The 144,179-nt window shown below is 43.0% G+C and overlaps 1 protein-coding gene and 1 non-coding gene across 2 annotated transcripts; both read right to left on the bottom strand.

Moving 5' to 3' along the window:
- Nucleotides 1-20,378: 20,378 nt before the first annotated feature.
- On the bottom strand, nucleotides 20,379-20,453 carry Trnat-ugu. Its single transcript has one exon. It is a non-coding gene; the product is annotated as a tRNA-Thr (tRNA).
- Nucleotides 20,454-56,189: 35,736 nt separating this feature from the next.
- LOC124594284 (mite allergen Der p 3-like) lies at nucleotides 56,190-136,449 on the bottom strand. Its single transcript, XM_047132650.1, has 7 exons — nucleotides 136,264-136,449; nucleotides 109,889-110,056; nucleotides 98,807-98,895; nucleotides 87,110-87,251; nucleotides 77,696-77,812; nucleotides 69,940-70,104; nucleotides 56,190-56,333 (listed from the first exon to the last, which is right to left on the bottom strand). The coding sequence occupies exons 1-7, from the start codon at nucleotides 136,447-136,449 to the stop codon at nucleotides 56,190-56,192; spliced, it is 1,011 nt and encodes a 336-aa protein (XP_046988606.1).
- Between the last annotated feature and the right edge of the window lie 7,730 nt (nucleotides 136,450-144,179).

The following is a 144,179-nucleotide window of genomic DNA, read 5'->3' as shown; positions in this document are numbered from 1 at the left end:
ATTTACAGGTAATCACGCTGTAACAGCGTGCGTTCTCGGAAATGATAAGTTCGCAAAGGTACATGTATCACAATGGAACAATCGAAATAAAATGTTCAAACATACTTACGTTCTATATTTTAATTTGAAAAACCTACCTGTTACCAACTGTTCGTCTAAAATTGTGAGCCATATGTTTGTGACTATTACAGCGCCATCTATCACAAAGCAAAAAAAGTGGTCCCACAAAAACATTCATATTTCTTTACGTGCTACACGAATATGTAATAAAAAATGGGGGTTCCTATTTTAAAAAACGCAGTTGATATCCATTTGAACTATGGCGGCGCCATCTGGCGGTTTAGCGCCATTTGGTTTCCCCCTTCAAGTTAGCCAAGTTTCGTTCTTGGCAGTTTTTTCGTTTGACGCTTATTTCGTGAGACATTTGGCCCGGTCACAATCAATGGACCTCCCTGAATAGGTCGGTGTCCGCAGCTCGTGGTCGTGCGGTAGCGTTCTCGCCTCCCACGCCCGAGTTCTCGGGTTCGATTCCCGGCGGGGTCAGGGATTTTCTCTGCCTCGTGATGACTGGGTGTTGTGTGATGTCCTTAGGTTAGTTAGGTTTAAGTAGTTCTAAGTTCTAGAGGACTGATGCCCATAGATGTTAAGTCCCATAGTGCTCAGAGCCACTGGGACCAATAGGTCGGTCATGTACGTCACTTTAAAGCCCATGCATTTCATCATTTAACCCTTTCGTGAGCCGTGGGAAACATGCTTCCCACTACAATGAACTCCCTCCTAGTCCCATGGGATTCACAGTTCCCACCTCTGTACGGTGCTAGTACCTAGTGAACAGTAAAGGGTACTACTTCCAATCGGAAGTTCCCGCCGTTTTTGCTGTACCTTCGCGCAGAGGCATTGTATAGCTGAGTGTTGCTCTGTAGAGGAGCCTTTCAGTTGTGTTTGCGTGACATTTTGTGCTTTTTCCTCAAAGCTATAGTATAAGGTAAATACCTTTCATTTACCTAAATTTATTAAGGAAAACGTAAAATTGGAACGAGAAGAATTCCAGTTTGAAACAAAAGGAGCCATTTCTGCAGTAAAATGGATGGATAACCTTCCAGTCACTTTCCTGTCCTCAATTCATGACCTGTGAGAAACAGCCACAGTGAAAAGGAAAAACAAGGATGGTTCTGGCTGGTTCAAATGGCTCTGAGCACTACGGGACTTAACATCTGTGGTCATCAGTCCCCTAGAACTTAGAACTACTTAAACCTAACTAACCTAAGGACATCACACACATCCATGCCCGAGGCAGGATTCGAACCTGCGACCGTAGCAGTCGCGCGGTTCCGGACTGAGCGCCTAGAACCGCTAGACCACCGCGGCCGGCGATGGTACTAGTACAGAGATTTCTTGTCCTGAAGTTGTTGCAGAGTACAACAAAATAATAGGTGGTGTGGATAAGTTTGATCAATTACGAGAAAGGTATGCTATTGGCACACGTTCTGTAAAATGTTGGCACAGAATATTTTATTTCCTGGTGGACGTTGCCGCAGTGAACAGTTTTATCCTGTGCAAAATAAGTAAAAGAGAAAGTGGACAGCATGATCAACTCACATACAGGATCCATCTAGCCATACAATTGATCGATGGCTTCTCATCCCAAAAAAGGAGTGGACAAAAACCTGTCTTTCTGGCAAAAAGGGGTAAAGTCCCTGAAGATTTTCGTCATGTGGCTGTAGGGGAGCATCAACCCATTTTAGGAGAAACCCACTGGACGTGCCGTCATTGTAGTACCAAATCTGCGGAAAAGAGCACTAGCTGTGTTTGTACCTATTGTCAAATACCACTTTGCATAAACCCGTGTTTCAGAAAATTTCATGGAAAGTAATTGTGAACAATCATTGTAACAAGAGAAGTAAATTTATTAAATAAATAAGACATTTAACTCCAAGGAAGGGCAGTGGGAAGAATACTTCCCACCTTGTTGCGTGACCTCACTTCCAAAGTTGGGGCAAATTTGATATTCTGTATATACCTGTATATACCTATATACCTATCTGTTAAATACTATCTGCTCTCCATTCATTTAAAAAAAACTGCACAATAATTTTGCCCACGAAAGGGTTAATATTGAATTAATCTTCAAACCATTTGTTGTAGTAAGTTAGTGAATATACGGTACATGTGTATTGTATGTATGGGTGTGTGTGTGTGTGTGTGTGTGTGTGTGTGTGTGTGTGTGTGTGTGTGTGTGTGTGGCGTTACTGATATAGGTACAGATATTGTGATCGTCGGCATCTTAATAATGAACTGTCTGCAGTGTGACACCCGTTTCTTCTTTGTGTCTAAAAGTCTTCCTGCAAACATATATCATAATTTACTACATAATGTTTTCTACACGGTCGGAACTGCACCACTAAGTGGACTACACCTGTGAATATAGATTATCCGATCTGCGTCCGTGCGTCCACACTTCAGTACCTGAGCTGCTCAGGCAAAGATAAACATTATGGCTCTCTTGTGCCACCGTACTTAGAGCTACTAATCAATCTAAAAATATACTACTTTTAACAGCTACAAATGTTAGTCTCGAAACGAAGTAAATACTGATGCAATGTTGTTCAATACACTTCTTCCAGTCATTAATAGAAATATCTGAACTCGGTGCAAGTGATAAGTGCTGATATACAGGGTGTTACAAAAAGGTACGGACAAACTTTCAGGGAACATTCCTCACACACAAAGAAAGAAAAGATGTTATGTGGACATGTGTCCGGAAACGCTTAATTTCCATGTTAGAGCTCATTTTAGTTTCTTCCACCTACGCTCAATGGAGCATGTCATCATGATTTCATACGGGATATTCTACCTGTGCTGCTAGAACATGTGCCTTTACAAGTACGACACAACATGTGGTTCATGCACGATGGAGCTCCTGCACATTTCAGTCGAAGTGTTCGTACGTTTCTCAACAACAGATTCGGTGACCGATGGATTGGTAGAGGCGGACCAATTCCATGGCCTCCACGCTCTCCTGACCTCAACCCTCTTGACTTTCATTTATGGGGGCATTTGAAAGTTCTTGTCTACGCAACCCCGGTACCAAATGTAGAGACTCTTCGTGCTCGTATTGTGGACGGCTGTGATACAATACGCCATTCTCCAGGGCTGTATCAGCGCATCAGGGATTCCATGAGACGGAGGGTGGATGCATGTATCCTCGCTAACGGAGGACATTTTGAACATTACCTTTAACAAAGTGTTTGAAGTCACGCTGGTACGTTCTGCTGCTGTGTGTTTCCATTCCATAATTAATATGATTTGAAGAGAAGTAATAAAATGAGCTCTAACATGGAAAGTAAGCGTTTCCGGACACATGTCCACATAACATATTTTCTTTCTTTGTGTGTGAGGAACGTTTCCTGAAAGTTTGGCCGTACCTTTTTGTAACACCCTGTATAAGCTTAATTCTGTACAGGGTGAAAAGTATTTAAACCGACAAACTCTGGGAGGTTGTAGGGGACATCAAAACAAATATTTTTCCCTAATGCCATTTTTTCCTATGAGGATTATTTAAACCGGTGGAGGCCGTATTACGCTCTTCATTTGTTAGAGGCCGTATTACGATCTTCAGTTGTTAGAGGGCGTATTACGCTCTTCAATTGAAAGCAATTGCTATCCACCAGTGTGGTAGTGCATTGTCTCTATTTACTAATTTAGCGATACACCTGGAGTGAGTACACTGATATGGTTGGTGCGTACTACGTAGCGCACCACAACGGACGAGCTGCACAGCGGTTTTATCAACAACAATATCCTAAACGCTGCATCACGCATCATATGACCTTAGCTGCTGTGTACCAACGTCTGCATGAGACCGAGTCATTTAGCACATTGCTTGGACAGGGACGCCGTCGCACGGTAAGAACGCTGCAATTTGAGGAAGCTGTCTTGCAGCATGTGGTGCGGGACCCTTCAATCAGCACTCGTACAATTGCTCGTAAAATGGGGACGAATCAGACGAATGTAAGAACGTCCATTTCACTTACAGCGTGTCCACAACCTGGAACCAGTTGACTATCCACCCAGAGCACAGTTTTCGCAGTGGTACCTGGAACAGTGTGAAATGCATCCTACATTTCCATCCTCTGTGTTGTTTACCGATGAAGCAACGTTCGGACGTGGTGGAGCCTTCAACATGCACAATTCGCATGTTTGGAGTGAGGATAACCCACATGCCCCAGTTACTAGCGCTCATTAAGTGCGGTTCTTCGTTAATGTGTGGGTCGGTGTTGTTGGGAACTATTTAATTGGGCTGTATCTACTACCTAGGCCATTAAATGGCAGGCACTATTACAATTTTCTCTCCAGACCTTTGACAGAATTGCTGGAAGGCGTCCCGCTCCCTACAAGACAACGAATGTGGTTCCAACATGACGGGGCGCCGGCACATCTCAGTCGTCGTGTGCGTCGATTCCTGGACCGACGGTTCCCAGAAACGTGGATTGACAGAGGTGATCCTGTATCATGGCCTGCTCGATCCCCAGATATGTCCCCTCTGGACTTTTTTGTGTGGTGAGAGATGTAGTAGTAGTAGTAGAGGGGTTTTTGGGCGCACGACAGCAAGGTCTTCAGCGCCCGTTCAGTAACATAGGGAGACGGGTGTCAAGAAAAATCCCAGAACAGGAATATAAAACGGAACATAAAACACGGGTAACAATCGTTGAAAAATATGTGCTCATCCACACCGAAGCATGGGATGAAGCAGGGTGTCAACAGTAAAACATGGACAACACAGGAAGAAAATGATAGAGGGAGCTAAAACAATGTAGCAGATGGAAGTGGCTGGCTGACCACAAAGAAAAAAGGGGAGGAGCAGCCACTCTGCAATACACTAAAACCTCCAGCCTAAAAGTTGAGGCCAGAGTCCAGACACGTCACAAAACTTAAAAACCCTAGACGGGCAACCTTGCTTACGCAACCCCTGTTGCATCAGAAGAGGATCTGGTTGCCCGGATAGTAGCAGCAGCAGGAACAATTCAGGATACTCCCGGGGTTTTTGCCCGTGTCAGACAGTACATGATCCGACTGTGTAACCTTTGTTTGCGTTTCAATGGAGGCATTTTTGAAAATCTACTGTAATTGAAATTGGGCTGTGTTAATGTCTCTTGGTCATAAAAAAATGGAAAAGTGGTTGTTGGTTTAATTAATTTGCAGCCAGAGATATCTTCCTCTACCGGTTTAAAAACTCCTCATAGGGAAAAATAACATTAGGGGAAAATATTTGTTTTGATGTCCCCTACAACCTCCCAGAGTTTGTCGGTTTAAATACTTTTCACCCTGTATTAAATGTACGGGCTTCGAAGCAACGGCCCATGACCGACCCATGACTGACTCATCGGATAAGAACGAGTCAAGTCAACAAATAAGGTCGTGCATTGTGTACACTGACAGGGTCCACAAAGTCACCGGTTTGCTCGTAACCCGACATCTCATACGACAGGCCCAGTAATTCACTCCAATTCACGGGGACAGAAAAACCTCCCAGCCTTGACATAAGCTACAGATACAGGTAAAGCTCGGCGTCAGTCATCACTGTGAGCAGTACGACTCAGGATCCTATCGTAGTTACCAGAGAAGATGTAGATAAAATTCGACGTTTGCATCTGATGCCAAGTCGATGTGTGAAATCCCCGTATGAGAAGCAACTGAACCACATTTCAGTGCTGGGCTGAATTGCATGAAGATAGTAGCTAATCACCCAACCTAGAACGTCATGCATAAGAGAACCGGTTTTACCCCGCACGAAAACGAATAATTAAAAACATTCAAATAACTTCCGGGAATTCAGCCAGGTAACACTTTCAGCGACCGCCGATATTTCGGCGGGAGAACACCCCGCCATTTTCAAGGCAAACTGCAACGGACAGGCGACGTACATGCAAATTTAATACCTCGGTTCTCGGACCCAAGCAGGAAAGATAACACACACACACTGAACACTAGTGCCACCAAAGATGGCCAAAGTCAGAGCTATCGATAGTGAGACTATGAATTCGCAGGTGAGGTAGCATTGAGTCTGTCCCTCTGTTTCTTGACAAGGGAGAGAGCCGGATTCCAAACAGAGTTTAAACAGAAACCTCCATCCCTGTTAACAAGGTTGCTCGCTAATTTAATCTCAACTGCCTCCCGAATCACACTGTCCCAATAGCTGGACGTGCATGCCAATATCTCAGTGTTATTATATAACATGGAGTGACCAGTATCCAAGCAATGTTCGGCAATAGCAGATCTATTTGGCTGCTGTAATCGTGTGTGCCGTTTATGCTCAGTACATCTGTCCTCCACGGTCCTGATAGTTTGACCAATATATGCCATGCCGCAGCTACAAGGGACACGATATACACCCGCCTTACGCAGTCCAAGATCATCCTTAACGGAACTCAAAAGTGCTCTAATTTTAGATGGAGGTCGGAAAACACATTTCACATCGTATTTCCGTAAAATACGACCGATCTTATTGGACGTGTTTCCTACGTAAGGCAAGAAGGCAGTAGACTTAGGTGTTGACTCAGAATTATCATCAATCACCTGATGTACAGTTGGTCGATAGCGCAACGCACGTTCAATCTGTCTATCACTGTAACCATTTTGACGAAATGTAACTTCAAGATGGGACAGCTCAGCTGGCAAAGTCTCAGCGTCAGAAACGATATGTGCCCTGTGTACCAAGGTACGAAGTACCCCTTCACGCTGATCCGAATGGTGACAACTATTAGCTTGTAAGTACAAGTCGGTGTGAGTACGTTTCCTGTAGACTGCATGTCCCAATGATCCATCATCCTTCCTCCTAACCAACACGTCGAGAAAGGGAAGGCAACCATCCTTTTCCACCTCCATCGTAAAACGAATGTTCGGGTGGATCGAGTTCAGATGTTCTAGAAAGACATTCAAATTCTCCCTACCGTGAGGCCAAACAACGAAGGTATCGTCAACGTATCTATAGAAACAGGCGGGTTTTAAAGGCGCCGACTCCAATGCACGTTCCTCGAAGTCTTCCATAAACAAATTTGCGATCACAGGAGACAACGGACTACCCATCGCAACTCCATCTGTCTGCTCGTAATACTGGTCATTAAATTAAAAACAGTATGAAAAAGTTTCTCGAAGACAGATAACGGAAGCTATACAGTGCGACTGCCGCTTAATATCCGTTAAACGATTTGCAAGTAATTCCAGCGTTGGTGGGCAGGCTGAAATAGCGACAGTGTCCGTGAGCTCGGTCGTATTCAAAGCACAGCGGCGGACGCCTGTCTACATTCTCGCTGAGTAAGACCCGTTGACCCGTACGTACGACGCACCGAGCAGCGCTATAATTGCTTACGCTGCGGACGCGCCATTGGACAGTGACACAGCCACACACGTCGCCCATATCGCATAGGGCAACGTGTCATCAACTGGTGCGGGAAACGAACTATTCCACTGTGCACGCTTTCTAAAAGAACACAAAATGCTTGAAAAAAGCTTTTCACCGCCCTCATGAGAAACGCAGTGTACTTTTTTTATTTTAATCTGAAGTCTCTTTCCCAATTTTCAGGTACAGAAAATCGTTACATAGAAGAGGCTGTGTAACGAAGACAAAACTAAAGCTTCGTTCTCCGTGGAGTTCAGTTGTACGTTTACATTCGTCAGCGTGACACTGTTCGGTCAGTCAACAAGCTTCGAAATGTCGTTTCAAGCTCAGACCGAGAGCGCATTATCACTTTAGTGCAAGAGGTGTTGTCAGTACCACAGTGACCATTCGACCGCTATCGGTAGACATAAAACAGCGAAGTGACTGCGCCGCTGCCTAGAAATTATAGCCGATGGGTGCCTCTAGCAGAATTTAACTTTTTCATCGCTGAGTGCTGTCGCAACAGCGCGCACTTCCGTGTGCGGTCGGGACGCCGTGCTGGCCAGAGAATGGCGCCTGCTGCGCTGTTTCGTCAACTTCACAGGCCCATCCGTATTTATTCTCACCAATAAGTTCTTAAAATAAATTGTAATTGGAGTATTACACTTAAGCGCCAAAGAAACTGGTACAGTCGTGTGTATTCAAATACAAAGATATGTAAACAGGCAGAATACGACGCTGCCGTCGGCAGCGCCTCTATAAGACAAGTGTCTGGAGCAGTTGTTAGATTGGTTACTGCTGGTACAATGGCGGGTTATCAAGATTTAAGTGCATTTGAACGTGGTGTTACAGTCGGCGCACGAGCGATGGGGTACAGCATTTCCGCGGTAGCGATAAAGTGGGGATTTTCCCATACGACCATTTGACGAGTGTACAGTGAACATCAAGAATCCTCCAAAACATCAAATCTTCGACGCCGCTGCGGTCGCAAAAAGATCCAGTAAGAACGGGATCAACGACGACTGAAGAGAATCGTTCAACCCTTCCGCGAACTGCTGCAGATTTCAATGCTGGGCCATCACCAAGTGTCAGCTTTCGAGCCATTCAACAAAACATCATCGATATGGACTTGCGGAGCCGAAGGCAAACTGGTGTGCCCTTGATGACTGTACGACACAAAGCTTTACGCTTCGCCTGGGCCCGTCAACACCGGTATTGGGCTGTTGATGGATGGAAACATGTTGCCTGGTCGGACGAGTCTCGTTTCAAACTGTATCGAGCGGATGGACTGTACGGGTATGGAAACAACCTCATGAATTCATGGACCCTGCATGTGAGCAGGGATCTGTTCAAGCTGATAGAGGCTCTGTAAAGTGGGGCGAGCGTATTTGGAGTGTATGGGACACCTGATACGTCTAGTTACGACTCTGACATGTGTCACGTACGTAAGCATCCTGTCTGGTCACCTGCATCCATTCATGTCCATTGTGCATTGTGCATTCCGAGGGACTTGGGCAATTCCAGTAGGACAATTCGATACCCCACACGTCCAGAATTGCTACAGAGTGGCACCAGGAACACTCTTATGAGTTTAAACACTTCCGCTGGCCACCAAGCTCCCCACACATGAACATTATTGAGCATATCTGGATGGGATGCCTTGCAACGTGCTGTTCAGAAAAGATCTGCACCCCCCTCGTGCTCTTACGGATTTATGGACAGCCCTGCAGGATTCGTGGTGTCAGTTCCCTCCAGAACTACTTCAGACATTAGTCGTGTCCATGCCACGTAGTGCTGTGGCACTTCTGCGTGCTCTCTGGGGCCGTACACAATATTATGCAGGTGCACCATTTTTTTTTGTTGCCTCTTCAGTGTATTTACCTTTGAAATTACTAAAACTAGATAACCTTACAAAGAAGCACCTTCCAAAAAGTTTTCGTTTGAACTGTTAAATTCCGCGTTTAACACTCGAACGCTAAATGGAGAAAAGGTTACACTGCTGGTAAGCCATCGTAAATTGTACTGCTCCAAATTTATTCAAAGGGAGTCATAATTTATAAGTTATGCATTAGCTAACCAGAATTATTAGCTCTACAGTGGTATATTACATACCAAATTAAGTAGGCCTACAAAATATCCCATTTTATACCCTACTGCAATCGTAAACTTTACGTGGGTTTAGAAATCTAGGGTTAAGAAATCATTCACGCAGACCTACCGTCGTTTGACCCTAGCACAGACTCCCGTATGCCAGACACGGTGGTAGGTACCCATGCGGTACAGAGGCAGCTGAAAGAGTTGAAAACAAATAATCGTCAGGTCTGGATGGAAATACAATTCGGTTTTCGGTTTCGTAGAGAGTACGTTGCGGCATTGGCCTCTTACTTAGCTTGGGTTTATCTCGAATCTCTCATCCAATGCAAAGTCCCAAGATACTTTGAAAAAAACTTAGGTGAATCCTGCATATAAGAAGGTTAAGAGAACAGACATGCAAAACTGCAGATCAATATTATTAACTTAGGTTTGCTACAGAGTTCTTGAACGTATTTTGAGTTCGAATACAATGCACCAGTAAAACCATGCTCATATAGGAGCACAAAAAAGGTGAATATGCTCCTGTTTTAAAGACTCTGACTGAACAGTTAGAGATCAGTGCTTCATTCTACCTTCCTCGGGATCTTTAAAAATTTTCCCAAAAATTTTGATTTGCGAATCCATTCGCGCTCTTTTTAACATGTCATCCATCTCTCGTTCCAACAAGCTCCCCTAACTATAATTCGTCCACACCCACTAGTCCATTGCTGTAAGTCGCTTACAGCCATCCAAGCCCAATTTCCATTCTCAGTCACTCATTCAACGCGGCTCACTTGTAATTATCTCTTTGTGTCTCTCAATCTATTACCATGTCCTTTCTCACAACCACAGTCGCCTTCGTTATGTCCTTCTGCTACTACTGTTTCTCTGTCACTGTCTCCCTCTTGCTCCCTCTTGCTGCTACTGTCTCATTCATTCCTTCCCATCGCTGTTGTCTCTGCTCACTATCTTTCTCTTCCACGTTGTCATTATGACAGACTCTTTCTCTCATTATCACTGGCTCTCACCCACTTCCACATTCTCTGGCTCTTATTTCTCTCCCACTGGCATTATTCCGTCACTCTTTTGCTAGCAGTGTTCTGCCACTGTAAACTGTGTTCCACTGCCACTGTGTCCCACCCTTTCTCTCATACTGCCATTGTCTTCTTCGGTCTTTCTATAACATAAGCACTCTCTACAATCTCCAAGTATTTATTACTTTTCCGTCTCTTTCCCACTGTCCCTGTCTCCGTTTCTCTCAGCATAACAAAGCGCGGATATATTGGCATGCCAAAGTTTTGAGGAACATTTCTAAAGGTGCTGAAGAAGGTAGAATGAGGCATCTGGTACCCCACCTTTCAGTCAGAATCTTTTAAACAGGTGTGTATTCGACTTCTTTTGGTCTTCGATAGGAGCATTTTTCCACTAATCCCTTCTTTTCCCTGCTACAGCACGGCATGTCACTCATATGAAAAGAAATGAAATAACGCAAAACTATTTTTACATCTCAGATGGGATTGAACGAGCATAAAACTTTTAGAAGTCTTCCACTACTACAATGTGGGGTTCCCAGAACCCTTCGGATGATAACGGAGACACTTTACATCATATTTCTCCGTATTACGTCACTTTGTAAACTACATTTTCGCTTCACACACGATTATACGAAAGTATTTTTCCTGTGCAAGTAGGTTGACTTCGAGCCTCTGTATCTTGGAAACAGGTAAAGATATCAAGGAAGTTTTCAAGGTTGTTCGAGTTCGGGATCTTAGGAACATAGCGCAAAAATTATAGCCATTTGCTGTGCGTAGCCGTCTCGGTATCTACGGTTCAGTTTTGGTACACATAAACAAGTTCTTGAGATATTTCTCGAATTCCTAGAGAATATGCTGTTAAAATTTGAGCTGTGTACTGCGGTTTGTTATGGTAATGTACGCTCCTGGCGGTGAAAAAACTGTGAAAAACGCTTTTTCGGGTTTTCTCAGGAACGGCCGATGAACTAAATGGTGCCTCGGGATAAGTCCCTTAACTAGCACCTTAGACGACATTTAATGCGAAAAAACAAGCGATTTGTTCCGTTTGCCTAAGCTGGGGAAAGTGTGTAATATTAAAATTTGGATAGTTACAGTAAAACGATATAAGTGGTGCATTGCCGGAACGCTATCCAAAACACATGATCCTACCATTCTATTGCCAAAAAGAACCCGAGGCATGAGCCACGGAAATATCCCTTTTTTATGCGCGGCATTTTGGAACATATTGCTAGAGACAGAAAAGCCTCTATCCACAAATTAGCACGGATTTAGAAAGTATCATTCATGCGAAACTCAGCTTGCCCTTTTCTCACACAATATTCTGTGAGTCATGAATGAACGGCTGCAGGCAAATAACATATTCCTAGATTTCCTAAAAGCGTATGACATGGTTCCCCAGGGCAGACTTTTAACGAAAGTACGATCATACGGAATAAATTCCCAGATATGTGAGTGGCTGGAAGACTTATTATGAAACAGAACGATGTCTTAGAAGGCGAATGCTCATCAGAGACAAGTGTGCCCCAGTGATGTATGATAGTCTCACTCTTATTCTCTGTAGACGTAAGTGAATTTACGGACAGGGCGAGCAGCGGTCTGCAGCTGTTTCCTGATGATCCTGTAGTGTAGGGGAAGGTATCCTTGAATGACTACAGGAGGATTGAGGATGACTTGGACAAAATTTATAGTTGACGTGATGAAGGCAAATTGATCTAAATGTATAAAAAGACCAAGTTAATACAGATGACTAGAAAAAGCAACCCTTTAACGTCCGAACACAGGATTAGTAGTGAGCTGTTGGAAGCAGTCACTTCATTTAAATATCTAGGCGTAATGATGTAAAGCGATATGAAATGGAACGGTAACAGGTAGGTGAATGGTGGACTTCGGTTTATTGGGAAAATTTTAAGGGGATGTGGTTCATCTGTGAAGAAGTTCGCCTGTAGATCACTAGCGACACATTCTTGAGTACTGTTCGAGTATCTGTGATCCCCACTAGATCGGATTAAAGGAAGACATCGAAGCAATACAGAGACAGACGGCTAGGTTTGTTATCGGCAGGTTCGAACAACACGCGAGTGTTGAGGAGATCTTTCATGAACTCAAGTGGAAATCCCTGGAGGGAAGACGACGTTATATTCGCTAAACTCTGTTGAAAAAATTTAGAGAAGCGATGTTTGAAGTTGACTGCAGTACGATTCTGCTGCCTCCAATGCGCCAGTGAACGAGACAGGGTTTAATAGCAACGTCACGATCACCATGTGCACAACGTCCCAAGGTGGAGGCTGTATTGAAAGTTATCTAGCAGTAGATTTACATTTCATAGACACGCTCGTTTGAACAGGCTGCATTTATTTTGTTTACCATTCACAGGAAAGTTAAGGATTTATTTGATTACCGTTAGCTCTTTCAGTCCCTGCTCCCTCGAATGTCAGTCCACAGAGATTCGCATATGTGCAAATGATGGATAATTTGTTCAAGCTGTTAATACTAAACTACAGATACTGTCAGCAGGATGTCCAGCAACTACTTAGAAGTGTTTGATGACTTGACCTTGAAAGAAGAGGAAAAGACGATGCCTGACAAACCCAACATAAAACTAGCTTCTGCGGCCATTTGCGTTCATTCACCAAAAGAGCCCAGGCGTTCGTCGACCGAATTCAGTCAGCACTGGGTATCACCCATATAGTCCTGACATTAAACGGATTCCAGTGTTACACCGTTCACCATTCACCGATAGAAAGACAAGCTGCATCAATGGTGTATGCAAAGACGAAACAACGGAAAAACGCATTCTAACACAAGAAAACGCCTCATTAAGACAGAAGGGGCAATGCACAGGACATCCATCAATCAAGCTCAAACTATACTGGAAAACGTTTACAAAAACAACACCCATAAGTGAGAACCTTCACGTACCAACAGCGCACAGTTATGGTGTACCAATGGTTTGGGACCCTCTCTTATAGTAGTATTCTTCCACATATATGAATTACATACTGGTGAAAATCAGTGAAGTCCTCTGGACACATCATTTGAGCATATGGGGCTGGTGGCATCTCTGAACACACACTTCTGACCTCACGTGGAACATACGCCACCCACTCATCCGTTTGTTGTATCAGTGTTTGAAAGATGATGATGAGGTCCCATACTCCGAGGAGCGTAGGAAACGATGCGGGAGACCCGCACCGCCACTAGACAAGGTCGTAGCGGAAGTAGTTTGCCATTGCCTTGGGATGAAGGATGATGATGAAGACATCACAACACCCAGTCATCTCGAGGCAGGAAAATCCCTGACCCCGCCAGGAACCGAACCCGGGACCCCGAGCGCGGGAAGCGAGAAAGCTACCCCAAGACCAGGAGCTGCGGTCGTCTGGAAAAAAAAAGTTCGAGATCCGACGTAAAAAAAAAGAAGAAGTAATTCGAGATCCAACGTAAACTTAGGTCTTGCGAAGTCAACTGGTTAGCGTGATGTCAGTTTCGCGCATTTTTCGTTCGTCGTAAATTACCACTATCTTCGAATTCGTAACGGGAATCTGTTAATGAAGATAACCTGCAGAGGTTCAAATCACAAAAGTAAGCTTCACGAAATCATTGTATTGTGCAGTTAGTGCGCACACGAATTATTGGAGCGATCCTGTTCCACTAACCTAGTTTCTCTTAGGTATGAGAACAATATGCTGCAATCGTTTTTCGGTGTACTAATAACTAACGCCATTGTATCTATGACGTGTTTTCGATTATAGGAATCCAATTTTATCTTGTTTCAGTCTGGAACCATTATCAGTTGGGATAAACGACACAAATAGGGAGGATTTGAAGAAGACAAGCGCTGTTTGCCTCAAGTTCTTATAGTCACAGTGAATGTACTCGTATCATTGAAATTCCCAACAAATTTCAGGGAGAGAAGCTACAAGAAAGGTGTCGTAATTGACCAGATAGCCGCGCGCTGTGAAGCTCTCGGTTTCGTGACACAGAGAAGTGAGGTGTGCCGGCCCCGATTTGAACACACTTAGGAGCTAAACGACGAGAGCGGGTGTGCTGGCCAGCCTGGAAGTGGTTTTGGGAGGTTTCTCACACACTCCTAGGTGAATATCAGGCTGATATCCACGTCCCGCCTCAGATACAGCACTTCGAAAACATCTGGGAAAAGTTCTCACACTTGCGCATGAGACTAGGCACAGATGTAGGGGGCCCACAACTCCCGTTCCCGTGGAAAGGGTTGGCGTCAGGAACGGCATCAGATCACCCATCACCACTAACATTAACAAATCTGAGCCTGTCGAGACAGACGATAAAGCCAGGAAGACGAAGAAGGCTACAAGAAAGGCTTTGTACACAACGGAGTGCCTAGCTTAAGAGCTCTCGCTTTCTAACATAAGTTAGGAAACGTATTACTTCTCGCATTAGTGTAGAGAGTGTTTCGGGGAGTCTGCAGATGAAATAAATACTGATTTAATGTTGTTCAGTACATTGTTTCAAAAGCATCTGCATCCTGCATCCACAACGTCTTCAAATACCAAGCGCAAATTTTCATGTTCTCTCATCCGCTAGGCACAAACTATCAGTCCTACGAAAAAAAAAATGAACAGGACTCTTTGCAGGGAATTTAATGTTGTTAAATCTTATTCTGGAATATGTTTTCGCTAGAGGCCATAGTTTTCAAATTATTCAAGAAAAATGTAGAAAAGTGACCTTCAAACTCGTTTTTTCTTTTTTTCTCTTTTTGTTAAGAACTCTACAACCGTGGCCTCCATCAAAAACGTATCTCAGTACAAAATTTAACTGTATTAAATTTCAAACATAAATCTCCTGTTCATTTTTTCTGTACAACGATAGTTTGTATGACAGAATATGAAAATCTTGCACGTGGTATTCGAAAGGAAGGCGTCGTGGGTTGCGTAAAACCCATAGGTAGGGCCAGATGAATCACGCTATGCTGAAAAGCAATGCCTCACAAATTTTTATTCTTTTCTCATTGTCGGTTGATGAACATTATATGTCATGCATATTACTCAATAGACTTTACTGCTTTGCTGACGCAAGTTGGAACTCCCGCCACTAGAGGTCTCCGACGTGTAGCGTGTAACATGTTGGTTTGTAACGTAACCATGTCGGTGCGTGAGGAACAGCGTGCTGTAATCGGGCTTCTAACCGAAGACTTCGTCCACACATGGAGCATCTTCTCCTTCAGCATGACAGTGTAAGACCACACACGAGCGCAGCAACATCTGCAGCGATTCGACGCCTCGGGTTCACAGTCATCGATCATCCTCCATATCGTCCCAACGTGGCCCTATCCGATTTTCATCTGCTTCCGAAACTTAAAGAACATTTTCGAGCACCTCGTCAGGACAAATGTGTTCGTCACTAGGGCGACTATGTACAGAAATAAATATTTAAACTTAAAGAATTAAGATGTAGAATGGTAATAAGTGTGTTTCATTTTAAAAGCTTTATCAATTTTTGTACAAAAAATTCGGAGGGATTACTTTTCAGCACTCCGTTGTATACTTTGAGTAATAACTACGACGGAAGGAAAGAAATTTGAGCATGTATGCTGAGGTGCCAGGGTGCTGAGGGTCTTTCTTCCCATGTAGACCGCGGGACTGCTACGGTCGCAGGTTCGAATCCTGCCTCGGGCATGGATATGTGTGATGTCTTTAGGTTAGTTAGGTTTAAGTAGTTCTAAGTTCTAGGGGACTGATGTCCACAGATGTTAAGTCCCATAGTGCTCAGAGCCATTTGAACCATTTTTCCCATGTAGCATCTGCTAACAGGAAAGGAACAGGGGTCTTGGGGTTGAAGTGATTCTGTTAGACAATGCTTCCTCCATCAGACACTGCACGATAGCTCCCGGAGAGCAGAAGTAGATCTAGACTTTTCGCAATGTCCAGACACAGCCAAAGGACGCATTTTCCGAACGTAAATAGGAAGATCCAACTTCACGCAAAGATCGGGCCTTTGACTTTCAAAGTGACTGAAGCCTGTTTTGGATGTGGTCAGAGTACAACTTACAGAAATGTTTGCCATGATCAACAGTAATGATGACTGGTATATGGAGGCTGAACTTTAATCTTTCATTTCTGCATTAGCGGAGCGTTTCTAAGCGCTTCAGCCTGGAACCGCGCGACCGCTACGGTCGCAGGTTCGAATCCTGCCTCGGGCATGGATGTGTGAGATGTCCTTAGGTTAGTTAGGTTTAAGTAGTTCTAAGTTCTAGGGGACTGATGACCTCAGATGTTAAGTCCCATAGTGCTCAGAGCCATTTTCTCTACTTTTCCCGCGAAAAGCATCACCACGAACCGCTTACGATACTCAAAGCCACCAGCTGATGCTACAGAGACGTCCATAACGATTGTATTAGACGGGTGTAATACTGTTTTGTCCTGGTTTATACGCCAACAGTGCGGTTGGTTCAAGTGCCCTATAACCTCACTCATATTCAGCAATGGAATTGTTGTTGCAGCTTTTCTAGAGGATTGTACTATGCTAAAGGCTGACGAGTGGTTGCTGAAGAAAATTTCCTATTTTGCGTAAGGTTTACAATATTTGCCGATTTCTGCGGAATGAGGATTGGAGCGAGAAGTTACAGTGGAGGAACCAAGCAAAAAGAATGGGGGGATATGGAATTCATTTACTAGTCCCAATACTTTTACTTCTACGAACTTTTGGTTGCTTCGATCTGCTGAGCAAATAAAAAGAACTGAAGGATAATGCTTCGGAGGATGGTTAGTATATCATGAGAGTTGTTATTCCTTATGCCTGTATACAGCTATGTCTGTTCTTCTAAGTTAATACCACATGTAAACAAATGTATGACTTCCTATTAGTCATCGGCTGCGTTACTCAAGTATCTGCTATCGTAAGACTGCTGAAACTAGTTTCAGCAAAATGTGATAAAAAATTTACTTTACGTCCTGTATGGGTGGAACCAGACTGTCAAAGCTAACAGTCTTGTCGATGGAAAGCGAAAAAGCTGCTAAACTAGACTTCAATGACAGTCAACATGGTTGCTTCCCCCAAAGCAAGGCTCCAAGAAATAAAATTAAAAACAGAATTCCTGGAAAGGGATATCCTCCCAATCGTAATTATATCTCTGTTTTATTTATTTATAATTAATAATTTATGTACTATTAATATTTCACGGGAAGCAAACATAATCTTTTATTATACATCGCACTACGTCTATGGCTCAACATAGAGATAACGCTGTGTCTCATCACAGATCTAAGTGATCCGGGTGTCATCGTAATTAATTACGTTAAGCTCCCAACAACAAGGACTTTTAAATAACTAGACGCAAAAATTGCCGCCGAGGGAAGTCTCAGGGCAAAAATTTATAATCAGCCGCGCAGCATGTGGCTCAAATGGCGTTCTGTGGGTGGTGCACTCTGTGGCCGGAAGATTCCAAACATGCTCAAGTCGAACGTATACTGATCTGTAATCCATTTAGTTTCACTGTATGGTGCTGAATCCTGGCCTACAGCAAACTAAGTGGAATAACGATTTGCTGTCATGGAAACAAAGATGCTGAGGCGGACATTTGTATTAACACTCCACTATCGTGTCACGAATGACGTAGCTCCTGAGTCATATAGAGCAGCACCAGTAGCAGACAAGATGAGAGAGGGTCGTCTGTGCTGGTGTGGGCATGTCCTTAGAGCAGCCGCAACAACAGTGTCAAAGACTGGTTTTGGTTTGAGAGTAAATCACTTACGATTGACGGAGGGTATCGAAAATTTTCAAAAAGGGTAGCTCGTTTTGTACTATGGCAAAATATACTATCGCAAAATAGAGGAGAGAGTCTCATGAATATAATACGCGACTGTGGTGGCTGTCACTAAAGCTAGGCGCTTTACGTTACGGTAGGCTCTCCTCATGAAACTTCCATCAGCAACTTTCTTCTCCAAGTGTGAAAATATTATGTTGGTGCCCATCCATACAGGGAGAAATGATCGTTATTATAAAATAGGACTAATCAAAGCTCGAACCGAAAGATTTAGGTGCTCATTTTTTGCGCCCGGTGTTCGAAATGGAAACGGTGGACAAATAGCATGTAAGTGGTTCGGTGAACGATCTACCAGGAACTTAATCGTGAACTGAAGAGCAATCGTGTAGGTGTGGATGTAGATGTAGATGCACATGTACGTGGTAAAAGGCCAGTAGAATGACTTAGACAGCGATAGTTTCACACCATACAGGAAGATATCAAACACACATGGCTGCGCCCTTGTCAGGCACAAGTTAGGATAAAATGGCAACAGGAGACCAAAACATAGTGTCCTGCCTGCAGGCCGGACAAATGCTAAGAAAGAAGAAGAAGATTATATATCAACTAAAACCAATGAACAGTAGCTGCAATAAACAACTATTTGTAGAAAGTTTATACAGTTTCTAATTTATTTACTGGAATGATACATTTATTTTTTGTGAGCTATGTATTTTGTCGTTGTAATCCGTTTAAGGAACGTTTTCAGCAATGCTTCATTTGCCGGCCGAAGTGGCCGTGCGGTTAAAGGCGCTGCAGTCTGGAACCGTAAGACCGCTACGGTCGCAGGTTCGAATCCTGCCTCGGGCATGGATGTTTGTGATATCCTTAGGTTAGTTAGGTTTAATTAGTTCTAAGTTCTAGGGGACTAATGACCTCAGCAGTTGAGTCCCATAGTGCTCAGAGCCATTTGAACCAATGCTTCATTTTTATTAAACCAACTGATGAACTTACGAAAAATGCTAAATCGTCTTGGAAAAATATGGGGTGAGGTAGTTTTACAAGGGTGGGAGGGGGTCATGTAGCTTTGGCAGTTCTGCCAGGGACGCAGTGGCACCTCGGCTTGGCTCTGAGAAAAGAAGTAGTGGCTGCTACACGTTCGGCAGTCTTGCAAGTTTTCGCCACACAGGGCCGAGTGCACCACCACGATAATGGTGGCACCTTTCTGTTCGTTCGTTTTGCGACGTTCCGGTCACAAGTACGAAACCTTCGTTTTCCGAACAACAGGAGACTGCTTTAGCACTAAGGCCCGTGCATGAAAAGCGCTAGGGAATCTAAGAGAACTACTTAAGACAAAACACGATCAAGAAATTGCAGTTTTGTATGCTTCTGGAACACGGGCTGTCAAGATCCCTGTATGCTGCTGCATACGACATTATAGTAACAGGTGGCGGGCGCTGGCCGCTGGCCGGCGGTTGTGCAGCGTGTTCGGCAGCGGGTGCAGCCTTCTGACGCGCCGCCACCACTTTGTCCCGCGCCTGTCATTCCGCGGTCCCGCTGCATTTTTGGGCTTTAACAGACTCGAAATACCGGTTCGGCGGCTCGTTCTGCACTCGCCGCCGCGGACTCGAAGGGGCGTCGCTGCGCGCTGTCACCGCGGAGCGCCTTCTGTAAACGCGGAGACTGCAAACCACAACTTTCCCCAGTATGTAAGTCATAGCTGCACGTCTCTCGAACACGTGTTGCCTAGCTTCTCTTGCTATGGTCGAGGAATGCAGGCATAATTCCATTGGCGGATTTTGTGCGAGATCACGTATGATAGCGAACTTACTGCATGGAGACAATTTAAGCCAACATTCTCTGACTGACAATGAAAGAGAGGCACAGAAGGAAGGGAGGAAACGAGTTAGAACTTCAGTGGTTGAGAGGGTACGCCATGTTATTCCTGTGATTACAAATTCTAGCAAATATAGGAAAACCATGGAAGTATGAGCCCACTTATCAGTGTGACGTTGCACCCCATCTGACCTAGATGCACGATGAAGACAGTAACAGTTCCGAAAGAACAGATACCAATGATGACCATGCAGCTTCTCTAGAAAGAAATGATAATTAATCGATACCCTCAACTGCCAACAGGTGTTGTTGATATACCTCAATGGGGACAGCTGAATATGTGTGCCCTGACCGGGACTCGAACCCGGGATCTCCTGCTTACATGGCAGAAGCTCTATCCATCTGAGCCACCGAGGGCACAGAGGATAGCGTGACTGCAGGGACTTATCCCCTGCACGCTTCCCGTGAGACCTACGTTCCCGACTGTCCACAACCTACATTCGTAATGTTCCTAAAGGATATGTCCATTCACTCATTACTCGCGCTACCTAAGGTGAATATTCCCGTAAGAGTTCGGGCAAAGTTTTCGCATTCGCACAGAAGATGGTCAATGGCCCGGTAGCCTTTAACTATATCAAGATAGTAACTGCTCCGGAAGAACAGATGCCAATTAGGATACCAGTTTAGGAACATTACGAATGTAGGGTGTGGACAGTTGGGAATGTGGGTCTCACGGGAAGCGTGCAAGGGATAAGTCCCTGCAGTCGCGCTATCGTCTGTGTCCTCGGTGGCTCAGATAGATAGAGCGTCTGCCATGTAAGCAGGAGATCCCGGGTTCGAGTCCCGGTCAGGGCACACATTTCCAGCTGTCCCCCTTGAGGTTTATCAACAACACCTGTTGGCAGCTGGGGGTTTCGATTAATTATCATTTCTTTCTAGGTGCATGAGTTAATTCGGTTGGGATGGGTGTCATAAAGCCGCTGCTTTCTCTCCTGAGGCAAGCTGGATCACAGCTGTTGCATCTGTCCTGGATACTGGCACGGGGACAGAGTTGACGTTCAACCTGGTTCTACAACTATTCCATAAGGGACAGATCTGGGGATCGTGCTGGCCACGGACAGTACCTTAGCATCACGAAAACAGTTTATACGGACACGTGTTATGTGTGAACGAGTATTCTCCTGTTGAAAAATGGCATTACAGTACCGTCGCTTGAGAGGTAACACATGAGAACGCAGGATGTTCATGACATGCCGGTGTGCCGTCAGCATTCCCTCAGTCACTACCAGCACTGACCTGAATTCGTATACGATGGCTCCCCACACAATGACACCAGGCGTAATATTGCAGTGCTTCTCCACATCACAAAAGAAAAGGACTTCTCCGTCGCCGACGATGTGCACCCGAGGTAGTGCAGAACAAAAACTCATAGCCATTGATCAACTGTTCACTCTTCCCAGTCATAGTAGCACTCGAAACGCAACAATTTTTATCGTGGTCTTAACCGTTATCTACGGATCGGACGGTAATTCCCTAGTCCGACTGCTCCTAGTCTCCTACAAACGGTGCGGGATGACACAGAATATTTTAAGGTGTCCACTACTTGCTCTCAGATGGCAGGAGCAGATGTGAAGGGCTTACGAAGTGCCTCGTCCTCAATACGACGACCGTTCCTGACGGTAGTCAGACGTTATCGACCAGAAGCTTGACGACGATTATGCCTGCCCTCACATTACAATGCAGTCCAACTCCGTTTCTCTGTCACGTCCCAATGCCCCGAAAATCTGGATACTGCACAATTCGACCAGTCGGCCGAATGGAGACCCACAATGAGGCCTCTTTCAATCTTTGTCACGAGCTGATAACTCTGTCTCAAACGAGTACACCATCTCTCTGTGTCATTCACATTGATCATTCAACATCTGACGCTGTTCATCCTCTTTACATGCATTATCAGGTCTAGCAGCAACACTAAACACGAATTTCACTAATGCACTCTGATGGCCGTTGTTCCTGCCACAGCAAATTGCAATGCTATTACTCATTTACGTGCCCCCGCATGGTATGGATGTGTGTGGAGTTATATTGATGTACGATTGTGTCTTATGAATGCAGCACGGTGGTGGACATTTCATTTTAATTATAGTCACTTACCATCTTCTTCTGTTCGTGTGTGTAGCGCAAGGAAAACGATTGTCTGAATGTCTCTAGCCACGACTGAATTTCTACTATCTTATACTCGTGATTCATACGCGAAACAGATGGTGGAAGCAGCTTAATGGTTGCACAGTCTATATGCAGTATTAGCTCTCAAACTTGTATCACTTATAGACACCATGGGAAAGCTTTGTTATAATTACCAGTTTCTACTATCGCAAATTGCTATCAGGGACAGGCATTCTACACAATGCCAAAATACAATATGAAAATCACAATCAAATGTGTAAAATATAAACAATGTTCAGAAGATCCGGCGACATCAAAAATAAAACGGATGTACTTCTTACCTAAACACTCAATTGTTAATAAGAATCATGGGCTAATTTCGATGTTTCCTATAGCTTTACAAGTATGCAGAAGTCGGGCACGTTATATTTGTTTTATTGCTGACGATATTACATATGCAGAACAATTTTTATATTTTAAGTATCTGGTTGCGATGTTCAGCCGGCCAGTGTGGCCGAGCGGTTCTAGGCGCTTCAGTCTGGATCCGCGCGACCACTACGGTCGCAGGATCGAATCCTGCCTCGGGCATGGGTGTGTGTGATGTTCTTAGATTAGTTATGTTTAAGTAGTTCTAGGGGACTGATGACCTCAGATGTTGAGTGCCATAGTGCTCAGAGCCATTTGAACCATTTTGCGATGTTCAGTTTCTGCTTTCCACGTTAGGTAGAGGGGCTGAACATCATACATCTGGCTACACACAACGTCTGCGACAGTTCCCGTGCCTCATGATGATCCTCGATACTCGAAACAGAAAGCAATAACAAAGATTTATCATAGTGGCTGTTGGTGTTTTTTCTTATGATTCCTGATAAACATCTAAAGGCTGTGTGGTACCTCCTACTGAAAACATTTCAAACCTTACCTTCGTTCCGAAGAGTTCATAATAATTTTCACGGCAATCTCTGTTGCAGCACTACCACATGGATCACACCGGTCCATTGGCGATTTAGCAGCGCGTCTCTGAATTGCGTCGACGTCTTTGGTCACATGTTTCTTTTTTTTTAAGTGGTTGTATGACTACAATATCAGTGAGGCACAGCTGGACTCGATCGGCTCCCACAATACATGGGTGTAACAGTCTGTAGGGATTGAAATCGAACGACCAGATAGATCACACTTCGGCGCAAACACCGTTTCCACGTATGCGTACACCATAATTACTCTACCATGCAACCATTTAGGGTTACACTCGTCTGGTATGAGACGTTCTCGGAGGGGTCCACTCGGGGCCAAACCACACAATAACCCTGGGTGCGATGAGGGGCGACGGTGGGGTGGGTGGACTGCTGTAGCCTGTTGTGGTGTTGTGAACCACTGAGGGCTAAGGCGGGACGAAGTCTCTCTGTCGTTTCTAGGTACCCGGTTTAATACATACATACATAGACCATAGATTTTATTTTTGTAAAGTAAACAATTTTAAATTTTTGAACATTTAAGGTGAGTTGCTAGTCTTTGTACCACTTTGAAATTTTATCAAAATCCGTCTGAATACGTAAGAGAGGGCCACAGATATGATATGAGAATTGGGGTGGCAATCATTAAAACAAAAACTTTTTCCGTTGCGACAGGAAATTTCAGTCACCAACTTTCTTCTCAGAGTGTGAAAATGTGTTGTTGGCGCCCACTTACATATGGAAGAATGATCATTATAATAAAATAAGTGAAATCAGAGTTCGCACGGAAATATTGAAGTGTAAGATTCTCCTTGGCGCTGTTCAAGAGAGGAACAGTAGAGAAATAGCTTGAAGGTGGTTCGATGAACCCTTTTCCAGGTACCTAATTTTGAATTGCAGAGTAATCATGCAGACGTAGATGTAGAAAACTTGTGTAGCTTTTTTGTGTCAATACTGAATTGTAGATAACTGCATCATCCTTGTAATGTCTGAGATAACCATTAACATTTTCTGCGTGGTCATTAACATACAACATGAAATGATGTGAACGGAATGAAAGATACTAAAACGCGCGAAATATTGTCGCCAGAACTGAAACTGCAGATCTCATTATGTTTCTCGGTAAGTGGGGATTCATATTTTTCTATGCAGTGTATGTTATCTGTTCCACAGCTAGATGTTTTACTTGCTTGTATTCTTCGTAATTAATATGTGAACTTGTTTCTAATTTATTGATGTTTGCTCTCAGGCTCAGATATCGTCAAACCAACCATGTTCAGGTCACCTAGGATTGTCTCAAGTACAGAAATAGGTCGCTGCTTGTTTTTGTTGTCAGCCTTATTGACAGCCCCCAAAACGCATAGTATACAAACCGAAACTGTTTAGTTTCACCAGTGATTTGAGATAATGCATGTCGTGCATGCCCAGTAGGCGATTGCGCAGTTTCTGAAACTGGTGTTACAACCTAGCCTTAAATTACGACGTTTTGTATTCAAAATATTCGTTAATCATATTAGAAATTGGATTGATCGTTTCGTCGTTATCTGTCGACAATGAGATACTGTGTCGAACCTCTTTAGGAAATCTTGGAACACAGAATCTACGTGCTCGACTACGTATACAACTTCCAATATATTAATTGTTGTTTCTTGATCCTGTGCTATCTCTTCCCGAGCAGCTTCTTTCGAACCACTGATCTTATAATGTTTTAGCTTAGAATATAATGCGGAATCCAGCAATAGAAGGGTCGATGAACAATGGCTCTGTATTTCTGTGGATCTGTTCATTAACCCTTTTAATAAACAAGAGTAGCTTACGTAAATAAATCTGCTATGAACCACTAACAAAGCAGGTTTTGTAGAAAAGTCACTAATTAGAACGCAGCTCGAATGGGCAACGTCAGCAGAAGAGTATGATCGTGAACATTTAGCACCTCATGTAATTTTCCACTGTTAGACAACAACGTGTGAACTAAATATTTATTTCTGTAAATTTCAGAAACCCAAGTATAAATTTACTCATCACTCAGGAGGCAAGAAAGGACTTGACCCTTCCTAGATACAGTGCACCCATAACGAACATATGTTGAAAATTGTCTGTATTGTCGGATGAATAAAAATCTTGGAATCAAAGATTGCAGCGAAGAGAGATTCTCAGGTCTAGATACAGAAGAGGGAAAAAGGACGAGATAAATTACTAGGCACTACAAATGCCAGTAGATATAGGATTTTGCGAAAACTGTCAGGAGTGTTCATAATATGCTGTCGGGTATCAAAGAACAAAATAAATAAAGCACAGAAGAAATAAGAATCCTAACTGGATCTGAAACTGATCTCAAGAGTCTGTAAAGCTCTACGAGGAGAAGGAGAAAAATTGTCATACTAACAAAGAAAGATAGTCTTTTTTCCTTTATTGTTAAAATGCAGATTTTTGGAAACTAATTCCTTTAGAGGTAAGAAGAAGTACATAAGATCCAACGAAGAGCGGCACGTTTCGTCACGGGATCATTTAATCCACGCGAGAGTATTACGGCGATGCTCAACAAACTCCAATGGCAGACGCTACAAGAGAGGCGTTGTGCATCACTGAGAGGCTTACTATTGAATTTTCCAAGGAGTACTTTCCGGGAAGAATCTGGCAACACGTGACATTCGCGATTGGAGCAGGGAAGGCGGAATAGATAGTGATAGCAAAAGTACTCTCTGCCACACACCGTAAGATGGCTAATGGAATATTGATGTAATTGCAGATACAGGTGTCAGAGGGTTCCAAACTTTTATAAGGTATATTCTGCTAAACAGTGCTGAACAATTACAATGTATTTAAAGAATGGTGTCACGGCATTATCAAAGCCTGCTGTTATATATACAGTTATTAACAAGTTATTCACAGACAAATAATTTCGGTCATGGGAGTGTCTTCAGGTCATAGATTGGCATTACATCATTTTAAATGATGGTTTCTTAGCGTTAAAAATTAATTGCTTTCACCTGTGTGTATATGTGACATACGCTGTAATTGAACACATTTGTATATTTGACGCACAGCAACCTTCATTCAACCTCATGTAAGGCTTATCTCCAACTTTAATTTATCGCATGACCGAAACTAGTGCTTCTCTGAAAATAAATACAGCGTGTAAAAGGTATGGCCGAACTTTCAGGAAAATTCATTATAGAGGAATAATATGTGTTATATTAACACGTGTCTGGAAACGCATTATCTCCATGTTATAGCTCATTTTCTACTTCTCTTCATAACCACATTAATTGTGGGGAAACACACAGATACAGAAAGTATCGGCATTACGTACGTATTTTTCTTACATCTTACGGTCTTAGGGAGCATGTACTTTTCTAATCCCTCCATTTGCGACTGGGGGGACGTCCAGAAGGACGAGGACATATCAAATGGAGGAGGAATGTTTTCGTGCAGTTGACGACATCCCAAGTGTCAATGTAAGGCTAGTAGCTACAGCAAATAAGGTTGACCACTTGACTCTGGAGAGCTCTACATGAGAACCAGCTCTGTCCACATCAAGTACAGGGTGTGGAGGCAGTATCAGCAGCTGATTTTCCTGCACGGGTACACCTCGACGAATGGTTCATTTAGCAGAGTGTCAACTGCAGGTGTACTGTTCACATGAGGCTTCGTTTCAGCGTGATCGGATTGTAAATTTTCACGATCAGCACGTGTGTGCTGTCGAGAACAGTCACGAAATTGTGGAATCACGTCACCAACAAAGATTTTCTGAAATGTTTTGGCGGGCATTGTTTGCGGCTGTTGGTTAGAGCCCCAGTTCTTCAAGCCAGGCTCAACGGCGAAACTTATACTGTTTTATTAGAGAATAAGTTTGCCAGTTCTGATGGAGCTTAAGCGTTTACGAGAGTGACAAATCACGTATTTCACGCCTGGTGGAGCTCGTCCTGATTTTAGTGTTAATGTTCACAGGCCTCCAAACAACAGAGTTCGTGACAGATAGACAGATGGAGGTGGACGAATTCCTTAGACTTCACGCTCACTGGAACGTAAACCACTCAGCGCATCAGGAATTCAAAGTGACGGTGAGTTGATGCATGTACTAACCGAGTGCGTTTTGAACATTTCGTGTAGAAAAGTGTTTCGTACTGTGCGGGGAACTTTCTTTTCCAGTCTGTTTCCCGTGATTAATGTGTTAAATAGTTGTAGAAACTGAGTTCTAATATGGAAATAAAGCGTTTCCGAACCCATGTCCATGCAACAGATGTTAGTCCTCTACGTGTGAAGCATGTTTGCTAGAAGTTTGGCCATATCTTTCTGTTGCACACGGTATTATATTACAGCAGCTTTTGGTTACTTCACGACGACATTATTTAAACGTGTGAAGAAGGACGGATGTTACAATAACTTGTAATTGAAATAGCTCAGTTGTCCCATTGACAAAGTACCTGTGTGGAATATGATTAAAGAAATGGGAGTATTGTAAGCCTTACTGTATCTCGAGATGTGGTACACACACAGCTACTGCACACAAGAGAACGACATGATTTTCCCAAAATATGAGAAGTCATCCTTTTTACGAGTATGTTGTAGCCCCTCACCTTTCCCTCCTTTTATATTATCCACATGAATATAAGTCTTTGAAAGAAGTAGCTTTTTAGAAACAGTAAGAGTCAGAAGGAATGGAACAGAATCTTCAGGACATGAGACATTTCTAGATAAAGGCGCGTTTGCATGAAAAATATTATCACTGTCAGATACAATAGATTACTCTCTAAGGCTCAGATTGCAGTGTAGTAGAGACATAACATGTACACCTGAACGAAGAACAATGCCAAGCTAAAATCACATGAATATGTTATTTATGTTGTAACACAGGTATTATGTTCTGATGGAAAAAGATTTATTTATTTTGTTATTTCTCACGTATTTCTCTACCCTTTTCGGCCTCAAAACTTGCACAGTTTTTGCCAGTTATTATTTTGCCGGCTTCAAGGCAATCGACAAAGAGATCCCAATTAAAGCTTTCCACTATCATGTCGAGAGATGAAATCGTTTTTGCCTTTTTTGGCAGGATAACCGATTTTCGCTTCCCACTTTGATTGGTGCTTCGTATCCACAATAACATGTAGACGTACAGAATCATTGATGAGATATTCGTTTCTGCCTTTTCTTTTCGTCAGAATTCACGACATGCAACACTCATGTTGATCAGTTCTTTCTCATAATTAATTTTTCATGGAGAACACTTTTTTTCAATAGGCCAGTGGTGTCAGCTGTTTAATACGCAAATAGAAGCAGATCGCCCCATATGGTTCACTTTCTTGAAGTTTTAAACTGCGGTATACTTTAACTGCGTTATTAAGGAATCACACCTGGCAATATGTCATACAAATATTCGGTGATGCGTGAGGGTCACATAACTCACCTGTATGCAAACAAATAGCAAGCTTAAATTTATTGGCAGGCTTCTGAGAAGCCTCGGTTTGTTAACGAATTAGATGGCTTATGAAGTAATTGTGCGGCAGCAAATATGTAGGACTAACAGCGTCCAAAAAAAGGGCGACACAAACGCTCAATGGCTTGTTGGCCAGTGTCACCATAACGGATGCCTAACAGCTTCATCGTGAACTTTTTAGAAAATTACATTAATATTCTTGATCCTCCTACGTGTTACTTCCACTGAACGTGTGAAGATAAACAGACGTATAATAATTTATTATTCGTACTCTCCAGCGTGATTGGAATGGAAAATACCTTGCGTATGTTACATAAGTACCCTCTGCTAAGCAATTTGTAGTGAAATGCAAAGTAAAGAAGTAGCTGTAAACAGATGTAAATGTCGTGACACTGCACGGTGCGTCGTTCAGTCTTCTTAGATGTTAAAGAGACGTCGTCTCATCTTTTTATAGTTCTGGACCGAAATGTTTGAGATGGATAATCTTCTGCTTTCAGCTGTAAGCTCATAATTGTTATTTGTGCTTTGAAGGGTGCCAAACACGAGTAAAAGTTGAGTTTTTTGTTATTTCATTCAAGGATGTACAAGCAGTAAGAGTAAACAAGTCACGTGCATCTACTTGAGCTTAGTTGTCAGTCAAGAAGTTCCGTCAGAATGTATGTCAGAGGTAATAAGGGTGTGAGTGACCACACCATACAGTACTTCTATCTACTGACTGAGTCGGTAAAGAAGTGATAATTCTCATCTTTCTTGAAATATCACTACAAGTCGAGCGTTGAGAAACATGATGACGTGACAACGCTAACCGCTTTTCGTGTAATTTGAAGCTCTGTCACATAATTTCATTTACTTATATACCTTATTTCTACTACGGAATGCTGTGAAATGTTTACTTCTAACACGATACTTCTAGCACCGTTGCTTCACCTTTTACTGGAGCACGAGCAGATGCAAGACCTAAGTTATGAAATATATAACAATCTGGGTGTTTCAGTCAAACTAGGCGAAAATTACGTGGGAAAGAACAGTAGAGTGAAAGACGGTAGTTAAGATAGACGTCATAAGGAAGATTTAATTGCTTCAGTCGGATTCAAAAATTTCTTTACTTGAACTTGAGCTATAATTAAGTACACAACACGGCTCTGCGAAGGGTTTGAGTATCTTTTAATATGAAAATAGTTGTTCCCTTTTTTAAAAAAGAAGCAAGAATAAGAAGTAATTCTTGATAAATCTTATATTCTTTATGAAACTGAATATCATCTTTTTCTGTAAATATTGAATAAAACGACACACATATTTTGAATATTTCAAATTATTAAGCATTTAGTAACAAATTTCTTTTAGGTTTGTCACTTCCACTTGCAAAACTGTAGGTAGTAATTCTTCCTTTTTAAGGGCACGATATATAAAACAGTGACATGTACTTATTACCCCTTTAACGCTGAATGTTGCGAATCCGCATCATACCATTGCTGTGCTAATAATTGGAAGTTCAGCTGTTTTTGAGCACCAGTGCCGGTAGGTGCTAATTCTGCGTGAAGCTACCAACGCTTCTGACAAGTGCTGCATTCTTCTGTGTGTTTCGGGCACCTCTAAAGATTTCTTATTTTTATCTTGCATCTAGAAATTTATTCAGGTGTTAAGGGATTACCATCGTTGGACGGTCGTCTACCAGTACCTTACAGTCATCAGCATTACTACCATTGTCGTTAGCACCATCGTTGACACGCTGGTTGTTTCAGGCATAATAGAAAAAACTGAGGAACGACAAGCCATGCACAGAGAATAATTTATCGTCAAGTAACATATTCTTTTCAGATAGTCTTTTATGAGGCATACGTACATTACGTCAGTCACTTTCTAAGAATGAATAAGGACAATTCGACACAGATTAAAATTTTGAATAATTTAGAACACATGTTCAAGAAGTCTACCAAGAATCTCATTACATGTTTCATTGTTTCGCAGCAATGATCGCCCAGTTCAGTAAAGTATGAATAAATTTCGTGAGCACATCGTAAGTAGGCTGTTCAGGTTTTTATGTTGGTAACGTCACGTAGCGCTCTGTATGAAAACCACTGACTGTGCTATGTGCAGTCTGTGGCTGGTTGGCATTGTTGGAATATTCACTTGTGTAGTGTTGGGCAGTTGGATGTGAACAGCGCGTAGCGTTGGGCAGTTGGAGATGAGCCGTCAGCAGTGGTGGATGTGGAGAGAAAGATGCCAGAGTTTTGAAAGGTTACTATAAGCGCACGATCTGGACGTGTGTCCGCCAGAAAAAGGAAACTTGTGAAGATGGAGGTCACGATTTGATAGATATATGATAAGTTTTGAATATTATTAAGGAAAATACACTGTTTGTTCTCTATCAAAATCTTTCATTTGCTAACTATGACTATCAGTAGTTAGTGCCTTGAGTAGTTAGAATCTTTTATTTAGCTGGCAGTATTGAGGCTCGCTGTATTGCAGTAGTTCGAATAATAAAGATCTTTGTGAGGTAAGTGATTCATGAAAGTTATAGGTTATTGTTAGTCAGGGCCATTCTTTTGTAGGGATTATTGAAAGTCAGATTGCGTTGCGCTAAAAATATTGTGTGTCAGTTCAGTGATTATCAGAATAACTAAAGAGAGAAATGTCTGAGTACGTTCAGTTTTTCTCAGCTGTTTTAAAATAAAATAAGGTAAGAAGATTACCAGCACAGTCATTCATAATTTTTTCCAAGGGGACGTTTCAACATCATTGATTCGTACAGTCGCTAAACTCTTGCGATGCAGTGGAGGAAAAACAGTCAAGGGACTTTGAATAAGGTAAACACTTTGGACACGTGGCCGGTCCTTTCTTGACTAATCCAGTGTTCCCAGAGGTATATATTTCTGGATCTCCATCATGCTGGTAGCAGAGATTGATGAAGGCTCTGTAACACAACAACTAGCCACGCTAGATACGAGCCGCTCACATATGGGCATAACTAATGAACAACGGGTTCAGAAGGATGTGCTCCTTAAAAAAATTATTCCCCCTGTAGTTATCACTAGTTTCGCATTATTTCATTGATTTTAGTCCCAGTTTAAAAGATTAAGAAACTAAATATGTTAGTATACAGAGGTTTATTATCAGAATAACGCACCAAAACGTTATCCAATCGATACGTTACAGTATCACCAAATATTCAGTGAGCTCTGTTTTTGAAAATTCAAAAAGGATCATTACCTAAATACGAGCAACGGAGTAAACGTCACTGAAAATGCAGAGCAACTGATTCTGTGAGAGAGGAGTAGAAGTTGCAGATAATCTGAAAGGTGCTGCGGATTACAGACATCCAAGTGAGCTCTGAGCTCTGTGAGGCACGCCGTATCTGCTAGTGCTTAGAGTGCTCAGACGAAGACGGCGAGCCTTACGGTATGAGTAAACTTCCACAGGTTGTCTATGTGAAATTATACGATTTTTCTGCGACTGTGAGCTTTTATCTTTCCCGATGAACTGCATATTACTCACAAACCGTACAGTGACTGTTACGCTGTACGCAACAAAGTATCTATAAATCTGTCGAAGTAAGAAATGAAAAAGGCAAATCAAGAAATATGATGCGACAAAGTAAACTTTAAGTACTCGAAGTTAAATCGAACTGGACGAGATCCACGACTGTCTCACGAATATTATTCACTGCTTCAATCACGTTTTAGTAACAGTGTTTAGTTTGGCACGACGCGTTTCAGCAGCTTTCTTCTGTCATCAAGTGGCCATCAACTGATTATCCATTATTTTGTATGAGTACATTTGCCATAAGTGTGACGTTTTTGTTGTTGTTGTGTGTAACAGAGACGTTATGTAGCGAAATCTTTTGACTGTGGCAAAAAAATTTCTGTGATTTATTCAACTTTCTCAATTGTATATCTGGCAGATTTGTCTGCGACTGAGGTTTTATGTCCCCTTTTCAAGTACACATTATTCACAAACCGTATGATAACCCAAGAGCTGAGGGGTCTGTGAAAGGGAGACGTTATTTTTTAACACGAGAGAAAGTAATCCGGCAAATTCCAACAAACCCATGAGGAAAAATTTTTAACCGACAGGTCTAAGTGGTGGCATACACAAATAACGTAGCGTTAACCATAAGGAATATCAGGGCTTTAAAGGATAATTATGCTGCATTGGAAGGAGCAGCGCGGGAATTAGGACTGGAAGTTGATAAAGGTAAAACAAAGTACATGTTTATGGGTGATCCTGGTGGGGATAGAGGAGAGACTTCAATAAAAATAAATCGGAAAGGGTACCAAAGAGTGGAAAAGTTTAAATACCTTGACTCGATAATAACAGAAGACAACAGGAGAACAGCAGAAATTCAAGATAGGTTAACAAGTAAAAACAGGTGTTATTATTCCTTGCATGATGTATTCAAGTCCAGAAACGATAATAGGAATAAAAAATATATTTGACTGCATTAAGATCTATAGTAATGTATCGATCGGAAGGATGGGTGGTGACCACAGAGAGGAAGACTGGTTGTTAACATGAGAAAGGAAAATTTTGAGAAAGATATTTGGGCCGATGAGAGAGGAAGGAAGTTGGAGAATGAGAACACATTCAAAACTAGAGACGTTTTTTGGACAGATGAATATTGAACTGAAACATCAAGCAAGGAAAAATAATATCGGCTTGACATGTATAGAAAATATCAGAAACTCAAAGTGTTAAGAACGTGTCGATAAGAAAGCCCGAAGAGAGAAGACCCAGGTAAAGATACGGAGGAGGATCTCAAAGAAATGGGAATCAGAAAGTGGAGGAGGACAGTGATTGACAGAAAAGAACGGAGACAGGTGTCAGAGGAGGCTGAGGTTCTACAAGGACTGTAGCGCCGACCAGTAAGTAGGAAGTACGTGGTGTCACATGAGATAAATATGTCAAACAAAATACTGCATTGTTGTTAAAATGTGACTGTAGCAGAAAAGAGACTTGTGTATGAAAAATTAAAGTATGCCTACGAGACATAATGAAAGTAAAAGCTCCCAAACTAGGTGCAATAAAGTAATAAATTTTTAACATTTTACAGGACAGGCCTGTTTCGGTTTATTGCCTTTATCAAGTGACCCGCGAAAATAAGACTGGTAAGATTATATACACGTAAATCGTGGCTGTTTTATGTTTGATTTAAATTAGTACTTAAGTGTAGTTCAATGTGATGAGCATATTGCATCTATAATAATATTTTTCCGTCTTGTGTTGGTAAGTGTAATACTTCTTATAGTTACGAATGTAAAAATACGCGTTTTTTTCACATATTTTGAAAGTTCAATTCTGACAGTTCTTTACTACGATGCTATATCTTTACAAAATATACACAACTAAACAGAAATGATATTACATTACGTTGTTTTTACTTTCTTTCAAATTTGAACTATGGCATGTGTAAGTTTTTTTAATCATGTGACTATTTCTTTTCATATTCTATACTGTGCACAAAGTTATAGAGATAGTATTTACGTTTAAAAAAAATGGTTCAAATGGCTCTGAGCACTATGGGACTTAACTTCTGACATCATCACCCCCTAGAACTTAGAACTACTTAAACCTAAGGACATCACACACATCCATGCCCGAGGCAGGATTCGAACCTGCGACCGTAGCGGTCGCGCGGTGCCGGACTGTAGTGCCTAGAACCGCTTGGCCACCCCTGCAGGCATTTACTATATATACAATACGCTCATCATCTCCAACTAGACGTAAGTACCAATGCAAATGCAATCATAAAGTAGCTACGATTTACGTATGGATAATCTTACCAATCATGTTTTCGCAGGTCACTTGATAATGGAAATAAGCCGAAACAGGCCTGTCGTGTGCAATATTAAAAATATAACTTTACTGCAGCTTATTTTGGAACGTTAATTTTCATTATGCCTTATACTGAAGTATACTATGCTGAGGACCCAATGGAACGTTAAGAAACTATCGGTGTTGCTGGGCTTTACAGAATTACGACGATTCTGTCAGAAGTGTTGTGCGGTGGGCGTCATCAGAACACGCCAGTTGCGATGGTCGCGCTGTTCCAAGTGGTTCATTACATCTGTAGTTAGATAACGTTGTACAGCTGTAAAGGGAAGCTTAGGAAATCCGCTGCGCGGCAAGCGTGACTTTAGCGGGGTACTCACGGCGGAGCGATTGCCGTGGTGCGTGCAGAGCAGCGCGCACTGCGCCTCGCGCACGTCGTCGGCGGCGGCCGCGGCGACGGCGACGGCGGCGGCGACGCAGGCGGCGAGCGCCAGCAGCGGCAGCGGCACCGGCAGAGGCGCCGGGCCCGGCTGCAGCCGCGCGCGCGCCCGCCCCATGACTGACGCGCCGGCCGCGAGGACCGCACCAGCAGGCCTCCGCCAGCCCGCGGCGCGGCGGGGGGCAGCGGGGCGCGGCCGCTCGCCGCTCCCGCCAACGCCACACGTGCGCGGCGGGACTGCAGCGTCACAGGCGCAGGCGAAGCACGGCCTACTGCACACAATACGACAGTGCAGCGCTTGTAAGAATTACGAGGCCGTTACACACTTACGGAAAAAAACCGCAGCACGTAAACGAAAGTTGCTTTGCTTGTTTCTACATGAGAAGGATAATGTTGTTGTTGTTGTTGTGGTCTTCAGTCCTAACAAGGGAACCTCCCCATCGCACCCCCCTCAGATTTAGTTATAAGTTGGCACAGTGGATAGGCCTTGATAAACTGAACACAGATCAATTCTGAAAACAGGAAGAAGTTGTGTGGAACTGTGAAAAAATAAGCAAAATATACAAACTGAGTAGTCCATGGGCCACATAAGCAACATCATGGACAACGTGTGTTTAGAAGCGCCGTGGTCCCGTGGTAGCGTGAGCAGCTGCTGAACGAAAGATCCTTGGTTCAAGTCTTCCCTCGACTGTAAATTTTACTTTCTTTATTTTTGCATAGTTATTATTTGTCCGTTCGTTCATTGACATCTCTGTTCACTGTAATAAGTTTAGTGTCTGTGTTTTGCGACCGCACTGCAAAACCGTGCGATTAGTAGACGAAAGGACGTGCCTCTCCAATGGGAACAGAAAACATTTGATCGTAAGGTCATAGGTCAACCGATTCCTCCACAGGAAAACACATCTGATATATTCTATACGACACTGGTGACGGCATGTGCGTCACATGACAGGAATATGTTGTCGACCCACCTAACTTGTACACTTGGCGAATGGGTAAAAAGATTCTTCTACCTTGCCCGATTTAGGTTTTCTTGTGGATGTGATAATCACTCCCAAAAAAGTGATGAAAACATAAGAGATAGTCACATAAACTGAAAATAAAAAATTAAAACTTTCACTTGATGGAAGATTTGAACCCAGGACCTTCCGTTCCGCAGCTGCTCACGTAACCATTTTTTTTTTTTTTTTATAAAACCTTTATTAAAAAAAACAATGTTACACATTGCAAATACATTCTAAGTTAAACATACATGTAGTTATTTAAACAAAGCGGTTTGATCATTTCAATTGCGCTGACATTAAGGAAAGACAACAGAAGATTGTGTTACTGACTAATTCACCAGAAGAATTAAATTAAACATAAATGCTTGAGAATGGCGGAAAGGAGATATATAATAAAGTTGACTAGCCTTCCAACTACACTTTCTGGACATTAAGTGAATCTAAGTATTTGAAGTGATCAGATCTATATAATCAGTCTTTTCACTGCAAAAATGAACAGCGCAATGTGCCAGCCATTGAATATGGTTTTAACCAATCAATAAGGAGATTTCTATAAAAACTGTCTATTTCCAAATTTCTAGTATAAGCCAGTAATGCACCTTTCATGTTTTGTGTTTGGCACTATTAGACACACAATCTCAATGCCACATAAGTTCTGTACATTAGCTTATAAATTTCAAAAAACTACTCTCTGAAATAGAGAAAGCACACATCATAAATATACTGTAAAATCTTAAAAATAGTATCCTTAAGGTAACTACAATACATCACTGTCAACACAGTCTTCTTTTTTATATTAACCAATGCCCATTCTTTCAAATACAATTTTTAGCATATTACCGAACTTTTTCTTGTGATTCGAATAGCTTCTAATTTTGTGGAACTCACACAGCATGTGTACCTTGAACTCTATGATGCTATCGGATCCTAATTTGTTAAGGACGTAGTTAACAAAATTTCCCAGCAACCAGTACACAGCGTTATTTTTTGCTTCTGGGAAATAGCGTGCTTCAGGCCTGTGTATCAATGACAGCGATATATACTCAGGGGATGTTCTTGTAATCAGAGCTATTTGCTCCCGGATCCACTTCCAACTATTCATGTGACCACTGCAAGTATATCTATGAATTACTGTGTCAACTAGATGGCATTGTTGACATAAATTTGTTTCACAGAGTCCGATTGCGTGCAGTCTTTCATTGGTGCTAACTATGTTGTTAACTGTCTTGTACCATGACGTTTTTATATTAGACGTGAGCACATTAGAACTAATGTTTTTCCAAATCTCAGTCCACTCAATGTTTGGAAACTGTCGTTCTATTTTGTTTCTTCCTTCGCTTTTCTTTCGTTCCCGCATTATGGCTCTCGATGTTAAGTGTCGGGACTGCCTGAGTTCGACACTGACATAACTAAACTCAACATAGAAAATCCTCACGTGCTGTAAGCGACTGTTGATATTCTGCACGTCAATCGGGGGAAGCAGGCTTGGAGGTTTAATGATCTCGAAAAGTTGGCTGGTTATGCTTTCTCGCGAGTCTCTTATTAAATTAACTTGCCTTTTGATAAAAAGAGCAGAGGCTTTATCCGTTATATCAGTTAATCCTAGTCCACCATTTTTAGGATCTAAAGTGGCTACTTTAGCAGGTACTCTGAACACTTCACCTCTCCACAAAAATTTTGTGATTTTGGACATTATTCTCCTCGCTATCATTCTCGGTATTGGAAACAGCTGGGCAGTATAATAAGCCTTAGCAAGGATGAATGAGTTGATATACTGTGTTCTTTGAACTTGGTTCATATATCGAGTTAAATTCTCTACAATGGCTCCTTGCACTTTATCTGCTGCTACTTTCCAATTTAAAGCAGTCATTTTCATAGGGCATGCTGTCAGGGTGATCCCAAGTGTTTTATGTTGTCGGACTAATTTTGCCCACTCGACGTTGATATTATCAAAACCTCTGAGATTTAACATCTTACTTTTTTTCCGTTTGCATTGGCTCCAGATGCTCTACAGTACGAATCAATCACTGTTGCTAGCGTGGTTACCTCGTCATTATTCCTTATAATGACCCCTATATCGTCAGCATAGGCTCTTATAACTGTTTTGTTTCCTGATAATGTTAAGCCTTTTAATGTAACATGGACATGTCGAAGGAAAGGTTCCAGCGAAATTGCGAAAAGCGACATGGACAGAGGACTTCCTTGAGGAACACCTCGTTGTATTTGCATCGGCCTGGATTGTTGACAATTCACCGCTATTTTAGCATTTATTCCAGTTGCTATGTTCTTAATCAACTGTATAACACTATCGTTGAAACCTATTTTCTTCAATGTGTGTAGAAGATATTCATGGTTTACTACATCGAACGCCTTATAAAAATCTAAAAACAATAAAGCACACTTTATGTTTGTTACAGAAGTTATTGCAATGATATCCCTGAATTCCGCTAGATTTTGAAAAATGGTTCTGCCTTGCGCACAATTCTGATGTTGACTAATAATTTTATCTGTAAGGCATGAAATTCTCTTGTTTATTTTTCTAGCTATTAATTTATAATCAGAATTCAGCAGTGAAATTGGACGAAAATTATTTAAGTCTTTGTTTCCATTATTTTTTGGCACCAGAACAATTTTACTCTCCTTAAACTCAGCCGGAATCATTTTACCCTGAATAACCTCATTTACAATGTCCGTGATTTTCGCACCTACTATTGGCCAGTAACGGATGTAAAACTCTGCTGGCAGACCATCCGGTCCTGGGGATTTTTTTGGTGGCGAGGCGCACAGAGTCTCATACACGTCTTCTTCACTGGCAACCTCGAGAAAATTTTCGTTGTCATCTTCTGTCAGCTGTGGGGCTAGGATGTCAAGGAATTCTTCCAAGGAAGCATCACTACTTTGATGTACAGAATATAGCTCGCAATAATAGCGATAAATCTCGTCCATGATATCCTGCTGGGTTCTGAGAATCGTGCCGTTTTTTGTTCGAATTTCTTCAATAAAAGTTCTTCTCCCGTTTTTCGTATGCTTCACTAAATGATATAGGGAAGCAGTTTCATCTGCTGACACCGAATTTGCCTTCGATTTTATTTTCAACCCTTCCATTTGACTTCTCTTGATATTAAGTAACTTGACTTTGACTTTTTTTATGTCTGCTATCCGAAGTGAGGAACCTGCTGAGACTTGATCATATAGATCTCTCAAAACGGAATAGTAATACTCTATAGTGCATTTCATTTCCCTTGCGCTCTGGGCACTGTATTGAATAAGAACTTTCCTCAACTTTGGCTTTGCCATTTTAACCCACCAGTCAATAGCAGTGGCATATCTACTACGGGCTCGCAGGCATATTGCCCATGTTTCTTTAATCAGATCTTCTAAATCATGATGAACTAACAAGGAAGTGTTCAAATACCACTGATTCTTGAATCGGCGAACCGGCTGTCTTGTTAGATTTATGCAAGCTAAGACACTTGAATGGTCTGAAAAGTACGTAGGAATGGTTTCTACTTTTGTCACGGAAGTTACAAGATTTTTAGAAATATATAGTCTATCAATCCTGCTACGTGATGTTGCCGTGACATAAGTGAACTCAACAGTGGAGGGGTATTTGATTTCCCATATATCCTTTAACTCTAAACCAGTAACTAGTTGTTTTAGTTCAACTGAGAAATTAAAATTAGGTAACTGATCTTTTCGATTTAAAACACAATTAAAATCACCTCCAAGTAATAACTGTCTTGGAGATTTCCTTAACAAGTATATCAAGTCATCTTTGAAGAAACGTGCCCTGTCAGCTCGATGAGAACTTCCTGAAGGGGCGTACAAGTTGATGATAGTCACATCATAGATATTCCCCTTCCGGATTCCAGTCGTTCCACCTCGCTTACTGTAATCCCTTCCCTTACCAAAATAGCTGTTCCAACACTTGTTTCGGGAGACACATTTATGGAACTGACAAAACCGGGAATTACCAAATCCGAAATTAGAACTTCTTGTAACAGGGCAATATCAGTCGCAGATTCGTACAAAAATTCCTTAAGGGCCGATAATTTCAAACCAGTCGTGATTTTATTTATGTTTATAGTGGTGACAGAATAAGATTGCGTCATTGTGCTGTCACTATGTAGTTGTTTTGTTGAACTAATTTAGTTTACTGTGGTTCAGGGTTCAGTTAAGCTGTAACAGTTTTCTCGGAAGGCTGAACATAGAATAACACTTCAATCAGTTTATTAGTTACTGTCCCGTTTTTTTCTACTTCTGATGTTTTCTCTTGTACCGCAAGTAGACTGATTTCCTGGTAAACTTTCTGATTTTTCCTCCAGTGATTCGTGTACGACCGTTTCGGACTGAACATTCTTTGGGCTTGGGTCGCCCCTACTGGATTTTCCCTTCCCTTGGTTACGAGCTACATTCTCATTTGGTTGCGTCGGTATTTTACTTCGCGGCTTATCTGGAGCAGCAGCAGACGCTTTAGCAATTTCGGTTGCCGGCGCCTGCCCTGAGGTGTTGACCGTGATTTCAGTTTGGCCACCACTTCCTCGTTCTTTATTAATTTCACTCACTTTCTGATCTAGGGAAACAAATGGAGACTGCAGTTTTGCATCCTCTCCCTGAATTTGTTTATTAACAGATAGATTCTGATCTTTGCAATCGGCTACTGCACCTGTTGTTTCTTGCAAATTAATGCTGCTTACACCCCTTCCATTTTCTGGTACCGTATGTGTATTATCTATCTGTTCATTAGTTTCCATTCGCATTTTGCCTTCAGGTTCCTCAGCCTTCTCATCGCACTGTTTTTGCTTGCGAAGTGAGGGAGTGGGACAAGACAGCTCGTCCTCTGAACAACTATCAGTTATCTCCAGAGGTCGTTTTTTCGGTTGCATTTCAGTTTCACGAGTAGTGGCAACGGGGTTTCCTTTTGTTGTTAACGGGGGAAATTGACTGTTATCGTGAAGGGAGACATCAGCTTGTCCCGCTGCGTTAACATCCTCAACCAGTTGTTCCGGGCTATTCTTTGGTAACAGATCATTTAAGGTAAGCTTCTGACGCTGTATCAAATTACTTTTAAGCACAACAGTTCGCCGCGGACATTCCTGTCTGAAGTGGCCGGTTTCGTTACATATATGACATGTAGCTTCCTGACCTGTATAAACAATTTGTGCCTTATACCCACAAACAGTTATGTGAGACGGAATATTCGTCTTAACGTCCATCTCTACACAGCGGACCCCGTTAAAACACTGCAGTTTAAAGCGAGGCGACCATCTTTCATTTGCAATTGATTTAACGTCTCCATAGTTTAAAAGAGCTTCCTTAATCTTATCATTTTCAATTTCAATGGGGAGATTCAAGACACGAACGGTTTTGTAATGAATGTCCGCTCTATAGATGGAAACCTTACTTTTATAACCATTCCTATGCACAAAATCTACTTCATAGCCCCACTTTCGTAACACTTTATCAACAGTCGAAGCACTGATTAACTTGACAAAAACACAGTATTTTTCCTGATCCAGTTGCCAGGTATGAACGGTTTCAGAATTTAGACCAATTACCTGTGTAATCCAGTCATCTATTTCCAGGGATGTCGGCTGAACAGGACGGGATTCTTTGTCAAAAGCAAATACCAGAGTATTCTTCCTGAGGTTTGTAGCCATGGTTAATCCGGCGAAGCAATTTCGGTTAAACAACCGAAATTCCAAGTAGCAGCAGCAAGACCAGAAAGAGCGATCAGATCACAAGGAACAGGAACGAACACGGAGATTAACGGACGGACGGCACTCGGCGAAGCACACGTACAGCGATGTAAACACTGAAGTGCAGCGCAACAGTTAACAGCGGCCACTCGCGAGCGCGGCTGAAACGGGACTGCTGAACCTAACCTAACCTAACCATGAGACCACGGCGCTCCTGCGTTTCTGTCGTCCTTATTGTTGCTTATCTCCCTTGAACTACTCAGTTTGTATATTTTGCTTATTTTTTCACAGTTCTACACAACTTCTTCCTGTTTTCTCAATTGATCTGTGTTCAGTTTTTCAAGGCCTATCCACTGTGCCAACTTATAACTAAATCTGAGAGGGGTGCGATGGGGAGGTTCCCTTGTAAGACTGGTTTGATGCAGCTCTCCATGCTACCCTATCCTGTGCAAGCTTCTTCATCTCTCAGTACCTACTGCAACCAACATCCTTCTGAATCTACTTAGTGCATTCATCTCTTGGTCTCCCTCTACGATTTTTGCCCTCCACGCTGCCCTCCAATGCTAAACTGGTGATCCCTTGATGCCTCAGAACATGTCCTACTAACAGGTCCCTTCTTTTTGTCAAGTTGTGCCACAAACTCCTCTTCCCCCAAATTCTGTCCAATACCTCCTCATTAGTTATGTGATCTACCCATCTTATCTTCAGCATTCTTCTGTAGCACCACATTTCGAAAGCTTCTATTCTTTTCTTGCCCAAACTATTTATCGTCAGTGTTTCACTTCCATAAATGGCTACACTCCATACAAATACTTTCAGAAACGACTTCCTGACACTTAAATCTATACTCGATGTTAACAAATTTCTCTTCTTCAGAAATGCTTTTCTTGCCATTGCCAGTCTACATTTAACATCCTCTCTACTTCGACCATCATCAGTTAATTTGCTCCCCAAATAGCAAAACTCCTTTACTACTTTAAGTGTCTCATTTTCTAATCTAATTCCCTCAGCATCATCCGGCTTAATTCGACTACATTCCAGTATCCTCGTTTTACTTTTGTTGATGTTCATCTTATATCCTCCTTTCAAGACACTGTACGTTCCGTTCAACTGCTCTTCCAAATCCTTTACTGTCTCTGACAGGATTACAATCTCATCGGCGAACTTCAAAGTTTTTATTTCTTCTCCATGGATTTCAATACCTACTCGGAATTTTTCTTTTGTTTCCTTTACTGCTTGCTCAATATACAGATTGAATAACATCGCGGAGACGCTACAACCGTGTCTCACTCCCTTCCCAACCACTGCTTCTCTTTCATGTCCCTCGACTGTTATAACTGCCATCTGGTTTCTGTACAAATTGTAAATAGCCTTTCGCTCTCTGTATTTTACCCCCACCACCCTTAGAATTTGAAAGAGAGTATTCCAGTCAACATTGTCAAAAGCTTTCTCTAAGTCTACAAATGCTAGGAACGTAGGTTTGCCTTTCCTTAATCTTTCCTCTAAGATAAGTTGTAAGGTCAGTATTGCCTCACGTGTTCCAATATTTCTACGGAATCTTCCCCGAGATCGGCTTCTACCAGTTTTTCCATTCGTCTGTAGACAATTTGTGGTAGTATTTTGCAGCTGTGACTTATTAAACTGATAGTTCGGCAATTTTCACATCTGTCAACACTTGCTTTCTTTGGGATTGGAATTATTATATTATTCTTCAAGTCTGAGGGTATTTCGCCTGTCTCATAGATCTTGCTCACCAGATGGTAGAGGTTTGTCAGGACTAGCTCTCCCAAGGCCGTCAGTAGTTCTAATGGAATGTTGTCTACTCCTGGGGCCTTGTTTCGACTCAGGTCTTTCAGTGCTCTGTCACACTCTTCACGCAGTATCGTATCTCCCATTCCATCTTCATCTACATCCTCTTCCATTTCCATAATATTTCCCTCAAGTACATCGTCCTTGTATAGACCCTCTATATACTCCTTCCACCTTTCTGCTTTCCCTTCCTTGCTTAGAACCGGGTTTCCATCTCAGATCTTGATGTTCATGCAAGTCGTTCTCTTTTCTCCAAAGGTCTCTTTAATTTTCCTGTAGGCAGTATCTATCCTACCCCTAGTGAGATAAGCCTCTACATTCTTACATTTGTCCTCTAGCCATCCCTGCTTAGCCATTTTGCACTTCCTGTCGATATCATTTTTGAGACGTTTGTATTCCTTTTTGCCTGCTCCATTTACTGCAATTTTATATTTTCTCCTTTCATCAATTAAATTCAATATTTCTTCTGTTACCCAAGGATTTCTACTTGCCCTCGTCTTTTTACCTACTTGATCCTGTGGTGCCTTCACTACTTCATCCCTCAGAGCTACCCATTCTTCTTCTACTATACTTCTTTCCCCCATTCCCTTATGCTCTCCCTGAAACTTTGTACAACCTCTGGTTTAGTCAGTTTATCCAGGTCCCATCTCCTTAAATTCCCACCTTTTTGCAATTTCTTCAGTTTTAATCTACAGTTCATAACCAATAGATTGTGGTCAGAGTCCACATCTGCCACTGGAAATGCAATACAGTTTAAAACCTGGTTCCTAAATCTCTGTCTTACCATTATATAATGTATCTGATACCTTCTAGTATCTCCAGGATTGTTCCATGTATACAACCTTCTTTCATGATTCTTGAACCAAGGTGAAAGATAATGTTAAGTCAAATTTCGCAGAAGTCGCTATGAAGCACCACTATGAGGATGCTAATCAGGTTTGTTTTAAACACCCGCTGTAATGTTCGTAGCCGTTGCTCACCTCTGAGATTGGACGTGGTGAGTTGATGCTAGTCAAAAATGCCTTTAATGTGACAAAGGCTCCATTATCAACACTTCACTGCGTTTGAACGATGTCGTGTAATATGGCTACGAGAAACTGGATGTGGCTTTTGCAATTTTGCAGATAGGTTGGCATGGCATTAGCCACTGCAGAAGTTTACTGACAGGAGGTGTCACGAGAATTTACGGTCGCAAGAAGGCCGGGCTCTGCACGGCCGTGTGGCACTACCGAACCTCTTCGGCGTTTGGCTCTGGCGCATCGTACTGCATCTGGAGCAGTAATTTAGACAACAGTTGGCATCACAGTGGCACAACGAACTGTTACAAATCAGTTGCTTCAAGACAGCTCCGACCCAAACGTTCCACCTACCCGAAACTACCACTATTTATTACTGCAGTAATGTCGAGCGAGAGCTCCTTTGAGGGCACGATGGACGTATTTTGTGCTTTCTGATGAAAGCTGTTTCTGCCTCTGTGCCAGTGATGGCCCATGGTTATCCCAAGCACCCCGACTGCAAATTGGTACGTCAGTCTAGTGTTTCGACCTGTTGTTCTGCCATTCACGAACAGCATACCAGGGGGTGTTTTCCAACAGGATAGCGTTCCTCCACGTACAGTTGTCGTAACCCAACATGTTCTTCAGAGCCGACATCTTGCTTTGGCCTGCTCGATCACCAGATCTGTCTCCAATCGAGCACATATCGATGGTAGGCAATGGAAATTTCGTAACTCCATATGTCAGTGAAACTCGTAATTCCAGTAGCAGTATCTTCATCAAAGTGAGATTTGAAAGTCCATGGATTCCTTTAATCTGTGAATAGTTAGACTTCTAGAACACGGCTACACATACAGTAACTTAGGAAAACATTTTTACTTCACCTTCAAAATTTAAATAAATGGATTTACGAGATTTTCACCGCCTTCATTTTACATTTGAAACAGCTTCTTTCATGCTTACATTAACCTTGATGTTGCATTGTTAATCACTTCAATATGTTACCTAGACAGATATATTCCCGAACTTTCATTACTCAACATTATTTTTTGGTGTTGCGATTTTTTCCTGTCAATGTAATTAAAGTGCAGTTATTCACAGACATCCAGTGTGGGCTGTAATTATCGTATGGCAGCGATTCTTGGGAGATATGCTAATGCGTTAATGCGGAATCGAATTCTTTTCCACTATAAATCGGTTCCGCATTAACGCATTAGAATATCTTCCAACTTCCACTGCCATACGATAATTAAGGCCCATACTTCTTACAAAGACAGTCACTGTAGTATCCACCGGTGCCAAGCTAGCAGCTTTCGATAAAATGGCTCCCCTGCACAAGAATCACAATAATTGTACGAGTGCAGCTGAATGACACATGGGCGACGACATACAAGAGTTTAGGTCTGGCTGTGAAGCTTGAGTGGATAGCCGAAAAAGTTAAGGCTACCGCTCCCGACAGACGGGAAATCATGGAACAAATTTTCAACGTCGCCGTTCCATTGTACAGAAGAAGTCTGCGTGTATTCACAGCTGCAAATCCATTTCCTGTATTTCAGAGTAGTGTCTCACCTATATCTACATACTATGTAGTCATTGTACAACGCATGCCAGGAGAAACTCCCAAACTAACAAGGGAACAACACCTACTCTTTACCGTCGATTTCGTCCAAACTTATGGCAAGTGTATGGCTTGGCCAGGAATGAAAGGGACAAAAGTGGGAGCGCCAGATGGCCATTTGTTTAGAAAAAATAGCATTTTTGGCGCCGGTCGGCTCACGGACCTTATCCCACGCACTGAAATCGCGTGAGTCGGAGACAGACACCCACATGCGCATACTGGGAAGAAGGTTCCCCAGAAGACACGTCTTCTTCTGTGGGAAATATGCGTACAATAGACAGACACTACATTTAAACTAAATAATAACATTGTATGCATGAAACAGAATGCGTACCACATATGTTCTAAAACTCGGTGCATAAAACTGGAATTTTCCTGAGCTCAGGCCTCGGGTTCTGACCGCCATAAAGAAGTATGATCAAATGTTTTGAATAGAATTTGGACTAGGTACCATTTGTACACCAAACAGAAGGATCATCTTACTGTCACTATCCTACTGTACAGGGTCAAACTATGAGTATTACACACTTCTTCCTGCTTAGACAAATGGAGAAAATCGGTTGGTTCTTTTTGTATCTGCTTTAGTCTACGGTAGGCTTCATGAGACTTATGGAGGCACCATTACTTCATGGGCAGTTCCTCGGGAAACCCCGGAAAAGGTTTTTTTTTACCGTACTTTCACCGTCACCAGCGGACCAAAACCCAGCTCAGGGTTCCAATACGGCTCCACACAGCAAATGGCATAAATTTTTACGATATGTTCCCAAGTACCCGATCTCAATCAACGTTCAAAATTTATTGGTATCTTTATCTGTTTTCAGAATACATACGTTCAAAGTTACCCTAATTCTACATGTAAAATCCGGCACGAGGCGCAATGCACGTAGTAAATAACCGCAGTAAATTGCTCAAATTTTAACGGAATATTCTCTAGGCATCTATCGAAAGGAGCCGTCTCCCAGTTTTCAAAAATCATTATCCGTTATCGAGAAACATGTTTTTTGGGTACCAAAACTCAGCCACAGATTCCAAAGGGGTTATACATTCCAAATGGCTGTAATTTTTACAATGTATTTATACAATCCCTATCTCGAATAGCCTTGAAAATTTCCTTCGCAATTTCATCCGTTTCCGAGACACAAACCTTCAAAGTTACCCTACATGTACACGTAAAATACTCTCGTAAGTACCGGTGCGAGGCGAAAACGTAGTTTATAAAGTGACGTAGCGTGGAGAAATATGCTGTAAATTGTCTCTGTTATCAGCTGGGAACTTCATGTTGTAGGACTGAAGCACATGCAAAATTTTCTGCACTTGCAATCCGGTATGAGGTGTAAAATCAGTTTCGCGTCCCTTCAATTTCACGTACGCAAACTATTAAAATTTTATTGACCAATACATTTCATTTCATACGAGTTCAATGCCCTGCTGCAGCAGTGAATCAGAGGAAAAATGCAGCTACTGGACCACAAAAAATGCGAATATGTTCGTGTTTCTTTAAATGATTATGACTGAAGAGTGAGATACCAGTCACCTCATTCTGCCTTCCTAAGCACCTTTCAAAGATTTCCCAAAAACTGTGGCATGCCATCATTTTCGCGGTTTTTTATGCTCAGGGAGGAGAAGACAGTGGTAGTTGCAAAGAGATGGAAAAGTAACAAACACAGGGAGAAAATGGACAGTAGTTGTGTTATAGAAAGAGCGAAGGAGTCAATGGCAGTGTGTGTGTGTGTGTGTGTGTGTGTGTGTGTTTGTGTGTGTGTGTGTCAGAGAGAGAGAGAGAGAGAGAGAGAGAGAGAGAGAGAGAGAGAGAGAGAGAGGAACAGTGGCAGTGGAACATAACTGACTGTGAGAGAACAGTGCTAGGAAAAGATTGTAGGAGATAGTACAAGGGGGCCGGTGGAGAGGAATAAAGAGACAGAGAAAGTGGAAGGGGATTAAGGCCAGTGATAATGAGAGACTGAGTACATGTCAATGACACGAGGAAGAGACAGGTAGTGCTAGTGAGAATAGACAGTATGAGTAGGAAGGAAGGAATGAAGGAATAGAGAGCAAGAGGCAGATAGTGACAGTGAGGACAGTGAGAGAAGACTGTAGTAGTAGTGCAGAATGAAGGGATATGTGGGTCTGGCGGTGACAGTTGGACACAAAGAGATAATGTCAATGAGATGGGCTGAATGAGTGACTGAGAATGGGCTAGTGGGAGTGGATGGGCATGAGCGACTTATAGCGATGAACTAGTGAGTGTGACTGAGTTATAGTTAGAGGAGATTATGGAAGTTTGAGATGAGCTGCATGTTGCAAAGAGCTCTAACATGGTCCCATGCCAAAATTTTTGGGAAAATTTTTAAAGGTGCTAAGGAAAGTAGAATGAGGCAATTGGCACCTCACTTTTCAGAGACTTTTAAATAAACAGGAACGTACTCGAATGTTTTTGCTCCGATAGAGTCATTCCTCTTCTGGTACATGTATACACAACAATAAGAGGCCGAGAACTATGGGCACAGTTAAATGCGTTAACAGACAGTATTTCATAAACAACATATGAAGACCGGAATGAGATTTTCACTCTGCAGCGGAGTGTGCGCTGATATGAAACTTCCTGGCAGATTAAAACTGTGTGCCCGACTGAGACTCGAACTCAGGACCTTTGCCTTTCGCGGGCAAGTGCTCTACCATGCGAGCTACCGAAGCACGACTCACGCCCGGTACTCACAGCCTTACTTCTGCCAGTATCTCGTCTCCTACCTTCCAAACTTTACAGAAGCTCTCCTGCGAACCTTGCAGAAGTAGCACTCCTGAAAGAAACGATATAGCGGAGACATGGCTTAGCCACAGCCTGGGGGAAACATCCCCCAGGCTGTGGCTAAGCCATGTCTCCGCTATATCGTTTCTTTCAGGAGTGCTAGTTCTGCAAGGTTCGCAGGAGAGCTTCTGTAAAGTTTGGAAGGTAGGAGACGAGATACTGGCAGAAGTAAGGCTGTGAGTACCGGGCGTGAGTCGTGCTTCGGTAGCTCAGATGGTAGAGCACTTGCCCGCGAAAGGCAAAGGTCCCGAGTTCGAGTCTCGGTCGGGCACACAGTTTTAATCTGCCAGGAAGTTTCAACATATGAAGAGTTCCCGCGGACACGACATAACAGACATGCCAATAGGCAGCTAACAACAATCTCCTTAGCGACAGTGACTACAGTGACAGTGAACAGAAAGAGGAGGAATATGACATGTAACAGTAAATAAGACACATATAATTATGAATCTGACGTAACATGCCAAAATGCGCTGACAAATTGTACATATCAGTCAAGTAATAGTCAAAGACAGTGAATACTAGCGTAAATGTAATATAAAGTGCTTCAAGTGTAGCCAAGGAAGCATCCAGTGTTGTACATGGACGAATACCTAATGTTAATGCACAGCATTAGCAATAACATTACTATACTATTTCGTTGTGACTGGTGGCCAACAGCTCGAAGAAACCACTCCCAGGTATTCACCGCGACTCATAATCCGTCATGGCACTAATAGATATTATCTCTATCATATCATTTTTTTGCATTCTTCTTAAATGAACCAAATTTTATTTATAGTTCAACCTCAAATTACCCGTTAATTTAAAAAAGTATGTATTCCATGTGAAATGTCACAGGTAAGAACAATAAGAAAAAAAAACAAAAAACGATGAGAAACGAAAACTGTAATATATACGATCTTTAAAAACTATCAGGTAATAGATCTTTAAATCTGCATTAAATAAAATAAATGAGCCATTTAGGCTAAAGTGCTATCGGGGTAACGGATGCCGCAGCGGAAAGAGTGCAGGCGGGCAGTCCGACGGTCGTGGAATGGCGTCCCTACACAAAACCACATTCTATTTTCAAGCCTATCTCTCCCAAGGCTCCGTAACACCCATTCCTACAAGGGAAACATGGCCAGTCGTGTTCGTAAATTCCGTACTATGATCGATGCGCTGAAATATGTAGATAACCTAATTTCATCGGTATAGGACGCTGTCTGGTATACTTTGGTATATATGATCGAACGGATGTACTGCACAGTCATCTGGCTGCATTCGCAGTCTAGTATATGGTAGCTGAAAAGTAGTGGAGGGATGACTTAGTGATGATACAGAAATTGGGAAGCATTCTAGTGTGTCATCAGTTGCTGTTGAAATTAAGGAAGAACTGGTAAACTTTGATGTATATGACTGAACGGATGTACTCCACAGTCATCTATCTGCATTTGAAATATAATATATGGTACTTGCGAAGTACTACAGGGATGATTTAGCGATGATGCAGAAATTGGGCAGCATTCCGCTGCGTCATTGGCTGGCATTTAAATTATGGAACAACTGGTAAAATTGCTAAAATTGATCGCACTATCAACTGCAATGTGTACTACCGTTCATCACCCCGTATTAACAGTGTCTTTCTCGTCCCATCTGTCCACTGATATGATGTTGATTGCCACATAATGATTGACTGACACATGAAGCGCGCCTTGTCAGTGAGAAACATCGCCTCATTGTTTTATTTCTACCAACCTGTATGTTGTGGGAGCTACATAGTTTACACCATAAGATGTTCCGCTTTCTGTGAGAGGCAAAGAACGAAAACATGTTAATATCGGTTTAGCGGCTAACACACCCTCGAACTCATGGCAGAACAACAAAGTGTATGGTGATGTACATAACTCCAATCATACACTAATTGAACGTGTTACAGCCGAAAAAACAATGTATTAAACTGTTTATCAGGGAGCAATAAAGGAACACTCTCTTGTGATTGATAGTCTACTGGATATAGCCTTCTTCCAGTATAGTTGACAAAACTTTATGCAGATCTGTACAAGCTTTTGAGCATTGAACCTATGCTCCAATGGAGTGACACATGTATATATAATATGCATGCAGATAGTATTTGTCTTTTTAATATATCAGAAGAGAGACGTGTGGTAAAATCTTATAGGAGGTTCTATTACAAGGAGTGTTATAACTGGTTAAAGTTTGGATACAGATACTTTTGCATCGGCGGTGACACTGTAGAGTCTTGTACCAGGGGAAGCAAGGGAGAGGGTGTTGTTTCGTGGCTGGTATACTCTTTCTACAACACAACTGCACACATTTTTAACACGGTTCTTTATTAACAAGAACAAGGAGCTTCCATGTGTTGTGGTACAAACTGTTCCATAGCAGTTCACGTTAGCCTCACTGCTGGTGATGTACAAGTCCCACCATAAACGCTACCCTCTCAAAACCTGTGATGTGGACTGACAGACGCCAACTAGAATAGTGACTGATACTGCGTCTGATCGACTGCGACTGACTTTGATTGCGACTGAGTCTGACTCTCTGACTGGGATCTCCAGTCTGCGGCGAGTTTTAAATACTTGCGGTCGCGAGGGCGTTGGTGGACGTTGCTTGCTAGTCTGTCGTTGGCCTCTCTCCTGACAGGCGCACTTGCTTCAGTGTCTAGTACCAATATTCTAGCAACCTCTTTGCTGACATGTGCGCTGCCGGCAGCTTACGCCAGCACAGATATTTCTCTCAAAACTACGCCGATTTTGCTCACAACACCGATAGAAATCAGCTTTATCTACTTTCGTGAAAACATGATTCTCTCTACTATTATTGTTACGATTACGTGTTTAAAAAACAGGTGTTAGAACAAGTCCTGTGTTCTTTCTTACTTCATAATCTCTAATTATAAAGTAGACACAACTTGAATTATATTCCGTCGTGGAACCTAGAAATGATAGTGCTTTATTTCCCAACATGTGAGTGGATTGCGTGAAACAGGCTGTGATGATCAAATTGCTTTCCAAATTAGAATACAAGACTCTGCTATATGATTAGCAACTTTACAGACATGTCGGTAGAGAAGAGTTATGGAACAAAACTGTCAAATGCAAGCATGCAGACGGAAACTGCTTTCGATATAACAGAAGACAGAGAGAGATTCAGTAAAATCTTATAGGAGGTTCTATTGTAAGACAGGCTCTCACGATTTCTTTCGTAAACAGAGGTGTGATCAGATTCGCATTGATAAAAGATGGACTCGCCATAGTGTTCAAAACAACAATGTCCTCTTCAGTTACAGCATGTTGTTGTCGAACGTAAAATGATTCTGTTTTTTTTCCGACATGTGAGCCAATGGCATGAAAGATTCTATTCTCTAATATTATTTCACGTGTCTGAATTGTTTCTAATATACATATGCCTGACACTTTATTTACTGATTTGAATGCAACAGATGCTCTCAGGTTGTGTAATTTGTCTATCAAGCTGAATGAAATTACCTAATACACATGTTTTTTTTTCTTTGGTGTTTAAATTCTCGCTTTTTCTTTACTCTGATGATGAAAGCTTAAAAATAACGCTGACATCCTGCAGTGATAGACAGTTTTCTCAGCAAAGTTGTGGACATGTATAAGGGGTATATAGCCTAATCATTTGTAATTGGAGGTGGTGCACTTTGATGGATATCGCAAAATAATAATCGGCGGATTGTCTTATACAGTCGAACATAAAAATTATACCGATTTTTCTCATAAACTAAAGGAAAATGGACTGCCCCTAGCCGGACGCGGTGGTCTGGCGGTTCTAGGCGCTCAGTCCGGAGCCGCGCGACTGCTACGGTCGCAGGTTCGAATCCTGCCTCGGGCATGGGTGTGTGTGATGTCCTTAGGTTAGTTAGGTTTAAGTAGTTCTAAGTTCTAGGGGACTGATGACCACAGATGTTAAGTCCCATAGTGCTCAGAGCCATTTGAACCATTTGACTGCCCCTGCATTTACTATCATCGCGATTGTTTTTTTCTTTCTAAAAGGTGCTTGATTATGAGAGATGCGTTGATGTTATGAACAATTCTTCTCCATCGCAAAAGTGCGATCGCTTACGGTGGGGCGGTGTGGAGGATGGTCCTGTGTGAGTGAGATCGCCGACGCAGCTGTGTTTTACCATGGTGGCGGTGGATAGGGGCGGAGCTGTGTTGCTAAATTTGAGATGAACAAATTGTACTTTGGGGGGGGGGGGGGGGGGCGCTTCCATTTATGTGCTACTGCTTAGTTGACTATACATGCTTTTTGTGTTGGCGAAGGACCGTCACCTCAAGGTGGTCAGCGACTACGGCGAGCTCATGCCACACCTTGCAAGCTGTTCTGGCCGCAGCCGAGAAGTACTGTGCTCCCAGATGCACTATGTGATCAAAAGTATGCGGACACCTCAAAAAACATACGTTTTTATATTAGGTGTACTGTGCTGCCACCTACTGCCAGGTACTACGTATTAGCGACATCAGTAGTAATCAGCTATCGTGAGAGGAACATGAGGGCAGGCGTAATTGTCCTCAAAGTTCTGGATGACCACGTCTGGGCAGTACAAGGGAGGATCGCATCAATCACACAGTAACTCCTTCACAGCTAAGCTTGCCATCCTCGAATCCATCTGTGGCCAGTCAGCGGAGCATGTAACCTTGCAAATAAAGCACTCAACAAAAAGAGCAACGCATCAAGATGGGGAGGAGGAAAGGAAACGTCAGGGGTTGACAGGGTATGTGATCTTGTTTCAGTACAGTCAAATACACTGAAGCGCCAAGGGAACTAGATTAGGGATGCGTATTCAAATACAGAGATATGTAAACAGATAGTATTCGGCGTTGCTGTCGACAATGCCTATATAAGACATAAAGTGTCTGGCGCAGTTGTTAGATCGGTTAGTGTTGCTACAATGGCAGATTATCAAGATTTAAGTGAGTTTGAACGTGGTGATATAGTCGGAGCACAAGCGATGGGACATAGCATCTCTGAAGTAGCGATGAAGTGGGGCTCTTCCTGTATGATCATTTCACGAGTGTACCGTGAATATAAGGAAGCGGTAAAACATCAGATCTCCAACATGCTGTGGTCGGAAAAAGATCCTGCAAGAATGCGACCAACGACAACTGAAGAGAATCGTTCAACGTGATAGAAGTGCATCCCTTCCGCAAATTGCTGCAGATTTCAATGTTGGGTCATCAACGAGTGTCAGCGTGCGAACTGTTCAACGAAACATCATCGATACAGGCCTTCGGAGCCCACGGACCATTCGTGTACCCTTAATGACTGCATGATGCAAATCTTTAACCCTCGCCTGGGCCCGTCAACACCGACATTGGACTGTTGATGATTGTAAACATGCTGCCTGGTCGGACGAGTCTCGTTTCAAATTGTATCGAGTGGACGGACGTGTACGTGTATGGAGACAACCTTACTAACCCATGGATCCTGCATGTCAGCAGGGGACTAATACCTCTAGATATGACTCTTGACAGGTTGCATCTATGTAGGCATCCTGTCTGATCACCTGCATACATTCATCTCCATTGTGGATTTCGAGGGACTTGGGCAATTTCACCAGGACAATACGACACTCAACACGTCTAGGACTGCTTCAGAGTGGCTCCAGGAACACTTTTCCGAGTTAAAAGACTTCCACTGGCCACCAAGCTCCCCAGACATAAACATTATTGAGAATATGTGCAAGGGATGCTTTGCAACATGCTGTTCAGAAGAGATCTCCTCATACTCTTACGGATTTATGATCAGCAAGATTCATGATGTCCGTTCCATCCAGCACTAATTCAGACATTATTTGAGTCCATGCCACGTCATTGTTGCGACACTTCCGCGTGCTCACGGCGATATTGTGTGCACCAGATCCTTTGGCTCTTTAGTGTACATAAAGAACTCTCTACAACGTTCTGTGTCGTCCCATACCACTGATTGGATGCTAGCAGCAGCCAGGCTATGGAATTACCGTTCCATACGTGTGCTGCCGTTAATATCACAACAGCCGCGCGGGATTAGCCGAGCAGTCAAGGGCGCTGCAGTCATGGACTGTGCGGCTGGTCCCGGCGGAAGGTCGAGTTCAAATGGTTCAAATGGCTCTGAGCACTATGGGACTCAACATCTGAGGTCGTAAGTCCCCTAGAACTTAGAACTACTTAAACCTAACTAACCTAAGGACATCACACACACCCATGCCCGAGGCAGGATTCGAACCTGCGACCGTAGCAGTCCCGCGGTTCCGGACTGCAGCGCCAGAACCGCTAGACCACCGCGGCCGGCGGAAGGTCGAGTCCTCCCTCGGCCATGGGTGTGTGTGTTTGTCATTAGGATAATTTAGGTTAAGTAGTGTGTAAGCTTAGGGACTAATGACCGTAGCAGTTAAGTCCCATAAGATTTCACACACATTTGAACATTTTTAACATCACAACACAAATGGCTGTGTTTGGAGTGGTAATGCGACTGAGAAGCAAAGTACGCTGACGAATGTCGTTGCGTTATGTTCAGCAATGTATCACGGTTTGTAGTACTGCGGATAACCATCATGGAGTGTGGGGCGACCCGTAGAGAGATCACTTTCTTACAACGTTTGGGAGAGGCGCACAGCAGCGTTACTCAGGGCGGCACGACGTGGAGAGCCATCACTTGTGATCAGGAGAACTTGGTCGGCACAGCGGTATACGCCACTGACATCCTGTGTTCTCATTTGCTGCATCTCATGTGATCTCTCTCTCTCATGAAGTTTCATTTCGTTCCCGTCATCTCTTCCGGGTGCTGCCCGTTACCTATCACACACGCACACACGCAGGTATATATGTAAATGGATGTGTGTGTGTGTGTTGCGAAAAAGAGTGAAGTTCATGTATCTGGCCTTAACACCACACCAGCGCTTCGATTAGGGAAGTGAATGTGTTTGTAAGTTTGTGCGTTTGATTGTGTAAATTTGGAGTCTATCTTTACTGTGTTATTGGTCATTTGCTTTTTTGAAATTTTCGCTTTAGACAGGATCAAGATGGTTAAGTGGAATCAAACCGAAAAGTTAGTTACTATACAAATATCTTTTTTAGTTGACTGTTATGTCGCTTAGTTGGTCACGTCAATATCTTAAGCATGCCCTGCTCTCAAGATGGCCACGGAAAAACCTTGGGAGTTCTTCTTCTCTCATTATGGTTGTTAGGTTTATCTTCCTTACGTTGTCTGAAGGATAAGAGATGCAGGCAGGTCTCTAAAACATTTGAACCACAACAGATGTTTTGTCTAAAATAAGAAGAAGAAAACGATTTCTAATGTTTTATTAATTTACTGAGTTATTTGCTGCTGATCATAAAACATGAAAACACGCAAAACATGATTGTATATTCAAGAAGAAAGACGACTTTTTTCCTATGCGTTGTTATTTTGCAGTGGGACACAGACGGCAGCCACATCCACTTGGGCGGCGTGCCTAGTTGACATTGCCGGAGATCCAGTCTATGTAGGAGGAGACCCTGGTGTAGATGGTGGGGTAGCCTCGACGGGCACAGCCGTATGCGTACGACACGAGGCCCACCACCTCTCCATCCACGAACAGCGGGCCGCCAGAGTCGCCCTGCAACACCAACATACACACATACTCCGCAGTTGCCAAATATATCTGGGAATTGGATACACATCCTGATCTCCATCTCCCCTCTTTCTCTCTGCACATTTTCTTCTTCCCCCTCTGTAAGTTCATATCCTCCTCCTCTCTCTGTCCAACTCCTTGTATGTTGACATTGCAAGCGAAACCTTGCCTGGGAACTGAAGTCGCTTAAAACTATTAGTTAAATCGGTTGAGGTCACTAGTATAGGCCGGGCGCGGTGGTCTAGCGGTTCTAGGCGCTCAGTCCGGAACCGCGCGACTGCTACGGTCGCAGGTTCGAATCCTGCCTCAGGCATGGATGTGTGTGATGTCCTTAGGTTAGTTAGGTTTAAGTAGTTCTAAGTTCTAGGGGACTGATGACCACAGATGTTAAGTCCCATAGTGCTCAGAGTCATCACTAGTTTATTGGGTGTGATGGAGACCTCCCCAGCTGCTTGGTCTGGGAGGATTGTAACTTCAATGACATTATTTAATATAGTTTTAATCTGTTAACAGGTAGGATTACAATGTTGACAATGAATACAATTTTCCCGTTTTCTGTCACAACCAACTGCGAGGAAAAAAATAAAATAGTACATTGTTGTACATACAACTGTTGTGTAAATTTATGTACGAGGAGAAAGAGTATATATGGGAAAGCAATTTGTCCAATGTTTTAACTGCCCTGCTATGTAGTTGAAACCGTCTACGAGGAAAAAAACGAAATCACACATTTCCAAAGCAGAGCATAGTATTTTCTCCCTCGTAGTGGTTTTCAACAAAAAAGCCTGTAAATTTCTGTTTCAATGGAAATCAGTCAATGTTGGTCTGAATGTTCATTGAGATACCATGTAAAATTTTAAAGTAAATTGGTCGTATGTGTATAATGAAGCCTAGGTATCATGTAAAATTTTAAAATAAATTGGTATGTGTATAATGAAGCCTATGTTCATCCGAATGTTTGATAAATGTGCAAGAATCTGAAGCAAATAGGTCAAGAACTTTTCGAGATTTTTGGTAACAACGTTAAACAATTACTTTTCTTTATATAGCAGTGTAGATTATATACAGGGTGACAATCATTCAACTATGCGAAAAGAAAACATAAATTAATTACAAACTATGCCGTGCACATACTTTATTAAACATCTAAACGACACTAGAGATATTCGGATTTAAGTTATGACACATTCGATATGCCTGTCATCATTGGCGATGATGTTCCGCAGACGAATAATGGAATTCTGCACGACCCGCTGAAGTGTCAGAACATCTATGCCGTCGAGGACCTTCTGAATAGCTGTTCTCAGCTCAGCAATGATTTTGGGGTTATTGCTATACACGGTGTCTTTAATACAGTCCCACAAAAAGGAGTCACATGTGTTCAGATCCGGAGAATATGGCGGCCAATTGAGGCCCATGCCAGTGGCCTCTGGGTACCCCAGAGCCAGAATGCCGTCCCCAATTTGCACCTCCGGGACATCAAACACTCTCCTGCTTCGATGGGCTCGAGCTCCGTCTTGCACGAACGACATCTTGTCGAAATCAGAGTCACTGTGGATAATGGAGATGAAATCATCTTCTAAAACCTTGTGACTGTATTGCTATTACTGAAGTCATTAACGTCAATTAATTAAATTATAACACAACTGGCGTTGTATGCGTGCATCCCTCAGCTTCCCGAAAATGGGCCTGAAGATAAGATAAAGTAGGAATTGGTTATATTCTAAGTCACAGGAATGTAATTAGCTTCAGCTGCTTGTCAGTATTTTAGAAACTACCAGATCTGGCAGCCTTCGTCGTACAGATAATGATTAGAGCTGCCACAAGCTCACTGTCAGAATAAGTCTGCTGGTAAATTATCTACACTCCTGGAAATGGAAAAAAGAACACATTGACACCGGTGTGTCAGACCCACCATACTTGCTCCGGACACTGCGAGAGGGCTGTACAAGCAATGATCACACGCACGGCACAGCGGACACACCAGGAACCGCGGTGTTGGCCGTCGAATGGCGCTAGCTGCGCAGCATTTGTGCACCGCCGCCGCCAGTGTCAGCCAGTTTGCCGTGGCATACGGAGCTCCATCGCAGTCTTTAACACTGGTAGCATGCCGTGACAGCGTGGACGTGAACCGTATGTGCAGTTGACGGACTTTGAGCTAGGGCGTATAGTGGGCATGCGGGAGGCCGGGTGGACGTACCGCCGAATTGCTCAACACGTGGGGCGTGAGGTCTTCACAGTACATCGATGTTGTCGCCAGTGGTCGGCGGAAGGTGCACGTGCCCGTCGACCTGGGACCGGACCGCAGCGACGCACGGATGCACGCCAAGACCGTAGGATCCTACGCAGTGCCGTAGGGGACCGCACCGCCACTTCCCAGCAAATTAGGGACACTGTTGCTCCTGGGGTATCGGCGAGGACCATTCGCAACCGTCTCCATGAAGCTGGGCTACGGTCCCGCACACCGTTAGGCCGTCTTCCGCTCACGCCCCAACATCGTGCAGCCCGCCTCCAGTGGTGTCGCGACAGGCGTGAATGGAGGGACGAATGGAGACGTGTCGTCTTCAGCGATGAGAGTCGCTTCTGCCTTGGTGCCAATGATGGTCGTATGCGTGTTTGGCGCCGTGCAGGTGAGCGCCACAATCAGGACTGCATACGACCGAGGCGCACAGGGCCAACACCCGGCATCATGGTGTGGGGAGCGATCTCCTACACTGGCCGTACACCACTGGTGATCGTCGAGGGGACACTGAATAGTGCACGGTACATCCAAACCGTCATCGAACCCATCGTTCTACCATTCCTAGACCGTCAAGGGAACTTGCTGTTCCAACAGGACAATGCGCGTCCGCATGTATCCCGTGCCACCCAACGTGCTCTAGAAGGTGTAAGTCAACTACCCTGGCCAGCAAGATCTCCGGATCTGTCCCCCATTGAGCATGTTTGGGACTGGATGAAGCGTCGTCTCACGCGGTCTGCGCGTCCAGCACGAACGCTGGTCCAACTGAGGCGCCAGGTGGAAATGGCATGGCAAGCCGTTCCATAGGACTACATCCAGCATCTCTACGATCGTCTCCATGGGAGAATAGCAGCCTGGATTGCTGCGAACGGTGGATATACACTGTACTAGTGCCGACATTGTGCATGCTCTGTTGCCTGTGTCTATGTGCCTGTGGTTCTGTCAGTGTGATCATGTGATGTATCTGACCCCAGGAATGTTTCAATAAAGTTTCCCCTTCCTGGGACAATGAATTCACGGTGTTCTTATTTCAATTTCCAGGAGTGTATTTTGTGAAGTATCCGATCCCTTAAAAGCACCATTTATAGTTGTATGCCTTCATTTGTAACATAGAGTACAGAGCAGGCTTTTGATTAGAGCAGTATTGCTAGCGCATTTGAAAATTATTTTCCGGTGTTTAAACAGGTGAAGGTAGCGTTCCCTAGCTCAACTTTCAAGGGGGTCTGAACATTACTCAGATCAATGGGTAGCGAGAGAGACCTGAAGCGCGATCAACACGATCTCCCATTTCAACATATCTACTACGTAGATAAGTACGCAGCGATTTTCCATAAACACAATGGATAAACATAACAGACACTTTAGTCATCAGTAATATATTATTCTTCACTATTTAGAACAGGCTTCCGACGTTGGGGTAATTTTTCGATTCCGTGACTGTAGAAATCACATGGTTTTGAGACGAAGAACTCGTCGAGTCATGTTCTGAGTGCATTATCATCCGGAAAAGAAGTACATTGAAGATTGATCGATAGGGAGCGGAAAAGGTGAAAATCTGAGGGCGCAAGGACAGGTAAATCAGGTGGATGCGGAATTAATTCCCAACCCAATTCCCAAGCAGTGTTTTTTGTCAGTCTAGTAGAATACGGGTGGGTGGTATGGTGGAGTAGCATCACTTCACCCATTCTTCCTGTTAGTTGTTCGTGGATTGCATCTGTAAGACGTCCGGGTTGTTGACAATAAATGTCAACAGTGATGGGTACACCCGGGGAACCAATTCGTAGTTCACCACGCCGTCGCTGTTCCACTAGATGCATAACATTATCTTTTGTGCATGCGCGCAGGTCTTTGTACGGGGAGTTGTTGCTTTGTTTGGGCTCAGTCATTCTTACCTTTTCCTATGTTTGCATACAGACACCATTTCTCGTCACCAGTTACGATACAGAATAGGAATGGTCAGTGTTGTCCACGAGCCAGTTGATAACGATCAAGTGGAGATGAACATATGGCCACCCGCTGATTTTTCTGATTTTGACTTGGAGCATGCGATACCAATTTTTGAGCCTTTTCATTCCATGCAAATGTTGCACGATGGTGGAATAATGACATACTCCAGTTCTCGAGTACGCTGACGTGGATCATTATGGATCAATGCTCTTCAACAATCTTCATCAAACCCCGAAAGTCTTCGTGAACGATTCTCCTTAAGACGAGGAAACTATTTTCTTGGCGTGCCCTTTCCAATGGCCTTATCCCCATTAACTGCGCAAATGTTTCTGGCTGCGTCCGCTACTGTCACCCCTCTATTGAATTCAAAAAGAAAAATACGTCGGAAATTCTCCGATTTCTCTACCTGGCACTTAGTTTTCTAGTGTTCACAGTAGTACTCACTACCAGCAAATAACAAAATGACAATATGTAGACTCAAACTGCAACAGTGAACTGTTGTTTTTGTTGTGGTCTTCAGTCCTGAGACTGGTTTGATGCAGCTCTCCATTCTACCCTATCCTGTGCAAGCTTCTTCATCTCCCAGTATCTACTGCAGCCTACATCCTTCTGAATCTGCTTAGTGTATTCATCTCTTGGTCTCCCTCTAAGATTTTTACCCTCCACGCTGCCCTCCAGTACCAAATTGGTGATCCCTGATGCCTCAGAACATGTCCTACCAACCGATCCCTTCTTCTAGGCAAGTTGTGCCACTAGCTCCTCCACAATTCTATTCAATACCTCCTCATTAGTTATGTAATCTACCCATCTTATCTTCAGCATTCTTCTGTAGCGCCACATTTCGAAAGCTTCTATTCTCTTCTTCTCTAAACTATTTATCGTCCATGTTTCACTTCCATACATGGCTACACTCCATACAAATACTCTCAGAAACGACTTCCTGACACTTAAATCACTACTCCATGTTAACAAATATCTCTGCTTCAGAAACGCTTTCCTTGCCATTGCCAGTCTACATTTTATATCCTCTCTACTTCGACCATCATCAGATACTTTGCTCCCCAAATAGCAAAACTCCTTTACTACTTTAAGTGTCTCATTTCCTAATGTAATTCCCTCAGCATCACCCGATTTAATTCGATTACATTCCATTATCCTCGTCTTGCTTTTGTTGATGGTCATCTTATACCCTCCTTTCAAGACACTGTCCATTCCGTTCAACTCCTCTTCCAAATCCTTTGCTGTCTCTGACAGAATTACAATGTCATCGGCAAACCTCAAAGTTTTTATTTCTTCTCCATGGATTTCAATACCTACTCCGAATTTTTCTTTTGTTTCCGTTACTGCTTGCTTAATATACAGATTGAATAGCATCGGGAAGAGGCTACAACCCTGTCTCACCCCCTTCCAAACCACTGCTTCCCTTTCATGTCCCTCGACTCTTATAACTGCCATCTGGTTTCTGTACAAATTGTAAATAGCCTTTCGCTCCCTGTATTTTACCCCTGCCACCTTCAGAATTTGAAAGAGAATATTCCAGTCAACATTGTCAAAAGCTTTCTTTAAGTCTACAAATGCTAGAAACGTAGGTTTGCCTTTCCTTAACCATTCTTCTAAGATAAGTCGTAGGTTCAGTATTGCCTCACGTGTTCCAACATTTCTACGGAATCCAAACTGATCTTCTCCGAGGTCAGCTTCTACCAGTTTTTCCATTCGTCTGTAAAGAATTCGCGTTAGTATTTTGCAACTGTGACTTATTAAACTGATAGTTCGGTAATTTTCACATCTGTCAACACCTGCTTTCTTTGGGATTGGAATTATTTTATTCTTCTTTAAGTCAGAGGGAATTTCGCCTGTCTCATACATCTTGCTCACCAGATGGTAGAGTTTTGTTAGGCTTGGCTCTCCCAAGGCTGTCAGTAGTTCTAATGGATTGTTGTCTACTCCCGGTGCCTTGTTTCGACTCAGGTCTTTCAGTGCTCTGTCACTCTCTTCACGCCGTATCATATCTCCCATTTCATCTTCATCTACTTCCTCTTCCACTTCCATAATATTGTCCTCAAGAACATCGCCCCTGTATAGACCCTCTATACACTTCATCCACCTTTCTGCTTTCCCTTCTTTGCTTAGAACTGGGTTTCCATCTTAGCTCTTGATATTCATGCAAGTGGTTCTCTTTTCTCCAAAGGTCTCTTTAATTTTCCTGTAGGCTGTATCTATCTTACTCCTCGTGAGATAAGCCTCTACATCCTTACATGTGTCCTCTAGCCATTCCTGCTTAGCCATTTTGCACTTCCTGTCGATCTCATTTTTGAGACGTTTGTATTCCTTGTTGCCTGCTCCACTTACTGCATTTTTTTATTTTCTCCTTTCATCAATTAAATTCACTATCTCCTCTGTTACCCAAGGATTTCTACTAGCCCTCGTCTTTTTACCCCTTTGATCCTCTGCTGCCTTCACTATTTCATTCCTCAAAGCTACCCATTCTTCTTCTACTGTATTTCTTTCCCCCATTCCTGTCAAATGTTCCCATATGCTCTCCCTGAAACTCTGTACAACCTCTGGTTCTTTCAGTTTATCGAGGTCCCATCTCCTTAAATTCCCACCTTTTTGCAGTTTCTTCAGTTTCAATCTACAGTTCATAACCAATAGATTGTGGTCAGCGTCCATATCTGCCCCTGGAAATGTCTTACAATTTAAAATCTGGTTCCTAAATCTCTGTCTTACCATTATATAATCTATCTTAAACCCTTTAGTATCTCCAGGGTTCTTCCATGTATACAACAACAGTGAACTACAAATGAAAAAATGACAGTCGATAGCAAACCCAGAGCAACTGGAATATCAACGTGCAAAACAAAAGCGCTACTTATGCACCAGCTAATAGATTTCTATCTTCTGCACCCGCTACACCAACACACACCACAAAGTAAATCAAAGAAATAAGGATAGTTGGATTTAAAGCTTTCATGTTGACCGTGAGATCATTAGAGACAAAAATATAAGGAAGGAAATAGTAGCACGCCGTTTCAGGAATTATTTCGACATTCGCATTAAGTATAGGAAATCAATGACAAACTTAATCGGGAAGTTCCAAACGAGGGACTCCAGAATATGAGAGCACTACCACTGCCCAATCTCACTGAGTATCAGAAAGATATTAAGTGTGCGCATGTCCTCCAGGTTCGAACAAATTAAAAAAAAATGTATATGAAAGTTTCCAATAATCCAGTATATGTGTTATGAATATGGGGGTGCATCTATGTATAATAGGAAGTATTTCAGAATGGTGATGCATGCATCCTAAACTTTAATGACACGTTGTGTCAGATTGCACGACATGACAAATGCTATGTTGGATGACATGATGGCATGTGTCACGTTATACGAAATGACATCATTGCTTTACTTGACATGATGCATTATATTGCACCAACTGGATACTAATACTGACAAGTAAAAAGACGAGAATATGTCAAGATGCTTTGATCTGAAGCTGCCAGATAAGTCGAAAAGCTAGTTCTTTTCTGTTACATCCCTGACTTTGCCCAGCACATTTTCGCCTTTTTTTGTTGTATGATAGGAGCATTTTTCATTGTGGAAAGCGTTATGAATATACAGTAGTTTCCACGTGAGAAACGTCTATCATACGTTGCCATTTTCATCAAGCCCAGTGTTTTCAGCGGCAAAGATCTTTTCATTATGCTAACTATAGCACGGAAACTGGGAATAAGAAAGCAATTAGTGGATCACATATGGAACGAAAAAAGGGCGTCCTAGAAGAAAGCGATCACACGACTATGCGAACCAGCGTTCCCCTTGAAACGCCCTTAAAGTTTGTACCAAAAGAAATATCATCATCGAAACAATAATAAACCTTTTTTAGGCCATAATTAGCAGTCGTTTCCTTACCCAGATACTCTCATAAGAACGTGTCCATTTTCAAAATGTGTTTTCACACCGAGTGATAAATAACTCTTGAGAAATCTCAGTTCCTGTCCTTATGTGTTCAGTGCGATTACTGTTGAAGAACTCAGATGTCAGACATCATTTATTCTCGAGTGTGACGCTAGCTAATTGACACCAGATACATTTGCTTTTTTCTGTCCGCTGAAATTGACAAAGTCCCTACGCTTTGAGAGAGGGATCAATGTGTCGCCCATTGAAATCTGTACTAGATGTAATATATCTGATTTTTATTTTTTAGTTAACTTACCTGTCCTCTCTTTTTTCAGTAGTCTTGACTGGTTTGATGCGGCCCGCCACGAATTCCTCTCCTGTGCCGACATTTTCATCCAAGACTAGCAGTTGCAACATAAGTCCTCCATTATTTTCTGGATGTATTCTAGTCTCTGTCTTCCCCTGCAGCTTTTACCCTCTGCAACTCCCTCTAGTACCATGTAAGTTACATAGTGATGTCTTAACAGGTGTTCTATGATCTCGTCGCCTTTTCTGGTCAGTGTTTTCCATGCATTTCTTCCCTCGTCGATTCTGCAGAGTCCGCAGCTCGTGGTCTTGCGGTAGCGTTCTCGCTTCCCACGCCCGGGTTCGATTCCCGGCGGGGTCAGGGATTTTCTCTGCCTCGTGATGACTGGGTGTTGTGTGCTGTCCTTAGGTTAGTTAGGTTTAAGTAGTTCTAAGTTCTAGGGGACTGATGACCATAGATGTTAAGTCCCATAGTGCTCAGAGCCATTTGAACCATTTTTTTTAATTCTGCAGAGGATTCCTTCATTCCTTACCTTATCACTCCACGTAATGTTTAATAATCGTCTGTAGCAGCACATCTCAAATATTTCGATTCTTTAGTGCTTCGGTTTTCCCACAGTCCATATTTCACTATCATACAATGCTATGTTCCAAACGTATGTTCTCAGAGATTTCTTCCTCAGATTAAGCCTTTGTTTGGTACTGGTAGTCTTCTCTTGGCCAGGAATGCCCTCTTCGCCAGTGCTAGTCTGGTTTTCGTATCCTCATTGCTCCGTCCGCCATGGTTTATTATGCTTCACAGGTAGCGGAATTCCTTAACTTAATCTACTTCGTGATCTTCCGTCTTTCTTCGATTTACTCTCAATCTATGTTGTATACTCATTAGACTGTTCATCCCATTCAACAGATCCTGTAATTCATTTTCACTGTCACTAAGGATAGTAGTGTCATCAGCTAATCATATCACTGATATCCTTTCACCTTGAACTTTAATTCCTCTCTTGAACCTTTCTTGTACTTCTGTCATTGCTCCGTAGATGTATAGATTGAAAAGTAGGGGCGAAAGACTACGTCTCTGTCTTACACCGTTTTTTAATCCGAGCACTTCGTTCTTGGTCTCTCACTCTTATAGTTCCCTCTTTGTTGTCGTACTCCTCGTACGTTACCCGTCTTTCCCTATAGCTTACCCCCTTTTTTCTCAGAATTTTTAATATCTTTCAACATTTTAAACTGTCGAACGCTTTCTCCAGGTCGACAAATCCTGTGAGCGTGTCTCAATTTTTCTTCAGTCTTGCTCCCATTATCATCCGCAACAACAGAATGACCTCTCTATTACCTTCACCTTTTCTAAATCCAAACTGATCGTCATCTAACAGATCTTGAACTCTCCTTTCCATTCTTCCGTATATTATTCTTGTCAGCAAGTTGGATGCCTGAGCTGTTAAGCTGATTGTGCGATAATTCTCGCACTTGTCCCGTGCAGTATTCAGAATTTTGTGGATGATTTTATCCCTGGAAGTGGATGGTATACAGCAAGTCTCATGCAGTCTACACACCAAGGTGAATAGTCATTTTGTCGCTACTTTCCCCAGTGATTTTAAAAATTCCGGTGGAATGTTATGTAACACTTCTGCCTTATTTCATTCTAAGTCTCCCACAGTTCTTTTAAATTCTGACTCTAATACTGGATCCCCTACCTCTGTCCTATCGACTCATGTTTCTCCTTTAACCATACGATCAGACAAGTCCTCCTTGTCACAGAGGGCTTCAGTGTACTCTTTCCACATATCCACTCCCTCCTCTCCATTTAACAGTAGCATTCCCATTGCACTCTTAATGTTACCACCGTTGCTTTTAATTTCACCGATGGTTGTTTTGACTTTTCCACATGCCGAATCTATCCTACGTAATGTAAATCTGGTTTACGCCGAATACAATTAAGAGTTCTTCTTTTTTTCTAAATCTTAATATCGGTATGAACTCATCACAGCACTATTCTAAGACCCGACAAGTCGTGCAGTTTCCGAATCCCTCGTGCCTAGCTTCCGGGCCATCACAATCCGCCCTAGGTCAAACTGAGATAGAGCGCGCGCCTTCCCCTTTCTGCACACGGACAGTTCTCTCACTGATACTACATGCACCGTGCGTGTGTCTGTTCTAACAGTCGTTGCTCGCCAGATAACGCTGCCATCTCCTGAACGGGTTTATATCGATAGTAGGTAGGTGGTCATAAAGTTCTGGCTGACCAGTGTATACCTAAGATCCCGATCTTGAAATACTTTGACAATTTACTTGATATTTTTATCCATTTCCAAGATACAGAAGTTCCAAATTATTCTGCGCGTATGAGTAAAATACGCACACAAAAATTTTTTAATAAATTGATTGACAGTTAATGATGACAACTACATTCATGATATCCCCTGATTTAAACTGACGAGTATACATTTGATGAATAAATGAATGATACATTTCCGTCAATTTTGTCTGTACAGTTCGTCAGAATTGTATTACTTTCAGGCTTAAAAAATTGTTGAAAACATTATTTATTAATACCAAACAATCGAGACGGCTATACACAGCAGATGGCTGAATTTTTTTGGAGTGTATTCCTGAACTCCCGATCTTGGAGCACCTTCAAAACTTTCTTGACATCTTCATCTCTTTCCAAGATACAGAGATTCAAAGTTATCCTAATCGTACACATAAAATAGGCACCTAAAATTAAATAAAATGATTGATTTAATTAAACTGATTGGTATACCAGTGAATGAATGAATGATGATACATTTGCGCAAATTCATGAGTGTTTCCTCAGGAATCGTCTTTTTCACCAGTTTTTCACAGTTAGCAGCGGGCCAAAACCAAGCCACGGATTCCAAGACGGCTATGTTCAGAAAATGGCTGTAATTTTTGTGATACATTCCTAAGATTCCGGTCTCGAACAACCTTGAAAATTTTCTAGCTATCTTCGTACGTTTCCGCGATACAGAGGCTCGAAGTTACCCTACTTGTGTACGCAGAATACGGATGTAAAATGCGGTGTGAGGCGAAAAATTCATTTACAAAGTGACGTAGCACGGAGAAATATTATGTTACGAGCCTCCGTTATCATCAAAATGGTTCTGGGAACTCCATGTTGTAGTACTGAATAACTTGCAAAATGTCGCTTTGTAAAATACGTTTTCACCACACATCGCATTTTACGTGCGTACTTTGTGTACACAAGTAGTCTAACTTTGAACCTCTGTATCTCGGAAACGGATAAAGATCTCTAGAATGTTTCCAAGGTTGTTCGACACCGGAAGCTTATGAATATATCCTAAAAAAGGCGAATATGACGAGTCAGTAAAATTTTGCCTCACTATATTCATTCCCTACCACTGCTCTTCTCATTGTCACTATCTCTCTCTTCGTCGCTGTCATTGTCATAGACTGTCACCCGCCCTGTCCCTCTCTTTCTTACACATTGCCATTGTCTCCTTCCCTCTTTCTGTATTACAGTTGCTGTCTATTATCTTCCAGTATTTATTATTTCATCGTCTCTTTTTTCTCTGCCACAGCGTCCTTCTCTCTCATCATAAAAAAGGGGAACGTGCTCCTCTTCATTAAAAGACTGTGACACATAAATGGGGTACCGGCTGCCTTCCCCACCATCCTTAAAAATATTAGCAAAAATGTAGGCATGCGAACATATTCTCGGTTTTTTCTGCTGTGATAGAAGGAAACAATGGCAGAAGGACAGAGATGAAGAAGTAACATATACTGGAAGACAGTAGTTGTGACATAAAAGAGCGAAGGAGACAACGGCAGTGTAAGAGAAAGAGAGGGTCATAGTGGGAGACAGTCTATGACCACCATAATCGGAAAGAGAGAGACAGTGACGGCGAGGAGAAGGAGCAGCAGTGGGAGACAATGAATGAGACAGTAGCAATAAGAGAGAGCAAGACGGAGGCACTGACAGCGAGAGAAGACAGTTGTAGTAGGATATAATGAAGGAAGGCGGTGACAGCTGTAGAACCACAAAGAGATAATGATAAGTAATTGGTCCGAATGAGTGAGTGAGAATCGTGAAATGGCAGTGTATGGGCATGACATTCTGCAAGGTGGTGCATCTAACCCTCCTGAAACTACCGACTCAGTATTCATCTAGCAGTAATGCTATCCGCACCAACGCGAGCAGCAGTATTGCAGAACCGCAGTCTTGATAGTCCACGATTGTGTCGCTGTCAAATCGTGACCTACGCTGGTACACGGGACTTACCGAGGCATACCACTTTCTTTTCACAAACAACCACGAGTGCGAGTTTTTCAATAGCAACCACGAATGAACTTCGATTTCTGAACGAGAAAATCGCAGTTTTATATTTCCTTTTATACAGAACACCTTTTGTGTGGTCGCGCTGAAATACTAAGGGAGTAGAATAATAGCCGTCACGTCACCATAAAAGGTGATTTTATTTCATGCACGAACGATTTCGGGTTTGTGCTCATCTTCAGGTGGTTTTACATTCAATTACGCGTTTCAGATCTTAATCTTGGCGACTAATCTTTAAATAAAAACAAAAAATATGATGAAGACTAAATAGATACAAATGAAACAATTGGAAGTCGCTAAGGGCATGTGCTGTACATTATTATAGTACTTACATACAGCTGGAGTAGCCATGTCGTTTCCACATTAAATTCATCATATTTTTTGAGGAAATATCTCGATTTTATAATTTACAGCACATATCGCTTAGTAACGTCCAATTGCTTCAGTGAGATCTATTTAATTATAGTCATATTATTTCTTATTTATTTTAGTTTATCTAATTTATTGGTCTCCAACATTGAGCACTGAAACATGTAACTGAATGTAAAACCACACGAACATGAGCACAAGCCTGAAACCGTACATGCATTAAATAAAATCACCTTCTGTTGTGACTGGTAGCTGTTATTATTCAACACCCTGCAAAAGAAAAGTCACGGAGTTCAACTGCATCCCTTGTGGATAAAATGCACGAAATGCTAATCATTTGTATGCGCTACACTTCGTGCCTATTTGACATTTTTTGCATGCCGTCTTTATAGCGGTGCAATTTTAGTGGTTATCCGTGTTCCATGTACGCTTGATGTTGTTGGAGGTGGTTATGTAAGGGCCTGCTACGAATTTGCGAGTGCGCCTGGGGGTGCGCAGCAGACGCCACTCACGTTGCAGGATCCCTTGCCGCCGTCGGGGACTCCGGCGCAGATCTGCGAGTCGTGGACGGTGCCGTTGCCCCAGAGCGCGATGTAGATCTCGCGGCAACGCGCCAGACTCACCGTCTGCAGCTGAACTTCCATCAGCACGTCGGAAGCTGTCGGGTCTTCGGGGCCCTGTGAACAGCAGGCGTGTTAAGTCTGGGAAACTTGTTTGCCTATTGCAACGAGAATGTGTACCCAATTACAAAGCGCCAAAATCAAATTTTATGCATTTTGTTTTGTAGCATAAAGGAGGTTTTTTATACAAATAGTGTATCATTACAAGTACGCTCTGAACCTAAGACATAAGGATATTTAGAATGTGAAAATATATGAGAGTAGAACTGCTTGTGTAGCGAGTCTGCTGTTATTAATACTGCCAAACATGTAGGAAGGGACTATATCTAAGTAAACAACCCTAACAGGTTTTGTCATTTATAATATCTTTTGGGTGGTCTGAATGATATGAATAAATCGAAATATCTCCAATTTCTAGTGCTGGTATTGTTGTAATCATTGATAGAAATTGTTGTGGATTATACTGTCTACTATCGTGTGACTAGGGCCTCCGGTCTCGTAGACCTTTCGCCGGTTGCAAGTCTTTCGATTTGACGCCACTTCGGCGACTTGCGCGTCGATGGGGATGAAATGCTGATGTTTAGGACAACACAACACCAAGTCTCTGAGCGGAGAAAATCTCTGATCCAGCCGGGAATCGAACTCGGGCCCTTAAGATTGACGTTTTTTCGCGCTGACCACTCAGCTACCGGGAGTGGACATACTGTCTAGCGAATAATAACTATTAGTTTAAATGTTCATTATTCATTACATCGAAAACTGAACAGTTCAATTGTACAAGATTACACAGGATTGACACATGAAAGAGGGAAAAATAAAAGTTTTAGCACAGTATCCTGATAAGATGACCGACGCAACACATCATTTTCCTTGCGTCTGGGGGTGCAAGACGGAGCAAGTATGGGTAAAGAATTTAGAGACACCACCTCTGGCAAGTGGAATCACAAGGCTCGTATTTTCTAGCAATTCCAAAAAACAACTTCTTACATCACTGTCATGTTGATATTATAAGAGAGTAGTAGTAGTCTAGTAGCCTAGTTGTAGTAGTCTAGTGCGAAAAAAGGAAACCAACACCACCCAGTCGACATTTCGTGACCTGTTCTTTCAAAGTAAGGATACGTGCCCGATCATCTGAGCTATGGACAATTCACGAACTCAGGATAAAGAATTTAGCGAACTAGCAGAAATGGATTATATCAGTTTTCCAGGATACGAAATACGATGTTGACATAGAGTTAGTAATAGGTAAAAGGCTGGCTGAAATAAGTAACGTCCACCCACCTTGTACTAATATTAAAAAGAATTCTGTAATATAGCTACTTGCATCAACACTTTCCTTAAATTGACTTTTCTGGATGGTAGATTTTACCCTGACAAATGTGGAACACTGACGAAGGGAATTTTACTTTGGTGCTCTGGCCCACGCCATTACCTACTAGCGATTGATATCGGCAGGCTCTGCGTCGTTCCTACTATACTCTGAATAACAGCAGCTCTTGCGATTGTTGGCTGCTGAATGCATGGCAGCAGAAGATTGGACAAGCCCAAGTGACTGCCTACAATGATTCAAATGAGGCCCAGAACAACCTTGAACGATTCACAGCAGACTTCGATGACCCTCACAGTAGGTTTGGTTCAGGCAGGCAAGGCAAGGGCGTACCGCCTCCAATAGATCCGTGCCTAGCAGTGTGCTGTTGAAATCAACCTTTGGATTGAAGAAAGTCTTACTGACTTTCTGGATCAAGGTTCTTTCTGAGCTCACTACTTATTTCACACATTCAGGTTTATCAAGATGATTCCTTAACTCCTCCTCCCATTTCCGTTGGCTTGTCACCTGTGTTACGAATCATCACCAGTTTTCTGTCAATAATGGCATTAATTCTTAAGGAGACACTAGGTGCTGTTACACCACGACTTATTCACTATCTGATCGAAAGTATTCCGACAACCCTAGGTATTGTGGAATCGATCTCTAGCTGACCTGCTGGTATAAAAGAAGGTGGGTGCACGCGTTCTTTATAGAGAAGTAATGACAACACAATCGGTCAGTCAGGAGCACTTGGAGACTTCGAACGTGGACCACTCATTGAATGTTCCCAGAAAAACAAATCCGTAAGGGACATTTCAACTCTTTTTAAGCTGCCCAAGTCAGCCAGTGGAGTGGAAACGGAAAGGAACAACCACAGCTGAACCAAGCCCGGGCAGGCCCCGCCTACTTCTGACGGTGACTGGAAAAAGAAACATGAAATCAGAGGAAGGAATCGCTTGTGAGTTCCAAAGTGTTACCAGCAGTCCAGCTAGCGCAATGACTGTAGGTAGGGGTACAACGGTCGAGCAGCTCCTCATACGCCCACATTTCTGCAGCCAGTGCTGAGCAACACCTGAGGTGGATGTAAAGGGCGACGCCATTAGTTTGTGGACGACTGGAAACGAGTGATTTGAAGTGAAAAAGTATCGGAAGTGTTTGGATTTGGCGAATGCCTAGAGAATAAGATTATCAAGAGCTCAGATGGAAACCCAGTTCTAAGCAAAGAAGGGAAATCAGAAAGGTGAAAGGAGTATATAGAGGGTCTATACAAGGGCGATGTTCTTGAGGACAATATAATGGAAATGGAAGAGGAGGTAGATGAAATGGGAGATACGATACTGCGTGAAGAGTTTGACAGAGCACTGAAAGACCTAAGTCGAAACAAGGCCCCGGGAGTAGACAACATTCCATTAGAACTACTGACAGCCTTGGGAGAGCCAGTCCTGACTAAACTCTACCATCTGGTGAGCAAAATGTATGAGACAGGCGAAATTCCCTCAGACTTCAAGAGGAATATAATAATTCCAAACCCAAAGAAAGCAGGTGTTGACAGATGTGAAAATTACCGAACTATCAGTTTAACAAGTCACAGCTGCAAAATACTAACGCGAATTCTTTACGGACGAATGGAGAAACTGGTAGAAGCCGACCTCGAGGAAGATCAGTTTGAATTCCGTAGAAATGTTGGAACACGTGAGGCAATATTGACCCTACGACTTATCTTAGAAGAATGGTTAAGGAAAGGCAAACCTACGTTTCTAGCGTTTGTAGACTTAGAGAAAGCTTTAGACAATGTTGACTGGAATACTCTCTTTCAAATTATGAAGGTGGCAGGGGTAAAATACAGGGAGCGAAAGGCTATTTACAATTTGTACAGAAAGCAGATGGCAGTTATAAGAGTCGAGGGGCATGAAAGGGAGACAGTGGTTGGGAAGGGAGTGAGACAGGGTTATAGCTTCTCCCCGATACTATTCAATCTGTATATTGAGTACGCAGTGAAGAAAACAAAAGAAAAATTCGGAGTAGGTATTAAAATCCATGGAGAAGAAATAAGGTTCGCCGATGACATTGTAATTCAGTCAGAGACAGCAAAGGACTTGGAAGAGCAGTTGAACGAAATGGACAGTGTTTTGAAAGGAGCGTATAAGATGAACATCAACAAAAGCAAAACGAGGATAATGGATTGTAGTCGAATTAAGTCGGGTGATGCTGAGGGAATTCGATTAGGAAATGAGACACTTAAAGTAGTAAAGGAGTTTTGCTATTTGGGGAGCAAAATAACTGATGATGGTCGAAGTACAGAGGATATAAAATGTAGACTGGCAATGGCAAGGAAAGCGTTTCTGAAGAAGAGAAATTTGTTATCATCGAGTATTGATTTAAGTGTCAGGAAGTCGTTTCCGAAAGTATTTGTATAGGTTAGACAAGAAGAGAATAGAAGCTTTAGAAATGTGGTGCTACAGAAGAATGCTGAAGATTAGATGGGTAGATCACATAACTAATGAGGAGGTATTGAATAGAATTGGGGAGAAGAGGAGTTTGTGGCACAACTTAACTAGAAGAAAGGATCGGTTGGTATTACATGTTCTGAGGCATCAAGGGATCACCAATTTAGTACTGGAGGGCAGCGTGGAGGGTAAAAATCGTAGAGGGAGACCAAGAGATGAATACACTAAGCAGTTTCAGAAGGATGTTGGTTGCAGTAGGTGTGGGAGATGAAGAAGCTTGCACAGGATAGAGTAGCATGGAGAGCTGCATCAAACCAGTCTCAGGACTGAAGACCACAACAACAACAACAACAACAACTAGAGAATGTTAAATGCCATTGGTGAAATAATGACGGTATGAGGGCGCTTTTTGTGATTAGGAAGTGACTCGTTATTGTGTTTAAGGAATTATAGATGCTGAAGTATGCAGCATTGTGTACTGAGTATTGTAGGGAAACCTTTCGGAGACGACGATCATTTATATCAGCATGACAATGCCCCCTGTCATAAAGCAGCATCTGTAAGGCATAATTGGTGGAAAATAATATTCCCGAAGCGTAATTGCCTCCCCAGTGTCCCGACTTGAACCTAATAGTACACTTTCTGGATGAGTTAGAACGTCCACTTTACTCCAGAACTCAGCCTCCAGCATCAATTTACCTTCTCTGGTTTCGGCTCTTGAGGAAGAAAGGGCTGTAACTCCTCCACACACACTCAGAGGACAGAGCTCAAGCTCTCATAAAGGCGACGATTGGATACACTCCATATTAATTTTCGGTAATAGGAATGTGGATACTTTTGACTGTTGACAGACCATTGAAATGTCCGACATATTCACAAACCAAGTTCGATGTGAAGCACAAGAGGAACTGATCGAGAGTGCTCCAAACATATAGACAATCCACAGAATCATTATGTTCACGTTTGATGTTGCAGATTATCCTCAGAGACAACAGACTACTGACTGACGGTGGCGCCGATCCAAGGTTTACTATGTAATAGTAAATAGATGATCACATAACTAACGAGGAGGTACTGAATAGAATTGGAGAGAAGAGAAATTTGTGGCACAGCTTGACTAGAAGAAGGGATCGGTTGGTAGGACATGTTCTGAGGCATCAAGGGATCACCAATTTAGTAATGGAGGGCAGCGTGGAGGGTAAAAATAGTAGAGGGAGACCAAGAGATGAATAGACTAAGCAGATTCAGAAGGATGTAGGTTGCACTAGGTACTGGGAGATGAAGAAGCTTACACAGGATAGAGTAGCATGGAGAGCTGCATCAAACTAGTCTCTGGACTGAAGACCACAACAACAACCGTAAATAGATGGGCACCTCGTGACTTGCGATGGTGGTGGAGACTCGTGGAAATCGTCTCAAGTGTTGCCTGTGTGGTTCCGGCGTCGTCCTGGCAGGAAATGTTTCTATGTAAGGCTGAGATACGGATATGATAAGTCAATAACGAATTTCCTTATTCCATCTCCACCGATATTCGATATTATTCTAGCGCATGTCCATATTTCACCCTCATATACCATTCTCTCTCTTACGCTTTAATTATTTTTGTGCCATTTTTCGTTAATCTTAAAGCGATCCGTTCCATTTATCATTGGAAGATTTGCAGTTTATGGATATTAATTATCACGTCTTGCTACCGTAAACCTAAATGGCGTGATCATTGGTTGTATACTACCCATTTAAGCGACGTGAGGATTAATTTTGAAGAGGGCTTTCAGTTTCGAAACTGTACTATTCTTATGTTTACATCTTCCAGTGTCCACCCATTCAACTTCTTCAGTTGACCGAAGCAGACGAATTTGTGAACTAGCTTTCTGTGGTATATTTATAGTCACATACCCATACTTCCAGTTAAGTGATACATTCTTTGTTGAATACATCCTCCAGTCCAAATAAAGAAAACAGCGACGCCCACAAATCAAAAGTAAATCATGTACACCCCATTGCTGTTACAGCAATTTCAATGTAGTGCAGTGATTTAAAAACCTGTTCATGAGCAGAAAGTTTTAATATCCTACAGTCGAATGTTACAGTGTCAATAAATACCAAAGACGATATCATATCGGTTAAGAATGTTCAGTTAGAATAAATATTTTTACTTTGTATGATGTTTCAGTTTATTTTGCATTACCATTTGCTTTCGAAATTTGTGTCTTGTCACAAAAAACGATCTCAAACAGGACACAATACAGAAAATATACAATGTGTACTACTAAACTGGATGCAGCGTCAAAACACAAAAATATTGAATGACTGCCCTTAATAGTTAGATCGACTGGAACATTTGTACACTAGATGTGCCTCAGAAATAAATTAGAAATTAAATGTACGTTGGTGTACGACCCAGTGTAGCTGTACAGAATTTATGCTTCTTTTTGTTATATCCTAGCCAGTAATGCCACCCGAGCCCGCTGCCAAAAGGTTGGCAGCATCAAAGTCCGGACGCCGTCCGCATAAGCAGCGCCAGCGAGACAGGAAATCGCCGCAAGTCTGCGCGCGCCACCGCTGGCTTCTGGCTTCTTAAGCGCTGGAGTCGCGAGCGCTAGGACAGTTCTGTATTCGCCGCTCAGTTGTATACTCGGCACCGAATTGTGTACTTGCTAGTCAGTTGTGTGTTCATCGCAGCAGAGTGGTCGTTTGTCGTCAGCCGACGCTGACCTAGCCGCTCCGACTCGAACTAGACAGATTTCTGTAGACACCGAGTTCACTACTGTGTTCTGTATCTTCGTTAATAAAGATAAGTACCGACTTTTATTTAATCAGAGTGTTTGGGTTTTCATCTTTCTGTTCACTGTTCCAGCGGACCGGTCGGCCCGCTATTAAAAGTGTGGCGGTGACTTCGTAAGCCGTTTCTACAGCGAATTGCTTGTCGCTACGAACGCCGCCACAAAACTTTTATGAGCACTAGACAATACGGTAAGAAATGATGATAAGGCCAGAGTCGATAATTAATGTAGAATTAAACAACCGCTTTCCTGACGTGACACTGTGCTTGGAAAAAATGTTTGTGAAACTAGTTGGCACTGCATAACTTCACATCATTTCCTGATGCAGTGTATCACCAATAGCAGAACAGTACTTAGAGACGCACTGCCTGAGAAGCCATGCCAGTACTGGTTCGTCCACAGCGATTCACGGTTGCAATGACCTTCTTTGAGTCCACTGGTGGTTGTTTCCCTTTACAGAATCTGACTCTGGACACAAGTAGACCCAGAAGAAGACCAATGAAGCCGTGGGCGACACGTTAGTTTCATCTGTATTAGTTTTTTTTTACATTATATCGGGGTACCATACCCAGAAAAGTTTCATGTCCAAAATAAAGATAGCCGGGTCGTGTACACCCGTGGGTCAAAGCCCGAGAGACCTGTGGACAACTTACACGATCACAGCAGTCACAGCAACAAGTTAAGCGGTGAGCCAATAGCAAGCTCATAAGCCAGGTCCTTCTTACAACTCCACAAAGAAAAACTCGCTGCCATCATACATAGTGATGGAGGATCTTTGGGATAAGATCGATACAACTAGACGATTCCCGACCAGCTACCCCTCTAGCAATGCGCTAATACCGACTGAAGCCATGCATGCCCAACATCATAAAGAACTTGCAAGAAGGGACAATTTCCTTTAAAAATGAAAGGGAATTTCGTATATACCTGCACAAAAATAGTAGCTCTCTAGTCTAGATGCTGTTATCATTGACAAGGACATTGGGTTATACTCTTCCAACATCCCTGTATCACATTTGTTGGTGAAGATGGTCTCGGAATATATAAACGCGAAATGGCGGAATGTGATGTATGTTAGAGCACAGTCTAGTGGTGTCAGCAATACTCACATAGATGAGCCCCCAGCCTATGACCGTGGGGTTTACGTTGTCTGGCGTGCTTTCCCCCTGCTCCGGGAGGTTGACTGGACTAATCTTCACGCCATCCAGCTCAAACAGCGGGGATACCTGCACAACAATGCGAAAAACAGATTTAATTAAATGCTGTATATGGCACATTCCGCTATGTTATAGTTTGGCCATCAAACGAGAGCTTGACAGTTACTTTCACGTAATAATAAAACACAAAGGGAATGGAAAAATAATGCAACAAATTATCCCATTAGACGTGGATCAAAGAGGATGGTGAGTGTGGAGGGTGTCGTTTTCGTATAGTACGTTTAGATTTTGACATATATCAGTTTCGAAATACATATATCAATATCGAAATTTTCATTTAACTTTCGGAGAACAAAGTAGCATGACAATTACAAGTCTCGAAAATGACACTATGTTATAGAAACTATGCAAGCTACGGGATACTTACCTGTTGCAGGCGCCAGGATCTGCGTGGCCTGACCACTAATATGCCAGTCAGGTTAAGGTGGCCGTTCACCGGGTGATCGTAAATGATGTTAAGAACAATTACAGCACTGTCCTTGTGTCCACATGTACGGGGTGTTCAAAAAGTCTCTCCGCAGTGCCGTATGATTGTTAGCCACGCGCACCGTATACCGCAGGGAATATACCGAAATGAAACTCAGTGAAATACAAGTTACTAATGTATTGAATATTCATTTTTACTTACAAATTTTCACATTAAATGTTGAAAGTGTCCCCCCTGTTGTTGAAAACACAATTCAATTCGTCTAATCATGTTTCCAAACACAAGCTGTAACATTTATTCTGTAACAGAAGCAGTGAAAGTGGATATTGCAGTTTTCAATTCGTCGATGGATTTTTGACGGTTTTTATAAACAGTTGCTTTCGCTGCACCCCAGAAGAAAAAGTCAGATGGTGTTGGGTCAGGCGATCGTGTAGGCCAAAGTCCTTGCGAAATTATGCTATCACTAAAAACATCAGCAAGCAGTGACATTGAAACGCGAGCTGTATTCGCGGTTGCACCATCTTGTTGAAAGTAACCGTTCAGTCTTTCACTTAACACACGTTCTCCTGTGAATGGGTACAGAATATCACTGCAGTATCGTTGTGGGTTTATTGTTTCGTTGAAAAATATGGGACCCACAATCCGACGTCTAGAAATTGCAATCCAAACTCCTATTTTCACATAATGAAGTAGTTCCTCATGAATACTCAATGGATTTGCAGTACTCCACAAACGAGAATTTTGCGAGTTCATGTATCCGGATAAATGAAACCACGCCTCATCAGTGAAACACGTTTCATTAAGAATATCCCTTCCATTTTGTTCAACGAAATGTTTGAATCATTGACAAAAATGCGATCTCTTGTCATGATCAGTATTTTTCAGTTCTTGCGCTACTGCACTTTGTATGGGAAAAGTTCTAATTTTTTCCTTACAGGTGTGTGGGCCGTTCCGACACTAACATCGATTTCCTGGGTGAGTTTTCTTACAGACTTGTTCGAACTCATGGACATTTTATCAGAAATATCGAGTAGTTTATCGTCAGGCAAAACGCTAGGACGACCACTTCTCGGTGCCTCTGTCACTGAATCCATACTTCCAAATTTTTTAATCAAATCTCGCAAAGTATCGCCATGTGGGAGTGTTGTCTCCGAGAAAACGGAATTAAATGTTTCACGAACTGAATCTCTGTATTTTCCGCCAGCTTTGAACACTTGTTCGACTAAAATCACACATCCGATGTTTAGCATTTTAACAGTTACAAAAACGAAACAAACGAACAAAGGAACTAAACTTAAACGTTCACGCCAACACGTAACGACACACACCAACGATACTACTGACGCTGGCTGAGATAAACGAAACAGTGGAATGTTGGGAGAGTCCACTTGAAGGGAAGTAAGCCAGACAGGCGAACAATCGTACTGCACGCGCGGATAACAATTACACGGAACTGCGGAGAGACTTTTTGAACACCCTGTGGAACCGGCAAACTACAGAGAACTGAGTAAGAGAAAGTGAAAATGGAATGAAACACCACAAAAGAATTTAAAAAGAAAAACAGAAGAAAACTTACTTGCGGAACATAGGCGGAAACGACTGAAACGAACAGAATTCGCCCCAGAGAATTTTTTGCTATTACAATTCTTCAATTAATTGCATGACACATATATTTCTCTAATTTTCAGAGATACGATTTTCAAATGTTGTTCGTCCATGGATGACAGTTTCTTGGACGTCATTGTAAAATGGCTCTGAGCACTATGGGACTTAACTTCTGAGGTCATCAGTCCCCTAGAACTTAGAACTACTTAAACCTAACTAAACTAAGGACATCACACACATCCATGCCCGAGGCAGGATTCGAACCTGCGACCGCTGCCCTAGAACCGCTCGGCCACTCCGGCCGGCGGACGTCATTGTAAAGCGATGCCCCAAGACTAGATTAGATTACATTAGATGTACTTTTCGTTTCGTGATGTAGAGCATATGAGAAGACGAAGAAGAAATATTTACAAAGAAAAACAAGTATGTTAATGCACATTTCACAGATCCCAAGTGAAATAGTGCTCATGACTTTGGAACACGTAAAAGAAATCTTAAACAAAATTTCATTTAAAAGGCAATAATAAGCTGTTACTGTAAAAACATTCAGATTTCTCTTTATATTGGGAGACGAAAATTGGTTGCCCATGTCTTGAAAGTCTCTTTGGGTTTGCTGCCGGATCCTAAAATCGACTTGACTCAATATTTCGGCGATCCAACTGGTCGCCATCTTCAGGAAATGCTGCTTCCGCTGATGAGTCCCGCTGAGAACTAACGCCAGGCTTCTTTTTTTTCCCCCTTTATTGTATTTCAATTCCCCATCAGGGCGGGCTGGCAGCAGCATATGCGCTGCTCTTCAGCCGAAAGACATAGAACAAACAATAGAAGACAGTGAACAATATACAATGGAGAGAATATGATGAACATAGATATAGAAAAGGGGGAACATCATGGAAGGCAACAGACAAAAAAAAGGGCGACTGTAAAATGGAGATAAAAACTGTAAAAAAGTAGCAGACACAAAAAGCCACACACTGCGACAATTAAAAGAACACAAGGCACAATATGACCGGAGCATAAAAAGTATCAACAGATGGCGTAGCACATAACAAACACTGACAGCGAACCTCAAGGCAGTACACAATTAAAATCACACCTCTTGACGCACAGGAGAAACAGCACTAAACACAACACTGACGTGGCACACTGACTGTGATCAAAACGGAGGATCTGCCAGGCGCAAGGATATGAGGGAGACCAGAAGAAGGGAGGGAGGGGAAGAGAGGGTGGAGATGGCCAGGGGGGCCACGCTGAAGAGGGTCAGGTAGGGAGGGATGTGGGAAGGAAAGAGGCAAGTATGGGGTGCAGGGTCTCAGGGGGGGAGGAATAAAATCTGCTCTGGGAGAAGGAGGAGAGAGGAAAAAGGGGGCTCTAGGAAGGGGGGGGGAACAAGGCCAGGTTATAGTTGGAAGGAAGGTAGATGTCATGGCGAAGTTCATCATCTAGGAGGGGGAGGCACTGGAAATTGCCCCGATGAAGGAGATGGAGGGTGTGGAGGTGGAGAGAGGGAGGGATACAGCGATAGAGGCATGGCAATGGGTGGGGGGTGGAGAGGAAGGAGGAAACCAGAGGGTGGGGGGATCAAGCCTCCGGACAATGTAAAGGATGTGGAGATGTTGGACGAACAGGAGGAGGTGGGGGAAAGGGATCAGTTCATACTGGAGGCATGTGGGGGAAGGAAGGCAGATACGGAAGGCAAGGCAGAGCGCATGGCATTCAAGGATCTGGAGGGCCTTGTAAAAGCGGGTGGGGGCAGAGATCCAGGCAACGCTGGCATAACAGAGGATAGGATGGATGAGGGATTTGTAGGTGTGGAGGATGGTAGAAGGATGCAATCCCCATGTCCGGCCAGACAGGAGTTTTACAAGGCGGAGGTGGGAATGGGCTTTCTGCTGGATGCTCTGGAGATGAGGGGTCCAGTTGAGGTGTCGGTTGAGGGTGAGGCCAAGGTATCTCAGGGTGGGGGTGAGCTGGATGGGACGACCATAAAGGGTGAGGTAGAAATCATGGAGACGAAAGGAGCGAGTGGTGCAGCCTATGATGATTGCCTTGGCTTTGGAGGGGTTGAGACAGAGGAACCACTGGTTACACTAAGTGGTGAACTGGTTAAGGTGGGTTTGGAGGGTATGTTGGGAACGTTGAAGGGTAGGATAGAGAGCCGGGAAGGTGGTGTCATCAGCATACTGGAGAAGGTGGACTGGTGGCGGTGGCTTGGGCATATCAGCCGTATACAAGAGATAAAGGAGAGGGGAGAGTACACAGCCCTGGGGGACGCCAGCAGTGTTGTGGAGGGTGACATAGGAAGGACGGTGCGAGAGGAAGGAAGCTACCAGATGGACAAAACTGATAGGCAGGGCGTAGGTTAGGAGTTTAAAGAGGAGACTGCGATGCCATACATGGTCATAGGCATTTTGGAGGTCAAGGGACACAAAAATGGTGGAGTGACGGGAGTTGAGCTGGAGGGACAGAAGGTGAACGAGGTTAAGGAATTGGTCTTCAGCAGAGAAGGAGTGTCGGAAGCCACACTGGGTAAGGGGGAGGAGGTGGTGTTGAGTAACGTGCTGATGGATAATGTGGGAGAGGATGGATTCAAAGACCTTACTGAAGATGGAGATGAGGCAGATGGGACGATAGGAAGAGGCGGCAGAAGGGGGTTTGTTGGGTTTGAGGAATAAGAGGATGTTGGAGGTCTTCCACAAATCAGGGTAGAAGCCAGTAGAGAGGATGACATTATAGAGATGGGCGAGGACAGTCAGGACGGAATAGGGGCTTTCTGGAAGGTGGTGGTAGGTGACACAGTCGTGACCAGGGACCGTGTTGCGTTTGGACCGGAGGATAAGTTTAATGTCTTGTGCTGTGATGGGAGTGTTTATGTTGGAGGGGGCAACTGCCCCAAGTACTGGAGACTAGGAGCAAGTGGAGCGACCGAGGTATCTGCACGTTCCATGACGATGGGGAAAAGAGAATAATCAAAGTTGGGATCATCTGCGATGGAGAAGACCTCGGAAAGGTGGGAAGCGAAGTGGTTGGCCTTACTGAGGTTGTCTGGAATTGGGCGATTGTTATGGAGAAGGGGGTAGTGGGGAGCGGAAAGGGAACCAGTAAGGTGATGGAAGGCAGACCAGTACTTGGAGGAGTTGGTAGGGAGGGTGGCGTTGAGTGGTGTGCAGGTCTGGCGCCAGTCTCGGCGTTTCGTTGCTGTAATAAGGTTTCGTACGTGTTGCTGTATTTGCCAGTGGCGTTAGAGTGTATCCCTGTCACGAGTGCACAAGAAGGAGCGATAGAGGCGACGGGATTCACGGAGGAGGAGGACAGCCCGCGGATGGAGAAGGGCGAGGTTTGGCTGATGTCATCAGGATGGTGATAGGTAAGAGGGTGGCTTTCGTCCTGGGTGGAGATGGAGTCCCGGTAGGCATCCCAGTTGGCACGGTAGTAGTCATGGACAACCTTGGGAGGGGGTGCAGGGTGCGGAGCCAGAGGGAGGCGGAGAGCAGACACTATGGTGAGAAGGATGGGGAGGTGATCGCTACCTGTGGAATCTAAGACGGCGATGGCGATACGCCCAAGGAGGTTGGTGGAGGCAATGACAACATCTGGGGTGGTGTCACTTTTGGGTCGAGTGTGCTGGGGAAGGGGAACAAGGTCACCTTGGATCGTGGAGAGGAAGTGATGCCGAAGGGCGGCAGGAGTGCGGCTATGGATGTTGAGGTCAGCGGCAATCACATAGGTGGAGAAGGTGCGGTCAGTGTGTGAGATAAAGTCATATGGAAGAGAAGCAGTGGAGCGGACATAGATGGTAGCACAGGTAATGGTGAGGGAGAGGAAGAAGACGTTGAGGGTAAGGTGTTCAGTGGGGTCATTGAGGAGAGGTTGTGGCCGGATGGGGATATGCTTAAGGTGGCCAATATCGACTCCACCCAGCGCAAGAGGACCAGGAGCGTCAGTGCGGTGGAGGATATAGGGAGAGGTGCGGATAGAGTGGTGGGGCTGGAGAATGGTTTCGTTCAAGAGGAAGGTGGTGGGAGAGGGTGTGCATGAGTAGGTATTTGTTGGAGTGGAAGGAGCGAATGTTCTGGAAGAGGATGCGATACTCGTGCTGTGCCACGGCGGGAAGGAGGGGGGAAGAGAGGGAAGGGAAGAGGCTTAAACTAGGGTGTCAAGGCGGGTGAAGGTGAAGTGGGCTTGATTGTGTGAGTAAGTGGCGAAGGTGTTCAGGTGGAAAACAGAGTGAGCGGCAAGGGAGATTTGTTGGAAGGTGTGGGGGGGCTGAAAAGGGTGAATGTTTTGGAGTAAAACAGTAAGGAACCGGATGATGTCCTTGGCTGTTCGGGGTGGACAGAGGGAATTGTTGGGATGGACTGGGGAATCTACTGGACAAACAGGGACTGTAAGCTCAGGGGTGGCTGGAGGGGGTTTGGCTTTACACTTGTGGGAGTAGGTGGGATGGGGGCCATTGCAGGTATTACAGGAAGGAGGAGCAGCGAGGTTGGGGCAGTTCTTAAGAAAGTGGGAGGCCTTGCAATGGGGACAGGTGGGGGGTTTTTGCAGTTGGGAGTCAGGTGGTCATTGTACATCAGGCACCGCTGGCAACAGTAGGATTGGGGAGGGGATTTGGAGGATTCGACATGGTGGCGATGGTGGTACATCATGGCACCCTGGGTGAGGAGATGGTCAATGGAGGGGGCGGACTCAGAGAAGACGTGCACAAGGTAGGTGGGACCAGAGGTATTGCAGATACGGCAGGCAGAGCAGATTTCCAGGTCCGGGTGGGAGTTCAGTTCCACCAACACTTCATCCTCCGTGATCACCGGGCTGAGCTCGGTGATCACAGCGGTGTAGGTGGGGGGGGGCGACGGGGAGGCTGGGGCTGACGAGGAGTGGAAGAGAAAAGGAAGGGTGTCAAAGGGGTGAGGGGGCCAAACATAACTCGTGGGAGTTTACAGAGGAGGTCTGTGTGAAAGGATGGGGATGGGGACTCGATAATGACTGAGTCCCTGTGGGGAATGAGTTGGGAGATGGGAGCACCAGGTAAATACTTTCGTATCTCCACAGTGAGGGTACGAGCGTCGAGGAACTTAGGATCGGGAGTTGACAGGACAAAGGTGTGGAGGGTGGGGGCCGGGGTATGGGTGGCTGGAGGAGGGGTGGTGTCCGTAGAGACGGCAGGAGGAGGGGGAGGTGGTGTTGATTTTTTGTGGGAAGTGGCGGGAGCAGAGTCGGCAATGACGCGCGCCGGCCGGAGTGGCCGAGCGGTTAAAGGCGCTACAGTCTGGAACCGCACGACCGCTACGGTCGCAGGTTCGAATCCTGCCTCAGGCATGGATGTGTGTGATGTCCTTAGGTTAGTTAGGTTTAAGTAATTCTAAGTTCTAGGGAACTTATGACCACAGCAGTTGAGTCCCATAGTGCTCAGAGCCATTAGAGCCATTTGAATGACGCGCTTTTGGGGTTTTTTGTAGACCGGAGGCTGGGAGGAGGGGAGTGGGACGGGGAGGAGAGGGCGGTGGCGGGTGGCAGATCCCTGTGGCGTAGTGGAAGCGCCAGGAGAAGCAGCCGGTTCAGTGGTGGCGACGGTGGCTCAGTGCGACGCGATGCGTGCGTGAGATGCACATGACGAAGCGACTGGGTGGGTGAGAGAGCGGAAGCCGACCACCTGATGGGCGGCAGCAGAGGCGGCAACAGAGGCGTACGTGAGGGCGGGGGTAGTAGTGGGAGCTGTTGAGGGTGTGGAGGCTGGAGGAAGGGTGTAGAGGTGTGGGTATACAGCAGGGGAGGAGATAGGGGGATGGGTAAGAGGTGGTAGAGGAGGTGAGGTGTAAGGAGGGAGGCCAGGGGCGGCACTCCAGGAAGTGACTGTGGGAGAGGGGGAGGGGGAGGTGTAGGTGACAGTGGAGGTGGGAGGACTCGTGGCGGACGAACGGCGACGGACACACGGACGGACAGCAGGCGGCGGCGGCGGCGACGGACGGCGAGTAGGCGGCGGACGGACGAACAGCTACAGCAGCGAGCGGCGGGCGGGCAGACAGACAGACAGACAGACGGACAGACACACACACAATCTTCGCAGACGGAGCATTCAGGGCCGCACCGAAGAGCATTCAATTTTGATACGAGATAGCACAGGATTCCACGTCCTCCTAAGAGGAAACCCATTGTCTCTCTTGATTAAATTATCAGCCAACCTAATTTCAATCGCCTCTTTATAGACACTGTTCCGAAAACCGGAAATGTTGGCAACTACCACAGTTTCATCAAATTTCATACCGTGTCCCTCATTTAAGCAGTGTTCTGCTACTGTCGATTTTTCCGGCTGTTGTAGCCTCGTATGACGGCGATGTTCCGCACACCTGTCATGAACTGTGCGAATCGAACGGCCAAAGTAAGCCTTCTCACATTGAAAAGGAATTTTGTATACACTGGGTTTCCTAAGCCCCAAATCATCTTTCACAGAGCCGAGTAGTGCCTTACTCTTAGAAGTTGGACGGAACACATTCGTAATGTTAAAGTTCCTCAAAATTCGTCCAATCTTAAACGATATGCCTCCAGCATAAGGAAGAATGGCCACCGATCTATTTTCCCTATTTCCCTCTTCATGCACCTCTAGAGATGGTCCAAGCTCCATAGCCCGACGAATCTGCTTCTCGGAGTGTTTATTCTCCTTAAAAATAGCCATCACATGCGCAAGTTGTTGGGTTAAGCTGTCCGCGTCAGAAATGGCATATGCTCTGCATACCAAAGTCCTAAGGACGCCACTGCGTTGATGTGTTGGATGACAACTCTTGCCCATGTGTTAAACTTATTAGAAGAATCAAATGTCTCCCTGTTCGGCGTAGACATTTACATTTAACGCCATTTTGGCAGATTCCCTGTCGATTTCATTGCCTTACTCAGGCAATCTCTGCTGGAATCTCACCAAGCTAAGTGGGTCTCGGTCCAGATTGTTGTGCCCAAGCAAAATGTGAGATCATCACGACGGCGAGAGGAACCCGTGAGTTTCGCGTCAACAGCCCGTGTCGCTGACCAAACACGGAGGCGGTCTTCCTAGTATCCGAGTGTTTGAGACACTTTTCGTGAAATCAGGTGGAAGCGCAACACTGGAACGGTTCGTTACCCGGAAAGACGTTACGCTCCTCAAGGCAGTGAGTCTGGGGCTGTGAGAGCAGCCTGTGCCTGTATGATGCGTACCCATGATAGATTGAGCGGCAACGAGGTCCCGCACAGCGTCATCGTCTTATATAGCATAACGTCGCTGAGTGTGGAAGTGAGCCGCTCACCTGGACGAGGGCGACGTCGTTCTTCATGTTGTCGGTGCTGTTGTAGGCGGGGTGCGGCAGCAGCCGCACCGCCTGGTGGCGGCTGCCGCCCGCGCTCAGCTGGTTGCTGCCCGCCAGGACCTGCATGTCAGCCGCCGTCAGTCTGCAACAGGGCGCCAGCCCTCAGTTCAACGTTCTGTATCCCAATACTAATCCTAATAATGCCCAAGACACCCCAAATATAATGCACACTTAACCTTACAGCGCCTCTGCACTATATTCCCTCGTCGTACACAACCTACTCCAAACTTTACAGTCAATTATAATACAGTAAATACCATTAAAATTGCATCACCAAATTCAAAAAAAGTCAAATTTGCCTGAAGCGTAAAACATGTTCTTATAGCCAATCAATTAGAATTTACGTGCATCCGCATAAAGTAAGTAGCTAAGCACCATTTGCAGTCTACATACAAGGGAAATTTACGAGGTGAGTTTCTCATTCAAAAATCGTATTTGTATGTTAGTTGTTTCTGTGGAACTCATATTATGCCTCATGTAAGAAGGAAAAATGTCTACCAATATGCAAAAATATGTCAGTAGCAGGATCGTGGCCTACGAGACTGTGGTTTGTCATCCTGCTACATTGGTCGGGGTACCATGACTGTCAGACGAATGTAGAATCGATGGGTTCAGAAGGATCATAACCATCACAGTGTAAAATCTTCCAAGCGACTAGCGCCTGACAGGGCCACATATATTTCGCTCGGCCGTTATAGTGTCCCTTTTGAAATATTGAAGCCGATATATTTGAAGTAAATAATAAAAGGACTCTGAATGACATTATATGGACATAAACGACAAATTAATTATAAAAATGTACACTAATGGCCATTAAAATTGCTACACAAAGAAGAAGTGCAGATGATAAACGGGTATTCATTGGACAAATATATTATACTACAACTGACATGTGATTACATTTTCACGCAATTTGGGTGCATAGATCCTGAGAAATCAGTACCCAGAACAACCACCTCTCGCCGTAATAACGGCCTTGATACGCCTGGACATTGAGTCAAACAAAGCTTGGATGGCGTGTACAGGTACAACTGCCCATGCTGCTTCAACACGATACCACAGTTCATCAAGAGTAGTGACTGGGGCATTGTGACGCGCCAGTTGCTTGGCCCCCGTTGACCAGACGTTTTCAATTGGTGAGAGATCTGGAGAATGTGCTGGCCAGGGCAGCAGTCGAACATTTTCTGTATCCAAAAAGGCCAGTACAGGACCTGCAACATGCGGTCGTGCATTATCCTGCTGAAATGTAGGGTTTCGTAGGGATCGAATGAAGGGTAGAGCCACGGCTCGTAATACATCTGAAACGTAACTTCCACTGTTCAAAGTGCCGTCAATGCAAACAAGAGGTGACCGAGACGTGTAACCAATGGCACCCCATACCATCACGCCGGGTGCGCCGGGTGATACGCCAGTATGGCGATGACGAATACAAGCTTCCAATGTGCGTTCACCGCGATGGCGCCAAACACGGATGCGACCATCATGATGCTGTAAACAGAAATTGGATTCATCCGAAAAAATGACGTTTTGCCATTCGTGCACCCAGGTTTGTCGTTGAGTACACCGTTGCAGGCGCTCCTGTCTGTGATGCAGCGTCACGGATAATCGCAGCCATGATCTCCGAGCTGACAGTCCATGCTGCTGCAAAAGTCGTCGAACTGTTCGTGCAGATCGTTGTTGACTTGCAAACGTCCCCATCTGTTGACTCAGGGATCGAGACGTTGCTGCACGATCCGTTACAGCCATGCAGACAAGATGCCTGTCATCTTGACTGCTAGTGATACGAGGCTGTTGGGATCCAGCACGGCGTTGCGTATTACCCTCCTGAACCCACCGATTCCATATTCTACTAACAGTCATAGGATCTCGACCAACGCGAGCAGCAATGTCGCGATACGATAAACCGCAATCGCTATAGGCTACAATCCGACCTTTATCAAAGTCGGAAACTGATGGCACGCATTTCTCCTCCTTACACGAGGCATCACAACAACGTTTCAACAGGCAACGCCCGTCAGCTGCTGTTTGTGTATGAGAAATCGGTTGGAAACTTTCCCCATGTCAGCACGTTGTAGGTGTCGCCACCGGCGCCAACCTTATGTGAATGCTCTGAAAAGCTAATCATTTGCAAGTTCAAAAATGGTTCAAATGGCTCTGAGCACTATGGGACTCAACTGCTGAGGTCATTAGTCCCCTAGAACTTAGAACTAGTTAAACCTAACTAACCTAAGGACATCACAAACATCCATGCCCGAGGCAGGATTCGAACCTGCGACCGTAGCGGTCTTGCGGTTCCAGACTGCAGCGCCTTTAACCGCACGGCCACTTCGGCCGGCCATTTGCAAGTCACAGCATTTTCTTCCTGTCGGTAAATTTCGCGTCTGTAGCACGTCACCTTCGTGGTGCAGCAATTTTAATGGACAGTAGTGTATTAAATTAGCTTCAAAGAAAGACTATATCGATTGCAATGTAATAAAAAGACTTTATTTATATTAGATGAGATCGAAGTGCATAACGTTCTCGTAACTAACATTATTGTCTTGGCATTATATATAAGAGAAAAAAGATATTTAAAATCACTTCGAGTCATATCATTTCTTCTCCTGTATGTGAGGTATGCGTGTTATTGTAAAGCGGTAGCTTTTGTTCTATTTGTTCTCGTACGTAGTGTGTATTCTGTGCTTAGTGGAAATATATTTACACAAAGTTAGTGCAACGTGTTACTTAAAGAACCCATGCAAACAATTCTTCATGAATTAGTAATTGCAAGAAATTATTTAGCATTTTTTCAGTCTCTGAGAAGCGAGCAGCGGTGATCTTTGACCGGAAACAATTGGCCGCCGTTACGCGGCGTGTTTAAATTTATTTTTTTGTGTGACATATCACCACAGCCGGAGCAGAAAGAATCATTTCAAGTTATTCAATTAACTAAAGTGCAAAGCTTCACTATTTTATTTCGTCTAAAAAATGCATACTTTCAAAGATACGAATTTTTCTAGGTCAGTGAACCTAGCTTGCATTACATTTCGCCGAAAGCAACTGAAATAATTTGTAGGGAGCCCGGCGCTCATTTGAAACATAATTTAATATTTATCGTCGGCGACCTACAAATCAATTTCTTGTGTTTCACTTAATAATAATAATTAATAACCACAGAAAGGAAGGGATAATATACCGTCTAATATTGTTCAGTCACGGTACCTACCTTGAGTCAGGACGTGGGCTTCTTTGCAGCAAGAAAAGTATCCACACGATCCGTGTGATGACGCCCGAAGATCTACGGCCCATCAGCAGGATGACCACTATTTTTTACGCGGTAGGGAGAGAGAGGCACCCTTACAGTAGTGCACCCAATGACGACGCTGAAAACACGAATGGCCCAACTTGTATTCGTCTTCAGACGAGTCCCAGAACTACGTGCACCATCGTTATGAATGTATCCCTGGGTTGGTGCTCTGAAGAAGACGTTACGATGGTCGTATTGGCACTGCACCACGTCTGATAGTTATGGGGGCCCATTCTGTACATAACACGATCACTACTAGTTCGCATAGCCGGTAATTTGGACAGCAGTCATAACTTTCTGACGTGTTTTGAGCTGTAGCAGTACTCTATCATCGGATTCCCTATGGCGTTATCTTTCAGCAAGATAACACAAGACTTCATGTTGCCCGTGCTGACCTGATCCACATCGATACAGATGGCATTCGACTGTTACCTATAGCAGCACGTTCTCTGGGTCTCTCATTCAACGGAACCACCTGGTCATGGATGCTGAGAGACTGTCATGCCGCCACACTGAATCACTACAATTCACGAACTTAAGCGTAGAGTTGAAACAACGTGGAATGATGTAAGCGTCTTCGTCATCCAGGCTCAGTTCGACTCTGCGGCAGCCAGTTTAGTGCAATTGTTTCTGCCAGAGGTGGCAGCTTTACCTAATTTTGCATCCTGTAATCGCCCCCTCCCGCCCCCCTACACAAAATATCACTTACAAATCTAACTAGGAATTTTTCCTACTATGATTCACACGCACAATAAAAGAATTGGTATTTGCTATCCTTCACAATGCTTCAATTTTAATGGCCAGTACTGCGATTATCATGTACTCAGTACAGTGGTACTTGTCGTTTCGTAACATTCGTGGCAACGTGTTCATTCAGGAACGGATGCAGCGGTATGTGAATGTTTTAATGGATAAATTAGATAAGTTAGTAAACTAAGTTGGTATTTATTGTGATTTCCATACTGAAATAATTACTTATGGAAGATCAGAGGCGGCCTGCTGGACTGCGTCTACCACTTGAATACTGCAGAGAGGTGGCAGATAAGGGCTTGCTACAGTACGTTATATATGCCACTACATTCAAATTTACACTTGAAACCGAATTTTTTGCGTTTTTTGGAACACTATCGCTGCTGATCTTTTGAACTACTATGATAGTCAACCAGATAGTATTGCTTACTAAAGATTACCTATCCGTGTATAGGAGTAACGACTGCTTCCACCTTCTGTCTGTTCACGACTTCCTTGTGAATGCCTGACAAACAATAACGCGCACCCACTTTCCAATATCGATGAGCAAAGAAAATTTTCTTCGGTATAATCCCTTAGAATTCCCCGGTAATTCGTTGTCATCTCGTTGACATCGGGTGTTGAGCCGGTGGTCCGCGTCTGCCTAGCACGATATTTCGACGCCGTTACTCTACGTCTTCATTAGGTGTTCCTTGAGACTGGTCTCGCACCTGGTGAAGACATCGAGTTAGAGCATCGAAATGTCGTGCTGGGAAGACGCGGACCACCGACAGAACAGCCGATCTCAAGGAGATGACAAATATTTGTTTGCTGGTAGTAACTGACAGTGCAGGTAAAAAACGAAAAAATGAAGCAAATATTCAGCTTTGAATGCTGTAAGACGCCCACAGATCCGCCGGAAAAATCCAACTCTCTGTCCTCACTGCAAAGCAGATCATTTCGTACGATAGCAACCTCTCCATCTACCAGGAATGCACGTATTTACTACCGACTAACATACACCTCATATATAAAAACTTACGTTTTATCCAATATTACTTAAATGACTGTATTTGTCCAGTCTATTTACATTCCAGTCCGTTAAACAAATTCAGTCATCCGTCACCTACGGCAGAAGACATAATCAGATTATGAACTCTATCTTCCAAAAGGAGAACCTGTTCCGAAATCCTGACACCTACAAAAAATTAGAACTTCATAATCTAAGCTAGCGAGGTTCACTTCGGTTCGCAGCTTGCCGACATTGCCATTTAAAAGAATTATTGCTCGTTTTTCCCCCTCAGATTCCCTACCTGATTTCAATTCACGGCGTGAAAGCAGTACAATTTTCTCTCCGAAAATATTCGGTCGTTCTTTTGGGTAGGGATCGGAATTGGGTGAAGTGTGTGTAAGGGCTTCCCAGTGAAACTTAGGCAACATACTCGAAACAACCTTAGCAACATGTGGGCTCGTTGGGAAGCCCTTACATTGTAAAGAGTTTGTCAGAACTATCCATTACATTGTAAACAACATAGCCAACTTAACGTTATTCTTTACATTGTGTAAGCACTCATATGTCAATAGTAACAGTCTGAGGACGAAACATTGGAGCACGATTCTAGGCATTGTTGTGAGGCGAGGTCTGTCTGCGAGAGTGGAAGTAGTAATGTCGGTCGAGAGCTCGGAGACAGAAGACGTGTCATGTTGCCCTCACGTCGGCGATGGCAGATCGTACCACACTCAAGGCCTGATGTCATTTATAAGGCCAGGACAGATTTAAATTGCTTAACTACGCTTGAAGATGGAATTCAAGGTAAAATTCGCAAGCATAGCGCAAAAGGAATTGCAGGGTTAGACTCGTGATTGTTAGCCCGAGTATGCAATAATACCATGTTTTGTTTGTCAGTTAAAGAAGCCTCCAACCAATAATAATTATTCTCCACATCTAACAAATAAATAAATGCTGTGGTTATTAAATTCCAATGTAACTTTGAAATTGAAATAACTTGTTAACGTGGCATTCGGCCATTACCTACGTCATTGTAACTGTCATTGTCTATTATTGTTATGGGTTATGATGATTCTGGAGGTTTAAATAGACTTAATTTATGAAATCCCTTCTCACAAGTTATTTAATAGTTAACATGACCCAAGCAAACGCCTTTTTATTAAATTCATTCTTATTAACAATAAGCTTTAGCCGCTTCACAGAGGAAGACCGTACTGCAGTTCTTTCCCTAAATCCTCGCACAAACGAAAAAATGGCTGACATCGAAATAAGTGTCCAAGGAATAGAAAAGCAACTGGAATCACTCAACAGAGGAAAGTCCACTGGACCTGACGGGATACCCATTCGAATCTACACAGAATACGCGAAAGAGCTTGCCCCTCTTCTAACAGCCGTGTACCGCAAGTCTCTAGAGGAACGGAAGGTTCCAGATGGTTGGAAAAGAGCACAGGTAGTCCCAGTCTTCAAGAGGGGTCGTCGGGCAGAAGCGCAAAAGTATAGACCTATATCTCTGACGTCGATCTGTTGTAGAATGTTAGAACATGTTGTTTGCTCGCGTATCACGTCGTTTCTGGAAACCCAGAATCTACTCTGTAGGAATCAACATGGATTCCGGAAACAGCGATTGTGTGAGACCCAACTCGCTTTATTTTTTCATGAGACCCAGAAAATATTAGATACAGGCTCCCAGGTAGCTGCCATTTTCCTTGACTTCCGGAAGGCGTTCGATACAGTTCCGCACTGTCGGCTGATAAACAACGTAAGAGCCTACGGAATATCAGACAAACTGTGTGGCTGGATTAAAGAGTTTTTAGTAAACAGAACACAGCATGTTGTTCTCAATGGAGAGACGTCTACAGACGGTAAAGTAACCTCTGGCGTGCCACAGGGGAGTGTTATGGGACCATTGCTTTTCACATTATATATAAATGACCTAGTAGATAGTGTCGGAAGTTCCATGCGGCTTTTCGCGGATGATGCTGTAGTATACAGAGAAGTTGCAGCATTAGAAAATTGCAGCGATATGCAGGAAGATCTGCAGCGGATAGGCACTTGGTGCATGGAGCGGCAACTAACCCTTAACATAGACAAATATAATGTATTGCAAATACATAGAAAGAAGGATCCTTTACTGTATGATTATATGATAGCGGAACAAACACTGGTAGCAGTTACTTCTGTAAAATATCTGGGAGTATGCGTGCTGAACGAGTTGAAGTGGAATGATCATATAAAATTAATTGTTGGTAAGGCATGTACCAGGTTGAGATTCATTGGGAGAGTCATTAGAAAATGTAGTCCATCAACAAAGGAGGTGGCTTACAAAACACTCGTTCGACCTATACTTGAGTATTGCTCATCAGTGTGGGATCCGTACCAGATCGGGTTGACGGAGGAGATAGAGAAGATCCAAAGAAGAGCGGCGCGTTTCGTCACAGGGTTATTTGGTAACCGTGATAACGTTACAGAGATGTTTAACAAACTCAAGTGGCAGACTCTGCAAGAGAGGCGCTCTGCATCGCGGTTTCGAGAGAGTGCGTTTCTGGATCAGGTATCGAATATATTGCTTCCCCCTACTTATACCTCCCGAGGAAATCACGAACGTAAAATTAGAGAGATTCGAGCGCGCACGGAGGCTTTCCGGCAGTCGTTCTTCCTGCGGACCATACGCGACTGGAACAGGAAAGGGAGGTAATGACAGTGGCACGTAAAGTGCCCTCCGCCACGCACCGTTGGGTGGCTTGCGGAGTATAAATGTAGATGTAGATGTAGATGCTGCTGCATGCTGCTGCGAATTACTGTAAACCACATGGACAAAGGCAGTCATCTAAAGAAGTGAGTACAAAACTTAGGGCCAAAACAGAGACACTGACACAGCACAACATGTCGTGTACTCTAATCCAATAAATTCCGTTGGACAAGTCAGATTCTGTATCACTTGTAAATTCTTATTCAAAAACGCAGTCACATAGCTTAGGTATTCATTGTTACAGGTTCAATTGTTTCTGTAGTTTTTCATATTCAAATACGCAGTGAGATAGCTTATCCAAATGTTAGTTTTAAGTTTGAGGGCTTAAAGGAGAGTTAAGGGCTTGAAGCAGATGAAACTGACACTCGTATTACACGCAAACAGTGTTATGTAGGTTACATTCCATTTACTGATAGTTCAGGTTGCCATTTTGGTGGCATATACATTACAACATATCCTTCATACAGCCCCGACCTCTCCCCATGCAATTTCCATATTTTTGGAGCCGTCAACAAAGACATCGTGACGGTCGATTTGCTTCGGACGAAGATGTACACACCTGGGTACAATCATGGTTCAGGAGACAATTGCAAAATTTTTTCATGGAGGAACTGATGGTCTTGTCTCACAGTAGAATAAGTGTATTAATAGTTCTAGCAATTATTTGTGAACTAATGAACAGTTTACTTACTTTTTTCCATCCATCTGGTTTTCATTTTACTGCCCCTTGTACATCGTATATCGTCATCCTATACGTCATGGTTTTCTCACCCCTACGGAACACAGCTCCTCTGCCAATATGATTACCAGATACCTCAAAACACACTGCTACTTACGTGCTGCACTCCAACAGTGGCCTTATGTTACTGAGACACTCGTTGTGATGCTGCCCTCCTTCCACAAACTTATAAAGTATCCTTATTTTGCATGTCTATTTGGAATGTACAAACGTTTATGTACTCTGGTATTTTACCAGTAACATTCTATGAGAGATTACTGAAATCAGGTTATAATGGGAGAATAACTTCACATGGCAGATTATTTGATTGATTTATGAATGTGTAATGATATTCGTATAGATCATACATTGTGAAATCATGCGATTGTTTGATGTTGGGAATTTGACTATCGTTCTAGTCTTAAATATATAAATGACCACGAAATCGAAACAGTCTGAGGTCGTCCTACGTGCAATTAAAATAATTGTTGTGTATCTTTGACAGGCACTAGGCCTAAGAATGGCCAACTGTTCCCCTTGTCGTTCCTTTCTAGAAACACCTGTTAAACAAGCAGAATCAAGCAGCAAGTAGTCTCAGCGGACAGCCTAGAGAAAGAGTGGAAATTGCGACATGGCGTTTTCCGTTTTGGCAACGCCTTTTTTTGCAGAAAGAGGTATACTGCGACAGACTGAGCTGGGCAGAGTGGGCTGCTGGAAGTCATAGTGAAAGCTCTTGTTATGGTGTGCTCTGCCAGGCGTGGAATATATGTACTGGCAGTAAATAGTAACTAGCACTTTGCAAATAAAAGTAGTCACTATTAAATCCTTGCCGTCGATACAAGTCAATCTCGGCATTATTGGATGCGGCAAATGTTGCACCACATTGCTTTGTGTATGCTGATCGAGGGTAGCCCTTATGGTACTTCGGAAACTCAAGTTATTAGAGACGTGAGGAATACGCAGCAGTATCTTGGTACCATGTCCTCGGCTGCACTGCGTCAGCCAAGGCAAGCCACAGACAATTTGTTCTTTAGTACTGTGCCCGCGGGCCACACTCAAATTTATTCGACAGGTGAGAAAAGTGTATTGATTTAATGTACCATCTGTGAAAATTAACGAAGGTCCACATTTCATTTCAAGCAGCCATTTCATTTGTTTTAAACTTTATCTGAAAATTTCTAGTTTCTATATATGAAGATCGTGCAGCTCGTTAGAATGAAATCACAATTAAATCAATACAATGAAATGAATACCCTTAGCTGCATAGAGGCGTTGATATACGTCAACGGCGACAGTTGAAAATTTGTGTCACAACCAAAACCCGGGATCTCCTGCTTCCACGGCAGATGCTCTCTCCATCTGAGCCACCGAGGACACAGAGGATAGTGCGACTGCAGGGACTTATTTATCTCTGGCACGCCTCCCGTGAGACCCACATTCCTAACTCATTGTCCCGCACTATATTCGTAGTGTCCCTTGCCCATTACACTAATTACTCACGGACATGTTCGAAAGAGCAGATACCATCTTCATATATATAATTAAGGCTCACCGGCCATTTGAATATCTTCTGTGCGGATGCACACACATTGCCCGAACTCTTACGGGAGTCGGTAAAGCCGAGAGTAATGAGTGTAATGGGCAGGGGCACTACGAATATAGTGCGGGACAATCAGTTGGGAATGTGGGTCTCACGGGAGGTGTGTCAGAGATAAGTCGCTGCAGTCGCACTATTCTTTGTGTCCTCGGTGGCTCAGATGAATAGAGCATCTGCCAGGCAAGCAGGAGATCTCGGGTTCGTGTCCCGGTAGGGACACACATTTTCAACTGTCCGCGTTGACGTATATCAACGCCTGTTTGCAGCTGAGGGTATTCATTTCTTTGTATTGATTTAATTGTAATTTCATTACTAGTTTCTGATTGGAAAGTTTCATCAGTTAAGGAATGCTGTTGGTGTGTATTAATGTAAGAAAAGGAGCCTCACAAATTTAATGAATCGCGTTGTTGCAGTGTTTGCTTGACTTTTCTTGACACAAACTCATTCACTCAAAGTTCAAGATTAAAGTCACCGATGCCTAAAGGCCATTATGAAATTCAGATTTTTAAGAATTTTATTAAATCAATACTCAAACACGAAGTAATTTAAAGTCTGTAAGATTCATTCTGATATAACAAACATTAATAACATTTATGAAGCATTAAATTCAGTAACTGTCCTAAGACGAACAAAGAAGCTGATTTCTCCGATATTCGTCTCTTCAGTATGTGGCGAAGGTTTATAGCAAGTAGTAAATAGTTTTTCAGAAGGCTCTGAGTTGCCATTGATCCTGACCTAGTGGCGAATGCTGTCGCTTCGTTTCAGTGGGAAACGTCTGTAACGGTCTGGACGAAGTAAATCTTTAAGTTTAAAAGATGTACAAACGTGGTTAATTATATTAAGAGGGTACGGGTTATGACGAAATCAGTGTTCATAGTGTTGATATTGTTGAGCTAGTTGCGAGTCGACTGTCGTAAGTTACGAAAGCTAACCAACGTGGTACCAAGGTCACGCTACTTTGCAGGCGCGTCTAAAAACTCTAACATAAGTCGACCACGGGACACTATGTTTTACGAACAGGGAAATGGGTAACAGGGTTGTTTCGTGTTCTTATGGCAGAAATATTTTAATCCACGGCGTGAAAGCAACAAAATCTTCTCGCCAAAAATATTCGCTCGGTCGTTTCATGGGGATAAAAATTGGCTGTTTATGTGTTTAAATTGTTACAAGAATCAAGTGGCTACCTGCTTGGCGCAGACATTTGTGTTTGACGACATTTCGACAGACTACCTGTCGATTTCACTGCTTTACGCAGGCAGCCTCTGCTGGTATCTCCCGAGGCTGAGTGGATCACGGTTCAAACTATTGCGTCCAAGCAAAACCTAAGATCATCACACCTAAGTGAACCCGTGGATTTCGTGTAAACAGCCCGTGTCGCTAGCCACGGACGGAGAAAGTCGGTCTAGTACCCGATAATCTGAGACACATTTCGTTGAATCGGATGAAAGGATAACATTAGAACAATTCGTTGCACGGAAAGATGTTTTCTGCTTAAGGCAGTGAGCCTGTTTGCGGCTGGAAGCCCGGCATGTGCAGGTGTGATACGTACCCCACCACGCAGTGGGCAGCCGTGAGGACCCACTGGTCGTTGATGACAGATCCACCGCAGTAATGGCCGCCGTCCACCTGCAGCGACACCTGCAACAGTACAAATCCACTAACTGCAACTGAACCATAAGAAGAACGCAAAGTACAATACAGTCGTCACAATAGCGTCCAAATTCTGGCTACCGATCTATATATGATATTTGGTCTTCCATTGTTTCCTAACAAATTACGTTCCGTGTGAACGACGGCAGTTACACGTAACAACCATAGTGGTGTACGAAATTATTCTCTATACTATGCAGGCTACTAAACTGAACTAAACTCCGTCCGAACAGGCCTTGGGAGACCCAACGGTACCGACCGGCTGCCGTGTCATCCTCATACCTCAGGCGTCACTGGATGCGCATATGGGGGAGCGTGTGGTCAGCACATCTCTCTCCCGGCCGTATGTCAGTTTACGAGACCGGAGTCGCTACTTCTCAGTCAGGTAGCTCCTCAATTATAGTATGCAGGCAACAAACTAAATGTCAAAACAAGGGACCAAGTCGTAGATGAAGTGATGGAAATATGCTAACTCTAAGGGCAATACCAGGCAGTACAGATGCAACATGGTGGACATGTGGAATAGTCTAGCACAGGAAAATGGAACATTCCTCGCCAAATACTTCTACTAAATCTTCATTTGAGAATGATGTTTCTGGAAGTAGCTCACCGGCTGTGGGAAAGTAGGAACAGAAAAGAATCGAAGCGTTGACCTTACAGAAGGATTTTAAAAATGAAGTGGACTGATAAATTATGAAATGAGGATGTTCTTCGTAGAGTCGTCAAGGACCAGAAAACATAGAAAACTGTAAGAGGAAGAAGGGACAGGATTGCAGAGCATGTGTTACACTACTGACCGTTAAAATTGCTACACCATGAAGATGACGTACTACAGAGGCGAAATTTAACCGACAGGAAGAAAATGCTGTGATATGCAAATGATTAGCTTTCCAGAGCATTCACATAAGGTTGGCGCCGGTGGTGACACCTACAACGTGCTGACATGAGGAAAGTGTCCAACCGATTTCTCATACACAAACAGCAATTGACCGGCGTTGTCTGGTGAAACGTTGTTGAGATGCCTCGTAGAAGGAGGAGAAATGCGTACCATCACGTTTCCGACTTTGATAAAGGTCGGATTGTAGCCTATAGCGATTGCGGTTTATCGTATCGCGACATTGCTGCTCGCGTTGGTCGAGATCCAATGACTGTTAGCAGAATATGGAATCGGTGGGTTCAGGAGGCTAATGCGGAACGCCGTGCTGGATCCCAACGGCCTCGTATCACTAGCAGTCGAGATGACAGGCATCTTATCCGCATGGCTGTAACGGATCGTGCAGCCACGTCTCGATCCCTGAGTCAACACATGGGAACGTTTTCAAGACAACAACCATCTGCACGAACAGTTCGACGACACTTGCAGTAGCATGGACTATCAGCTCGGAGACCATGGCTGCGGTTACCCTTGACAAAGCATCACAGACAGGAGCGCCTGCGATGATGTACTCAACCACGAACCTGGGTGCAAGAATGGCAAAGCGTCATTTTTTCGGATGAATCCAGGTTATGTTTACAGCATCATGATGGTCGCATCCGCGTTTGGCGACATCGCGGTGAACGCACATTGGAAGCATGTATTCGTCATCGCCATACTGACGTATCACCCGGCGTGATGGTATGGGCTGCCATTGGTTACACTTCTCGGCTACCTCTTGTTCGCATTGACGGCATTTTGAACAGTGGAGTTACATTTCAGATATAATACGACCCGTGGCTCTACCCTTCATTCGATCCCTGCGAAACCCTACATTTCAGCAGGATAATGCACGACCGCATGCTGCACCTCCTGTACGGGCCTTTTTGGATACAGAAAAAGTTCGACTGCTGCCCTGGCCAGCCCATTCTCCAAATCTCTCACCAATTGAAAACGTCTGGTCGATGGTGGCCGAGCTACTGGCTAGTCACAAAACGCGAGTCACTCCTCTTGATGAATTGTGGTATCGTGTTTAAGCTGCATGGGCAGCTGTACCTGTACACGCCATCCAAGCTTTGTTTGACTCAATGCCCAGGCGTATCAAGGCCGTTATTAGGGCGAGAGGTGGTTGTTCTGGGTACTGATTTCTCAGGATCTATACACCCAAATTGTGTGAAAATGTAATCACATGTCAGTTCTAGTATAATATATTTTTCCAATGAATACCCGTTTATCATCTGCATTTCTTCTTGGTGTAGCAATTTTAATGGCCAGTAGTAATAACTTACATGCTACTAGAGGAAGCTGTACAGGGTTAAAATTGTAGTGCAAGACAAGGGTTGGAGTACATGAAAAAAATTATTGGTAACGTAGTGTGTGTGAGTGTTACTCTGAAGTGAAGAGGTTTGCACAAAGAGGGAAGGGGGGAGGGGTCAATCGTGATGAGCTGCATCAAACAAATCAGAAGGCTGAAGACCCGAAATAATGAAAACATCTATGTTTTAATACAACTCTGCCGGTATCGCATATGAGATTGTACCGCTCCATCTCTGAGCAGAATATGTTGAAATCCATGGAAACTCTTTACCTTCTTCTGCACACACACACATACACACACACACACACACACACACACACACAAACAAACAAACAAACAAACAACACATATCACCCATTACGCTCCTCTACATACATACGCATGCACACACACACGTACGCACACACATGAGATCATCCCCAGACAACTACGGCCGTGTATGCCTTCCGTAGTGGCGCAACCACTGTGTCCCATCACAGTTTCCGATGATAGGAGACACTATCACATCTCGTTTCCCACGCCCGGGTTCCCGGGTTCGATTCCCGGCGGGGTCAGGGATTTTCTCTGCCTCGTGATGGCTGGGTGTTGTGTGATGTCCTTAGGTTAGTTAGGTTTAAGTAGTTCTAAGTTCTATGGGACTGATGACCATAGATGTTAAGTCCCATAGTGCTCAGAGCCATTTGAACCATTTTTGAACACCATCACAGTTATACGATGTCTGGTAGCTTAACTCAGAGCAGCAATACCTAATGATTGTGGTATCAACATGTAAGCCTGATCACAGTTAGGCACACTACCTTCCTGAATGGTTTCACTTGTTAACTTACTTTCACTGTTTCAAAAATGCTAATATTTTACTGAAACTTACATGTATTGACGTACGATGCCGTGCTCATTTATGACAATGAAGGAAAAAACCTTACATTACACAATTATATGAAATTACAAATTACGAGAAAACTGTACACAATATTCTCGAGGCAGGAGAATGTACGATATAATGTCAGATAACGTTTCCTATTTCACAGACTTCGTAACTTGAGTTACTGTTGTTTTTTAATACAGTACATCCCATCTATACACTTTCTGCAATACGGTAAAGTGAAATCATTGAACAAAGTCGCTGAAATGTTTAAGATACAGTTACAGAACAACATATGTCTGTTGCATTTGCTTAGAAATGCGATACGCTAGGGAAGACTGCGACTGATTTTAATATTTTCCAACTATGACAGTTACCGTCCATGTAATGCTAATTTCCAAAAAATACACTTTCAAGTAATATTCGTGTATGAATATGAAACCCATTTTCCAAATGTGCATGTAAAATAATTAAATTGCTAACAATGGTAAACATGCATAATAATTTTACTTATTATTATTAAGCCACTGCGGCTCTCTGCTTATCGATTCTTCACATAAGTGCATGGTTTGTGCACGAGGGCGTGGTAGACGGTAGTTGGCGCGCTTTGGCTGCGGTTGGAGGGAAGGTAAATGTTAGGCCCCATCGCGATGAGGAGGAGTGTTGCCAATCGGCACGCAGGTGTGTTTGGTACCTTAGGTCACTGAAGAACTACGCTGATTTCAGTAAGATTGCCACATGCGGAGCCGAAGTCACAAATTTAGGTGATGGTGATTTTTTCTGTTTCTAGTGGCATATATTCTCGCAGTGAACTTATCTCCAACACAATCGCAACATTTTGTATGGAACGTTAGTTGTATGTTGTGGCGGGTACGGGAAGTGATTGGTCCGTCAACCTGTTCCCGAGAAGAGACGTCAACTGATTTGTCACGCTATTAAATTTATTCTTGTTATGTTCTGTCGTTTACAGGTTATGCTTTACGAATTTTTTCGTTTAATTGCTTTTTTCTAAAGTCTTGATTTAGTCTGTTGCAAGTTATTCTGTAAACCGGAAAACAAACGACATGTTTGTTAATCTGTTTCTCTCCCTCAGAAGCTTAAAATATTTGATTATAGTCTGCCGCCTTGTTATCTTATGTCACACTTAATACAACAGATTAAGTGCTGTATGCGTTCAATCTTGGAATTCGTGTGGATCTGCAGTAAGTCACAAGAATAAACCAATCTTGTCATTTAAGCGATTTTAAAATTTGGTGTTAAATTTATATTTGCATTTTTAAATGATTGCTAATTTGCCAAGTAGTCTCATCTGGGGTTATACTTAATGTTTTATTCCGTTCGCCTAAGTCCTGAAGTACAGGCCTTGTTATTAATTATAAAATGGTTCTTACTTGTTCATGTATAGGCATGTATTGCTTCTCAGATTTCGGTTCGAACTTGTAATCGGTGATAAGTCAGTGGGTCGGGGGGGAGAGGGGGGGGGGGGAGTGTCGAGTCGTGAGATAGATCGTCTAGTAGTTGGTTCTTGTTTGTTACATCTAATCTTTACATGCTGTCTTTAACCTTGTTATTTCAATGTACTGATCTCCAATTTGTATGCCAGGTGGGCCCATCATGTTTAAATTAGTCGTAGCGCCCACTGGTGGCTGCGCATCGTGTGATCAGCTTTCTCTATGCATTTCCTTTCCTGTTTGGCATTTTGTCGCCGGCCGAACGGAATTTGACTGTGACACGGACAAGTTATGCCAGCGCTAGAGGTTTTGTGGTGTTGTGTTATAAATTTACATCTACGTAGATACTTTGCAAGCCACCGTACGGTGCATGGCAGAGGATACCCTGTACCATTACCTGTCATTTCCTTCCCTGTTCCACTCGCAAATAGAGCAAGGGGAAAACGACTATCTATATGCGACCGTATGAGCCCTAATTTCTCGTATCTTATCTTCGTGGTCCTTATGCACAATGTATGTTGGTGGCAGTAGAATCGTTCGGCGACATCTTTCAAATGCCGATGCTATAAATTTTCTCAATAGTGTTTCTCGAAGAGAACGTCGCCTTTCCTCCAGGGATTCCCATTTGAGTTCCCGAAGCATCTCCGTAGCACATACGTGTTGTGCGAACCTACTGGTAACAAATCTAGCGGCCTGCCTCTAAATTGCTTCCACGTCTCCCTTCAATCCGAGTTGGTTCGGATCCCAAACACTCGAGCAGTATTAAAGAGCAGGTCACACCAACGTCCTATGTGCGGTCTTCTTTACAGGTCAACCACTCTTCCTAAAATTCTCCCAATAAACCGAACTCGAGCATTGGTCTTCCCTACCACAGTTCTCGTATGCTCGTTCCATTTCATATCGCTTTCAGCGCAACGCCAAGACATTTAAACGACTTGACTGGGTCAAGCAGGACACTAGTAATATTATATCCTAACATTACAGGTTTTTTCTTCCTACTTATCCTCGTTAACTTACATCTTTCTACATTTACAGCTAGTTGCCATTCATTACACCAACTAGAAATTTTATCTACGTCGTTTTGTATTTTCCTACAGTCACTCTACTTCTACACCTTACCGTACATCATAAAATCATCAGTAAACAACCGCAGATTGCTACCCACCCTGTCCGCCAAATTATTGATGTATATAGAGAACAGCAGCCCTGTCACGCCTCCCTGGGCACTCCTGACGATACCATTGTCTCTGATGAACACTCGCCGTCGAGGACAGCATACTGGCTTCTAGTAGTCAACAAGTCTTCGAGGCACTGACATATTTGAGAACTTATTCCATATGCTCGCACCTTCATTAACGGTCTGTAATGGGGCACAGTGTCAAATGCCTTCGGGAAATCTAGAAATATGGAATCTGCCTGTTGTCCTCCATCCATACTTCGCAGTATATTATGTGAGATAAGGGCAAACTGAGATTCGCACGAGCGATGCTTTCTAAAACCATGCTGGTTCGTGAACATAGTTTCTCACTCTCAAGAAACATTGTTTTACTCGAACTGATAATACGTTCTATAACTATGCAGCAAACCGAAGTTAGGGATATTGGACTGTAATTCTGCTAGTTCGTTCTTCTACCCTCTTTATATCCTGGAGTCACCTAGGCTTTTTTCCAGTCACTTGGGTTTTCTTTCTGTGTGAGAGATTCACGATAAATGTAGGCTAGGTAAGAGGCTAATGTCGTGGAGTACACTGTGTAAAGACGAATCCCGATTCCAACAGGTCCTGGTGATTTATTTGCTTTTAAATCTTTCAGTTGTTTCTCTACGCCAGAGATGCTTATTACTATGTCGTCCATACGGGAGTCTGTCCGTTGGTCAAATGACGGTTTGTTTGTATGATTGTCCTGTGTGAACGATTTCTCGAACGTGATATTTACGGTCGTGGAACATAGAACCAAGCCGCGTTATATCGTTCGCCAGTTCCAGGAAAGAAGTTAAGTTACTTACCGGATCTCTTTCAGATATTTTGGTATCAGCCACTACAGTCAAAGCACACCAAGAGTCAATTAGTCCTATTACAGGGTGTTACAAAAAGGTGCGGCCAAACTTTGAGGAAACATTCAATACTTCGTGAATAGGAAATTAATGAAATTAATCATGTATTCTACGAATCTAAAGTTAGAAGCCGTAAAACCCACGAAAGCTACCAGTTATTATACAACTTTTATGAGAAATAGATTTGTTGCAGTTCCATGACTGGTTCAGAATAGCCGTTTCGAAAGAGGTGTTTCATATGTTTAATGCTTTGAAGACTGTTGTGACGTAAATCATGAAAACAGTTGTGGAGCAAATCTTCTTATAAATCTGTTCACAAATGTTGGAACACCAGTACTTATTTCTGGACGCACGTTAGAGGTATTACACTAATTTTATGAAAATGCGATTTATTACTTATTGCATGACTGATTCAGCACAATTGTTATGAAGGAGATGTTTTATATATTTAATGCATCACCATAAATCATTACTTTGAGGGCTGTATGGGGTGTAAATCATGGAAATAGTTGTGGAGCAACTGTTCCTATAGATCTGATCATAAATGTTGGAAAAGTATTACTTATTTCTGGATGCATGTTAAAAGTACATAACGCACTCTTTGCGATGAAACCGATGGATGTAAATAACAGTATATCTAGAATATTCATTGTAATCTATGGGTAGAATTTGTGGCATCTCTGACTGATATTTAAAAGGTTCTGGGTCCCAGGTTCTATTGAAGCCACTGCTTAAACACCGAATAAAAATCACCAGCTCTGGCGGCCAAAAACTTCCGGTATATAGTCACCTTTGTTCTGTCGAAGACAGCGGAGAAGGAACGAATGGAGGTCCGGAGCATCCTTTTGCGTTTGGAGCTCGAATTTTTTCCCAAAAGGTGAAAGAATCAGCATGAGGATGCAGAAAGCAATGGGAACGACAGAATTAAGGACATATTATGTGTATGGAAAGATAGCGTGTATTCACAGGATATGTGGCCTATAATTGAAAAGAGATTCGTAATGATCTCTTCAATGAGAAAAGATTTCCAATCAGTCCCCAATTAGGATCTAAGGGAAAGGATTATGAACGGAGTTCGAGAAGGGGTTATGAATGGGGAGGTGACCACGAAAAGAAGATTGAAAAATTAGTGAAAGAGTAACAATCTACGAGTCACAAGTTGAATGCCATAGATCTGAATGCGTTAGAAAACTAAATAATCTGTACAGGGAAATGCAATGAAGTGGAAAGCAGGTAAGGGTTTCTGATCGGACGAATATAAGGTAATATCAGCAAAAATATAAAATGGTGTAAAGGTGATGATGATGATTGACTTGTGGGGCGCTCAACGGCGTGGTCATTAGCGCCCGTACAAAGTATCAGTTCTTACACAGTCCATTTTCTTTTCACACTCCAATCTAGCCACTCTCAAAAATGATGAAATGATGAGGACAGCACAAACACCCAGTACCCGGGCAGAGAACATCCCCAACCCTTCCGGAAATCGAACCCGGGATCCCGTTATCCAGAGGCAGCAACGCTAGCCCCTAGATCACGAGCTGCGGACATGGTATAAGGGAATTTAATTCGTCATAAATAGGAGGGTAAAGCAGAGAGTGAGTTACTATGAACAGTAATAGTGATATTCTCGTCAGAATCGAGAGGAAACCTACACCAACAGCTGTTCACATATACATGCCTACCTCACAAGTAGAAGATGAAGAAACAGAGAAAGTATATGAGGATACTGAACGTGTAACTCTGTATGTGAAGGAAGATGGCTACCTAATAATATGGGGGATTGAAACGCTGTAGTAGGGCGAAGAATAGAAGACTGAGTCACGGGAGAATATGGAACCGGAAGTAGGAATGACAGAAGAGAAAGACTGATTGAATTCTGCAATACATTTCAGCTAGTCATGGCGAATACACTGTCCAAAAATCACAAGAGGAGGAACTATATCTAGAAATCGCATGGAGACGTGCGAAAATTTGAGATAGATTACTTGAAGATCAGAAAGAGATTCCGTGATCCGATATTGGCTCGTAAGTCGTACAACGAAGCAGATATAGATTCGGATAACAATTTAGTGATGGCGAAGAGTGGGATTAGAGAATTCTGCAGAGGAATCCATGCAGAAAGAAGAGGGAAAATAAAGTGCTGAGACACAACAAGGAGCGTCTGAAGATCTCTAAGATTGAAGACACTGCGATATAGAATACCACAGTAGGCCTTGCAGTTAAAGAGGAATGAATATCTCTGAAATGGGGGATCACAAATGTGTAGCAGGAAAATACTGCTACACGAAAATACTTCGAAGAAACCTCGGATAACAGAAGAAATAAACTGATCGTTGAAAGCAACAAGTACAAAAATGTTCAAGACAAGACAGGAATACAGCAGTGTAATGGAACGAAGCAAATAGGAAGTGCAGGGAAGTCAATACGAGAAGTCTGCAGAAAAAAATCGAAAGATAATGGTCGTTGGCAGGACTGATTCAGCCTAAAGAAAGTTGGAAATAACCTTCGGTGAAATTAAAAGCAGTTTCTTACTGTGGTTAACTTTTAACTGATTGTTAATGCACTGAATTCCTGTTGTTTCCGTTGATCGGGATGCTTGAAAATGCTTTAAGACCGAACTTGTATAACAGTACAATAAATAAAGAAATGACAGCTGTAGGCGGTATCAAGTATTTTAAACAATTTGGTGAAGTTGCAGACCAAAGTTCAATCAAGATGATTTTACACAAACATGAGATTCAAAGAGAGATTTGTAAAAAAAATGTATATAATATATATATATACATATATATATATATATTTATATATATATATATATATATATATATATATATATAAAATATAAAAAACTATTAGAACTAATAGAGTTACAAAAACGAACATGGTTGCTTCGTACAGAAATATTGTTTTTGTTACAACAGTGTCTATTTGTGTCAGTTCTGTCAACCACTGAATTAATTTCTCTTTGCTTCTGACTATGAAGAATAGGACTCATGACGTCAAAACGCCTCGTTGTAAAAATTTGTAAGGCAAACTGGAGCAGGTAAAGTTCAGTGCAGTTTCTGGCTTTTGGTACAAAAAAAAATGTCAGTTTTCATACGTCTGGGAAAACAAGTTATCCTACGTGCCATAAAACTGAAAGATTTCCCCCAAGAAGTCATTTACATTAATGCCACTCTGATCATCTGCTATAGTAATGGATCACTGTACAGACTTGGAAGCACCAAACACTCAAATTCGTGTAATATGAAACAGAGATTAGAGGGCAAAATATGGCGTTTTGTAAGTAGCATGCTGTTAACGCCCTGGTCACATGTTCTTTCTACGAAGTGAGGGTGATACATTTCACACAACGTGATGTGCCAAGGTGGGTAAGCTAAGAAAAGTACCGGAAATGACTGAATCGCTCATGCGTAGTTCATTGGGATCCACTAAACACGGCAGACGTGAACTGCAAACTTTGAATATAGGTTTGACAGAATTATGTCCTGTGAACATTGCTGGCCTCTACAAAATGTGTAAAGTTGAAACTATTCGCAGACTGTGTTGTATAGTATTTATAATTTCTCTTACTCGTTCTCCTGCATGTAGCTTAGATCAGTCCGAAATATCACTCTGCAGCTCTGAGTAGTCAGCGTTCCACAGGGATTTACACAGAGCTTTCCCAAGCCATTGCAAATGATGTGACCAAAAGCAGCTGAACTGCCATAGCCATGAATGTCAGACACATGCATAGATGCTCCTGATTTTGGATATATACTGTAGGCTGTTTGCCTTCGTGGATACGTATGCGAAAGTTAATTGCACAATATTAGCCTGCCAATATCAACTAGAACATACGCGTGATGAATGTGGTTATTTCTGTACAGACTGCTTTTTCCTGTAAGATTCGTGTGCACACGTGTGCTTTCATGGGATCATCGTTTAATATAACACCATGAGACTTTTCTTTTTAACTGTAACACATTCCGAAGGGTACAAAACAGTGACAAAGACTGATCTGCCTTATTCCTCGCTCTGTCTATTACCTCTTCCCAACTACAAACTGTACTTCACGGCCGGCCGGTGTGGCCGTGCGGGTCTAAGCGCGTCAGTTTGGAACCGCGTGACCGCTACGGTCGCAGGTTCGAATCCTGCCTCGGGAATGGATGTGTGTGATGTCCTTAGGTTAGTTAGGTTTAAGTAGTTCTAAGTTCTAGGGGACTGATGACCTCAGTAGTTAAGTCCCATAGTGCTCAGAGCCATTTGAACCATTTTGTACTTCACGGTATGCTACTGTCTCCAGGAACCACATTACTGTTTACAAAGGGGGTGCATACTCTCTAAATTCTTAGAAGCGACAGCTTATTTTTGGATACTAGTTTGCACTGTCTTGGTTGGCTCACCTGGCTGGGATATTCCCCGTCATCGGCTGGCTGTCCGCCGATGATGCGTCCATGGAAGGGAAGCACACTGGGCCAGTCTTTCGGCCAGTCCGGAGCTTCTGCCGGCAACCGCACACCTGCAGCACACAAATGGCCACCACCGTGGCATAAGCGGAACAGGAACACCAGCTGAAAGACAGCACACAAAATTACACTGAACAGCCCTGATTTTCCCCGAAGCCATTCCTTAACTTTCCAGTGAAACTGAAATGTTCTATAAATTATTTTCATGTGGACTCAATAGCAAAGGAATACAATTTCAAATAATCTCAACACACAGACTTGTAAAAGATGCATTATTAACGGTACACAAACAAAGACGCCCAGTGTGATAGTGAAACAGCATCTTGGTAGACTAAGACTCTCCAGATGACAGATGCTATAGATGGACATTGGCTATCAGCTTAGAGGCTTCAGAGTGATAACTGCTACCGTTATATTAACGGGAATTTTCCTAATCAATGTCTAGAAAGAGCGGACATCGTCTCGAGCGACAGAAAATATGAGTGATTTGTTGATCATATAGCGAAACTACACGGCTTTACAAAATGGCGATTTAATTTTTGTAAGTTTTTCTGAATGAAGTCTATAGACTGAAGCGTCAAAGAAACTAGTATAGGCATTCATATTCAAATCCAGAGCTATGTTAACAGGCAGGATACCTCGCTGCGGTCGGCAACGCCTATATAAGACACCAAGTAAATAGAGCAGTTGTTAGATAGGTTACTGCTGCTACAATGGCAGGTTATCAAGATTCAAGTGAGACTGAAAGTGGTGTTATAGTCGGCGCACAAGCGATGAGCCACAGCATCTCCGAGGTAGCAATAAAGTGGGGATCTTCCCCATTCGTGTACTGTGTACCGTGGAAATCAGGAATTTCGTAAAACATCAGATCTCCGACATCGCTGCAGCCCGAAAAAGATCCTACAAGAACAGGACAAATGGCAACTGAAGAGAATCGTTCAACGTGACAGAAATGCAACCCTTCCGCAAATTGCTGCAGATTTCAGTGCTGGGCCATCAACAAGTGTCAGCGTGCGAATCATTCAACGAAACATCATCGACATAGGCTTTCACAGCTAAAGATCCACTCGTGTACCCTTGATGCTTGCACGACATGAACTTTACGCCTCGCCTGGACCTGTCAACACCGACATTGGACTGTTGATGACTGGAAACATGTTGCCTGGTCTGACGAGTCTCGTTTCAGATTGTATAGAGCGGATGAACGTGTACAGGTATGGAAACAACGTCATGAATCCATGGACTCTGCATGTCAGAAGGGGACTGTTCAAGCTGGTGGAGGCTCTGTAATGGTGTGCGACCTGCACAGTTCGAGTGATATGTGACCGCTGATATGTGTACATACGACTCTGACAGGTGATACGTATATAAGCATCCTATCTGATCACCTGCATCCATTCATGTCCATTGAGCATTCCGACAGACTTGGGCAATTCCAGCAGTACAATGTGACACTCCACACGTCCAGAATCGCTACAGAGTGTGTAACGCCGGAAATGCATATCCTCGTATTTCCATCTATTGTACTATACTTTTTTCCTTGTTTTGTTACCTCAAGATATGACATTTCTGTCTCTTTATATATTGTAATTGCTTTACTGTTTGGATATATATATATATTTATGCACTTATGTCGATGTATAATTGGTTTGTTTCGTAAATATTATTTGTATTTTTACGCTGGGTCTTGCCTAGGGAAAACTACTATCGAACGATTACATCGATGGGTCGTGTGAAGAATCAAAGTGTGTAGGATCTTTGGTAGTGTTAACTCTGCCGCGTGGAGCGCGGGCAGAGCAGTGAGAGTCTGGCGGGAGTAGCGAGTGGAGCAGGTGTTGTGCGACGCTCCCGCGAGTTGCCGCGCTTTCGGGGTTTGGCAGCATGTAATTGCGCTCGACTCGCGATGATACTTTCTGACATGGTGTCGCGGACGGGAAGCATTAGCTGGCGCACATCAAGAGCCCGTTTCGCCTGGTGACCGTGTCGAGAAGAAGGCGCGCCAACATCCAGCTTCTGCAACAGCGACGGCCGACAATGAGTGACTGTCGCCACCTCCTCGATCGACGGCTTCAAACCTTCAATCAACCAACAAGGAAGACTAAAAGCACGTAAAGTTTCAGAACTGTATGGCAGACCTCAGCTTTTCAAATTGTTCCATTTGCCTCGAAAATTACAGCAACTTAGCATGAACCTTTGTTGCTCATTGTCCCAATTGCATTGCCAAGCAGGGTCCCTTCCTTTTCCGAAATGAACCCGAGTGTCGTTGAAATTCAAACGCCTGCATTAAAATAATATAATTAGATTTCACTGCTTTAATTTCAAAGTTCAGTAGCTGGCTACAATATTTAGGTTACACGAGCACAAATTTAGAGTGCGAGTTTTGTTAGCATATTTTAGCTTACCTGTGACTGCAGCTCAGCTTGGTACGTACTAAATTTTACTATTGTTAATAGTTCAGAATCATTTAATTCCAGTTCAAAGTTAAATCTCTTGTTTCTAAATTGCGTAGAGTCAAGTTGCTTTTGAAATGATTGTTGAGGTAGTCCAAGACTAACCGTATTTTACTGGATTTCGATGTGCTTCAGAAAGAAAGCTCACTATTAACTTCAGTCACTAAATTAACTTTCGATTTTCCGGTTTTATTAATTCTTTTGCTAAATTAAGTCAGAGTGTAGCGAAATTTATTACTTCTGACAAACTTTCAGTTTTCACACTACACGTGTCAACCTTCAGTTGCCACGCTTCTAGTGTTAATTATATGTGTAATAACCTTTCTTTTTCAGTTGCTATAGTAATTGTCCTTAGGACTGGCGACCGTGATTTCCCCCAAATCTCAAATATCTAATTACCGCTAGTTAATTGTTAACGTAACGGCCGCACATTTACTTTCTTTATTAACTTTACCCCTTTTCAAAATTAATTTCCACCAGTTTCATTTGCATTTTTCCTTTCATTTAGATGTAACCCTTTCCTCCCTCTTTACCGACAGATTAACTTCGGTGACGATTGCTTTTCCCAAATTTCCATTAGGTACACGCGGTTTAATTTTTCACTGTCATTAAGGTCGATAAGTGAGGGGGGAGGTTACACGTGGCGACCTGGTGACAGGACAATCTTCAATTTTGAGGTTGTTCTGGACACGAAGTTTGCATTGTGCAAATATCGTAACAAAGTACTGGTTACGTACAGGCCGTTACGTCAGCGAAAATAAGTAGTGGGAGTAATCCTAATTATATTTGAGATTTGTCATTTATATTGAAAATTATAAAAATGAGTGAAGGCAACAATTACCAAAATTTGGTAGTCTTGGATATGGAACAATCGGTCGAACAGTGGGAAACGCGCACGGCGGTTCCCATTGTTCAGGGGCAGGCGGCTAGCATGAAAGACGCGACCGTCGAAACGCAACAAAGAGCAGAAATGGAATTCCAAACTTTAGAAAATGTTTCGGAATCGGAAGCGAAAATCAAATCTGTACCCCTTGATGATGAATACGGGGGAACATATATAGAGGAACCAGCTACGGAAGTAAAACCGGTAGTCTCCGGGAATTTAACTGATTTATTGAATGTTTTGATTAATGAAATCAAGAGTCAATCGGTAGAAATTATAGCTCTGTCTGCCAAGCAAGAAGCTCAGTCTGAAAAAATTGAACGAAAGCTAGACAATCAGAACAAAGCTATTAATGTTGTTAACAACAATGTTGGAGTTGTTAATACAAAAGTTGATAAAATCAAAGAAGATATTGTTGTAATTAATACCGAAATCGGTAATCTTAAACAGGAAATGATAGGCGTTCAGGCGGAAATTGCGAGCATAAATACTCGTTTTGATTCCGAAATTAGCAGAATCGAGAAAAGTGTAGGAGAATCAGTTGCTCCGATCATCGAGAATAAGGTGACGGAACAAATTCAATTAGTGAAAAAAGAGGATCAAAAGAAGGTGGAAACTTTAAAGGCTTTAGTATCCGAAGTAGATACCAAAGTGACGAAGCAGGCTAATACCTGCGAAGAGAAAAAGAGGGAAGTGGAAACGCTTGCGACAACCACTTGCCAAGTAATTATGAGAGTGTCGGAATTAGAAAAGAAACTTGACGAAAAACAGAGCTATGTGCCAATCTGTGCACATAGTTCGGAATTGTTGACGAAAGAGGAGCGGTTCGACCCCTTGAAAAAAGGCGGTATACACGCGACGGATTTCATTAAAAATTGTGAAAGAGTTTTACCCAGATCATGGACTAATGAGAGAAAAATTAATGCGGTTATTGATGTGCTGGCTGGTGATGCCAAGCGTTGGGGCTTAAACCTCGACATTACGAACCTGACTTTTGACGAGTTTAAAAATTTGTTTCTGGCTGAATACTGGTCAGAGCAAAAACAGCAAAGTGTCTGGCGCGAATTTGTCGTATCGAGGCCTTTCGATGCGAATTCGCGCGGTTCGATGAGGGAGATTTGTGAGGGCTGGATCCGCAAGTTGGAATATTTGCGTGATCGCCGCACGGAATCCGAAATAGTCTGGGAACTCTACAAGAAGCTTCCAGATGATACAAAACGCTACGTAGGAAGCAATTACAGGACAATCAATGATTTCCTGGAAAGAGTTGAGGACGAGGACAATTGGCGCAATAATCGCGACAGTGGTAGAGGCCGTGGTAACAACAACGGGTACCACCCCAACCATAACAACGATAACCATGGGAATAATGCATACCGCAGCAATGACAATAATGGTTCGGACCGTAATAACAATCGGTACAATGCAAATAATAACCGGAATGACGGAAACCAGTATCATACTAGCGTGATACGGGCTGCGCAGAATAGTAATAACGCCAGAGGGTGTGACCAGCCGCCTCAGCAGTATCCGGGGAGCGTATCTGCTGGGACGAGACAGGGAAACCTTTAGCCGCGCCGGTGAGGGGCCGACCGGGCGTGGAGAAATTTTGGCGGCCCAATAACAGGAGAAAACCCAGGTGTCGTCATTATGAAAATTCCGTATGGAATAATCAACGGCGGGAGAGTGTGCCAGTGTTAGGAGAAAGGAGTGCGCCCACAAGTAGTAGATCAGCTGTATACATGGCAGCAGAAAATACATTCACTGTCAGTGAGAACAATTTAAGTAGTGTTCCGGAAATCGATTATAAAGTGGCAGCTGTAATACCCACAGCGGAACTGGAGATTGAGTTTAAGAATGATTCGCAATTGTTGAGAGAAGATCAGATGTCGGATAAAACGTCCGTCATCGAGCGAGGGGATGCAGAGAGGGATGAGGTCTGGTTAAGGCAGTTCGGTCGCTTATACGACGAACTAAGAGATTATAGGGGCCTGTACGGGAGGAGTGTTTATAGGGAGCGCGGGCAGGATTTGCCGCGTCTCGTCCCACAGGAAGATAGTATTTGTGAAGTGATGGAAAGTTCTGGCCCTAACCGGCAGACTTTACCAGAAATAGTTGATGTTAATGGGGAGCACGAGCAAGATTCGTCGTGTTTCGTCCCGCAGGAGTTAGATGTTGAAGTAGTAACGGAAAGTTCTGGCCCTAACCGGCAGACTTTATCGAAAGTTATAGTGGTAGAAGTAGCCGACCCATCCGACGCAAACCTCCAGTTTAAACATTGCGAGAGTATTAAGGAGAAAGATTACAAAAATTTTAGTGATAGCCGGACACGATTGGTAGAAAAGCACATAGATTACAGCGTGTATGAGGTTAGAGCTGACATTATACAGTCAGACGATAGCAGTGTGGGTTGCGCAGATCCAGAGGAAGTAATTTCAGATGCTACTGGGCACATTCCTCCAGGTAGATTGGCAGATGAGATCAATCTGACGAAAGTGGAATCAACGAAGGTGACAATTAGTGAATTGATAGCAATGCGACACTCACTAGTTGACGAGTTACAGGAAAAGGTTTCGGTATTGGAGGCAAAGCTACAGACTAAGCATCAGGACAAACGTGTTGAAATTAAAACTGTATGTGAAAAGAGGCTGAAAAAGCCGCCAGATAAACCGGATTTAGGATCAAAGCCGGATGGTTTTTTCTGGAATGACCTGGATATAGACGAGGATTTACTGTGGGAAAATAAAGAAACCGTCGAGGACAAGTGTAGACAGATAGTAGTGTCTGTTAATATGCACGACCTACAACTAAACGTGTTGATTGACACCGGTGCAGAATTGAGTGCTGTATCTGGGAAAATATTTGAGTTACTGAAAGACAGACCCGGCATCGTAGTTATGCCAGTAACAGGAGTGAAAATTATCGGTGCTACTGGGAAGGCCAGTAAACCGGTCACAAAACAGATTTTTGTCAACTTCAAGATATGTGGGGCACGATTTGAACAAGAATTTGTCGTCGTGCCAGACTTAACTACGGAAGTAATTATCGGGTTAGATTGGCTATTAAAGTACCGTGCAGTGATTAACTGCGAAAGCAAAACTTTGACATGTACGTCCCAAGATAAAACAATAGTAGTTAGTTTTGACGAGGCAGGAGACGGTGTGCATAGGCAATACCAGCCTATACGCATTGTTCACTGGCCAGATGACATTGACGTAGGAATGAGTTTGAACTACTGTAATGTGAGGAATCTCGGCATTGACAATAATGTAGAAAGTGAATTGGAAAGTATTGTAGGTGGTGTCTCAAACGTAACACACGAACAAAGACGAGGCCGACTTTCCCGTACCTATTGCCATCACAACCATAGGGCATGGGGCAAATATGTAGTAGTATTTGAGAGAATTATGAACACCTTGAGACATGAATCGACGGGATTTTCTCCAGAGGAAATCCTGTTGGATGACAGAAGTAAGAGTTTAGTGGAAGAGATAATCAAATTCCCTCCACGGATTGACATTAGTATTGGTGTGAAAAATGATCGTTTGCGAGAAGTAATGATGCTTAAAGCCGATGCTCGCATACGTCGTCATGACGCTAAAGCGCGTTTTGCTAAGTTTGCGATCGGAGACTTAGTACTTGTAAAAGCTCATGAGAAATCGAGCGAGATAGACAATGAAATCTCTAAATTTAAGTTTGTTTATAATGGACCATATAAAGTCATTGGTATACCTCACACAAATGCTTATTGCTTAGAGTATCCAAGCTCTGGAAAGCTATTAGGTATACGAAACATTGTAGACCTGAAATTGTACCAACCAAGGATTGATTAGTACCGCAGATAGGGTAATTTATACAGTATGTAAAATAGAGTGTAAGATTTAACGATTTGCTAGATTGCCATGCTTTTGACTGACCAAGGTCATTAAAGATGTTATAATTAATAAGTAATTAATTTTGATTAATCAATTTAATTTTAATCAATTTAATCATGATCTAATCAACTGAAAAATCCAAGCTGCTAGTTTAAGTTTTCAGCTGAGTCACAGTAGATTAAGGAATGTAAATATGATTTTGTAAATAGCTGTAAGATTTCATAAATATGTGATTTACTAGTCATTGCCGATGTACTTAGACGCTGTTTTAAGTTTCAGGCTAGTACATGCGTGTGATGATGGACAGTGTTGAGTTATCCACTGTGATAGTGTTTATGGACTCCTTGAGATTACTCGGGAGTGAGTTTTTCCGAAAGAATTCAGTGAAACGGACGTTCTGGAAACGCCGTCACAAGGGCGAGTGAGATCAAGCGTGCCGCACACGCGGGCGCAACAATACTGGCGAGGCGAGCCGCTGTCGGCTCTTGTGCCGCTGTTGGCTCTTGGGCCGCTGTCGGCATTCTTTGTACTTGCGAGTACCGAAGGCGGAATTGTTTTTCTTCCTGGACAGCTGAAAGAATTCTGCTGTCAATACTTATGTTTTTTTCGATCTACTGAATATTATTTTCTTGTTTAGCATTAAGTGGACTCTCATGGCAAGCGTATTAATTACGAAAAGGTTATATAAAAGGTGTATTCTATGTAATTAATAATTAATTTGCGTATTTTGATCTACCTGTTTTTATGACCATGTACTCTGATTAATTTTGTAAATAGTATTCCATTTCATGATACTGTTAGGAATTATGACAATTTTAGAATAGCTAAACGATTTTCTATGTTTTCTATGAATTTTAATATGTTGTCAACCTGTTTTATTTCGTGTAAGATGACAGAGTGGAATAAGATTAGGAGTGTCTCCACTCAATTATTATGGTCTAAAAATTGATTTATGCTTAATTAGACGAATGCTAAATTTTGTTGATGTTTTGAGCATATACATTTCCGCTGGTTTTTTTTTTGGGACATTTTCTGAGTCTGTTTAGGTTACACGAACATCCTCAGACAATGTGGGGCACGTGTAACGCCGGAAATGCATATCCTCGTATTTCCATCTATTGTACTATACTTTTTTCCTTGTTTTGTTACCTCAAGATATGACATTTCTGTCTCTTTATATATTGTAATTGCTTTACTGTTTGGATATATATATATTTATGCACTTATGTCGATGTATAATTGGTTTGTTTCGTAAATATTATTTGTATTTTTACGCTGGGTCTTGCCTAGGGAAAACTGCTATCGAACGATTACATCGATGGGTCGTGTGAAGAATCAAAGTGTGTAGGATCTTTGGTAGTGTTAACTCTGCCGCGTGGAGCGCGGGCAGAGCAGTGAGAGTCTGGCGGGAGTAGCGAGTGGAGCAGGTGTTGTGCGACGCTCCCGCGAGTTGCCGCGCTTTCGGGGTTTGGCAGCATGTAATTGCGCTCGACTCGCGATGATACTTTCTGACATGGTGTCGCGGACGGGAAGCATTAGCTGGCGCACATCAAGAGCCCGTTTCGCCTGGTGACCGTGTCGAGAAGAAGGCGCGCCAACATCCAGCTTCTGCAACAGCGACGGCCGACAATGAGTGACTGTCGCCACCTCCTCGATCGACGGCTTCAAACCTTCAATCAACCAACAAGGAAGACTAAAAGCACGTAAAGTTTCAGAACTGTATGGCAGACCTCAGCTTTTCAAATTGTTCCATTTGCCTCGAAAATTACAGCAACTTAGCATGAACCTTTGTTGCTCATTGTCCCAATTGCATTGCCAAGCAGGGTCCCTTCCTTTTCCGAAATGAACCCGAGTGTCGTTGAAATTCAAACGCCTGCATTAAAATAATATAATTAGATTTCACTGCTTTAATTTCAAAGTTCAGTAGCTGGCTACAATATTTAGGTTACACGAGCACAAATTTAGAGTGCGAGTTTTGTTAGCATATTTTAGCTTACCTGTGACTGCAGCTCAGCTTGGTACGTACTAAATTTTACTATTGTTAATAGTTCAGAATCATTTAATTCCAGTTCAAAGTTAAATCTCTTGTTTCTAAATTGCGTAGAGTCAAGTTGCTTTTGAAATGATTGTTGAGGTAGTCCAAGACTAACCGTATTTTACTGGATTTCGATGTGCTTCAGAAAGAAAGCTCACTATTAACTTCAGTCACTAAATTAACTTTCGATTTTCCGGTTTTATTAATTCTTTTGCTAAATTAAGTCAGAGTGTAGCGAAATTTATTACTTCTGACAAACTTTCAGTTTTCACACTACACGTGTCAACCTTCAGTTGCCACGCTTCTAGTGTTAATTATATGTGTAATAACCTTTCTTTTTCAGTTGCTATAGTAATTGTCCTTAGGACTGGCGACCGTGATTTCCCCCAAATCTCAAATATCTAATTACCGCTAGTTAATTGTTAACGTAACGGCCGCACATTTACTTTCTTTATTAACTTTACCCCTTTTCAAAATTAATTTCCACCAGTTTCATTTGCATTTTTCCTTTCATTTAGATGTAACCCTTTCCTCCCTCTTTACCGACAGATTAACTTCGGTGACGATTGCTTTTCCCAAATTTCCATTAGGTACACGCGGTTTAATTTTTCACTGTCATTAAGGTCGATAAGTGAGGGGGGAGGTTACAAGTGGATCCAGGAACACTCTTCTGAATTTAAACACTTTTGCTGGCCACTAAACACCCCAGACATTAGTCGAGTCCAAGCCACGTCGTGTTGCGGCACTTCTGCGTGCTCGCAGGGCGCTACACGATATTAGACATGTGTACCAGTATCTTTGGCTCTTCAGTGTAATACTAAGAAGGATGGTTACATAACATGGACAAACTGTTATCTTTTTCATACTAGTGACGTGTACTGCCAAGCACTGACAGAAAAATCAGTTAATGTTGTGAAACATACAATCCACGACTTATTTCTTAGGTCGATTCCTCTGATCTGCGGCCAACAACAGCCGTTTTCCGATGCAGAGTTACACCAAAACTTCCTGGCAGAGTGTAGTACTGAAGGGATAATCGAATTTCTTTAAACCCATACACGGAATGTTTATAAAAAAATTTCGTAGAAATGCAGTTCAGATTAACATTCACTTCGTTATGTAACCAAAAGTTTTTTTAAGGTTAATGTATCATTTAGTCACAATACACACGGTTTCATTCATTCCTTTGGCCAACAGATTTACGTCTTCCAGGAATCATGATAACAGCTGTGTTTGTCATGAAAGTTCAGTATCGAGGCAAAATTCACTGACCTCCACACACTTATTGACTAATTTTGTGCATGTTAGACTTTCAGCCGAAATTAATGGAATTTTCCACGGGCAAACAAATTGCGATTAACGTTAAACTCGAAAATTACAACAGTAGCACACAATTTCTTCATTACACTGCCATTGTTCGAATGTGTTTTAAAGCGCACAGATATTAAATAAAGCCGAGATTGACTCATGATGGCCAAATATATAACACTACTCGTATTTTTTTGAGAAAGCACTCAAGAATTTCATCTTTTGGAAAAATAGCTGGATCCAATTTCTGTCATTAATCAAAGATAGGTCAAGTGGGTAATAAACTACGCATTTGAATTAGTCAAAGTTCTTGATACGTTTCTCTTTGGCTAGCAACAACACTAAAAATAATAGTAATAATTTTCTTAATAACAACATAAATAAAGATAATTTGATGCAGAAAGTTGAGACAGTAAAATATATTGTTGATGAACTGAAGTAATGCAGTGATTCAAGAATGTAAAATCATGCTACGTCCCCACTTTATATATATATATATATATATATATATATATATATATATATATATATATAATGTGTGTGTGTGTGTGTATGTAAGGCAATAACAAATTACATTGACCTCTCCTCTTCATTAAGTTAAGCTAAGACTACCAATTACGAAACTGATCTTAATTAAGTCTGGCTTAGACTGTTATCGTAATGCTAAGTAAAACTTACAAATACAGGTTCCTGCTATGAGGAAAGACGCCAGTAAAATATCACGCATTGTTGAGTTCCTCGTTTCTTTCACTAAGCTAAATCGCTAAGACAATTCACTGTTCTAAAGTAGCACTCTTATATACAAACCAAATATCTTATAAAAGATTGACAGAGGTGTCATCTGTCACTCATTTAGATGGATGGTTTGCGTAAAGGACGGTTAGCGTCACGCTCAAAATACTTATCGTACTTGCGACAAATCCCGTACGCTTTTGATCACTGTTTGATTACTTTTACGTGGCAGGTCAAGGGTCTAACATAATCTCCCCCCCCCCCCACTCCTACCCCACCAATTCGGTTAATCTAGACTGCTGTCCCTCAGTTTTCAGCATCAAGGGAGGTGGGCCGGTCGCTAAAGTTCTGGGCCCGCATTCGGGAGTGGAATCAAATCCTGTATTGTCAGTCCGACTAATATTTTCGATTATTTCTCTAAATCGCTTCAGACTAATTCTGGGACTATTTGTTGAATAGGTTAGAGGCTTCTTTCGAGGTACATACGATCAAATTTTCTTTGAGATCCACAGCAGCGCTTAAGATCTCCACCTAGGACGATTTATTTTAAAAGCTACAGGAACTTGACCAGATTATAACTGTTGGTCAGTATATTGAATGTTCATCCGCAGATCTCGTCTTGAAAACGAAGCTATAGGGTGACAGATATATAATTTATCGGTATATTTAAGTACATCAGTGTAAATTATATTAGTATTAACAAAGATTTTGACTGGAATATTTGCACAAAAGTGCGGAGATTGTGCTTGTCGAGTCGGAGGAGAAACTGAACTCGTGGTTTTGGAGACGGACAGCCTGCAAAAAACGATAAAATGTAGAGCGTCGTCGTTAATCTTTCAAATTTAGGGTGCGTTTTTAATGACTCTCTTAACCTGATAAGGCTTTAGAGTGTTGAAAAACGTAAGTAGTCTCTAGCACCACTTTGAACCAAACTTGTAATGAGTTAGAGCAGACAAACACAGTGAATTCAAATATCCACTTATTTCGGCACTGGCATCTCATTTAAATACTTTCGTAAAGAACAACAGAGCAGTATGATTTCTAACACCACCATGATTCTAAATAGCTACCCCCGACTCAGATGCTGCTGTAATTGAACCAGTATCATTTTTAAGTAATGGAAATGGGGCACCACAGCCATACTTTCAAAGTCTTTATTACTCAAACTGCTGTTTCAACACTACATTTGCGTCATATACGGGCCATACTGCGAACAAAATAGGTATTTACAGTAATTGCCTCATGTATCGTAGGACCGATTCGATAACTAGGTGCGGTAAACCGCTATTCATCAGGAGCGTATATTCCAAATGTGTAGTCACCACTGACTACAACTGATGATGGTGACTACAAGTTCAGAAGATACAGTCGTAATGAATAGCAGTCCATGGCATCTAGTTATTGTTTCGGTCCTACGGTACATGAGCCAATTACTGGAAATACTTAATTGATTAATGTTATGGCGTGAAGATGGCATAAATGCGAAGTTGAAACTAGTTGTCTGAATAATAAGTACCTTGAAAATACGTCTGCGGTGTTCCATTTCCATTACCTACATTGTCAACCACTGTCGAGCGTCCACAAGAAAAGGGGATGTTTACGAGTATTATTTCTTGTTCCATATGCACATTACTTTTTTGTGAAAACTGCGACACCCAGAAGGTATTAATCGCTCCAACATCGAAGGATTTTTAGAAGAATAATATCGTACTAAGTGATTAACACGTTAAAAAGATAGCGTGCGTTTTGGTCCAACAGCACCCTCCTTTGTGTGACCGGATTGGTCGGCGTTACGCAACGCTCAGTCGGTGCAAAGCTGTCAAACTAAGTATAAACGTGCAAGGAATTGCCGGTAATACTCGCCGGTAATAATCGCCAAATAAGTGATTTTGAACAGGGCATAATGATTGGTCTCCTGATACCGGATTTGCCGTAAAGTGGCACCGCGGCTTGTACAATGCACACAACTACGACAGTAATGCGTTTGTGGAGACAGTGGGTAGAAGAGCGTCTACAGCAACGAACGTATACTGAACCACACACTGTGCCCACAGCGTGGGATGACCACCAGTTTGTCCGCGTGGGTGAAACCGACAGAACAGCTACGTCCACAGTGTTGGCTTGACGCCGGGACTCTGGAACCGGGGTGGACATATCTTCTCCGACGATCCGATGTCTCTTACGAGGATGGTATTATTGGCCCACATGACATTGCGTCGGGATTCATTGATCAGAAATCACCAACGCCTCAGACTGAAATGAGCACACGAACGCCTCGACTGCCGTGCGAAATGTAGTGTTTTTGGACGAGCCACCCTTCAAATTGTCTCAGAGTGGTAGCAGCTTTCATGCTGGAGGCTACCGTTGCATTCGGACAGACTGCATTATTAAGAAATGTAAGGGACAAATGTATGTAAAGGTTGACGTGCCACTGGCTGTAACATGCTGTCTCGCCTCCCACGTACTAAGGGAAATTTGAAGAGCAGCCACTTTATCAGGTGAGTCTTAGAGCACGAGGCATTGCCACACCTGCATGCAGCTCCACAAGCCTTATTTCAGTATGTCAATGCCCAACCACATGTGGCTAGTAATATACAAGCTTCACTCGAAGAACGAGGATACCAATGCTAGCTTGGTCTGACCTGACGTGTCGCCATCAAATATGTCTGGGATATGGTCGATTGGAAATTTCTTCGTCCTTGCTCTCTTGGAGCCACTGTCAATGGTTCGTGAACGGGTCAACAAACTGCGTGGCAGTGCATTCTCCAGCAGCATATTCATGCCCCATTTGATTCCGTGCTACGACGTTAGAAAATCTTTTGTAGTATGTAGAGGCTTCACAACTTATTGAATCTTGACTGTCAAAGTGCATGTACAGTTCTGTAATTCTAATAATGTTGTGTATTGACATGTACCTAATCAGCAGAATAAATTTCATTGGAATCACATGTCTCCTTGTAAGAGTTGCAATTTTCACAAACGGCAGGGTGTATACAGAGCCTTGGAAAAACTAGGACTTGCTTTTTTGTAGGGAGCACATTGTGCTCATGTGGGAGCGATCTAGATGGTTGTAAAATAATAAACTGGTAGCCATGATCGCAGGAATTCTTTTTATTCCATGATTACCGGTTTCGGCGAACAGAGACACTTAACATCTGTCATCTCTATTGGACGCCTGTGTGCTACTTACGACAATTTTGTAAGACCTGTGTGTTATAGGCAACTATTAATATCACTATTGTTTGCCTTGATGTTGTAACCTGTATGTGTACTAAGATCCGATGATGGCGGCTTTAGTTTCGCCGAAACCGGTAAGCATGGAATAAAAAGAATTCCTGCGATCTTGTCTACCAATTTATAGTTTTACTAGGACTTGCTGTTGGCAGAATGCAGATGTAACTAACAACCACAACTCACCACTAACTCCAACTATCTGAAGATGAAATAGCTGTCAGAAACTGATAATGTCAGTAAGCACTCAAAGTAATAGAAATATATCTTCAGTTTAGTGCTGATAGCTATGCTATAACTTATTTCATAGCTGACCATATCATATAACCCCTTGACAAAATGGCATGTATTGCTTAATTTTAGACCAGACATTTACGTACCTTCGATTTTACTGGCACAAAGCTTATAAATGTATGAATAGATTGATTGGAGGCATGGTAGAGGAGTGTCTTCTGCCTTCTGAACTGATAATGATAGGTGACCATAGGTATACCGTGGTCATGTGTGGCTATATGAGTTGTGTTTAGAGCAATAATAAGAAACATGCATTAATGTTCGTGTACTGACACCAGAACAAAGTTCTGACAGACATTATCGAGTCTGTTGTATTACACCTGTAAGAATTTGGATATGGACAAAGAGTGATTTTGGTGTAAATGTTACGCGTGTAAAAAGTTCACTCTCACACACAGTCCAGGACGACAATTTAGTCAGCTCATACATATGAACCATGAAGTGTTCCCTGCTTTTACCATCGATGTGCATCCTACATTATCTCAACCTATTTGATATTCAATTACATTGCTGAACAAATGAGCTGAAGCTTGCTAGTTTGGTATTATTAAACAAGAAACTGGTAATAAAATTCTGATATTAGAGCTAGTTTATGAACTGTGTTCATTACCTGTAACTACGCTTTCTTCATCAAATACAAGACCCACCTTGATAGGAGTGCCAGACAGTAGTGTCGCCACATAGTCGTTGTGGACAGATAAGAGCTCCAGTTGTCAAGAACTGCTACAATAAAGCAGCCGTGTTTTGATGCTTCTTCAAGTGCCTTCGTAATAACTGTGTATAGAAGGAAAATAACCAAACATGAAGAACATCATGGTCAACTCTGAGGGACAGACATCGTGATCAACTATGTAAGACTGCGGGAAACCAGTGGTGAGTTTTTGGGAACTGAAAATTGATGCTGCATTGTTAGAACTGCAGTCTAGTATCAACAAGCGTTATTGTTTTCTTTTTGAGTGGAACAGTCATCCTGTCAACAAACAATATTCACAGAAAACTGAGCTGAAGAGACAGTGTTTAACTCTGGAAGTGAAAAATGTTGTTGCTGAACCATTCATAGATTTAAGCAAAATTTTACCTTAGGCACTATATATAAGATTGGGATTTATGAAGAATTACGTAATGGATTTAAATTCAATTGGATCAGCATCCACTAACGGCAAAAATCCCCAGGTTCAGTTTCAAAGGAGTGAAATTTGGTATGTTTATCGATTCAAAAATTAGAGAACTTTTTCAAAACAAAGGGAATGAACTAAGTACAACGAAGAAACAGCACGACAGTCCTTTAAGATGAATGATTATGAAAAACCACCTCACCTGCATTATTACACATTTATTGTGTTACGGTCGTAACATAGTAAACATATAATAATACGTCTGAGGTGGTTTTCATTAATCATTGACATTAGTGCCAGCTGTGGTGTTCAACATGATCAAGATTAAGATTTCAAATGGTTTCCTCGGAAACTTCAAACCAGAAAAATTTCCAAGATATTGTGGATAGAATGACAAGGTCATATGAAATACTGAAACGTAACATGTCACTAAAAATTCACTTTTCCCTTGCACACCTTGATATGATACAGTCAAACTGTGCTTATGTGAACAGCGAACATAGTGAGCACTTCATCAGGATATTTCACTGATGAAACAAAAGGACGAAGGCAAATGACGTGTTGAAATATTGTAACTACTGCTACATGACGAAACCGGACGCTCCTGCAACAAAGTGCTCGAGACAGGCCAAAAAGAGACTATCTTAAAATATTCGATGCTTCTTTTTTTCTTTTGGTTTATGCACTTAATAAATATTATTTCAAACACAGCGAATTAATAAATAAGCGTCATTGTCGGGGTCTGTGATCAAGAAAACAAGAAGACATGATTCTATTCTGCGTAAGTAGATCGCAGTTTACGTTCACTCGCACTTACGGTAACGCATAGACCGACGGAACGAACTGGGGGTTCCTGACGTCAATGACAGTGGAGTTCGTGAATCGGACATGTAACCAACACAAGTCATGAGCCTATCGAAATCGTCTTAAACGTGTACCACAGGCCAGTGAGCAATCCAAATCACGAACGTAAATCAAGTAAGGGCCTGCTATTCAATGGCACGTAACTAAAGGCTTCAGAGACGAGTAAAGACTACCTGGACTGAGCTGGGCTGCGGTACTTAGAGGCACACGCACACACGTCAGGGGGCGGGCGCATAAGCTCTGACCGCGACCTAACTAGCAGTACACCAGCAAGCAGTTGTGTTGCGTCTCACGACGAGTCCCTCGTGGTACAGCTGCACAACGAGTCCCCACCTGCCCACAGTATCACCAACACGTCCAGACTGGAGCTTGCCCGTCTTTAACTGCCCACCGTCCACTCTTCGACATTCCCGACAGGACGAACTTTTTGGTGCACTTTACAGCCAATCACGGGTCTAGCTTCCGGGCACAGCACAACGGCCCAATCGACACGCATCAAAAAGCATGCCGTACAGGTCCCTTGTTCGTCCGTTTTAACTGAAGGACTTCTCAGAAAGGACTCGAAGCTTCTACTGAGAACTTCCAGCAACCAATGGGAACACTCAACCACGAATTCGCCGAGAAAACTCGTTCGCCACGTACGCCAAGACTGAGAGGTCTGGGATCTTTCTTTGTTCTTGGATCCCCTCCTCCCCCCCCCCCCCCCCCCAGCTTCCCTCCCCCTGCCCCTCTTGCATAACAACGGTTCAGCCTTCCGTTTTAAGCTCGGTGATGGCAGAAAATTCACCTTAGCCACAGCAAACTAACAAAATGTGTTTCATGGAAGACAGGGTGTGTTCATGAACAATAGGCTCCTGATCATAAAGAGAAAGTTAGGATTAAATAAAAGACATACGCCACAGACCACTTCCTAAGGTATTGGTCCGAGTAGAATATAATAAAAAAGATGGCGTATAAAAATGGTAAAAGACCATACCTAGTTTATAGGATAAATTGTAATGAAACATATAATCAAATAAAAGTACGTCTTTCATTAGGTAAGAGATTTGTATAACTCGTTTGTGCCTCTGTTTGCCAATGGTGCATTCTGTATCGAGCAGAAGATCGCGTTTGACGGTGCTGTGAGACAACATTGTGCTCAGTACTAAGAAGTACTGGAGTTCACATCTACTTTTCCTCAGCAAGCTGCAAGGTGTTTGCCGTGGTAAGCTCAGGTGTTGGATGCACTCACTGAGATCCAGTGTAGCCGATGACCACCACCTGTACACAAGTCTGGTAGTTCTTGTACTCTTGTGGTGAGGGAGTCTACTCTGAAATTTCTGGGGGATGCAGCGTAACTTCTGATTATTAACGTGTGTCCCAGATTCCTTGATATCTTTCAGTGGCGTAGCATGAGGGGAGACTTTGAGACTTAGTCTCCCTCCCCATCTTAAAAAAGCTGCAACATTAATTCATAACAAAAGTATAAAGAACTTTCTAATAAGAGCTCTAAATGTGTGAAGACATCAGTTTTGTGGCGCGCGCCGCACATGAGTATTGGTGTATTTGCCTGCTTGAGACTCGACTGCTCTCAGTTTCTGCCTCTCTTCCCTTACTGGCTGTGTGCGCCTGCGCTTTAGTGGCATTCTTGGCTCCCACCCTCTTCCCCTCTTCTACGAAATCTGGTGCACTGCATTTGCTAGCAGATATCGAGACTAGTCCCTGCCGCTTCCATGCTGGCTTTTAACACGGAAGAGAACAGTCGCACCTTTTTCTACATCAACGTGCGAAAAAAGTGTGAATTGAGGACGAACGACCTACTCCTATACTCAGTGTAGTTTTAAGTGAAGCCAAACAAAAACGCACTGTTCAGACAGCCTGCTACGAAAAGTATACTTGGCTGACTGCGAATGCAGTTAATAACAGATTATATTATTATATATGTCTTCTGTTGGGTGGTGAAAAGGAATGGTGCAATGACGGCATTTGTAGAGTAAAGAGCTTTGACAGGAAAGCACAAAAGCATCAGATATCAAAATGACACCTGCAGAACAAAGAATCATTTCAATTATTGGCAAAATTAGAATTGAGCACGCCCTTTCTGAGGCCGCTCGTCTGACAGCAACAAAATACAACGAACAAGTTGACCCAACAGGAGAGTATGGGCTCGTCTTATTTAGGCACTTGTATTTCTTTGTAAACAAAAACTAGCCTTTCGCGGCCATCGAGAAGACGAATCCTCCAGAATTAAAGGTAACTTTCTGGAATTGTTGGATTTATTATCTCAAGGAGAGCAAATAAACCTAGACCCTCTTCTTCAACTTTTAAAGGAACTTCTCCAGTACAGAATGATGTAATAGAAATGACAACTCTGGCAGTTAATGAGAAAATAAAAGCTGAAATTCAGAACTGAAATTTCATGAAACATTAGACGTGTCAGGCAAGAGTCAAATCAGTATAACATTCAGATAATGTATTGCAGGCAAAATTGAGGAAAGATTCACTGGATTTTACGATGTTTCTGGATATAAAACTGCTGAAGGTTTGTTAAACATTATTCATGCAGTATTGAAAGACTGGAATGTGGAAGGAGAAGTGGTTAGTCAAACATATGATGGTGCTTCAGTAATGGTGGTCAGAGAAAGAGGACTACAACAACTGGTGACGCAGTTCTGTCCCTATGTGCTGCTTATTCGTTGTTACGTACACCAACTAACTTTGGTACTGTTACATGTCTCTAAAATCATACTACAAGTACGCATGTTTGTAAGTGCTCTTACTGCATTATATTCGTTTTTCAGCAAATCATCAATACGAACTTTATTGCTAACTGAGAAAGGATTTGAACTGCCACTTGCAAGCAACACTCGCAGGAACTTCCGTTCCTGGGCAGTTTCAACAATATCTAGGCATTTATCAGAGCTATATAATGTTTTTAATTATATAATTGATGATACAGACTCTCAATGGGACCCAGAATCTTTGAGCTGTGCTGTGGGAATGAAACGACGCATGGATGATCGTATGTTTGTCTACTTGCTTTGCTTCTACCGAGAGTGTTTTGTTTATGTTGATCATCTCTTAAATTTTCTTCAGTCAAAAGCTGTCAGTATAACTGCTTGCAACGACGAAATAAGAACTGTTTTGAGAAACTTACGACAGTTAAGAAGGGAAACATTCGTTGATGAATGCATTAAATGCAGCTTGTGTTTGAATGGCAACTTATCATCCTCTGACAGTCAAAAGACATCTCTGAGGGCACTAAGTTACGAGATACTGGATTTGCAAATTGTTCAGATGGAAAGAAGATTTCAAGACTTTCCCCAGACCCCGTTTGTTGAACTTTTGAACGAAAAGTGTTTTCGAACCATCAAAAAGAATTCCCAAAGTTGAAACTGCTTCAGTTATTAGAACAATACCCTTTTTTGAAACAAGAACAACTTGAAAATGAACTGTGTAACATATACGCTGATGAGAAAAAACACTTATCTCCAAAGATACTCTTAAAGTACATTGTCAACAATGATTTAGCCTCTATTTATGAAGAAACAACGAAGTCCCTGCGTTTGGTTTTGACCCTACCCGCAATCACAGCAAGCAATGAACGAAGCATGAGTACTCTTAAACGAGTGAAGAATTATTTAAGGAATTCAGTGTCCATCACCCAGCTGTCGTGTTTGAGAACGATAGCAATAAAAAAGACTTATTTGGAGAGCTATCCAGTGATCGGATCGTTGTAGACCGAGTTATTGATTTATTCGTGGAAAGAAAAGGCAGGTGCATTGCACTTGTGTACAAGAAAATATAAATGCTTCTTCTCTTGCTGCTGGAATTCTCCAAATTTGTCATCGTTTCTTGAAAAAGTTATTTTTATTATTAGTGGTGGTGGTAGTGGTGGTGGTAGTAGTAGTAGTAGTAGTTTTTGTTGTTTTGTTTGATGCATTTTGTTTCATTTGTTTAATTTATTATTTATTGTATTATTTTGTCTCCCTGTAATAACTGCAGAGTCTCCCCAACCTTTACAAGCACGCTACGCCACAGATATCTTTGTACTACATACAGTTCTAAGTGTGTATCTAACAGTGGTTACTACTATGACACATATAAATCTCTGACTGCCCGCTCGGCTCGTCTTTATACGGGGTGTAACGAGTATAATTGCAGCTATTTTTATATGTGGTACCTCGACATGTACATACATCAGTCGGTTGGTTTTCTTTCTCTGCGTCGAACAGCCTTCATACAAACACGTCACGTAATTTACCACCTGATGTTTACTGTATGGTCATGACCGTAGTGGACTACACGTGTCAGAATAGACTAACCATATTGCGTCCACGCTTTCACACTTGAATACCAGACCTGCCGCCCAGAGGAACATAAGCATTAATGGCTTGTTCTTATCTCATGTACTTGGAGGTACTAAGCAATCTAACAACATATGACTTTAGTAACTATTAGTCTGCAAATGATGTAAATACTGATGTAATTTTGTTCAGCACACCACCCTCAGTTACCACCGGAAATCTCTGCATTTATACCCGTTACATCCTGTATATGTCGCTATTTAACTAGTAAAGTACGTCACTATTGAGGTCATTTCTGTGGCACTTTATGTCCGGTAAGAGGTTTAAAAGCTAGGTCCATCTGCAATCTTTATTTCCTTTCTTAGTTCCGGGTGTTAGAATTCACCAACGTTCAGTTTCTTTCTCCATGATCTCCTTTAGATTTACGTAGTTGACATGGTTTTTGTTCCAGTTTTTTGTAGTTGGTATCAATCGATCAAAATTCCTTGAAAGAGCGGAGGAGAGAAAAATGGCACAAAAAAACCTAGGAACTTGACTTTACAAACTCCAGTACAAGAGCTCTGACACTGATTCGAGAAGATGGGAGAAGATTATTTCCACTAAACAAAGAAGTCAACAATCCGATGCGACACAACTGCCAGTCACTCTGTGAGAGTTTCCAAGGCTCCAGGAAGTAAAGCAAGTCTTCGCCAAGTAAAGAAAGAACTTCCTGAGGTCAAAAAATCCCAACAATATAACCCAAAATTCTACATTTTTGATAACTGAACTCCAGAAAGTTCTTAGCCGTACGAAAGCTGCAGGTGGAGATGGGATCTACACCGAGCATTTAACGCACAGCGGTCCTCCAATTCGAAACGGCTAGTTCGTCTTTTCAACGAAATTTTTATCGTAGGAACATTGCCAGCAAAACTTAAATTGCTGTCAAAGAGCCAAGGAAAGAGGGAATAGAATTAGAACACCTACACCCAGTATCTCTACTTAGTGGTGCCTACAAATTCTCAGAAAGAATGATTTTAGACAGAATACAAAATTAAATTAAATCTGTGGTATCATTTGAACAAGCTGGACTTAGACCTGGTAGGAACTGCTGTGGAAAGTTCTTCTTGTTTACTCACATAGTAACTGGCTACTACGCGAAACTCAAGATCGTTGTAGTTTTCGTTGACGTGTTAACAGCTTAACGGTGAAACGGTGAAATTTTTGAAACCAATACCTTGTAAGACGCAAGATAATCTCCAAAACAACATACTGAGCATTCGGTGGTTTAAACTACATCAAAATGAAAAGAGGAGCAGATGCAAGTACTCAATGCGGCATACCCTATGATGCTGTTCTAACTCCGGTGTTAATCAATCTCTACGCAGCAGACCTGCCAAACCTGAACTGCCAGAAATTCTAGAATTCAGATAACTTTGCAATTTCATATCAGACTGAATATCTTTTTGAATGTGAGAACACCTAACAAACAGACTCAGTAAACTTCATGGGCACTTTAAGACATGGGGACTTGGGCCTAATACTTCTAAAACAGAAGCATGTCTTTTCCACCTTTCCAATCGCATAGCATCAACGTAGATCAGCCCACGGTTTGGCCCTATTGACATAATCAAATACAGATATAAGGCAAAAAACCTTGGTATCATGTTAGACAAAATGCTGACATGCCACACATGTTTCCAACACAGGTAAGATGATAGAAACACGAGTGAACTTGCTGAGGAAGATAGCTGGTTGGACTGTACATGGGGAGCAAATACATGACTTCATCTACATACACAAATATACTCCACTAGCCAACGTACGGTACATGGCGGAGGGTACCCTGTACCACTCCTAGTCATTTTCTTTCCTGTTCCAGTCGCAACTGGAGCGAGGAAAAACTGACTACGTGTGTGCCTACGTATGAGACCTAATTTCTCATCTCTTGTCCTCGTTTCTCTTATGAGAAATGTATGTTGGCGGCAGTAGAACCGTTTTGTAGTCAGCTTCAGCTGCCGGTTCTCTAAATTTTCTCAACAGTTTTCCTCTAAAAGAAAGTCGCTTTCCCGAAGCATCTCCGTAATATTTGCATGTTGTCGGACTTACCGGTAACAAATATAGCAGCCCGCCTCTGAACTACTTGGACGTTTTCCGTGAGTCTGACCTGATGGTAAAACTCAGGAGGTGTTCAAGAATAGGTTGCACTAATTTTCTATACGCTGTCTCTTTTACGGATGAACCACAGTTTCTTAAAATTTTCCCAATAAGCCGAAGTCGACCATTCGCCTTCCGTAGCATAATACCCACATGCTCGTTCATTTCAAATAACTTACGCCCAGATATTTCAACGACGTGACTGTGTCAATCAGGACACTACTAATGCTGCATCCGAACATTAGGTTTTTCTCTAGTCATCAGCATTAGCTTACATTTTTCTAGGTTTATACATTTAGAGTTAGCTGCCATTCATCATATCAACTAGAAATTTTGTTTAAGTCACCTTGCATACACCAACATTCAACCAAATTTGATCCCCTCCCGTACACCACAGCATCATCAGCTGACAACTGCAGATTGCTGTCCATCCTGTCCGCCAGATCATTTACGTACGCAGAAAATAACATTGGTCCTGTCACACTTCTCTGGGGCACCCCCGAGGATACCCATGTCTCTGACGAACACTCGCCGTCGAGGACAACGTACTGGGTTCTGTTACTTAAGAAGTCTTCGAACCAGTCGCATATCAAGGAACCTATTCCATAATTCTTGTGCCTTCATTACCAATCGGCAGTGTTGCATTGTGTCAAGTACTTGTCGGAAACCTAGAAATATGGAATCTTTCTGTTACCTTGCACCCATAGATCGCAGTATATCATGTGATAAAAGGGTAAGCTGAGTTTCGCAAGACCGATGCTTTCTAAAAGAGTGCTGTTTTGTGGATATAAGATATCCGGTCTCTAGTAAATTTATTATGTTCGAACTGAGAATACTTTCTAGAACTCTGCAGCAAACCGGAGTTGGGGGCATTGGTCTGTAATTGTGCGGGTCCGTTCATTTACCCTTCTTATATATGGTAGTCACCTGCTCCGCGGAACGTCCCTTGCGTTGGTATACTCTGAAGGAGAATGTTGATGACCAGTCTGGCTCCGCCGCGCTAATGTGAAGAGAGCTTTGACAGTTACGACAGCAATTAGTGGCAGAGACAGATGTACGCCTACGCGCTGGCTGCTGTTAGTATCGAACATCTTTCTGGCTCACCTTTGTCGAAAGGAGGCTCTCTACTAACTTTGCCAGCAAGCTTCTTAAAAATGAATCAATCCCTCTTCATGAAGATTTATTCTTACTTGCTGGAAAACGTCTCAAATTCAGAAGACCAGCATATGAAGAACGATCTGAAGATATTAGGTCTACAACTTGGCTTCCGCCGCTTTGCAATAGACGGCAGTAGCGGCAGGTGGGGTTCAGATGGTTGGTCATAGGTGTAATACAATAAGCTTAGGCATCTGTAAACATAATGCCATTGAAAAGAGTCGATTTGTGATTGAATCATAAGGTTACTCTCGATTAAGTACGTCAACTTACGTACCCATTTCTCGCGATTTGCGGGAAGTTTTAATTTTCTGCTTTAACATGAAGAAATCTGCGGCTGTGGCTCTTAAAATGCTGGGTAAGACCAATGCTGAGGGAACTATTAGTGGAAGAACGTTCAGGCAAAGTTTTCAAAGCCTTAAGAACGGTGACTTTGATGTCGAAGGCGGGCATGACGGTGGAAGACAACGTTTTCGAAGCTACTGAAAGAGATGAAGACAGTCACAGGACATCACATGCGTTCGAGCCCAGCACTGAAACACAAACGCCCACAATACAGCGATAGACACGTAAAGGTGATTTTGCAGCAGGTCAGTGCTCGACCCCATGTCGCAAAACTCGTCAAAATATACATGGAAACGTATTCTCCATACGTCGCTCTCTCTGACTACCACCTTTTTCGATCAGTGGCATACAGTCTGCCTGACCAGCACTTCCGATCATACGAACAAGCGCAAAATTGAATCGATTCATGGATCCCCACAAAAGACGCCCAGTTCTTCCGCCAAGGGATTCGTATGCTATCCGAAAGATGGGAGAATGTAGCGGCAAGCGATGGGCAGTACTATGAATCATAAGTTTTTCACAATAAAGTCCCAAACTTCGAGAAAAAAGCGGCGGAAGCAAAGTTGTAGACCTAGTACTAATAAAATACGATGTCATTTTCAGCTTTTTTCTTGTCTTTTTCTTTGTACTTGTGAAACAGTTGTAATGATACAAGTTTTTTAATCCTGTTCCTCTATATGTTCTGTAGTTGCTATTTATGAAATTGTTACTTTTTGTGTTGCCTACTTAGATATTTATTAATGTTGGTCTCAAACTTTTCTGCAAACATAATAGTATAAAACTGCAATTTCACTTCAGAAATTGATGATTGTACTCCGTGTAAAGGTACGCAAGAAAAGTTGAGCTTTAAAAATGTACTGTGTGTGAAGTAAGCGAATAAGAGACATTGCCGTGTCACGCGTGAGACATGGGAGAGATGTGTTCGTGGCCGTCGTTTTGAGACTCTCGTTTTGGTGTTACGAGTACTGTTTCGATTTTTACTGCGGACGAGGAAGCTAAAAGCAAAAGAGTAAACTGTGATCTTCATAAACATACGGATTGTAATGGTGCCGTTGTAACTTATTGCTTCACATCGTACAGTACTCTCCCATCGTGGATAGTCGTCTTAGAAAGTGTACATGAAAATTACGATGCTTGGCCAGTACATTAGACTCGTTGCTCAGTGAACAGTGAACTATATTAATAAACATCCACATTACAATGGTGGCATTATAACTGATTATACCATAAGCAAACAAGGTGGAAACTATCGACTGGGAAAGTAAAGAGGGAGTTCAGTGCTTTCTATGAACAGTGCACTCTGTGACCTTGTTGTAATAGATTTAACTCGAGCCAAAAATTATCATTTCGCGGAATAATAGTCGAAACGCTACAATGTTGGGACTATCATAGTTTCCTGCCCATAGGTAGACAGGAGTGACACCACCAGCAGTCGACCAATGATGTAAATGCCCAGAAGATGACCCCTACGTCGGGTTAAAACCGGTTGGCGGTATAATAATAATAATAACAAATGCGATTAAGACTGTTTTTGAATTATCTCTTTTGCCATATTTGCTGGATCATCGTGCTTTCGCTTTTTGGGCGACGGAACATACTCGGATACCGATGAACTCGAAAGAGAGGGAGGCGATCGTTGCGACGAGCACTGCTGTTCCTTATCGTCGCCATCATCTCCAAAGTCCATTTCCTCGTCGCATTCTTCTCTATCTCCTCCAGCAATTTCTAATGTCCAGAACTCTTCCAGAATCTCCATGTCATTTTCCAAGAGAGTATTTATATGTTTTATCATCTCTGAGTCCTGAATGTTCGGAGATCTATTGCGTGTTCCGAATCGGGAGACCAAGGCAATCACAACGACTTTCGGATCCATCTGCAATGTAAGAAGAAAAGATACAATACAGTAGTACTAGACAGCAACACACGAGAACATACAAGAAATAGAGACGTCATGACGGGAATATGTCCACTTATACACACTTTACTGATACTTTGTGGTTCCTATAGCCCCTAACCGCTTGTCCCTCTGCCCTTCACATTTCAAAATTTTTCAGCTTTCAGGAAATATATGAGTTTCCGACAAACCTGTACCGAACGAAAGAAGGTTGCTTAGTCAACAGGTGACCAACGTCGTTAACGACCAGCATGAACTGTTGTTAAGACAACAGAAACCGGATTGTGGGTGACGACGATCATATGGCATTGTTTTGCATGAACTGTCAAGCGTTACTGTACGATCCACTCTGCGAAGTTGTGTCGCTCATTAATGCAAGGTGAACAGTATACCGATCTTCCTGGTGACAATCGAATTATATCAGCATTCAAAGTAAGCTGAACTGAGCATGACACATCCCTTGTGGTTCAAAGACGTGTCTCTCCGTCGACGAAACGAACCGGAAGATTATGCAGAATATTCCGACGAAGTTCAGACTGGTGAAAACACCTGCAAAAGCAGATTGAACAGTAGGTTTCATTCCACAAACGGGTCGTGGAGCGCACTGATACCTGCGGGCATCTCCCGCTTGTTTCAGGAACTGTTAAGGCTAATCAGTCGGCCATTGGATGGTTCACATCTTGACGTCGAGTTATCACATTATACGTACCCCCAAGATTTCGAAGTAAATTTTGCTGGCCCACAATATAATATCCATTATCGATTTAATGTCATTTGTTAAATTCTAGTGTCGAGGTCCACTGTTTCTTACTGAAGAGGACAAGATCCAAGATCTTACTGAAGTGTCTTTCTGAGCTCCAGTTGGTTACATTTGCTAAAACTAAACTAAACTCCGTCCGAACATGCCTCGAAGAGTCAACGGAAGATACCGACCGCCGTGACATCCTTAGCTAATAGACGTCACTGGATGCAGATGTAGAGTGGCTTGTGATCAGTTCACCGCTCTCCCAGTCATTGTCAGTTTTCGTGGAGGGAGCCGCTAAGTAGCACCTCAATTAGCCTCATAAGGGCTGAGTGCACATCTCTCGCCAACAGCACTCAGCAGACCGCACGGTCACCCATCCAAGTGCCGACGGTACTTAACTTCTGTGAGCTGATGGGAACCAGTGTTACCACTCGGCAAGGCGGTTGGCGTTTACATTTACACTGAACCCTATTTCGATGGGCTGTTTTATAACTTAATCCCAGAACGTATAACTTTTTTTAATAAACCTAAGTGAAAGATGAAAGAAACGATAAGTGAAAAAATAGAAAACAAAGACTTAAAGTCGACTGGGAATGGAACACCGCGCCATACCTGTCACTTAACCTTTAAGTCCTCTAGCACAACACCTTAATTTGGTCGTAGCTCACAGCTGACAGACAACAGTCTCCAATCACCGTCTCGCAGGGATGACTCAATCGTGTGTACTACAGCGTTCTACCGGTGCCATCTCACACATGTGCCGACGTTTTCCGGTTAGGAGTCTGTTTGGAAGTGATCAAAACAAGAACATGGGTCATGCAACTTATATCGAGTGCGGCCTAGCTCCTTGCGATTTTTGCTGTTGCCCCGACGACCGACACTCACCGTGGTTGCAGATACTCCAGTCGTGTTGCTGTTGCATCAGCTTCCTAAAAAAAAAAGATTCGCAGCGCCCATAAAATTACGGTGTCGAAGTTCTGAAAAGAGTTTACAGCTATAGGGAGATTTCGTTGAGAAATCAGAGAAGTTTTATTTATTTATGTAGTTACTGTGACTACTGTGTGAAAAATAAAATCGCGAACCTTATGATTTGAACACCGTTCATTACAAATACAGAAAGAGATACAGAACAAAGTCCTGTGACGGACCCTAAATGAGAGGCGTAGTGCGTCATAGAGGAGCTCGCTATTGAAATTCTGAAACTCTTCGCTACGAGAACGGCTGGGCAATATGATACTCACACGCGGTAGACAAAAACATGGAAACACCACAAACACAAGACATTACTATGCTTAAAAGTGTGTAGGAAAACCGACGGCATTCAAAACAGCGTTCAGTCGTCTCGGAATGGATAAATACTGGCCTTGTATGGTTTTCAAGAGATTGTTTTGCCATTGTTTCCGCAAAATAATGGCAAGATCAGCCGACGGTGATGAAGGTCAATACCGATCATATACCTTTTTCTCAAAAGTACACCAGAAAGGTTGAATAATGTTGAGATCTGGTGACTGTGGTGGCCAGGAGAGATACAACATTTCATCTTCGTGCTCACGAAATCAGTCACGGACAATGTATAGCTGGGTGAACTGGGGCCCTGTTGTCTTGGGACACACCATCACCATTGGAGAACAATCATTGTACCATGGGATGGACCTGGTCACATAATCCTTGGCAGTAATGAGACATTGCAGAGAAACCACAGAGCTAATGGAATACCACGATATGGGTGCCCAAATCATCACTGGAACCCTGTTATGTTTCACTCTTGGGAAACTCGGCCAGAAGTTGAAATCGGCGTGATACAAGATTCATCCGACCAAATGGCTTCCTTCCAATGCTCCGTGTTCCAGGTTTTGTGGCTTCGACACCACGTTTTCTTGCTACGGGCATTTGCATCTCTGGTATTAAGGCTCACGCTGAAATTCCTTGCTTATGGGGCTCGCTTCGCATTGTTTTGGTGCTGACAGGGTTTGCGAGTGCGATATCTAGTTCTACAGTGACCTTCGATAATGTCGTCCTCTAATTTTTTGTCACCTTCCTCTTCAATGACCGTCTGCCACTATCGCTCAACACACGCTTTCATTCGCGTGCACGTTTCTTGTATGTGGTATAAATCTTCGATATCGTAACTCTTGAAACACCAAGTACTACAGCTTCTTTGTTTACGGAAGCAACCACATAGGAGCACCAACAATTTGCACACTTTGGAATTCACTTAGCTCCGACATACCGCACTCGCAACTACACAGAAAACTGTTCTGCCCACGAGTGACACTAGCTGAGGACACTGCACAGTTGTCGTTGTGGTCAAGTACACTGCTTGTCAGCTGCTGAGGAACAACTGACGCTTGCTAGAAAACAACCGCCTATAGCTACGGAAGAACCAACAAGTGTTACGAGCACTCGTCCAATGATAGTACAAGGAAAGATAGAGGGCGGAACGTGTTAACTGCAGCGAAGCCTGTGCACGAACGCTCTGTATACGTTCGACATTCCTTGCAGTACAGTGTCTGACGAAGATTGTTGTGGAACCAATTAATGCGACGTTCTGTGTGGTACGTCAGCATTTGAGTGCTTATGTTCATGGACGGGCAGTTGGACAGCTCGAATCCGCTCAGAGTTTCATCATTGAGGGCAGAATAATGGGTGTATACAAAAGTGTCATCTCGCGATTAAAAATGTTGTGAGAAAGCATCTCCGTAGACGGACCACCACACCTCAAGAGGATCGAAACATAGCCCTATTGGCTAAAAGAAACAGACATGTCACTCCTAGGTAGATCACTGTAGACCCAGCAGCCGCAGCGATTGGTTTGTATGCTCGGAACCACACCATCGTCGAGAAAGAGTTCGTTGGTGTAGGGAGCGTGTTGGTTAGGGTCGGCAACAGTCGTCCAGAGCGATGTTCTCCGACGAATCCCGCTTCACAGTGGAAAGTGATTCTGGCCACCAGTTAGTGTGGAGAGAGAGAGCAATTCGTTATACACAGCGAAATGGTAATGAACGTCATTGGTAAGGCCTAGGCACTATGGTGTGAGCAGGCATTACGAACAATGGCCCAACAACGCTATATACCTTTGCGTGAGGTGCCATAACAGCACAGTGGGACAGTGGTTTTGCAGGGTGATTATTCTGGATCATGTCCGTCGCTTTAGAATTGCAGTAGCTCCCGACTTTCTGTTTATGGACGACAGTGCCCACCACACAGGACCGCTGAGGTGTCCAACACACTGATAAAGGAAGATATTGAATGTATGGAATGGCCTGCGTACTTCCCGAACATAATCCCTATACAGCATGCCTGGGATGCTCTTGACAGACGTGTTTCTCAGCAAACACCCCCTCCCATACCGTGGAAGAACCGAAAACCGACTTGACAATGGAATGGATCTGTACCCCACAAATACTCCTCAACAGTTTGGTGGCCAACATGTCTAACAGGTGCAAAATGTGCTTTAGTGCTCGAGGAGGGCCTTTTCCTTACTGAGAGTCTGATATCGACCTTATTGTAGAATTCGATCGGTGTCAAACGTGAATGTTATTTACGTCTGTTATCCTGTTTTCCCATCTGATGAAATGTGTATCATTTTTCGTTATAAGTATACCATTCACCATCTATTGCGTATATACTGTGTTTCATGTCGTCCATCATTTCCTGTGATTATTCCTCTCTAACAGTGTCTCTGATCCTTTGCAACTGTCAAGCAGCGTACATCAGCGAAACCCGCAGACTTGATTGACACCTCCATTAATGTTCAAGCATGCATTTCATGCGGTGTTTCCATATTTTTGTGCAACCCATGTACTTCCAAATGCGTGTAATGAAATGATCACAGTGCAACAATCAGAGTAATTAGTGCTTGTGGGAGTCTTACCGACATCGTTGTTCTTACCGCACACGATATTCCAGAATGAAACAGGAAAGGAGGAAAAGATAATTCTACCAAAAGTGCCCTCTATCTGAGGTATATGTGGCCGATAAGCGTAGAGAGGGATGGGAACCTAGCTGCAGGATAAATGGGCTCTTCATTTATGCTTGGGAAACTTCTGTCATTTTTAGTAAGTCTTTATCATATAATTGTGCATCATGATCGAAACAGGCTCATCAAGTAATCATACCGATACGGCGAGTGGCTTCAGTTGTTACAAAACACTTCTCTTACGTAAATAATCCATCTTCCACACTGACAGACGATAATTCCCGTCATTGACAGTCAAAATGAGCTGTTCGCCGTACTCCATCGTTTATACCTTTGCTCCCATTATTTATATTTAATGACGTCTTTCCGGAGTGTACCTTGTACACAGTGATTTGTATTAGGTTGCTCCATCACCATCCTAGCAGTTATTTATTGTGCGCTTTCAGAAAATTATGTACAATTATGCTACACATTGAACTGACAGAAACGGATACAACGGCCCTGTAGATCAGCGGTTTCCAAACACCTTCAAAATCCTGGTACACTGGTAGAACATCTTGTTTATTTTAAAGATTAATAATTTTTTTAAAAAACGAGAAAGCTAGTTTTATATAGTGATTACTTCCATTATAGTTCATAACTACACTCCTGGAAATTGAAATAAGAACACCGTGAATTCATTGTCCCAGGAAGGGGAAACTTCGTTGACACATTCCTGGGGTCAGATACATCACATGATCACACTGACAGAACCACAGGCACATATACACAGGCAACAGAGCATGCACAATGTCGGCACTAGTACAGTGTATATCCACCTTTCGCAGCAATGCAGGCTGCTATTCTCCCATGGAGACGATCGTAGAGATGCTGGATGTAGTCCTGTGGAACGGCTTGCCATGCCATTTCCACCTAACGCCTCAGTTGGACCAGCGTTCGTGCTGGACGTGCAGACCGCGTGAGACGACGCTTCATCCAGTCCCAAACATGCTCAATGGGGGACAGATCTGGAGATCTTGCTGGCCAGGGTAGTTGACTTACACCTTCTAGAGCACGTTGGGTGGCACGGGATACATGCGGACGTGCATTGTCCTGTTGGAACAGCAAGTTCCCTTGCCGGTCTAGGAATGGTAGAACGATGGGTTCGATGACGGTTTGGATGTACCGTGCACTATTCAGTGTCCCCTCGACGATCACCAGTGGTGTACGGCCAGTGTAGGAGATCGCTCCCCACACCATGATGCCGGGTGTTGGCCCTGTGTGCCTCGGTCGTATGCAGTCCTGATTGTGGCGCTCACCTGCACGGCGCCAAACAAGCATACGACCATCATTGGCACCAAGGCAGAAGCGACTCTCATCGCTGAAGACGACACGTCTCCATTCGTCCGTCCATTCACGCCTGTCGCGACACCACTGGAGGCGGGCTGCACGATGTTGGGGCGTGAGCGGAAGACGGCCTAACGGTGTGCGGGACCGTAGCCCAGCTTCATGGAGACGGTTGCGAATGGTCCTCGTCGATACCCCAGGAGCAACAGTGTCCCTAATTTGCTGGGAAGTGGCGGTGCGGTCCCCTACGGCACTGCGTAGGATCCTACGGTCTTGGCGTGCATCCGTGCGTCGCTGCGGTCCGGTCCCAGGTCGACGGGCACGTGCACCTTCCGCCGACCACTGGCGACAACATCGATGTACTGTGGAGACCTCACGCCCCACGTGTTGAGCAATTCGGCGGTACGTCCACCCGGCCTCCCGCATGCCCACTATACGCCCTCGCTCAAAGTCCGTCAACTGCACATACGGTTCACATCCACGCTGTCGCGGCATGCTACCAGTGTTAAAGACTCTGATGGAGCTCCGTATGCCATGGCAAACTGGCTGACACTGACGGCGGCGGTGCACAAATGCTGCGCAGCTAGCGCCATTCGACGGCCAACACCGCGGTTCCTGGTGTGTCCGCTGTGCCGTGCGTGTGATCATTGCTTGTACAGCCCTCTCGCAGTGTCCGGAGCAAGTATGGTGGGTCTAACACACCGGTGTCAATGTGTTCTTTTTTCCATTTCCAGGAGTGTATGTCTATCATGGAACCACAAAGAAGACTTTAAAAGTGTTAAGCGGGAAATGAGTATGAGGATAGTTCAAATGGTTCAAATGGTTCTGAGCACTATGGGACTTAACATCTGAGGTGATCAGTCCCCTAGAACTTAGAACTACTTAAACCTAACTAATCTAAGGAGATCACACACATCCATGCACGAGGCAGGAATCGAACCTGCGACCGTAGCGGTCGCGTGGTTCCAGACTAAAGCGCCTACAACCGCTCGGTCACTGCGGCCGGCTATGAGGATAGTTCGATAAGTACGAAAAGCGTTGTCTCTCCCTTAATAGTAAACTTATAGGTGGTTGTTCAAAATACGATTACGATCAGAATTTCTCGTCTCACGTTGGTCAGTAGAGGTAATATGTATTATTAATGGAACAAACAGTGACATCTATTGTTCTACTGATTTAACAGTCTAAGCACTCCACAAAACCTAATGAGTGCAACCCTTCAAACATTTTGTGTCTTAACTTCGAGATGAAAGTCGAACATCGAGTGTTTATTCGCGACTAAACTGCTTACTTGGTGTAGTAAAATATTACCTAAAATACGATTCTTATTTCACCTATTAAGTAATCTCCACCAAAATTGACTGTACTCGCCTCTTAATTGTCTAGAGCAGGCATGGACAACCTCTGGCGACCCGCGAGTCTGATTCACACACTTACTTCAGCTCGCCTGCCACCTCCTCACGTGACGGGAGTCCAGCACTCCTGGCGATTGAAGTCAAAATATAGCATCCGTGACGTTAATGTTTACAGGATAGTGCAAAGATACGAGTGGCACCCGTTCCTCGCCATGCCACGCCAGCAAATTATGTCTCGAACACGCGTTTTTGAGAGTACATTCATTTTATGTTCACCCCCTCT

Source organism: Schistocerca americana, chromosome 1, assembly GCF_021461395.2.
Source record: "Schistocerca americana isolate TAMUIC-IGC-003095 chromosome 1, iqSchAmer2.1, whole genome shotgun sequence".
NCBI lineage: Eukaryota > Metazoa > Arthropoda > Insecta > Orthoptera > Acrididae > Schistocerca > Schistocerca americana.
The sequence above is the reverse complement of the archived record's forward strand: the minus strand, read 5'-3'. Positions and strand labels throughout refer to the sequence as shown.

Bases quoted from the DNA above. Each gene is read 5' to 3' on its own strand.
- LOC124594284 (XM_047132650.1), bottom strand. From the start codon at position 136,449: ATGATAAAACATATAAATACTCTCTTGGAAAATGACATGGAGATTCTG. The intron at 110,057-136,263 runs GTATCCGAGTAT...GCTGTCTTTCAG, and splicing joins CCTCTCTTTCGAGTTCATCG to CTGGTGTTCCTGTTCCGCTT. The intron at 77,813-87,109 runs GTGAGCGGCTCA...ATTGTTGTGCAG, and splicing joins ACGACGTCGCCCTCGTCCAG to GTATCCCCGCTGTTTGAGCT.